At 36.4% G+C, this 144,179-nt stretch overlaps 1 protein-coding gene and 1 pseudogene across 2 annotated transcripts; one reads left to right on the forward strand and one right to left on the reverse strand.

Annotated features, from left to right (window-relative positions):
• Positions 1–903: 903 nt before the first annotated feature.
• TACR3 (tachykinin receptor 3) lies at positions 904–74,920 on the forward strand (the record flags this gene model as incomplete). Its single annotated transcript, XM_080698061.1, has 5 exons — positions 904–1,451; positions 37,590–37,778; positions 39,412–39,562; positions 71,144–71,340; positions 74,608–74,920. The coding sequence occupies 5 exons, from the start codon at positions 904–906 to the stop codon at positions 74,918–74,920; spliced, it is 1,398 nt and encodes a 465-aa protein (XP_080554187.1).
• A 34,635-nt stretch (positions 74,921–109,555) lies between these two features.
• Positions 109,556–110,303, reverse strand: LOC308264030 (heterogeneous nuclear ribonucleoprotein C-like; annotated as a pseudogene). The gene has a single exon. The product of its transcript is annotated as a heterogeneous nuclear ribonucleoprotein C-like (transcript).
• Positions 110,304–144,179: the final 33,876 nt, after the last annotated feature.

The following is a 144,179-nucleotide window of genomic DNA, read 5'->3' on the forward strand; positions in this document are numbered from 1 at the left end:
AAAAGAAATCAATTCTCAGAAGAATTGCCTGCCCTGAATTGATGAGCAAGGAAAATTGTAGGATGGAGGGGGGGTCCTTGAAAATGGTGGAAAAGGCAAAGGGGACCTAAGATGTGAAAATATAAACACAGGTGTGAAATGTCGAATGAAATGTCAAAAACAAGGGACATCAAAGAAAATGTGAGGCTGACTGTGCTCACAGCCCGCAGCAGGACCTACAAGCACAGTCTCTGAAACACCACCTGGGGCCCTGCCTTTGCCTCACCTGGGCCCCACCGCGGGACTGAATGGTTGAGAAAATAAGATACTTAGTAAACGTCTGAGAGCAGGTACATCAGCAAACTTCTCAAGTTAAAAGAGGGAAAGCAGTATTGGAAGGTTTTAATTATAGTTGAGAATGTACAGCCCCTTGCTCCTGACAGCCCGCCAAACTCCAGCTGCCTGGCGATGCGTGGCTAATGAATGAGATCCGAAGGGCGGGATGGAGGAGCGCGATGGTCGAGGGAGGAGGGGTTTGTCAGCTCCACCGCCCCCACGACGTCACCGAACCGGGGCTGGCGACGCTATATAGAGGGCCTGCGGCGCCGGATCCTCACTTTCCCGGCTGTGCAGGTATCTCTGCTGGGGTAGGACCGAGTTCCCCACTGGGAACAGCCCCTAAAATTCTCTCTTCGGGACTATCTCACCTCTCCAGCCTACAGAGTCGCAAACTCCGAAGAAAGTGCGACTCTCCTTCCTCCCCATCACCTGCTGGCTCAGAGCATCTCTTTGCCCTCAGGTGCGTGGTCCCCCCCTCTGCCCGCTCTCGGGGCGGGACTGAAGGCAGCCTGCGTCAGTGACCAGGAGGCGAGAGGAACTTCACCGAGTCCGTGAGGACTGTCGGCGGTGTGCGGACCCGGGGCGATGGCCTCTCTCCGCTCAGCTGAGAACTGGACCGAGGGCGCGGGAGGCTTGGGCGCGGACGCTGGGAACCTGACCGCGGTGCTGGGTGCCGGGGCGGCCGCGGGGGCCTTTGAGGCTGGATGGCTGCAACTACTAGTCCCAGCTGGCAACTTCTCCCCCTCCTCCTCCGAGCCGGGACCTCCTGCCGCTTCTCCCGCGCCCTCCCAGCCCCGGGCCAACCTCACCAACCAGTTCGTGCAGCCGTCCTGGCGCATCGCTCTCTGGTCCTTGGCGTATGGCGTGGTGGTGGCCGTGGCGGTCTTCGGAAATCTCATCGTCATCTGGATCATTCTGGCCCACAAACGCATGAGGACCGTCACCAACTACTTCCTCGTGAACCTGGCTTTCTCCGACGCCTCCATGGCTGCCTTCAACACCTTGGTCAACTTCATCTATGCGCTGCACAGCGAGTGGTACTTTGGCGCCAACTACTGCCGCTTCCAGAACTTCTTCCCGATCACAGCAGTGTTCGCCAGCATCTACTCCATGACTGCGATCGCGGTGGACAGGTAGGGGAGGTGGGGGAAGGCGGGAGAAGGGAGAGAAGATCTAGGCGCTGGGATAAAACTGCAAAAGAAATGGTGACTTAGGGGGTCTTTCAAAGAGTTCTAGGAGAGTACAGTGACTGAATCGTGCTTTCGTGCCCCAACCCCAACCAACCCCTTAGATCCCTGTTAAGGTCTTCTAAGAGCGAGTGGAGAAGGCACATGAGATTGATATGGAAACCCCCCTTTCGCAATAGGCAAACTTAGCTAGAAATGTCCAATATTAGCAAATTGCTCAAATAACTTTGAACAATGGAGTGAAATGTATGTACTCTGCAACTTGAGTATTTCTGGTCTTCCTTTTCTCTGTCAGTCACTATTCTGGTAAAGAAATAGAAAGAGAGTCACCTACTAACCTTCCGGCCTTTATCTGATTTGCTGGTCCCCTCCCCACCAGTCCTCACTCCAGGAACTTTGCCAACCCAGCACTGGCTTAGCCTCTCAGTCCTGCAGGATCCATGGAAGGCAGCAAGCTCCCTCCACAAGACTGATGTCAGCTAGCAGGTGCATCACGTCTGGTTAGATTTAATTTCCAGAGACCATAAACTGGGCAAACCTTGTGATTGTAAGGAAGTGTCTGAATATTTCAGAAGATGGTCCACAGAAAGCCCAAGGAATAAGTGGTTAAAAAAAGAGACATGCTATTTTACAGCTGTTTGAAATATTTTTTTCCAGAATGTTCTCTCATCTGAGATGCACAAGCAATTAAAAGAAAGTGAATGAAATTCCAACATTTATTCTCATGTTATAAGTCTTTGAAAATTTTGCACCCATTTACTTTCTTGTATTGAATATTATAAAAATGAAAACCTGTGGAAAGACAACGGTGAATCCCTACCTATTATTGAAAGTTCATTACATATTAATTCAATATTATAGTAAAAGTGAATCACACTAGTTGATTCCAGTCTCAGTCTTGTGGTTGACAGCTGTGTGAGGGAGACAGAGGAATGGCATCACTTTAATGCAGTCTTAAGGTTTTAGTTTGTGAAAATAAAAGAATGCTCTTTTACATTAACAAGCTTATTTCTAAATAAAATTAGGCTAAATAATAATTCTTAACTGTATTCAACTACCTTTATGAAAAAACAAAAATAATAATTTCCAGAAGTTTATCCTCTGTCTTTGCTATTTTGAAACAGTGAACACAATGGAACTAATACATAACCTCTACAGAAACTGTTTTCTTATGTCAGGCACTAAGGGCTAAGTGAAAGACTAGTGACTATGTATCCTTAACTCAGGTAAGTAAACCAAAGGCACACTTTTTAAAGGCCTCTGAACTTGTACCTTTCCTTTCTCCTTTATAACTGATCTTCTGCACACATTCACTCTTGCCTTTCTTCTAGAGATAAAAATGAATGCAAAGACAGAACAAATCTGCCCCAAGTTGGGAAACAAGTGAAACCAGCTCCAGTTTTGCTCCACCAAAATAAAAGTAAATGATTTTTTTTTGATGCTCACATCTTTCTTTTGTGTTTTATTTTGGTTTCTTTTCCTTTTTTCAAGTTTCTTGTTTGTGGTTTGTAAATGTAGTCAGGAGATAGAGGTGTTAACATATAAAATGCTCACAATCTACTTAAAGGATTAATGAGGCAGTATAAAATATGATGGGATTTTAGTGTATGTGAAATTGATGTGTTAACTTTGAAAGGAAAAATACAGGTTATTCTTCCAATTACTTCCTGTCAACATTTCTGAAATGGAGTAATTTAACAAGCTATTTTATTATACTCACTAGTTTAAATTAATGCATATTCTTTTACATGTTTTGAAATATGTAACAAAAACTATACAACATTTATCCAGCATAGTATTTGCTATAACATCTGAAGCATACCACATTCAAATACTGAAAATTTCCTTTAAATACTCGTTTTTCAGTAGACTATTGATAAAATTGCAGATGTGAGGAGAAATCTGCTTGTAGTGATTTTTAAAATCAAATACTGTGTAAATGTAACAGGCATTAAAACTCTAAATAGCTTACCAGTCCATGGAGTTTTTCTGCATTGGTGTTTTATGAAACAAGGACTGGGGAAAGTTGATGCTGTGGTATTTGCAGCCATCTTATAGGTTAAAGTTCACAAGGTGAACACTGGGTGTGGTGATGCACGTTTGTAATCCCCGTGCTTGGGATCACGCAGGTTCGAAGCCAGCCTCGCTAGCTTAAGAGACCCTGTTTCCAAATAAAAATATAAAATAGGTCCGGGAGTGTTGCCCGGAGGTAGAAGGGTTTCCAGTACCACCAAAAAATAAAGTTCACAAGGTGAACCCTTCTGAGGTTGACATGTGAGTCATGATGCCTTTGGTTATGGTTACATGGAGTTACTGTTTCTTTGAATTGAGAACATAGTTAATAAAATATGCTTACAGGTATTAATTTTTATACACAAATAATAGTTTGTTGAAATAACCATAAAGATTAAATAAACTCTAGTTGTTTTTCACTTTTAAAGGAATACATCATTTATACCGCAATGTGAATACTTCAATTATTTAATTTTAAGTGTTTTTCTCTATCCCCATTTAATATAAACTGAATTGTGTCATCTTAGCCTAAATAAGTTTTTTTCTCTGCCTAAAATGAAAAGACCTCCTAAGCTTGTAGAAAAAAAATAAAATTAAAAAACCTCAGCTTTGACTGGACACACGTTTTTCCTTTCCTTTACCTGCAGCAAAATGCTTGCCATCCTCCTTTGATTCTTAGAGACTTTATACTTATAAGGGTTTATAATATTCCCTAAATGAACACCTGTATCTTACAAATGAAAAACCTTAAGCTGATGGTCACACATTCTTATAATAAAAGACATGTCGTTTTCCTTAAAATGTTTGGCAGTTGTTCTGTGCTAGAAGAAATGCTTGCTTCTTATTTTCACTTTGTGAATAACTACAAAATATCTGAATGTGAGGTCACAGGTTTCTGTTTTCTCCAGAAGTAGGGTCCTACTGCTATGTTACACATTCCTGAAAAAAAAAAATTTTTTTTTTTTTGTCCTTTCTTGTTCTCTTGTTGGGCCAAACGTCTTTCAGTTCCATTCACTCTCTTCTGCCTAGAAGGCCATTTTGCTAGTCACCACCTCCCTGCCCACACAACACATATGGTGGGATAATTTGCCAATGAAGAGTCTTTTTTTTTTCTCCATCTTCCCCAAACTTACCATTTTGAAATATAACATTTGGATATAACATATATCTTAAAAAATGCCAAGCTTGCCCAAGATCAGGCAGTAGAGCCAAGATTCAGACCACTGCGGCTCGCTCCAGAGCCCACGCTCCCCTTCACATCTGAGCTTTTACATCTTCTAACTAACTGTGAAGACTGCCACATTTGATTATAGTCCTCACCCTCAAAAAAAAAAAAAAAATTAGAGCTTAAAACTTGTTTATACCATGTGTCCTGCATGGACACATGGATGTTTACATATATTTTACTTGAGAATGCAGAAGTTAGAAAATTATTAATATATTAGCTAATACAATATCATCTAATTTCATATCATCTAACTTCTACTCATTTATGATGTATCATTTTATATTAGTAAACAGCTATATATTTTTCTTCTATTGTTTAAGAACACATTTTAAGATTAAGTTAGAAACTCTAGAAAGCTTTATTAACATATAGTAGAGGATAATTTCAGGGTACCTGGTCCAGTTTGAGGTAAATATTTAAATAACTTTTAAAATTACATTCACTGTTTCTTACTGGTAACTCTTAAGGAAATAAGTAAATATTTTATCTAGTAGTCTAAAGGTATTAATAAGGATAGCAAAAACTTTTCATGTTCTTTAAACACACAGACATAACTGACATGAATAGTTATTAAAAGGAATATTTAATTGAACTAAGAAATAATTTTTGGCCAAATAAAATTTGTCTTACATGCTGATTTTTTCTAAATTTCTTTATAAATCTTCTTTTTAGCTCTTTTTCATGAAGATAATTTATGTAAGTTATTCACAGAACTTCTACTGAGGGCTTTTGAAATAGATTATGAAGAAATAACAATATATAATCATGGAAAATAGTGAGATCTTAACCTAGTAACAGATGACCTAAATATATTGTGGCCAATTTTACATGATGACCATAAATATTGTGAATATAAATATATTGTGAATATAAATATAAATATTGTGAATATAAATACTTTACAAAAGGAGAAACAAAGATATCTAAAAAGCATAAGCTAACAGTCACTTATATTCCCATTTCCTTATCTGCTTTTTCCTCCTAAGTCTCTCAAGCCCGATTTCTTTTCCTAACACTTTTTTTTAATTTTTTTAAAATCATATTTCAATCTGATTTAAGTATCCTATGTCGACATCATTCCTCTGATAGGGAAGTTCACTGCCCATGCAGTTAATATCCTAAATTCATATGATAGTCATGTTTGACTAGAGTCCAGATGACAAACTAGTGAGATTTGCCTGAAATAATTATTTTATATGTTTGAATTATGTACAAAATAGTATTAAGACTATATTTGGGGAATGTTAATTTCAGAAAACATAAACCTTTTGCCATTTTGCAGTTCTTATTTAAATAATTGTGTGTGTGTGTGTGTGTGTGTGTGTGTGTGTGTGTGTGTGTATGTGTGTGGTACTTGGGATGGAACCCAAGGGCTTTTCTACCTCCAGGCTCCACTCCCAGACCTATTTTATACTTTACTGGGAAAAAGGGTCTAACTAAGTTGCTGAGACCCTCACTAAGTAGCTGAGGCTTGCCTTGAACCTGTACGATCCTCCTGTCTCAGCCTCCCAAGCCCTGGGATTACAAGCATGTGACACCATGCCCAGCTTATTCAAGGATTTAAAAATAGCCATTACTGTCCACTGAAATTGCTGCTCTAGTGAAGTGTGAAAGTTATATTAAAATTACAGTGTTGATTCCTATCAAATTAATCATAAGCACCTTGTAAAAGCAATAAACATATATTATTTGAATGGGTGAAACATAAGGTCAGCACAGACTAAGACATGATCAGAGGTGACACACAGATAAACAACAAACAACAGAACTTCAGCTGTTATCAAGGTTACATCAGCCACAATATGAAAGGATATGTCAAAAAGTTTGTAGTATATTTAACAGCTACAGTGCTAAGAAAGAAACCCTTAACATCACTATTCACCAAGACAACACCCCAATGTACAAAAGAAGAGAGGATATAAACAGAAACTTTACAAAAGGAGAAACAAAGATATCTAAAAAGCATAAGCTAACAGTCACTTATATTCCCATTTCCTTATCTGCTTTTTCCTCCTAAGTCTCTCAAGCCCGATTTCTTTTCCTAACACTTTATCCAAAGAGCCGCGTTATTAAGTCCAGTGGTCATTTGAATTCTTCACTTTCTTGGTCTTTCGGCAATAATTCTCACAGACATCTTATTCTTAGAAGTCTCTCTGGCTTCCATCTGTTCTTATCTCCTTCCTCCTCATCTCTCTTTCACAGCTTTATTTCTGAATCTCTACCTGCATGTGATGGTTCAATGCATAGACATTTCAATGGTAAATCCTGGGCCTGACTTTCTTCTTTCTTCATATGTTAGCCAGCTTTGCATGGCTGTGACCAAAATACCTGACAAGAGCAATTTAGAGGAGAAAAGGTTTATTTAGGCGCACAGTTTCAGGGCTTCAGTCCATAGTCAGCAGACTCAAAGGCAGAAACATCATGGTTGCAGAGTGTCAGAGGACAGCTGCTCAACTCAGAGTGGCCACAAAGCAGAGAGACAGAGAGGAAGGAGCCAGCGACAAGATGAACCCTTCCAGAGCAGATCTCCAAGGAAATTTTTCCAGTGAAATTTTTCTAACTATATTCAACATCCCAATAGTCCATTCAGCTATCTGTGGGCTAGTTTATCAAATAGATTAATTCACTGATGAGACAAGAGCCCCATGATTCCATCATTACCTATAAGCTCCACCTTGAGACCTTGACGCATTAAGGATCATATTTTCAACACCTGAGCTTTGGGGAGGACATTCCAGGTCTGAATTATAGCACTTTATTTTCTGTCCCCAAGTAACCTCACCAGACAGAGCTTTCGAATTAAGAGTTTCCATTTTTTTAAGATCTAATTGGTTTTCTGGATTAAAGGTGATACATAAGATGAAAATTAAGACTGAAAAATATTTAAGAAAATACAAATGTAGAGTAAGATATTAACTTGTACACCGTATTAATATCAGTTAATATGTATGAATATAAAATATGTCTAGGGTATAATTGTAACATAACCATTCAGATCAAAAAGTCTTAATTATTTATGATAATCATATAAAATGGTAAAGAAAATTGGCAATATGGTTTGACTATTCTTAATAGCGGCCCAAACATACCTTAAGTGCTAAAGAATCCTTGGTGCTTGAATTTCAAGAAATTCATTGTATGGATAAGAAAAAATACAGTATCTTTCACCATACCATGGAATGCAAAAGCAAGTTTCCTGTGGATTTGATTAAGCATTCCTCTGTAGGCCCCAAACCTGCTTCATGGTGCCAATGTAGAACTCAGTGAATGAAGTTCTTAGTGGACTAAGCCCTTGTGAGCAGTCCCCACGTGGCCTATCATGATACAGGATAAAACTGCAAGAAAAGATAAAGTACTTTTTCCTCTAAAAGTATTTTTCTTACTTAAACGTGGAGTTAGCTACTTTTTTTTTTTTTTTTTGCAGTACTGGGGATGGAACCCAGGGACATTCTACCTCCAAGCTACACCTTCATCCCTATTCTTTTATTCTTTATTTTGAAACAGGGAACAGGGTCTCCCTAAGTTGCAAAGTGCCTCACTAAGTAGCTAAGGCTGTCTGTGAATCATGATCCTCCTGTCTCAGCCTCCCAAATGCTGAGATTACAAGTGTGAGCCACCATGCCTGGTTTAGCTACTATTGAAAAGTAGCTAACTCAAGGTTGTAATACATGGCAAAAGCTCTCCAAGTCATTTTTCATTTCAGTCCCCCATCTATGATCCAGATCCATCCTCCTTTTTAGTCTTATACTTGAATTTGTTATTTGTTTAGTTATTGCAAGAGCCACACAATTACAATTTTAAAAGTTCAAAAAATCCTACTCCCCAAAATAGCCAACTTGTTAGGTTCATTTCTGCATTGCAACTCCTCATGGGTTTTTGATATATGTTTTTTTCTCTTTTCTTCCAAACTTTTCTTCCTCTTTTAGTGTTCTCCAATTCAATAAGCTATAAAGGTATCCACCCAGTTATTCCATAGGTCTTAAATCTACTGCCTTTTTTTCTGGCTTTATTACCATTTCCCTAATATAAACCACCTGTATCTTTCCTGGAGTACTCCACTAGCCTCCTAAATTTTCTTCCCCAATCTAGTGTTAATCCATCCTGCTGTCTTCATATTACAATGCAGAATAATGTTTTCAAAACATATATAAAAGCATGCTTTCTACACCACTGCTTAGAATCCTACAATGTTTTCTTGCTGTTCTTATGAAATGAATATTCTTTCTCTAGTACGGTTTTGTGCCATAGTGTGATTCATTGGGCCTAATCTCCGTTCCAACCTCTCAGGTTCTCTTTCAAGTTCATGTTTATGTGATGCTGTTTTTGGCCCAAAGACTTCGAACACGGTTTTCCTTCTGCTTCCTATTTCTTCCTTCAATTCATCATTAGCTAAATGTACCCCCTTTAGATAGCAGTTCGGATGTTACTTTCACAGGGAAACCTGAGAAACTTCTCATTTAAATTAGATGTTTTCACTGGACGTGGTGGCGCACGCTTGTAATCCCCGCGCTTGGGAGGCAGAGACAGGAGGATCGCGCAGGTTCTATCGCGTAAGAGACACTGTTTCCAAATAAAAATATAAAAAATAGGTTTCTGGAAGTGTAGCCCGGAAGTAGAAGGGTTTCCAGGAACCCCAATACCACCAAAAAAAAAAAATTAGATGTTCTTTTACAGATTCTCTGAGAATATGTCAGTCATAACTCTTTTCATACATGAGATTTTATTTTATATTAAAGAATATTTGGTTAATAATCCCTGTCAGACTTGTGAACAGAATAAAAGCAGAGTCAATTCTGTTTCTGGTTGGTCCTCTTTTTATTTATATGACTATGATAAGGATTTAAATGGTTTAAAATATCTATATATTTCTATGCCTATAATGGTTTAAATCATTTAAAATGTCTTCATAATTATATGCCTATTTTTTGAGTGTGTGTATAGTACTGGGGAAACCCAGGGGCATTTTACCTCCAAGCTGCATCCCCAGCCCTATTTTTTATTATTTATTTTGAAACAGGATCTTACTCAGTTGCAGAGGGCCTCACTCAGTAACTGAGGCCATCCTCAAATCTGTGATCCTCCTGTCCTAGCCTCCTAAATGCTGGAGTTACAAGCCTGCGCCACCACACCTGACAAAATCCTTTAAATTTTGATAAGGTCAGTAGTAATGGCCCCTTTTTCTTTTCTGGATTTAGGACTTTCCGTTTTTCCTCTTTTTCTCACAAATTTAAAAAGTGTGTCATTTTTTGTTCTTTTCAAAAAACAAACTCTTTGTACCCTCTATCTTCTGTTTTTCATCTTTCATATTTCCTTTATTTTTATTTTGTTCTAGTAGTACTTGAAAGGCTAATACAAAAGGATCACAGTCTTGAGGCCAGCCTTGGCAATTTAGTAAGACTGTTTCAAAATAAAAAATAAAAATAGCTGAGGTGCAGCTTGGAGGTAAGATGCCTGTGGGTTCAATCCCTAGTACATACATAATCAAACAAACAAACAAATTACTGGGTAGAGCTTAGAAGTAGAGTGCCCCTGGGTTAAATTATCAGTGCCACAAAAAAGAAAAGAAAGAAAAAGAACACGAAGAGAAAAATAGGGATGCATATCTAGCTATTAATTTTAATAGCCCTGGCATTATCTGCATTCTATAAATTTTGGTATGTTTTCATTTTATTTAGCTAAAAATAATTTTCAGTTTTCTATGTGATTTGTTTGTTAACATGTTGGTTATTTAAAAGTATGCTTTTAATTTTCAGATACTTGTGAATTTTTCATTTTCTTCTTTTGTTAATTTTAAATTCAATTCCATTGTGGTAAGATTGTACACTGTATAAGACTGAAATTCTTTTAAAGTTTCTTAAACTTACTTTATAGCTTAGATAAAGTTCATTCTAGATGTTTTTTTGTTTTTATCTTTGTTTTCTGACTTTTATTTTTAAGCCTGGAAGTCACAGTGCCTCGGGATCAACTTTGCTGGTGGCCAGCCAATTAGCCAATGACAGTAGGAAAGTTGTGCTTAATTAAGTACCTTGAGCTAGGAGAGTTCCAGGTTTGCTACTGGATCTGTGTAATGAAATGCTTACAAAATTCTGCTAATTTACAAGTCAACCTCACATTCATCCAGAGTCTAGTGACTCTCAAGAGCTTTCTCAAATCTCTCTTAACCTATTCACTATTTTTTAAAAGACTAATAAACATGAAGCTTGCTGCCACATTCGTTTAATTTTACATAAGCATCCTCTTTGAGGCTGAATCAAATCTCCCTACAATTAATTGATTGCGGTGTTTCTGCTTTGAATATACATAGTTGAAACTTATTTACAAGGAAGTTGAACACAGGAAGGAAGTTGAACAATGAAGTTTGAGCCTCTGTGGCACTGAAGCAAAGGTAAAAATCTCTACCAGTCAGCCGGGCGTGGTGGCGCACGCTTGTAATCCCAGCATTCGGGAGGCTGAGACCTGGAGGATCACGGTTCGCGAACAGCCTCAGCTACTTAGTGAGGCCCTCTGCAACTCAGTGAGACCCGGTTTCAAAATAAAGAATAAAAAATAGGGCAGGGGGTGTAGCTCGGAGGTCAAATGTCCCTGGGTTCCATCCCCAGACCCCCCCCCCAAAACAAAAAACAAAAAACTCTACCAGTTATAATTTGCCAGAGACAGAGGTATATACAAAAGAGGCCTTGTGAACCAAAACATCTCTAGCTCAGGTTTCTGGACCATACCTTGAAATAACATTGCTGCAAAAAAGCCTTTCAGCTCATTATTGTCCGTGTCTTTCCATTTATGCATTCCTGAAAAGCCTTTGAGACTGTATTACAGGAGTTATCGCAGATTAAATGCTGGAGCAGCCAGCACTGCCAGGAAGTATTTAAGGTTAAAGGAAATGAATTGAGTAGGCACTGCATTGCGCATGCCCACAGCCTTCCAAAACACCGGGGTTATATACAATTTTAAAAGGGATTTGCATGTCTGTGTCTTCTCCTGAATAATACTTCTAAATTCCTAACTGGCCTTTGGTTCTGTTGCTTACTCCAACTAAGAATACCACCATGTTTTAGCCTTCCCTATTAATTTACTTTGGGGTCTCTATTGTGGTCTTTTATTTTTATTTTTTTATTGGTACACTGTAGTCATACACTGGGGTATGTTTTATTTATTTATTTATTTATTTATTTATTTACTTTTTGCGGTACTGGGGATGGAACCCAGGGGAATTCTATCTCCGAGCTACACCCCCAGCCCTATTTTTTATTCTCTATTTTGAGACAGGGTCTCATTAAGGTGCAAAGGGCCTCACTAAGTAGCTGAGGCTGTCTGTGAACTGCGATCCTCCTGTCTCAACCTCCCAAATATTGGGATTACAAGCATGTGCCACCAATGCCCAGCCCGGTATCTATTGTTTTTTCCCATATTTTATAACATTTATTTTTTTAATTATTTCTGCCTTTTAGTCATACACCTTAATGGGATAAAAAATGGTGGAGACATACATGCACACATCACCCAATTAGTCCGTACCCAGTTCCTACCCTGGTACCTTTCCATCTCTCCTTCCCATGCTTGGCTTAGTGATTGACTTTGATATATCGCTTTAAGTACATCATTTGCTTTACCTCAGTTAGGTCTCCTTATTTGCTCATCTATAGAACTTCCTTCATCTAGAGCTCCTCCTGTTATCCATTTCACCCTAGCTTTTGCATATTAGGGAAAGCATCTGATTTCTTATTTTTTGTAACTTACTAATCTCGCTTAGCATAATGTCCTCCAGTTCCATCCATTTCCCTGAAAATGATGTAATTGTGTTTTTTTATGACTAAGTAAAATTCCATTGTGTACATATCCCACAGTTTTGTAATCCATTCATCTCTTGATGGACATTTTGGCTGGTTCCATAGTTTGGCAATGGTGAATTGTGCAGCTATGAACATACATACACATGCATTCGTTTGGTAGTTTGGTTTCCTTTCTTTTGGGTAAATACCCAGAAGTGGTATTGCTGGGTAAAATGGTAAGTTCATTCAATCCTTCTGAGGATCCTCCATACTGTTTTCCAAAGTGATTACACTAATTTGCAATCCCACCAGCAATGTTTTAGAGTTCTCACTTCTCCACATCCTGGCCAGCATCTGTTGTTGTTTGTGTTTTGAATGATTGCCATTCTAATTGGAGTTAGGTGAAATCTCAGGGTAGTTTTGATTTGCATCTCTCTGGTTGCCAATGATGTTGAGCATCTTTGCATGCATTTATTGGCCATTTGAATTTCTTCTTTCATGAAGTGTCTATTTATTCACTTGCTCATTTTTTGATTGGGTTATTTGTTTTCTTAGTGCTGAGTTTCTTGAGCTATCTGTATATTCTAGATATTAGTTTCCTATTGGAAGTGTAGGTGGCAAAAATCTTCTCTCATTCTGTTGGCTCTTTGTTGAGGTTCTTGACAGTTTCCTTTGCTGTACAGAAGCTCTTCAGTTTCATGCAATCCCATGTATTGATTCGCCTTTTAGTTTGTTTGCCTTTGGGGTCTTGTTGAGAAAGTTTTTGTCTGTGCCTATGTGTTGCAGTGTTGGACAAATGCCTCTTCAAGGAGCCTCAAGGTCTCTGGTATAATTTCCAAATCTTTGATCCACCTTGAGTTGACTCTTGTGCAGGGTGAGAAAGTGGGATTTATTTCCATTTTTCTGCATATGGTTAACCAGTTTTGCCAGCACCATTTGTTGAACAGGCTATCTTTTTTCCCAGTGTATGTTTTTGGCCCCTTCATCAAAAATCAATTGTCTATAAGTGAGTGGATTTGTTTCTGAATCTTCTATTCTGCTCCATTGGTCTATGTATCTGTTTTTGTGTCAGTACCATGCTGTTTTTATTACAATGGATTTGTTTTTAATTATCCTTCCAGGTATGGGTTTTTCCATGCTTTGCTTTAAAGGAACCCAGTGTCCTCTAGCAGGGCAGCAGAGCTAAAAGCAGTCACTGATGTTCCCACATAATCAGAATTTCTAGCCTGGCAGGAGGGAGGAGCCCATACAGAATATGGCTATTCTTGTGAAGATTTAGAAAATTTTAATGAATAAATGTGCATTAACTTGTTTGTTCTTTGCTTAATATTAAAATACTTACAATAGCCTTATGTGGTGGCACACACTTGTAATCCCAGGACTTGAGAGGCTAAGGCAGGAAGATCGCAGGTTTGCAGCTAGCCTCAGCTACTAGTGAGGCCCTTCATAAAAATAGTGAGATCCTGTTCTAAAATAAAGAATAAAAAATAGGGCTGGTAGTATAGTTTAAAGGTAGATGATTCTTGGCTTCAATTCCAAGTACCACAAAAATTAGTAATAATAAGTTAATAAATAAAATTAAAAAATAAAAGACAATGGTTAAGTTTGATTATTTCATCATTTTTAAAAATTGATTTTGGAGTAGAGAATTTTTGAGGCTCCTCGTGCAGTCATTCTGGGACTCTATGCTACTTTGTGGACTTCTTTTTTTTTTTTTTTTTTTTTTTTTGGTGGTACTGGGGTTCCTGGAAGCCCTTCTTCCTCCGGGCTACACTCCCAGACCTATTTTATATTTTTGAAACAGGGTCTCTTATGCCAGCGCGGCTGGCTTCGAACCTGCGCGATCCTCCTGTCTCCGCCTCCCAAGCGCGGGGATTACAAGCGTGGCCACCACGCCCGGCTAACTTTGTGGACTTCTAAGGGCTCTTTGCATGTTCCAATCAGGTATGCGATTTGTGAATCTAGTATGTAGGTATGTAGTCTCTCTAATCTCTTCACTTTTTTTAAGGACTGGGGATGGAACCCAGGGACATTCTACCTTCAAGCTATAGCCCCAGCCCTATTTTTTAATTCTTTATTTTGAACGGCTGTTGCAGTGAGTTGCAAAGAGCCTCACTAAGTAGCTGAGGCTGCCTACAAACTGCAATCCTTCTGTCTCAGCCTCCCAAATACTGTTCAGATTCTTTTACAGAGCAAAAGTTTTAAAATTGGTCAAGGACAATTTATCAGTGTTTTGGCATATATTGATTCATATTTTCATTATCATGTCTAAGAATTATTTGCCTATATACAGATTGCAAAGATGTGTTTCCTTCTAAACATTTTATTATTTTGTTTTATATTTATATTCAGATGCGTACATCATTTTGAGTTAATTTTTGTATGAATTGTGAGGTTAAGACCAGTGGAAAAAAATTTGCCAAACATGCATCTAATTGATTTAAAAGATTTGACAAAGCCAGGCACAGTGACACATGCCTGAAATCACAGTAATTGGGAGGCTGAGACAGGAGGATCCCAGGTTTGAGGATCCCAGCCTCAGTCACTTAGTGAGACTCTCAGCATCTTAGGTAAATTCTGTTTCAAAATAAAAAATAAAAAAGGAATGGATGTGTAGCTTGGAGGTAGAATGTTTATGGGTCCAATCCCAAGTACTAAAATAGATAAATAAATAAATAAATAAATAAATAAATAAATAAATAAATATTTAACAAATAGAACCTATCATTTCTCCATTTAACCACCTTTGCACCTTTGCCAAAAATCAATGGGCTGTATTTATATATATGACTATTTCTAGACTCTCCATTCTGTTGTATTGATCTATGACTGTACCAAATCTCCTGTCTTCATTATTGCACCGCAGACTAAATTGTCAAATATCATAGTGTGATTCCTCCAAATTTAGTCTTATTTTGCAGAGTTATTTTTACCATTCCATTCATTTGTTTTTTCATATAAATTTTAGAATGAGCTTTTGTGTATCCAAAAAATAATTCTGCTGAATCCATTGTAATTATATGAAATCTATAGGACAATTTAAATATTACTAACATATTTATTTATTTATTTATTTATTTATTTATTTATTTATTTTTGTGGTACTGGAGATGGAACCCAGGGCTTTCTACCTCTGGGCTACACTCCCAGACCTAATTTTATATTTTATTAGAAACAGTGACGGGTCCATCCCGTCAGCGTTGGGGCTGAGAAGGAAGGTGAGTGCCGACAGCCCCAAACAGCAGCAACCACGGAGCTGGGAGACATGTCAAGCAGGATCTCATTTATTTTTCTTCAGGCAACCCAATTTAAAGCAAAAAACCACAAGGGGGATTTCCAACAGGAAACTATTCTAACCTATCAAGCTAAAAGTCACTCTTGCATGCGCAAAGCACATAACTTGTAGCCAATCATTATCCAATGCGCAAGGGGTTCACGAGCACGGAAGCATTATTTTAGCCAATAAGGCTCAACATTACCAAATTGGGCTAGCAGGGGCAAGGGGAATAGTTACGCCCTTCATATCCGCTTGACGTTACATGTTGCAGATTCATCGGAGGTTCTGTCAGGCGGTTGTGCAGACCCCAACACGCTCGGCGCTACATGTAGCTAATTCATCGGAAGTTTTGTCAGGCGGTTGAGCAGACCCCAACAAAACAGGGTCTCACTAAGTTTCTGAGAGCCTCACTAAGTAGCTGAGGCTGGCTTCAAACCTGTGCGATCCTCCTGTCTCAGCTTCCCAAGTGCTGGGACTCACTCCCAGAACTATTTTATACTTTATTTGGAAATACGGTCTCACTAAGCTGCTGAGAGCCTCACTAAGTAGCTGAAGCTTGATTCAAACCTGTGAGATCCTCCTGTCTCAGCTTCGTAAGTGCTGTGCCACCATACCTCACAAGTGTGTGCCACCACACCCGGTATTTCTTATTTAATTTTTAAATTAATTTTTAATTGATCCTAAAAATCATAAAAATTGTATATATTGATGGTATACCATATGACAGTTTGATACATGTATATATTGTGTACTCTTTATATCAGGTTAAACATATCTGACTCCTCAAACATCTATTATTGTCCTCTATAGTCACCTTACCATGCAACAGCACACCAAAACTTCCTAACTGTAACTTAGTAACCACTGATCAACCTTTCCCATCCCTCTCTCCTCCCCTACTCTCCCAGCCTCTGTTAGCCATCATTCCACCTTCAGTTTCTATGAGATTTTTAAATAACACATATAAGTGAGATCTTAAAGTATTTGTGTCTCTATGCCTGGCTTATTCCACTAATAGTAATGTAGACACTCCAATTTTTTAGTTAGTATTTACATGTTAGATTGTGTGGCCAGTCTTTTTATATAGTAATCTCATTATAAAAGACATTATTTGGGTACAAATTTTATGAGTTATAACTTAAAATAAATTAAAAATGAGAGAAGATGTGAGAGAACAAGATAAATACGCCTACTAAATCCTGATAATACATTTCAGGACATGAAAGAGATACAGTATTTTAGAATAAATTTACTAGTATCAAAACATGATTAAAAAGGACCTGGGAAGATGGTGACCAAGAGAAGCAGCACTTATGAGTCCTGTTGACACCTGATCTCCATTGCCTCAAAAACAACATTCTATAAATCCAGAAATCACTATCATTAGAGGAATAAAACTGATAAATATAAGGGACAGAGAATAAAAGAATTATAAGTTCAACCAGAGAGCAGAAAAGAAATATGCCCATCTTGTTGCAGTGGTCACCACAGCAGCACCATCTTGTCTCACAGCTCTGGACTCCAGAGACAAAAAGGAAAACAAGGATCTAAAGTGAGCAGCTGCAGATCCACAGGTTGTAAGTTATCAGTGCTTTGTACGCAAATACCAGCTAAAATTTACAGTGGTTGAACTCACTATACCCTCAGTGATCCAAAGAGGAGCTCATCACCAGAAAAGAAACCCGCATCCCTCACAGCCGAGGACACCATGGAGGTGTCATCTTGCCAGCAGCGGCTGAGCTCAGCACACCCACCAGATATCCAGACCAGCGTACACCAAAATCATAAATGAAACTGTGGTCTCCGAAGGAGAACTCCAAGCACTGCACCACAAGGGAATCATGCAGCTGCAATAAACTCCCTGAGTTTGAGATTTTGTGGTTCAACCCAGTAAAGGAGTAGTTACAGCTAAGATTATCACACCCTCCAGAGCGACTCTAAATAACACCAAAAGTGAAGTCAGGGTTCCCGTGGGAAAATGCCCAGCCCAGTGACCCAAGGGACCCATGCAGCTGCTATAAACTCCCTGGGTCTGAGAGTTTTGCAGTTCGACTCAGTGAAGGAATAGTGGCGGCTGAGATTACCACACCCTCTAAAGATCCAAAGAGGCTCTCAATAACACCATAAGTGAAGGTCACAGTTCCCATGGAAAAACTCCCAGCCTGGTGCACCAGGAGACTCCTGTAGCTGCAATAAACTCCCTGGGTCTGAAACTTTGTGTAACAACCCAGAAAGTTGGGAGTAGAGTCTGCTGTGGGACATAGCAGAGGCTCAGACAGACTCAATCTCTGATCAAGAGGAACTCTGGGAGGAGACCTACACTTAACACTAGACCCAACTAGTCGAATATTGGGATCACTACAGACCTCCCAATTATGGTGAATGGGGAAAAGTCAGACCAGTCGAGCCCTAGCTGTGGAGAACAGAGACTCCTCTACTTACCTGCTGACACCTCTAAATTCCTATTACGAAGATTGGATCAGACATAATATCCACAAAAGACAAGATGCCAAGACATCAGAAAAATAAGCCTGAGAACCCTGAATATATGAAAACTAGGAACAGTGAAGAAATTATGGAAATCATGAATACTGACCTACAAGAAATGCAAGAAGAATTCTGAATCCTGTTCTTCAGTATGATGAAATGCCTCAAAGCAAGTCTACCAGAAATAAAAGCGGCGCCATATTGCCACCGGCGGCAGCAGCAGCGAATTCAGCGAGGCCAGTACAGCTACATCTGCGTACTCAAGAACAGTGAGTCAAATTGCGGGCCACAGAGGAGAAATCCCAGTACTGTACTCCCTGGGACTTGACCCAGTGGGGGAGGGGCGGTGGCAGAGATATCACACCATAGGAGAACGTGCAACCTGGCACCCCCCACAGTCTAAAGCAGCCTCTATCGACTCTCTGAGTCGGAGACTCTGTGATAAAACCCAGTAAAGGAGTAGTGGGGTCCGAGATACTACTGACTCGAGATCCACAACACCTTAAGGGAAGTCATAGTGACCCAAGGGAAGAACCCAGAGAAGGCACAAACATCCGAAATCATGGGAAAGAGGAATAATACTGGAGCAATTAATGCCCACAACCCCACAACATCAGAACCCGATAAAACAGAAAATCAGAGATTTCTAGAAGAACAAATCAGGAAAATAACTGTAGAAATAATAGAGGTGCTTCGAAAAGAACTCAGAGAGAGCCAAAAAGAGATAAAGGATGCAATTAATGAAGTAAAGGCCTCAATTCAAAGCACAAACAACCGATTAGAACACATGGAGAACAGAATCTCGTTCTTAGAAGATGAGCAATCCAAAAATGAACTCATAGTTTCTAATCTAGAAAAAAATATCCGACAGCAGGAATCTGATATTGAAGAAATATGGGCCCATTTTAAGAGAGCTAACCTAAGAATAATTGGAATAGAGGAGGGAAAAGAAAGTGAAACCAAAGGGATCAACAATCTCTTCAAAGAAGTAATAGCAGAAAATTTTCCAAACATAGAGCAAGAGGTTGATACAAAGGTCCAGGAAACTTATAGAACTCCCTTTAGACAGGATCGGAGAAGAGGATCCCCACGCCACATAATTGTCAAAATGACCAATGTGGAAGCCAAGCAGAGAATCTTAAAGGCAACAAAAACAAAGGGCCAAGTGACATTCAGAGGCAAACCAATTAGAATCACTCCAGACTTCCCAAACCAAGTCATGAGAGCCAGGAGGGCTTGGAGTAACATATTGCAAACTCTGAAAGAAAACAACTTCCAGCCAAAAATTTCCTACCCAGCAAAACTTTCTATCAAATTAGATGGAAAAATAAGAAGCTTCCATGACAAACAGAAACTGAAGGAATTTATGTCTTCAAAACCAGCGCTAGAGAAAATACTCAAAGAGATTAACTACAAAGAAGAAATAGGTAACACACACCAGAACCAGAGAAACAAGAGTTTCCATCCAACAGAGAACTAAGATTGGTTATCTGTGGAGATTCATTATTTATGTTATTCTGTTACCTATCTCTAAATTGTATTGTTTGCCTTTATTGTTGTTAATTTTTAGGATTTCTAGTTGGAATATTAATATACCTTCAGATATAGCATTTGGAAATATTTTATCCCATTCTATTAGTAACTTTTAACTCTGTTTACATTGTCTTTGGATATACAATTTTTTTATTTTTTTATTTTTTAGGGAGTCTGTATACTCCTCTGTTGCCTGTGTCATTGAAATCATAACCAAGAAATCACTGTCAATTTCAATGTTGTGAGGTTTTATGACCCAGATTTTCTCCTTAAAGTTTATAGTCTTAAGATTTGTATTTAGGTCTATTATCTATTTTGAGTTAATATTTGTATATGGGATTAGGTAAGGGTCCAATTTTATTCTTTTCCATGTAATTATTATTTTTCAACAATATTTAGTTAAAAGATTATTATTTCCACCACCAAATGTTCGTGGAAACCTTGTCAAAAATAACTTGACAATATAGGGAAGAATTTAGCTCTAGGCTTTTATTTAACTCCAAGGGTTTATATATCTGCCTTTAGAATAGTACTACACTGTTTCAATTATTGTAGCTTTATATGGTTTAAAATCAGAAAATATATATCTTCTAGCTTTGTTCTTTTTCAAGATCGTTTTGGGTACCTAGAGTCCATATTCCATATTAGGATAGATTTTTTTCTGAAAAATAAATATATAAATATATGATAGTTTCACCTAAAAAATAGAAAAAAATATTCTCTGGTAAGAAAGAAAGCAAAAAGAAATATTGAAATGTTACATTGTCTTTGGATATACAATATTTTTTTTTATTTTTTAGGGAGTTTGTATACTCTTCTGTTGCCTGTGCCATTGAAATCATATCCAAGAAATCACTGCCAATTTCAATGTTGTGAGGTTTTATGACCCAGATTTTCTTCTAAAAGTTTATAGTCTTAACATTTATATTTAGGTCTTTTATCTATTTTGAGTTAATATTTATATATGGGATTAGGTAAGGGTCCAATTTTATTCTTTTCCATGTAAGTATTATTTTTCAACAATATTTAGTTAAAGGATTATTATTTCCACCACCAAATGTTCATGGAAACCTTGGCAGAAATAACTTGACAATATAGGGAAGAATTTAGCTCTAGGCTTTTATTTAACTCCAATGGTTTATATATCTGCCTTTAGAACAGTACTACACTGTTTCAATTATTGTAGCTTTATATGGTTTGAAATCAGAAAATATATATCTTCTAGCTTTGTTCTTCAAGATCGTTTGGGGTATCTAGAGTCCATATTCCATATTAGGATAGATTTTTTCTGAAAAATAAATATATAAATATATGATAGTTTCACCTAAAAAAAATAGAAAAGAAATATTCTCTGGTAAGAAAGAAAGCAAAAAGAAATATTGAATTGTTATCTTTAAGTCATCAAAAGCTTCGTATCAGACAAATGAAACTGTTATGTGAAATTATCATTTTTAATTTTGGATAAATTGCTATAATACTAGATGTCAACCACTAAGCCAAGCATGAGAAGGAGGGATGGGGAGGGAACGGGGTGGGGATCGGGTGGGGGCTGACTGGGCGATGTGTGCATGTATGTCTACAAAAGTTTGTATCCCACTGTGATGTATGAATACAGTGCACCAATAAAAGTAAAGAAAGAAAGAAAGAAGAAAGAAAGAAAGAAAGAAAGAAAGAAAGAAAGAAAGAAAGAAAAAAAATAAAAGAGGAAATAGAGACACTAAGAAAGAATCAGAAAGAGATCTGAAATGAAATGAAAGAGTCAATAAATGAAATGAAGACCACAATAGAAAGAAATTCTGGAAAATTAGATAAAATGGAAAACAGAATATCCCTGTTAGAAGACAGTTCACTCAAAACTGAAAGCACAATCAACAGCATACAGAAGTCATTACATCAACAAAACCTAAACATCCCACAACTATGGGACAATATGAAACATCTTAACTTTTGGACAAAAGGCATTGAAGAAGGAATAGAGGTACAGACCAAGGGTATTTATTCATAATTTCTTCAGAGAAATAATTTCAGAGAATTTTTCAAACATGGAATGAGACTTGGACTTACATGTTCAGGAGGCATAAAGAACACTGTTAAAACAAGATCAAATAAGGGCCTCCCCATGCCATGTAATAATCAAAATGACCCACATAGATGTCAAGGAAAGAACCTTAAAAGCAATGAGAACAAAAGGATGGGTGACATATAGGAGCAAAACAATAAAAATCACTCCAGACTATACAATCCAAATTATGAATGCCAGGAGAAATTGGTATGATGTAATCCAGATCCAGAAAGAAAACAAATTCCAACCAAAACTGCTATATCCAGCATAGTTATCATTCAAAATTGATGGAGAAACAAGTGTTTTAAGATAAGCAAAATCTCAAAATATTCATGAATTCAACATCAACACTAGAGAAAATACTTAAAGAAATAAACCATAAAGAAGAAAAAAGAACTAGACTTCAGAACAAGAGAAGAGATGAAGTTGATCAGTGGGGCATCTAAGTAAAGAAGAAATAACATTATGCCAAAAGAAGATAGAAAAAAATGGAAGAGAACAAAAATCATATTTCAACAATAACTCTGAATGTCAAAGGACTTAACCCACCAATCAAAAGACGTAGACTGGCAATGTGGATTAAAAAACATAATCCAAATATATACTGTTTGCAAGAAACTCACCTTACAGCCAAAGACATTCATAGAATGAAAGTAAAAGAATGGAAAAAGATATATCATGCTAATGGATAGCAAAAATGGGCAGGAGTAGCAACGCTGATAAACAACAAAACAGACTTTAAGGTAAAACACATCAGAAGAGACAAAGCAAGCCACTTCCTTTTATTAAAAGAAACAATCCCCCAAGAAAATATAATGATAGTAAATGTTTATGTCCCAAATGTAGGTGCATCTACATTTGTAAAATAAAGTCTCCATGACATCAGATCTCAAATAGACCCAAATACAATAATATTGGGATACGTATTCATGTTAAAAACACTTATTCATTTTAAAAACACTGCATAACATTGGAATAGAAGGAACATATTTCAACATCATTAAGGCAATATACAATCAACCCAAAGCCAACATCATATTGAATGGAGAAAATCTGTAAGAATTTCCTCTAAAATCAGGAAAAAGACAAAGATGCCCACTATCACCACTCCTTTTCAATATAGTCCTCGAGACTCTTGCCACAGAAATAAGACAAGTGAAGGAAATAAAAAAATTTTTTAAAAAAGAGAGGAATTAAACTATCCTTATTTGCAGATGATCCTTGATCTAAATCCTTTATCTAGAAGACCCAAAGAACTCAACCAAAAGACTTCTGGAGCTGATTAACCAATTCAGCAAAGTTGCAGGATACAAAATCAATCTAAATAAATCAGTTGCTTTTCTATATGCTAACAATCAATTCAAAATGAAAGAAATAAAGAAAACAATTCCATTCACTATAACCTCAAAACCGATAAAATACCTAGGAATAAACCTAACCAAAGCCGTAAAAGACCTCTACACTGAAAACTATAAAACAGTAAAGAAAGAAATTGAGATGACCTCAGATGATGGAAAGATTTCCCTTGCTCATGGATAGGCAGAATAAATATCATCAAAATTGCTCTTCTGCTAAAAGTGATCCATAAATTCAATGCAATTCCTATCAAAATGCCAAGGAAATTCACCATAGACCTAGAAAAATCAGTCATGAATTTTATATGGATAAATAAAAGACCCAGAATATCCAAAGCAATCCTCAGCAATAAGAACCATGCAGGAGGCATCACAATCCCTGACTTCAAATTATATTATAGAGCAATAGTAGTTTAAAAAAAACAACATGGTATTGGCACAACAACAGGCACATAGATCAGTGGAACAGAATAGAAGACACAGAAACAAACCTTCACACCTATAGTCAATCTTTGACAAAGGAGCCTAACTCATATGCTAGAGAAGACAGCCTTTTCAACAAATGGTGCTGGGAGAACTGGCTATCCATTTGTAGAAACATGGAACTAAATCCTTACATTTCTCTGTGCACAGGAATCAACTCGCGATGGATCAAAGACTTAGAAATTAGACCAGAGACTGTGAAGTTATAAGAGGATGGCATAGGCTCAACACTACAACATATAGGCACAGGCAGTAACTTTCTCAACAAGACCTCCAAAGCGCAGGAAATTAAAGCAAGAATTAAAAAGTGGATGGCATCAAACTAAAAAGTCTCTTCTCATCAAAGGAAACCATCAAAAACCTAAAGAGAAAGGCTATAGAATGGGAGTAGATCTTTACCAGCCCCCATTCTGATAGAGGGCTGATATCCAGAATATGCAGAGTTCAAAAGACTCTACACTAGCAAAACAAATAACCCAATCAAGAAATGGGCAACTGAATTGAATAGACACTTCACAAAAGAAGAGATACAAATGGCCAATAGGTACATGAAAAGATGTTCAACATCATTAGCCATCAAGGAGATGCAAATCAAAACTATGCTGAGATTCCATCTAACCCCAATCAGAGTGGCAAGCATAAAGAAATCAAATAACAACAATTACTGGCAAGGATGTGGGGAAAGAGGAACTCTTTTACACTGTTGGTGGGAGTGCAAACTAGTTCAGCCACTATGGAGATCAGTGTGGAGAGTCCTTAGAAAATTGGGAATGGATCCACCATATGATCTGGCTATAACACTCCTGGGTATTTTTCCAAATGGGTTGAAATCATACAATGACAGTAACATATGCATACCCATGTTAATAGCAGCACAATTTGTAATAGTCAAAATATAGAACCTACTTAGGTCTCCATCAACAGATGATGGATTGAAAAATTATTGGAAATATACACAATGGAATTCTGCTCAACTATAAAGAACAAAATCATGTCATTTGCAAGATGGAAAGACCTGGAGAACATTATGTTAAGTGAGATCAGCCAAGCACAGAAAAAGAAGGGACATAAGTTTTCTTTAATTTGCCCAAACTAGGGACTATTAAGAATACCAGAGGGGTCCCAGATAATGAAGGGGAAACCTCAGCAAAGCTGAAATGGAAGAGTAGGAGACAAAGAAGGCTGAGGTTGATTAATGGGGGAGCTACATTCGAATATGTGTTAAAGTATTAATGTAGCATAGTTAACCTGGATACTCAATGTTAGGAGTCGGGGAAGGAGAAGTCGGGGTGGGAGAGGGCACCAAGCACAGTCAGAATGTGTGCCATTTTCAATATGATCCACATAAAAATAAAAAATAAATAAAATAAAGTGATAAAGAGTTCCTTCATAAAGTATAGAAATATTAATTTTGGTGAGAGTGGAATTTCACATTGAATTTGGCCTTGTCTAAGGCTTTAAAGTTTAATTTTATCCTGATTTTGGTAAATAAATTTTAATGCCCTATATTAACCAGTTTAGGAAACACAGAAAAATGGGATAAATAATTAATTAAATAGAACACTGCCACAAAATTAGCATTTTATTTTGAAAATTTTTGAGATAGTGCTATCAAAGAGGTAGGTGCACAACCATAGATAGTAGAGTGATTTTCAATTTTCTAATAGCCCTATTAACACTACTAAGTGAGAACATAAATGAGATTCATTATTGCAGAGTTAAAAAGATTTGTACATGGTGAGAAAACAAAACTAGAAAATCTATAGTTGTCATCAATAATTTCAGGTGATGGATGAATTAAGTAAAAGATGGTACAAAGCAAGAAACTGCCTCAAACAGATTTTCATTCTTAGCTATCCAATCAGGCACAAATGAGAATCTGTTGAATATACAGCTGTTATGGCATTTCCAATTTATAATGATGAAATAATATATTTTCCTTAAATTATTCTGGGAACCTAATGGGTTGTTACTAGAACAAATGTTTACAGTGTTTCCTTCTCTAACACACGGCCCTTCATCTTTGTTACTTGTGCTCAGGCTTCCTCCATTATCTAATGTGAACATTCCTTCTTTCTTCACAGAATAAAATATCCCTTAGATTAAGCATCATTTGAGGTACCTCAAATAATTTTTTTGTTGTTGTCGTTGTTAACATTGCAAGAAGTATCCATACTCACATGGGCTAATTTACTTATTTGGTTTTTCCTGGAGGGATTTTTACCTATAAGACTAGTCTGTACCCTTAGAAAGGTATAATGGTAGTAACAGAAAAAATGAAGCGAGAGGTTTGTTAGAATAAAGTATATTAAAAGTTTATTCAACTTAGAAAAATAAGTAGGGCATTGTGGCACACACTTGTAATCCCAGTACATTGGAGGCTTGGACAGGAGGATCACAGTTTCGAGGCTAGCCTCAGATACTTGGTGAAGCCCTCTGCAACTTAGTGAGATCCTGTTTCAAAATAAAGAATAAAGCCAGGCTTGGTGGCACATGCTTGTAATCCCCGCACTTGGGAGGCGGAGACAGGAGGATCGCGCAAGTTCCAAGCCAGCCGCGCTGGCTTAAGAGACCCTGTTTCCAAAGAAGAAGTATAAAAATAGGTCTGGGAGTGTAGCCCTGAGGTAGAAGGGTTTCCAGGAACCCCAGTACCACCAAAAATGAATGAATAAATAAATAAATAAATAAATAAATAAATAAATAAATAGAATAAAAATAGGGCTAGGGATGTAGCTCAGAAGTAGAATGCACCTGGTTTCGATCCCTAGTACCGCAAAAAAAAATTAGAAAAATATCTCAAAGCACAACTATCTTGACAAGAAGTAAAATTATCTGCCTGTTCTAGAAATGGACTGAACACTCCTTCTCCTTAAAGACACTAACCTAAATAGGTTTGACTATTTGACTAGCAATAAACATCAAATAATATTTCTTTATAATTAATATAAATACCTCATAATACTCTTTGTTATAGAAGATGTAAATATGGTATAATTGGAGACCATCACTTGGAGGCAGGTACTATGTAGCAATTTTCGCATGAACACTAAGAAGTCCTGGCCATAGCTTTATTTATAGCATCAGCTATGCACATATATAAAGCAGTTAGTGAGGACACCACTTGGCAGTCTGAATTGTTCCCAGGGTCACCCACTTTGTCCATTTTCTTGCCAATTAGATTGGCTAATTGTATAATTGAAGGTTTCCAAGTGGCTAAATGTGGCGTGTATTTTACACTAGAATGTATGGTAGATTTCTATCAAGCTAGACACTGGGAGTTTTTAGTTAATAGATAACTGGTTATTATTGTAAAATAGCCATTACATTTCTGGAGCTCCTAATTCATCTGGTTATATAAGTTACACAAGGGAAAATATTTGCAAGAGATTTCCTACTGACCCATAACCCTTACTTAAGCACAATGGAGAACACTGATTTTATCTGTTAGCAAATGCTGGACACTGGACATTGTGAGTATAATTTGAGGTATGAGTTAAAGAGTACTTTCAATTAAAGGATTTATTTTTTATTTTTATGTGGAACATATTGAAAATGGCATACATTCAGACTATGCTTGGTACCCTCTCCCCCACTTCCCCTTCCCCCTCCCAACAATGAGTGTCCAAGTTAACCATGCTATATTTGTATTTTTACACAGATTCGGATGTAGCTCCTTCATTAATCAACCTCAGTCTTTCTCCTCTCCTATCCTTCCATAATAGCTTTGGTGAGGTTTCTCCTCCATTGTCTGGAGTCCCTCTGCTGTTTCTAATGCTCCCTAGTTTGGGCATATTAGAGAAAACATAAGTCCCTTCTCTTTCTGTGTTTGGCTGATCTCACTTAACGTTCTCCAGGTCTTTCCATCTTCTTGCAAATGACATGATTTTGTTCTTTATAGCTGAGTAGGAGTCCATTGTATATATTCAATTAAAGGACTTAAGGGAACTGGAAAAGAAACGTAGTTACTTAGTGGTATCATAATATGCTTGCTGGGCATGGTGGTGCACCCTTGTAATCCCCGCTCTTGGGAGGCGGAGACAGGAGGATCGCGCAGGTTTGAAGCCAGCCGCGATGGCTTAAGAGACCCTGTTTCCAAATATAAAAAAGTATAAAATAGGTCTGGGAGTGTAGCCCGGAGGTAGAAGGGCTTCCAGGAACCCCCCCAAAAATAATAATAATATGCTTCTAATTGCTTGGAATTGCACATGTCCTATTTTATCACAGCAAACTACTCCATATTGTACAAAAAACAATAAAAACTAATCAAATAAGATTATAATAATATATAATAATATAACAAATAATAAGTTTGCAATGGTAATCTGTCTCAATGCCTACATTCTATGTGTTTCCCAAGTGTCTTTTTTAGAGAAAAATTTTATGCAGTCTCTCTTCCCACCCAAATTCCCCAAAGTTAGCCCTGACTGCAAAGTTGGGTTCTTATCCGGATGTTGTTTCATGACACTTAAAGCCTAAAAAAGAGGAAACATTTAAGGTAAGAATCCTTGGTGCCCAATTCATGAAAACTAAATTTACAACTACCTCAAACACTTATTTGGAGTCCGGCTGTGAAAGCTGAGATGTGATGGCTCCCTCAGAACACTTTCACCACCTGCCTGACAATTCCGGTCTTACGATTTGAGGTGCACTGCTATTAAGGTAGCCGTGCAGCGTCTGTCATATGCCATGCCGTTCCAGCCAGAGAAGATGCGAATCCTACTGGACTACTTTGTAACAGGAGCAAATGAATTCAGGGTTATGACTGGTCTTTTAACTAGAGAGAGTAATACAACAAGAAAGAGTCAGGGCCTCCATCACTAAAATTTAATTTCCTATATTTTCATAGTAATGTATCATAAGAGGTGTCAGTTAGCACTATGATGATTCTAAAGTGAGCATAATAATTTTATCAAATCAATGAAACTGACATTTGGTGTGTGGGAAATGGATCATGCAGGATGAGCTGACTGGCATCCCTGCTTTGCTACAGGAGTAGGATATGAAAAAAAGAGAACTGGAAAACACTTGCTCTTTGAAGTCAGATTATATGGCCCAAATCATTTGTCTCCCATGAGCTCAGGAAGACTTGGAGAAATTATAAACCACAAAGTGCTATTAAAATAAAGAGCATTCTATTTATAGATGTGTTGTGAGGATGGAACAACAGCCTGGATCCAGTAAACAACAACCAAAAAAAAAGCCAGTGCTTTCTATTTCCTTTGTGCAGCTCATCTATGAATTGATCACTGTCTAACCAGCAGCCTTGTGTTATTTTATATACATTAGTTTTATTTTTCTTTGTAGCACATGCTTGTAATCCCGGTATCTGGGAGGCTAAGACAAGAGGATGCAGCTCAAGGAAGAATATCCCTGGGCTCAATCCTCAGTACCGAGAGAGAGAGAGAGAGAGAGAGAGAGAGAGAGAGAGAGAGAGAGAGAGAGAGGAGTTGGTTTGAGAAGAAAAGTCACCTATACTCCATTTCTCTGATGAAAAATATTTCTGTTGAACAGCTAGAGAAAATACTAAGAGCATATTTTGCTTAGTCCTTAGATTAGAATTTGGGCATGAATTTATTTTTCTTTTCATGCCAATCACAAGTACCTAATAATCACTTTAAATACAATTTTTGTTATTGTTTTTCTATTCAAGAATGGCTTAACATGAGTATTTTCTTTTGCCTTAAGTTTATCTTTATAACTATGTTTCTTCTAAAATGTTAATTTAATTTTATTCAATGCATTTTAGAATTATTTGGTTGACTATAGCTGTTTACTGTGGCTAACATTTTCTAACTCACTTCGAATACATTGTTTAGTTTAATGTGATTGTGACATCATAATGATACTGTCACTTTTATTATTTCTGTTAACAAAATTAAGAAAATGACTCTAAGAATGTTATATATTCTAAAGTACTCATTTATAAATAATTATTTATTCACACATAGGTCTAATACTCAAGAACTACTTGCAGTCACCATTCAACAGTTATGTTGACTACCATGGGCAGATACTTTACACCATGTTACAGAGCCCAGAGAACAATAAATCACTAACCCTTTCCTCCAGGGGCTCATGAGGTAAAATTAAAATGTAAGCATAATGCTTTTAGACACTGAATGTACAAAAACAACCTCAGGAAGGAGAGAGTGGAAAGAATCCACAGTGATCATTCTGGGTCTGAGTAGAAACTGAAGGAAAAGAAGTTTTCCAATTGTAGAACTTGAAGGCATGAGCAAAAGGCATAATTTCAATTTTCCAGTTCAGATCTACTCTCTACCTGTTACCTGCTCCACTCCTTTCTCCACCCCCTCCCCACCAGGCTGACCACCTTTTGGTCTCTTAAGCCAGCTAGGCTGGCTTCGAACTAGCGCAATCTTCCTGTTTCTGCCTCCCAAGTGCAGGGATTACAAGCGTGTGCCACCATGCCCAGCTATGGGCAACCTTTTGCACTCTCTCTTTATAAAACTCCTCTCTTTATAAAATGAAATAAAACAAAATCAAATGTATTTTTTCTATTGCCCTGTAAAAAGACTTTGTATGACTTTGGAACAACATAGTAGTACCATGTAGCCTAAGTAGAATATCATGCATAGCTCGTTGTATATACTGTTTTATGCTATGTTCATAAAACATTGAATACTACGGGTATTACTTATAGGTGAATTTTAGCTTAACATATATTTCAATGAAAGCATTGCTTCCAAGAAAATAATCTGTCAAAAGTTCAAAGACGTTTTCTTAAGGAATTTATACACTGATGATTGACAGAAATTATATTTAAAAGCACTTCATAGTGCCTCGTTTTAAGCAGCAATCATCTCTCAACCAATCCCAAACTTTAACCAGGCAATTGACTTCCCTGCATCCATTCTTCCTCAATGGTCCATCTTCCAGACTAAAGCCAGATGCTCTTTTCAAAAGAAAATTGGGGTCTCTGATTAAATGGCTTCAATTACTTTCCTTAGGAAAATAAGTTGTATAACCTGCACAAAAACTTAATCTTCAACTCTCTGTTTCATTAGCAGCAGTCTCCAATGTTTCTCCCCCTACCCACCATTTTCATTTGCTAGGCCCACCTTAGCACAATAAAGAACCACCAACTAGATGGCTAAAAGCAACAGAATTTTACTGTCTAGCCATTCTGGAAAGTGGAATTCTGTAATTGAGTCATAGACTAGGCCATGCTCCCTCTAAAACTTTTGTGTGTGTATTTCTTTCACTCTGAACCTCATTATGATGTATAATTACAATGCACCAATAAAAGTATACTAAAAAAAGAAAAAAGAAAAGAAAAAACCTGGTGGGAAATCCACCCTTGTCTCTTCCTAAATTCTGCTGAGTCTTTGGGGTTGCTCTGTGTGGTGATGTACCTACCACTCAGATCTTCACGTTATCTTCCTTTTGTTCCCAAATTTTCCCTGTATATGAAGGCACCAGTCACTGAATTAGGGCCCACAACAAAGACTATTTTCAAATACTATCATATTCTATGATACTGAGGGTTAGGACTCCAATATATCCTCTGTGTGTGTGTGTGTGTGTGTGTGTGTGTGTGTGTGTGTGTGTGTTCCTGGAGGTGGGTAGAATCCAGGGACTTTCTACCTCTGGGCTACACCACCAGCCTATTTTTTTTTTAATTTGGAAACAGGGTCTCACTAAGTTGCTGAGAGCCTCACTAAGTAGCTGAGGCTGGCTTCGAGCCTGTCCACTCCTCTTGTCTCAGCCTCCCAAGTGCTGGAATTACAAGCATTCACTACCATGTCCAGCTTCATTATATATTTTTGAAAGGAACACAATTCAGCCTGTAAAAACCCACTATCGACCCAGGAGTGTTTTCTCTGCTATCCATATTCCCAGAAATCTTCCTTACAACCCTCACCCTTCTGCCACATTGTCTAGTCACCTTTCCAAGTTTTATCCTAAAAGGACATGTCTTAAAAGACTGAGGTGCAGACTAAACATGTTTTTCCCAGTTGTGCATTTATTGGACATTGCCTTTGTGACTACGAGCTCCAAAACTATGAGCTAAATAAACTTTTCTTTACACAGTTCACAGATTTAGGTATTTTGTTACAGCAATTAAAAATGGACTGATTTAATTAGCTATCTCATAGACCATGAGCTCTGGGAAAACTATTTTTGCTTCCTGTTGTATTATTACAGTGTTTGAAATACTGCAGTAGGCTTTCAGTAAGTCTTTCACCAACAACTGAATAATAGATCAGACTAGAAATGGTAAAAAGGCCCACTTGAAGATTCAACATTTCTATTCTCACTAAAATATTATTTTGTGAGAATATTGTTTTATATAATTCAAATAAAATAATTCTCTACCTGTCAGGAAATAATTTATCTAACATTAGGATAACTGGCCAAAAGAATAATCAGAAAACTTGCCATTTATTTTGGATTATCTGTGCTACAATAGCTGGATAGGAATCTTTTTTAGTCTTATAATGTGAACTGTATAAATTATGCAAATTGCATTCATGAACTTCCAGAGCAAGCAGAAAGGCAACCTATTATGATAGAATTAGGCGAGCTCTATTGCACACGCCTAATCCCAACCTGGAAAGCTGAGGTAGGAGGACCACAGAGTTTAGGCCAGAGCAAGACCTGTTCAAAATAAAAAACAAAACACACACAAAAAAACTGAGGTTATAGTTCAGAAGTAGAACACTCCTAGATTCAATCCTCAATGCCATGAAAAAAGAAAGAAAGGAAAAGAAAAGCTCTATGATACAATCAAGGAATATTTGATTCAGTACTTTAACAAAATTTATTGACAGCTGCTGTTTTGGGTCTGGAAACACGTATGAGGCCATAATTCATTCAATATATTGTGATGAACACTATATGAGTTATCATTGACAGCAGTGGCAACAAGAATGCCTACCTACAACTCCTTTTATGTGATAGAATTTTGCATTTAATATTATACACAATTACTTTGAGATTCAAAAGCAAAATGCTACTTTTGATTCTTTGAAATGTAGCTAATTTTCATGTTTTTTTCTTTCTCTTCCACAGTTCTTTTATGTGAATAATTACATCCTAAAGGCATAAATAGTATTTATGTGGACTTTGAAGACTGGCAAAACTGATTTAAAATTCCAGCAACTTCTCTTGCTGAAATAGATCAATAGGGATATTTTTCTATATCATCATGAACAATTTATTTAAACTTTCTTTTCTATGAAATAAAGATATTACTTGATTGATTGATTATATTATTCTGGATCCTAAATATGTAAAACATATGAAATAAAGTGCTTGGCCATGATTAGCAGTAAATAATTGTTGCTAGTGTTATCTTCACTAACATGAACATGAGAGATGAATTTTAAATAATCCCCAATTTCAAGTGTGCATTATATTTTCTTCATATGGTTCACTTTGTTTTCCTAAACCAAAGAACTATTTTTTTATTTTAAGCTCTATTAAGGTATAACTGATGTAGAACAATTATAAGTATTTAATGTATACATTTTGATCAGTTGGAACAAATGTATAGTACTGTGATAAAATCACCTGAATCAAGTACTGAACCTATCTATCACCTCCAAAACTTTCCTTGTGTGGTTGAGGGTACAGCAGATCTGCTTGTCTTGAAAAATGGAAACATTTTTGCCTATTAAGCAATAATTCGCCTTCTCTCTCTAACCCCTGGAAACTAAGATTCTCTTCTCTGCTGTTAGGATTTTGGCTATTTTTAGATGCTTTATATATGTTGAATCCTGCAACTAAGTGAAAAAACCAATTACAGAAGGACAACTATGGTTATTTTATTTTTTATTTTTTTTTTAATTTAATTTTATTTTATTGGTGCACTGTATTCATACATCATAGTGGGATACAAACTTTTGTAGACATACATGCACACATCGCCCAGTCAGCCCCCACCCGATCCCCACCCCATTCTCTCCCCTTCCCTCCTTCCCATGCTTGGCTTAGTGGTTGACATCTAGTATTATAGCAATTTATCCAAAATTAAAAATGTTAATCTCACATAACAGTTTCATTTGTCTGATACCAAGCTTTTGACGACTTAAAGATAACATTTCAATATTTCTTTTTGCTTTCTTTCCTACCAGAGGATTTTTTTTTTGTTTTTTTAGGTGAAACTATCATATATTTATATATTTATTTTTCAGAAAAAAAATCTATCCTAATATGGAATATGGATTCTAGATACCCAAAACTATCTTGAAAAAAGAACAAAGCTAGCAGATATATATTTTCTGATTTCAAACCATATAAAGCTACAATAATTGAAACAGTGTAGTACTGTTCTAAAGGCAGATATATAAACCATTGGAGTTAAATACAATCCTAGAGCTAAATTCTTCCCTATATTGCCAAGTTATTTTTGACAAGGTTTCCATGAACATTTGGTGGTGGAAATAATAATCTTTTAATTAAATATTGTTGAAAAATAATAATTACATGGAAAAGAATAAAATTGGACCCTTACCTAATCCCACATACAAGTATTAACTCAAAATAGATAAAAGACCTAAATATATCTCTTAAGACTATAAACTTTTAGAAGAAAATCTGGGTCATAAAACCTCGCAACATTGAAATTGGCAGTGATTTCTTGGATATGATTTCAATGGCACAGGCAACAGAAGAATATACAAACTCCCTAAAAAATAATAAAAAAATATTGTATATCCAAAGACAATGTAAACAGAGTTAAAAGTTACTAATAGAATTGGATAAAATATTTCCAAATGCTATATCTGAAGGTATATTAATATTCCAACTAGAAATCCTAAAAATTAACAACAATAAAGGCAAACAATACAATTTAGTGATAGGTAAAAGACTAACATAAATAATGAATCTCCACAGATAACCAATCTTAGTTGTCTATTGGATGGAAAGTCTTGTTTCTCTGGTTCTGGTGAGTGTTACCTATTTCTTCTTTGTAGTTAATCTCTTTGAGTATTTTCTCTAGCGCTGGTTTTGAAGACATAAATTCCTTCAGTTTCTGTTTGTCATGGAAGCTTCTTATTTCTCCATCTAATTTGATAGAAAGTTTTGCTGGGTAGGAAATTTTTGGCTGGAAGTTGTTTTCTTTCAGAGTTTGGAATATGTTACTCCAAGCCCTTCTGGCTCTCATGACTTGGTTTGGGAAGTCTGGAGTGATTCTAATTGGTTTGCCTCTGAATGTCAGTTGGCCCTTTGTTTTTGTTGCCTTTAAGATTCTCTGCTTGGCTTCCACATTGGTCATTTTGACAATTATATGGCGTGGGGATCCTCTTCTCTGATCCTGTCTAAAGGGAGTTCTATAAGTTTCCTGGACCTGTGTATCAACCTCTTGCTCTAAGTTTGGAAAATTTTCTGCTATTACTTCCTTGAAGAGATTGTTGATCCCTTTGGTTTCACTTTCTTTTCCCTCCTCTATTCCAATTATTCTTAGGTTAGCTCTCTTAAGATGGGCCCATATTTCTTCAATGTCAGATTCCTGCTGTTGTATATTTTTTTCTAGATTAGAAACTATGTGTTCATTTTTGGATTGCTCATCTTCTAAGAGCGAGATTCTGTTCTCCATGTGGTCTAATCGGTTGTTTGTGCTTTGAATTGAGGCCTTTACTTCATTAATTGCATCCTTTATCTCTTTTTGGCTCTCTCTGAGTTCTTTTCGAAGCACCTCTATTATTTCTATAGTTATTTTCCTGATTTGATCTTCTAGAAATCTCTGATTTTCTGTTTTATCAGGTTCTGATGTTGTGGGGTTGTGCACATTCATTACTCCAGTGTTATTCCTCTTTCCCATGATTTCGGAGGTTTGTGCCTTCTCTGGGTTCTTCCCTTGGGTCACTATGACTTCACTTAAGGTGCTCTGGATCTCGAGTCTGTAGTATCTCAGACCCCACTACTCCTTTACTGGGTTGTATCACAGAGTCTCCGACCCAGGGAGTCGATAGAGGCTGCTTTAAACTATGGGGGGTGCCAGGTTGCACGTTCTCCTATGGTGTGATATCTCTGCCACCCCCACTCCCTCACTGGGTCAAGTCCCAGGGGGTACAGTACTGGGATTTCTCCTCTGTGGCCCACAATTTGACTCACTGTTCTTGAGTACGCAGATTTAGCTGTACTGGACTCGGTGAATTCACTGCTGCTGCCGCTGGTGGCAATATGGCGCTGCTGCCACGCCCTCGGCCGTGAGGCTGGCGTATTTTTTCTTCTCTGGTTTTGAGTTCCACTTTGAGTTCCTGCAGCGTGTGCTGAGCTCAGCCACTGGGAGCTCTAAATGCTCTCTGCGCCGAAAGATCCCGCCTGGCTGTTCCGCAGCAGCTCACCTTGACTTGCTGTAGCCGTCCGGTGAGTTTGCCGCTGCCACCGGCAGTATGGCGCTGCTGCCGCGTCCTCGGGCGTGTGTATCTCCTCTGTGGCTCTGAGCTCTGTTCTCAGTTCGCTTTCTCTCTGGAGCCTGGTGGTTTTTTTGTTTTTCTGGTGATGGTGTTTTCTGGCTATGAAAGGCGCTGGTTTTGTGGTAATGGAGATTGGTTGTTAGCGGGGCTCTTAAGCCCCGCTTTTCTCGGTCGCCATCTTCCCGGAAGTCCTGGTTATTTTATATCTAAGATTCCTATTTGCCTATTAACTATCACAAATAATGAATTCAGAATATTTCTTTAGGTAAATTGTGGCTAAATTTAGTATTCAAATAGTTCATAGTAACTTCCAATATATCTACTAAAGATATATTTCTGTCTAATTGTTAACATAAACAAAGAAGTAAATTAAATTATTCTTATTTTGAAATATTTTAAGGGTCAAATATTTTGGGATTAAATACTATTTTTCTTTGATATAAGTATAACCTAGGAAATTTGGGGCAAACTAAATATTTTTGAAAAACACTAAGGGGCCAACAGTTAAAAGGAAATAATTTAAATGTTATGTTTATTGGTAAAAACATAAAATTTTCATTACATTTTATATTAATTTCTTCTCCAAACATTAACCCAAATTTGTCAATTAGCCATATGGCTTCATATTAATATTATATTCAACATAATACTGAACGTTTTTTCCTCTGAGACATATTACTATTATCTTTACCAAGGGAATAAAACTTGACATTTTTCACCATATTCAGAGTTCCCAACCTCTCGAGAAGTTTCACTGTAACATTCATATATATGTGTGCTCTTTAACACCTAAAATAGATTTGCTCATAACAACTGTATTACACAGTTATGTAGACAGACACCACGAAGAGGTGCATGACACAGTAAGAATTCATTTTGGTGGGTAGCAAAAAAGCATCATCTCAAACTTGATTTATATATCTTTATCTGAATTCTGAATTTGCTTCTTGTGGTTTTTAAATGAATATGTCAACCATATCCTTCATCTTCTTCAACTGTGTCGATTATGTACATATTAGACTATTAAATTGCCAGAATTTTCTTTTAAAACTCAAATGGACAGAAAAGAAATGAAGGTTTTGAGGTGTGGAATCAGAGCTTTTAAATTCTTATTATGTGCCTTTCCAATTCAATTTAGGAGACATTTATGAATTCTGATAAGGTGCGAGGCACAGACCCAAGCAATCAATACCTTTCACTTACATTATGTCTATTGATCTTGCTGAACCCCTAAGAAGTGGGTGTTCTTTTTCTATTTTTAAAATAATGAAGCTGTTGTTGGGAAAGGCTAAACAAGCATCAGAATGGGATTGAAACCTAGATTTGTGTGGGTTCTAAGACTAAGCCATGATGTCAGTCCATACCACTTCCATGTAGGAAAATTCCTTATCAATTTGTTTGCTCAGGAAGAGATAATTGTATCAATTGGAAGACCTTTGAATTTCCATTTTAAACTCTAATAACAAGGTGGTCTTCTTTGTCTTCCTATAGGTATATGGCCATTATTGATCCCTTGAAACCCAGACTGTCTGCCACAGCTACCCGGATCGTCATTGGAAGCATTTGGGTTCTAGCCTTTCTTCTTGCCTTTCCTCAGTGTCTCTACTCCAAAATCAAAGTCATGCCCAGCCGCACTCTTTGCTATGTGCAATGGCCAGAAGGTCCCAAGCAACATTTTACGTGAGTTAATTTTCTGTTACAATTGTCAGTTCAATTAATCAGACACTTAGGGAAATAGAAGTTGGGAGCAAAACTTGAAAAATAAGACATATACATTTTCCTCTGGGACACTCATGTTATTTGGAAAAACATGTATGTAAAAATACTATAATATTGCATGATGTGGTTATGAGGTCTATAGAAGGTACCAAGATTTTAATTGAAAATATAGTGACTTTCTATGGAATAGCACTGAGAGTTTCCTGGAGGACGTGATAAAAGAAAAGCAATGTGCAAAGAAAAGCAGGGTGTGTTATTGATCAAGAGGTTAAAAAAAAGGAGGAAACAAAGCCTGGTTGTTGATTGCTCTTTTAGAAAGCCTGGTTGAGGAAAAGGGGGATCCAGCGAGGTCCTTCAATTTTGTTTTCATTTGATCTGTGTTCATTTGTTTCAGCATTTAAAAACCTGAAGCCAGCTTGGAAAGGAAATAGGAATTCTATATGATAGAATTTTATTTTGGACTCACCTTGAGAACATCAAAAGGGAAAGACAGCATAATGGTCTATTTGGTTATACCTTTATTCTTATTTAAATTTTATTTCAAAAATATATTTTTATTTTAATAATGTATTTAAAAATAAATTATTCAAATGTTGAACATCTTTTAAGCAGTGATTTTCTCTAACTCTGTTCTCTCAAGAATTGAGATTTTTGAAGAAAAATATAAAGAGGTACTTATTAAAGGAAAATCCAACTGCAGTTATTAAACTGAGTGCTGCACTCTATTCATTTTTATTAATAAATCTTAGCTGTATGACAATGTTATCACATTATTTATTGACTGAATTACTTCTCCATTTGCTTTAAGTCACTAGTTAGTAAGACAAGATCAGAAAAGCAAAAAGTTTAAGATTCACTTTAAAAACAAAATTACTTTAAAGCCTTTCTAAGACAATAGAACCTACATAAATTTATTAGATTTCTTAAAACTTCAATCAAAAACTATGAAATTCTATAATTCAATTTAATAATTTATAACACCACGTCTTTGGTAGGATTAATATGTCTGCCTATTATTTACCAAGTTAGCAATAAAATGAAATATACCATGATTGAAAAATGCACGTAAATGTCTTTGCCTGACTTTTAAAAATCATAACTCCTATGTCTAATATAGCTCAGAGCACCTACTTCTTTTTATTTTCATTCATTTATTTCAAATAAACATGTCATTGAAAGAATATATAAAGTAGTCCTATATGGAAGAAAATATACATCAGTGGATTCGTTTATTTTGTCCTATCCCTTTTCCTCATATCACACATTCAAACAATTTGGCTCACCAATTACTAAGCAGAATATGCAGCAGAGAATGGTGTCCATCCCCTATTCTGAACAAAGAGAACATATATAAATTAAAGGAGCCCTTCACCTCAATTATGTTTCCACCTACACAACAAAGACTGACACAAATCAATTGGCAGCATTTGAAATGTGACCATGGGTGACAATAGTGTGATATTTTCAAGGCTTTGTGAAATGAGTACATAAAATGAAAATAATCACCGACAATTTTTATGATTTAGAGCTGAACAAAAGCCCACACATTTCTTCTGAGAGATTCTTCAGTACCTGTTTTGCTTATTTCTTGCAGGTACCACATTATTGTCATTATTCTGGTGTACTGCTTCCCATTGCTCATCATGGGAATCACATACACCATCGTTGGAATTACTCTCTGGGGAGGAGAGATTCCAGGAGACACCTGTGACAAGTATCATGAGCAGCTGAAGGCGAAGCGAAAGGTACTGTTGCCAGCAGTTGTCCCGGCAATTGTGCAATGATGGCACATCAGCCGTGGCATTTATATAAAACATGATTTCATACTCTCCTCCTACTCTTAAAATGTCTTCTTCGTTCCATAAATTTTTTATGTTCTTTTTGTTATTGTCATTATTCTGTAAGCCTCTGTCCATGTACAGTGTCATAGTATCAGTCTGTGATAGAATGATTACTTTCTTATAAAAGGACTTTTTTTTTTAAAAAATCACTTTTAGCTGGGCGTGGTGGTGCATGATTGTAATCTCTGTGCTTGAGAAGCAGAGACAGGAGGATCTTGCAGGTTTAAAACCAGACTCGCTGGCTTAAGAGACCCTGTTTCCAAATAAAAGTATAAAATAGGTCTGGGAGTATAGCCCAGAGGCAGAAGGGTTTCCAGGAACCCCAGTACTACAAAAAAAAAAAACAAAAAAAAAGATAAAAATTCACTTTTTGCAGATTATTTTAAATTACTCCTCCTAAAATTGCCAAATTTTAACTTTCAATGGAATCCCATTTAATTTAATTTTATTTCTGCAACTCTAGTTGTCTTTGGCCATGATTAGACATGATTAATCTGCACGAAGCTTCTATTATCCCAAGAATGATATCTCTCCTATAAAGTGCTATTTACCCCTCTCTATCTTCTTTCTGCTCTTTTTTCTTTCTCTCCTTCTGTCTCTCCCCCTCTCCTTTATTATTTTCCCTGATCAGTTATCATATTATCTATAATTAAGGGATGACAACTGTATTATTATTATTATTATTATTATTATTATTATTATTATTATATGCTTCTTTGAGTGACAAAAACAATTTCTAATTAATTCCCATTAACAAATGTCTAGAAATTAGATAGTATTGATTTTTCACTAACATTTGTCATAATTTTTTTCAGTTACTATTATGTGACTCAATGAATAAGATTTTTCTCATAAATTTATGAAATTAAAAAGAATCTTATTCCATCAGCTTGTCTCCAGTTGATGCACATCTAGTGCATATTGGAGAGAATTTTTCAAGATTAATGAATATTCCAATCATTTTTATTTATTTCATTTATGATTAATTTATTAATATAGAACTACTACCAACCTTATGGATAGATATTTCTTTTAAAAATCTTTCAAAAATCTTAAAACTAGTTAACTACAGCAACACACAACAATGATCGGTCAGGATTTTAAGATATAATGTAGCAAACGGATTCTATTTAATTCTGTTTTCCTCGAATATTGACAAATATTATGAGATAATACATATCTACTTATCTAGTTTTGAAAATAAAAGGAATCATGATCTTTTCCATATCATTTTATTCATTTCAGGCTACAAAGACATATTTATGAATATATATATATATTATAGTATACATATAATTACATGCAATTATATACATAATTTTATGTTATATCTCATTTTAAAAGCTTACCTTAAAAGTGATGTGCACAAGCCAGGCGTTGTGGTACATGCCTGTAATCCCAGTACTTGGGAGACTGAGAGAAGAGGATCACAGGTTCTAGGACAGCCTCAGCAAGTAGTGAAATTCTCATCAACCAAGCAAGATCCCGTTTCAAAACAAAAATGAAATAGAACTTGAGGTATTGCTCATTCAGCAAGATACTCTTTTGAGAAATTTCCCATAACTATATACTGAATATCATTGCATCAAATAATTTATGTGATTGATATTCTATGTATTTTACAATATTTTCTGTCTGTATTTCTTCCTCAGTTCCCTTTTTTTGTTTCCTTCTTAGTGGTTTAGATATTCTTTTGCTACATTTCCCCTGTTCACTCGTAGACAAATTAAAATAAGTCCCTAATTATAAATTATAGTTCTTTTTTCTCCATGTACATGTTATATTTTTCTAGGAAGTAATACAAATTTAGTATCAGTTCACCCTTTTTTTTTTCAGTACTGGTGATAGAACCTAGGAGCATTCTACCTTTGTGCCACACCCCCAGCCCTATTTTTTATTCTTTATTTTGAAACAAGGTCTCAATGAGTTGCAAAGGGTCTCACTAAGTAGCTGAAGCCGGCTTCATACCACGATCCTCCTGTCTCAGCCTTCCAAATGCTGGGATTACAAACCTGCGCCACCACATCCGGCAATCATTTATCTTTTAATTAAAGTCTGCAGAGGAAGCAAAGCCTAAAGGGAGTTTTGTTTGTTTACTTTGCCAATGTATAACCAGAGACAGTAAGACATACATACTGTTTTTATTTCATCACTCTACAATTTCAAAGTAGAAATACCAACCAAAACTAAGAGTGTGACTGTTCCAGAATATTTCGGAAAATGAGTACATTTAAAAGTTCTGATCCAATTATCCGTTTCTCCGATTGTGTTCTGAGTTGAAGTAATGCAAAATGATACCCAAGCCATGGACTCCTCAGAACAAAAAGAGACTTATCCTTTGATTTCTTCTTCCCTTTTTTTTTTTTTTTTTTTTTTTTGGTGGTACTGGGGTTCCTGGAAGCCCTCTGGGCTACACTCCCATAGGCTACACTCCCAGACACCTATTTTTTATATTTTTACTTGAAAACAGGGTCTCTAAAGCCAGCGCGACTGGCGTGGAACCTGCACGATCTCCTGTCTCCACCTCCCAAGCGCGGGGATTACAAGCGTGCGCCACCACGCCAGGCATCCTTTGATTTCTTATACAGTCACTAATGGAATGACCATCAGTGACTAGATGTAATACTCATTTTGCTCCCAATTTTAAAGTGAATACTGAATTTATTTTGTTTAACTGACACATAATAATTGTACCCATCTAAAATTATAATATTAATCTCATTGACTTGAAATACAGTTATGACTAATAATCATGATATTTTCATAATTTTATGTGGACACAGAAAGGCTTAAGTTTTACATTGGATGTACCATTTTATCATGTCCTGTTTCACAGAGAATATGTCCTTAATAATAAATATTTGACTTGATAGATAAAATACAAAAGGTTTGGCTATAATCATGCAAAGAACAACTGTTCTTTATAATCACTAAGAACAACTGTTGTGAACAACAACCCCATAAACAATTCTGAACCATCCTCTTATCAGTAAAAGATTAGCAGATATTGACTGACTCCCAAATACACATGCACTGAATAAATAAATGCTGAGGGAATTTAGTTAGACCAGTAAGGGATCTTCACAAGTATTAGGGAACTTTCCTCTACTTATTCTACAGTCTTTAGAATGATGCTTCATTTAAAGCCTTGTAGATGCCTGGCGTGGTGGCGCACGCTGGTAATCCCAGCATTCGGGAGCTGAGACTGGAGGATCGCAGTTCGCGGACAGCCTCTGCTACTTAGTGAGGCCCTCTGCAACTTAGTGAGACCTGGTTTCAAAATAAAGGATAAAAAATAGGGCAGGGGGTGTAGCTCGGAGGTCAAATGCCCCTGGGTTCCATCCCTAGACCTGCAAAAAATAAATAAATAAATATAAATAAATAAATAAATAAATAAAGCCTTGTAGAATAAATTATTTGAACAATGGCCAGTAGAAATATGTTACATTTATAAATTATACAGGATCTAGGATATTTAATAATTTAACTAACACAAAATCTTTAGATAAGTTAAGATTAACCACCTCCTTATCAATTTTTCTTAAGAATATATAGTATATAGGTTTTGAAAAAGAAATTCAATTTGCTATTTGACTTTTTTTAAGTCTTGCTAATATCATTCCATTTCCTTAAATGTCTCTATGTAGGAAAACTTTAGTTATTATCTTAAAGCCATTTATAATGAGACATAGGGTCCTAACCATAATTAATTAAATCTTTTTTTTTTTTTTTTGTAGCACTTGTGGTGGAACCCAGAGGCTTTCTACCTCCGGGCTATATTCCCAGCCCTATTTTATATTTTATTTGGAAACAGGGTCTCACTAAGTTGCTGAGAGCCTCACTAAGTAGCTGAGGCAGGCTTCGAACCTGTGCAATCCTCCTGTCTCAGCCTCTCAAGCACAGGGATTACAAACATGTGCCACCACACCCAGCTAATTAAATCTTTACAGCAATGATTTAAAACCATTCACTTTGGATATTGATTTATCATTCATCATTCTAACACAGTATTTTCTAAATGAAGACTACTTCTCTTTTTTCAATTTTTTGGATGGAAAAAAAATATATACTGACATTCTCCAATAAGTGATTTTAAGATTATTTGCCATAACTATATATATATATATATATATATATATATATATATATATATATTAGAGAGAGAGAGATTAATTCCTGCTTATGTTTTGGCATCACTATCTAAAATATAAATGCTAGAAGGCCAGTAATTACCAATATGAGAAGAAAATAAATTATACTAAGTAATAGATAGATACATGAATTAGTTATAAAACATAGTTAATGCCTTTAATGACTATATCTATTAAATTCACCTAGATGAAAAAGAAGCGGTGTATGGACATGATAAATTGAAAGAAATAACGAGAACAGTTATATCAGAACAAACTCAATTTATTCATAAAAGGTTCTTCATTAAAATTCCCTACTATAGAAATGCTGTACACCAACCTTGTCTAAATCCAGTAGAAACATCTGATATTCTGGTGAGTGAGCAGAGGAAAGTGACTGGTTGCACGTTGTAAAAGTGCTGGTTCAATGTGCTGATGTGCTGAGGAAGAGCATGATCTCCATCTGCAGGAAGCAGCAAAAGCTTGCCTCAGAGTCCCGCCCTCAGTGCCACTGTGTTCAAGTTTGAACAAGAATCTCAGTTCTGTGGTCATGACAATTACAACTGCAGATAGAAACAGATCTTAGATGGTCAAATTAGGAAACAAGAAAGCCCAGCGCATGGAGACATGATCACCAGAGTCTATGCATGCCACAGCAACTTAATCCTACAGGTGACTCCACAGAGCAGGTCTTAAATGTCAAAGATTTGAGATCTCGCCGGGCGTGGTGGCCCACGCTTGTATAATCCTCGCTCTTGGGAGGCAGAGACAGGAGGATCGCGCAGGTTCGAAGCCAGCCGCGCTGGCTTAGGAGACCCTGTTTCCAAAAAATAAAATAGGTCTGGGAGTGTAGCCTGGAGGTAGAAGGGCTTCCAGGAACCCCAGTACCACCACCCAAAAAAAGAAAAAAAAAAAAAAGTGAGATCTCACTGGTCACAGTGGTGCAGGCTTGTAATCCCAGTACCTGGTAGTCTAAAACAGGGGGATCACAGGTTCAAAACTAGTCTCAGCAATTTAGCAAGACATTCAGTAACTTAATAAGACCCTGTTTCAAAATAAAATAATTGAAAAGGCTTGGGGGTATTAGCTCAGAGGCAGAAAGCCCGTGAATTCAATTCTCAGTTAAAAAAAAAAAAATCTGCTCTAGTTCTCTCCTTACCTGGATGTGATTTTAGACACATTTCTCTAGCTTTCTTTTACCTTATGTGCTCAAAATTATGGAGTTCTGAAAAAGGTTATATATTAGGACCTTTCAAATTTAAAGTTCTATGGTTCTAATACCTAGTACTGTGCTTTTTACATAGCAGACATATAATCCATGTGGTTTTTTTCTTGTGCCATTTTGTATCTTTTTCAATATAGAAACATTGAAAGTCATGCCAACATTTATTATATCTGATTGCCAATTTTCTCACCTCCAGACTCACTAATATCATGGGGATGGGTGGGTAGCAGGGCGGGATGTGGAGGGAAACATAGCAAATGCCTTGTGCATGAGTGCTTGCATCAGTTTGAACCTCATCATAGTAGTAATTATTATTTAAAAAAAAAAAAGAATACGAGTACTTTAAGAAAAAGAATTTTAGCTGGGCGTGCTGGTACACACTTGTAATCCCAGCATTCTGGAGGCTGAGGCCAGAGGATCGCGGTTCGTGGACAGCCTCAGCTACCTAGTGAGGCCCTCTGCAACTCAGCGAGACCCAGTTTCAAAATAAAGAATAAAAAGTAGGGCAGGGGGTGTAGCTCGGAGGTCGAAGGCCCCTGGGTTCCATCCCCAGACCCACGAAAAGAAAAAGAAAAAGAAAAAGAAAAAGAACTTTTAAGGGATCTATAGATTTTGTAAAGACATATGGTGAAGATAAATGGCAGTAAGGATAATGCTAGTTTCCAAGGACCCTAAGATCTTCTATGCATTAACTGTAACAAGAAAAATATAAACGGAAATTTTCCTGCAAGGACATTTAACCATAGGAACAACAACAACAACACCCACAGGGGAGAAAGAGTTATTTTTCATTTTCCAGATTTAAGCCTATAAACTAAACCTCTTATTCTTGGAAAATATTCATTAAAAAAGTACTGGGAATTACAACAATCCCAGTACTTTAAGATACACTACACATATAACTAAAAATTATATCAATTATATATCTTATAAAATCACTCCATGAGAGCTGGGTGTGGTGGTATACGCTTGTAATTCCAGCATTTGGGAGCCTAAAACAGGAGGATCGCGGTTCGAGGACAGCCTCAGCTACTTAGTGAGACCCTTTGCCACTCAGTGAGACCCTGAATAAAAAATAGGGCTGGGGGTGTAGCTTGGAAGTAGAATGCCCCTGGGTTCTACCCCCAGTACCACAAAAAAACACCCCATGGGTAGATAGATTAGACTTAATCACACTCTACTAATGTTTTTTATTTGTTTGTTGGTTTGGTTTGGTTTTTGTTTTGGTACTCAGGATTGAACCCAAGGATAATCTACTTATAAGATACCCCCACAGATTTAAAATTTTTTTTAATAGCATCTTACTAAATTGCTGAAGGTCTTGCTAAATTCCTGAGTCTAGCCTCAAACCAGATATCCTCCTGTCTCACCCTTCTAAGTATTGGGATTACAGGCATGTGCCGCCATGCCCAGCTACTAATGCCTTTTTTTAAAGCTTAGATCCATCTGAAGTTTATTTGGATGAGTTGTGAGAAGCATTTTCAGAGTTACCTTCTAGATGCTTTCCTGTTCAGTTTATACTGATAAAGATAAAAATGAATGGTAATCTATAAGTACAGGTTCGTATCCACCCACCGTGTACTCTGATTCAAAAATTTCATATGAAGAATATTCTAGCTTTCCCCCTTTCCCAGACAGCTGGGCCAAGTTCTGGCAATCATCAGCACCAACTCCTCCACTCTCAGCTCATGTTCTTCCTGCCAGGCTCTACTTCCCTAACCTCCTGGAGCCCAGGTCAGAGGGCCAGAGAAAAACAATCCATTTTATCTGAACTGTTCATCTCTAGTTATATTTATTTAATTATTTGTTTACATTTCCATTTTAGTAAAAGGAAGATTTCAACTAATACAGAAAAATACATTATTAGCTCACTAGAGGTATCCAGTCAGTATCAGGTTAATAAAATATCCTTAGAAAAGCTGAGTTAATAACTGACAGTTCATGCAGCTATTTTTGTGCTCTTCAAAGTTGATACCACCTGCCTTCATCTATTTCTATTTGATTTTGCATCATAATTATATGGCTGTGGTAATAACAGTGTGTCATCTTTTAGTTTCCGACCCCTTTGTCAGCAGGAGACACATTTGTGCTGTTTAGTCAGCATGGTGATAGATTGATTGTTACAAGCACATATACTTTGTCTGGCTTCTATTTTGAAAAACTGTGTTTGAAAAAAGATAACTGAGGTTGAAGAAATATGCGGTTGAACAAAAATAACTTCTAGGGGAATTAAAGTCTAAGACAATTTCAAGAAACTATCTGACTGTTATTTAAATGACTCAACTAATGCTAGGAATTGTCATGTTTAAATTCATAGTAAATAAGCTATCTTAATGACCTTTATTTATACATTTAGCCTAAACACAATTTTTACCTAAAAAACAAAGAATATATGAAGAATGAGCTTTTCTTTTCCCTTAATGTTTTTTTGGTTGACAGATAAAATACAAGAAAGCCTGTCTTTGCTGGAAGTAATTGTTAAAAGATACCAGATTCAATTGGCCACCCAGCCACAGGAGTAGCTATATAAGTTACACACATATATGTGTATACTCATGGTCAACCTAGGTTGAGTAACAATATTAACTTCAGGTATATTTCATGGTATCTGCCCCATATGGTATAGGAGTGAGTAGGTTGATGAGTGAGGAAAAGGCAGCAAAAAAGAAAGTGCATTAGTTTTATGAAAGTTGCTATAATTAAGTACCACAACGTGGGTGGCTTCCAGAACAGAAAATTCTTTTTCCACCATTCTAGAGTCTAGAAGGGGAACCTCAAGCTGCCAGTGGGGCTCATTCCTTCTGCAGCCTCCACACTTAGCCTATTAATGGCTGTCTCCCTCTGGTGTCTTCACATGGCTTTCCCTCCTCATGTCTCTATCCTAATCCCCCATTAGATTAGAGCCCCACCCTATGAACTCACTTCTTCTTAAATTTTACCTATTTCAGGGCTCTGTCAGTCTCCACCTGAGGTACTGAGGTCTGGGACTTTAACATAAGGATTTGGAGGTCAGGGAGACAACACACAATAAAGAAACAGCCTCCAGAATAAAGAGGTTATTTTACTTTTTTTGAGAAATTGATCCCTTTGTTCCAGGATACCTTAAAAATTCTAGTAGCTTCCTGGCACTAAGAAGGAATTCAGCTTTTATGAAGATAGTTGATTCTATGACAAACAAACATGCTACTAAATGAAGGTCTGTGCAGAACCTTCCCCACTCAGCCTCACAGCCGCATCTTTCTATTGAGAGGAAACTATTTCTACTAGTAGTCTATTGTGGACATATCCCATAGCTTTGTAATCCATTCATCTGTTGATGGAAATTTTGGCTGGTTTCATAGTTTGGCAATTGTGAATTGTGCAGCTATGAACATAGATATGTATGTACTTGTTTGGTAGTTTGGTTTCCATTTGGGGGGGAAGATACCCAGAAATGGTATTGCTGGATCACATGGTAGCTTTATTCCCATTCTTCTAAGGATTCTTTATACTGTTTTCCAAAGTGGTTGCACTAATTTGCAATTCCACCAACAATGCACTATAGTTCCCACTTCTCCATACCCTTGCAAGCATGTGGGGCGGGGGCACTGGGGATGGAATCCAGGGGCATTCTACCTCTGAGCTACACCCTGAGTCCTTTTTTTTATTCTTTATTTTGAAACAGGGTCTCACTGAATTGCAAAGGGCCTCATTAAGTAGCTGAGACTGGCCGGGAACCACTATCCTCCTGTCTCAGCCTCCCAAATGCTGGGATTACAAGCATGCACCACCATACCAAGCTTTGTTTGTGTTTTTAGTGATTGCCATTCTAATTAGAGTTAAGTAAAATATCAGGGCAGTTTTGATTTAGATTTCTCGATTGCCAACAATGTTGAACATTTTTTTATACATTTATTAGCCTTTTAATTTATTCTTTTATGAAGTGTGTTTAGTTCACTTGACCATTTTTTGATTGGGTTATTTAATTTTATAGCAGTGAGTTTCTTAAGGTCACTGTATCACCCAGATTTTTTTTTTTCTGTACTGAGGATGGACACAGGGGCATTCTACCTCTGAGAGGCACCCCCAGCCCTGTTTTTTTATTTTTTATGAAACAGGGTCTCACTGAAGTGCAAAGGGCCTCACTAAGTAGCTGAGAGGCTATCTGTGAACTGCAATCCTTCTGTCTCAGCCTCCCAAATGCTGGGATTACAAGTATATGCCATCACACTTGGTTTCACACAGATTTTAACTCACTTCATCTATACTATAGTTTTTAATCTTAATTTGCTTTACTCAATGTATTTACAACTTTATATCCTTGACCAACCATCTATATGCTTCCTAAGCCCCGTCTCTAACCTTATTTTTTTTTGTAATTTTTATTGGTGCATTGTAGTTATACATGTTAAAGGGGTACAAGATGGTGGAGGCATACATGCACACATCACCCAATTATCCCTTACTCAATTCCTGCCCTGTACCTTCCCTGTCCTTCCTTCTCATGTTTGGCTTAGTGATTGACCTTGATATATTTGTTAAAATACATCATGTGCATTAGAGAATTTCCCTCTTTCGCCCTCCCATCCCCTCAGTTAGGTAGCCTTATTTGCTCATCAATAATATCACATTCTTCATCTACAGTTCCTCCTATGACACATTTTTTTGTGACTGACTATCTCAGTACTGCAAACAGTATAAAGGATCCTCAGAAGAATGGGAATGAACTTACCTTATAACCCAGTAATACCACTTCTGGGTATCTACCCAAAAGAATGGAAACCAAACTACCAAACTAATGCATATGTATTTATGTTCATAGCTGCTCAATTCACCTTTGCCAAACTATGGAACCAGCCAAGATGTCCATCAACAGATGAATGGATTACAAAACTATGGGATATGTACACAATGGAATTTTACTCAGCCATAAAAAAATTACATCATTTACAGGGAAATGGATGTAATCTATTTTTATTTAGAAATGTTTTAGAATTGGTGGAATAATACATCATGATTACTTCATACTTTCTGATCTTTTGGTATTATCCTCAGATTACTTCTGCTTTGTTATTTCTTCATTCTCCAACAAGTGATAACATTATACAAATCTTTGCAATAGGAATTCCTAAAGCCCTTTGCTGCAGGCATCTTAGCCCAGAGAAGGGAAACAATTTTTCCCTGACACCCTAAACCTAAAGAAACACATACGTGCTTAACATAGTAAATATACAAATGAAAAAAAAATCCTAGAATAACTGAAAACAACATGCAGAACAGTAGTTGCATACCTGCCAGAAGTAGGAGCTTGAATATTAATCACAATAAATAACATGTCCTTCAAATGTTACCCATACTGATTAAAAGACAAAAGATCTGGTATAAAATCATTCCCTTCACAAAAATAGCATCTCACCAGAACTAGAAAACTAGTCAGTGGTGTTCATAAATTTATAATCCATCTTTGTGTGTGGAATAGATTATTGAAATCTATGAAATGGTGGAAAATTCTACCTCTAAGATAAAACCCTCCAGCCCTTTATTTATTTTTTATTCTGAAACAGGTTCTTACTAAGTTATTAAAGTTGGCTTCAACCCTATGATCCTCCTGTTTCAGCCTCCCAAGTACTGGGATTACAGGTGTGCACCACCATGCCCTTCTATAATCCATCTTTGACAAAATAAAATGTTTTTATTTTTAAGATAAGATTTCCTAGAGAAGAAGTCATTATTTCATCTACTTGATTGTGAATACAAGCCAGGTTTTTGTCATCCCAATGGCTTTTAGATATAAGATTCCATGAGATGTCTCATAGAACATTATATTGCCACACCAGGGAGATTTTATTTTTTTCCTGAGGACTCACTTTGCAAATAACTTTAAATTCAGTGATGTGTGATGATAAACCAATTTATACTTACTTGGGGATCACCTGTACTACAATGAATTGGAGGCCCTGTATCTTGTAATCAGGTTTCTATTGCTCCCTTTCTAAAAGATTTTCTAGGCTTGAAGAGCTCTAAACAAATAATTCAGAACTGAAAGATTATGACTGCACCTTCTTCAAGAGTCATGTTTAAGATGGGAAACAGGTCAGAGACATTTTACTGTTGGTAATTTCATCAAATTTTACTACACAAAAGTGGCTATCTTTTATAGTATTTGATTAAAATCCAAAATAAGATTTGCCATAAATAAAATAAAACTATTTCTAACACAGGAAGTTGTTAGTCTTCTTTTAATTTTTAAAGAAAAGCACAGAATCTCTGTCTTTGGATGAATGCAGCATGGATAAGATTCTAATTTCTATGAATTGTGTAGCTTTGAAGACATTTTTCCATATAACCAAATTACCAAATAATATGATTTTTGGGAAAGACATAGTTTTATTTGTTTAGATTTCAAGTATAAAGAAAAATGCTTATTATATTCATTTTAAGTTATTTTCCCAAGAGAGTTGCAGGTATACTCCAATTTGATGACAATGTATCTAGAAAGAGACCTCATACAGCATTCCTCTCTTTAATTTTGCCCTTAAAATTATTGCCCTAACAACTTTAACATTCATTTTTGTTTACTTTGAGACATGTGGTCCCTTAAAGCTGGTGAATCCCTTCTCCAGTCGCCTTGGCAGTGGCCTTTTCTGGGTCTGATTGCTTTTTTTGGAGCTCCATGACCTCACAGCAAGGCAGCTCTACCACAGTACCTGGGTAATTCCTAGTATTGGATTTGGATGCATTTCCACATGGGACTTTGGAGTCCTAGGGGCCAAAAATTGCCACATACACTCATTTTTTTTTTTTGTTTGTTTGTTTGTTTTGTTTTGTTTTGGTGGTACTGGGTTTCCTGGAAGCCCTTGTACCTCTGGGCTACACTCCCAGACCTATTCTATTTTATACTTGTTTATTTGGAAACAGGGTCTCTTAAGCCAGCGCGGCTGGCTTCGAACCTGCGCGATCCTCCTGTCTCTGCCTCTCAAGCGCGGGGATTACAAGCGTGCACCACCACGCTTCTCGACCCTTGGCTTGCTCTTCTCATGATTAATCTTTCATTAAAACATTTCTTTTCTGATACATGACATTTTTAACTTCACAATTCCCTCCCTCAAAATATAAGCATGCTCACATCTCTTCTAACTTGTGTTATTTACATTTGTTTTCTCTTCTTTCTCCTTCTTTCTCCTCTGGTGAATTCTTTGTGGCTTTGAACCACCATTCCACTGAAACAGCCTTTGCCAAAATCAACTTTCACTCCTCTGTTGCTGAATTTATTGGATACATTCATGGATACATTCATTCTTGACCAGACTGATCACCCTTCCACCCCTCACCACCACTTGAGAAGTGAGAAACTAATATTTATCTTTGTCTCTGAAATTCTTCTTCCCATTTCAAGGAATGTTACTAATATCCATAAATTGGTCCAGACCAAAAAAAAAAGTTGAGATATAATTAATTATTTCTGCCATTCATCAATTAATATCCAATAAATGACAAGATCTTTCAAATTAGCTCTAGAAGTACATACATAGATTCCCCTCTTTCCTAATCCTCTACAGAATTCTTATTTAGAACTATGTGATTCATTACATGGGTTAATATATGTGTCTACTAAAATGTCTACTATCTACACAATATCCTACCCAAATAAAATCTATTCTGCATTGCTTTCAAAGTGACCTCTAAAATCTGAATTTATCAAGATCCTCCTTCAGATTCTTCAGTGACTTTCTCTGGCCTGTCTGCATAAATCAGCCCTCTGTATTCTCAGGGGCATCTCTCTCCCAGCTTTTTCATCAACATAGCTTATATTACAAGCTACGTCTAGTCATCAATGAAGTAATCCACAGCACTGGACAGAAGCATGAAGCCTGCTCAGCTTATCTTCAGTAATCAGTTCTCTCATCGTTTCTCCTCCACCCTTTTTATCTTTCTCTCACCTCGACATTTTTGTCTTCCAGACATGCATCATTGGCACTTTCCTTCCAGAATGCCTCTTTGATATCCCCACTGCCAGCCAGTATCCAGTGTTTCACCTAGAGCTTCCATTATACCACACAGTAAACTCGAGCATGTGACTTACACTATCTGAGTAACATCTATTTGCATAACTATCTGTATGGAAAATTTTACAAAGCTACAGAGTATAGTCCACATCTTTTCATATTTAGCAAGACACAGGGTGCCTAACATCATTCATAGATGAAATTTTAAATTTCGATTCATCTAAATTAATAGGCAATTATTTTCAGAATGCTGTATAACTTTTCACCTTTCAATTTTTATTTTATCTATCTATAAGCATCATAGGGTGTTGAGGTACATTTTTTCTCTTCTATACACCATTTGCTTTGAATGTGTAATAAACACAGTTTCTTCAAAATTAGGATAGTAGTTAAAGTCATTTCTCTATTCGAGTGAGGCATTATTTTAAAAATAAGCATTATATATGACATCTTGCATTTAATATAAATGGTAGGATATTTCAAAATGAATCAAGGTTTGCTATGCACACTTGCATATTTATCTTAAGCCATGACTCAAATGATGATCTCCTAATATTTAGGACTTTAATACATGTTAAAAGGTAATAATTCATTTTGTCTCCACAAATAACAGTTTTCATTTTTGGTAAGGAAATGCATGCTAATTCTCATTCTTTGTGAGCTGCTAGCAAGAATAAATGCCAATCAGAAATAGCAGCAATTAATGGGAATTCAACACTTGCATGATTTTGATAATTTAGAGGTCTAAAATATTTTAATAATGATAAGAACAAAAGAAATGTTTTATTCTAGGAGTATATAGTCTTTGAAATGGGTATGAGATACAGAATAAAATAAATTTAGCATTATCAAGTGCTTGTTATAAAGTAGTTACAGGATCAGAATTAAAATGAAAAATATGTTTTGTATTGATTTTTAAATACCATTTTAAGGTTTCCACTTAGCTCTATAGTTTTTAAGCAGTTTTTATATCTTCTGAAATTTCCCACCTGTTAATTCATTATAACCATCTTTTTCTCTTGATACTTTTAAAATATTTAACTGTTTTTTAAAGGCCTCATCTGTTCACTGTAAAGCTAATTTTCTCATTTCTTTTCTTGAAAACAAATCACATTTTTTATTTCTTTGCATGTCTGGTAAGTTTTGATTACATTCAGGACATTGCAGGATAGACTGTTCAGACTCTGGGTAGTTCTATCTTCATCTAAAAAATTCTATGCTTTTTTTTTAGAAGGCAGTTAAATTAGTGTTGGATCATCTCAAATTTGTGGCATTTATATTTTATGTTGTTAAGGTAAAGCTATTTTTATTCTGCTCTTTATTTTAGAGTTAATCTTTTATTCCTGGGTATAGTATTATTTCTAAAGCACAGGCTTTCTGGTAAAACCTAGGGTTTTTACTGAGCCCTTCTAATTTGGTGGAACTTGAACTTTAAACCCTGTCTTCCCTAAAAGGAAAATTGCCTGCGGTCAAGACATAGATAAGTAGATATATGGAGAGATAGATGATAGATAGATAAATAGATAGATAGATAGATAGAATACTTTTATATGTAGTAAATACAGAGTAGCTTGTATGTCTAGATATAGTCCTCTCTCTGTATCCCTGAGGGATTGCTTCCAGGACCTTCTGCAAATACCCAGTGTATGCTCAAGTCTCTTGCAGAAAACAATGTGATATATTTGTATATAATCACATATACTCCCATATATTTTAAGTCATCTCTAGATTATTACATTATCTAGATTAATACATATGTATTACAATATCTATCTACACAGACCTCTATCAATGTCAGCAAGGTATTGGTTCCAGGACCTCTATCAATGTCAGCAAGGGATTGGTATCCAGCAAGGGATAGGTGCCAATACCAAAATCAACAGATGCTCAAGTTTCTTATGTAAAATAGCACACTACCTGCATATAACCTATGTAAATTCTCATATACTCAAAGCAACTCTAGACTATTTATTGCAACGGACCGGCTCAGTCAGAGCACTGAAACCACTGGGACAGATTTCTTGGAAGATGGGCAAGGATTCAGCTGTTTTCTGCAGTGGCTTTTTCTGCAGCGATTTCTCCCCCTTAATGAAATAAACTCCTTCAAGTCCCTGTTCATGGTCCTAAATGTGGAGATTCCTCTCCAAGACTTGAGAGGGAGAGACCTGAAATGATGGACTCAGACAATTGCCTCTCGTGCAACTGACAAAATTTATCTCCCAAAACCAAGATTTTTTTATACCCTCTTCCAGTGAGATTCCCTAGTAGAAAAGTGTAAGCACCAAAGAACAATAGTAAGACATTAAGTGTAAACAAGATAAAAGGAAGACATTTGGCATCACAGGTTTTGTGATTAAGATCTGTATGGGACCTTGTGATTAAAGTCAGCCCCCTGGCTTTGTGATTAAGATCAGATCTCTGGCCTCACAGGTGGGCCTTAGAGGGCAAACTCCAGAAAGGACAGGAGTCACACCTAGAGTCTCATAGAATCTCCTTTAACTCCTTCGGAACTTTCTGTTCCTAAGGCTTTGTCCATGGCCTCCTTTTTTGTCTAGCAAGCTGGACGGGGATGAAGTTGGGGGTCCCAGCTTTAGGGTAACATTCATGCATGTAGTTGGCATGGAGGAATCAGATGAGTCCGTGTCGTGTGCATCTATGATGATCCAAAGGGCTGTGATGGATGTCTGTCAGGTCCTGTCTGCAACACCATCTGATGTCTGAAAGCTTCAGTCCTATGAGACAACACTCACAATACAGTTAGCTGACAGGGCCAAAAAGCATCATGACAAGGAAACACAGGCGAGTTGATTCCTAAACTGTTCTCTGATAAATAACCTTGAAGCCAGTTTTTTATTTCTAAAGAAATCCCAGATCCCAAAGAAACAATTTCACACCTCTTGGGGATGAAACAATAGGTAGAAGCCTGTGTTTGGAGGCAGGACAGCCTCCCCTTCCTGGGCAAATCCACTTGGATACCACAGAGACAGGGCGAGAGATACAGGCTAGAATCACTGCAGCCCCTTCCCTGCCTAAATGTTTACACAGCACCTAAGATCTGACTATGTTACATTTTTGAAATTATCAAAGCAATTTTCAAGTACCAGCACATTAATACCTTTGATGCCTCTTTCCAATACTAGCCCATTTTTTCCTCTGTCTTCTTTAGCCAATTTTATTATAGCTTGGAGCAAGGCAGGGGAAGTTTGAGGGCTCAGGCATATTACCAGAAAATTTATCCCAAAGTTCTGGTTTTGGAACTTGTTTTACATCACTGGAGCTATAAGTATAAAAGCTAATAGAATCATTACCAACAGAACAATAGCTTATAAAAGAACATCTAAGAGCAAGGAGTAGTTTGACCAGGGACCACGTCCCCCTCAGGGCTTTACCTCCTTCAGGTTTTATGCCACGTCATGCGTGCAGGGGCATGGCAGACTCCAAAGGAAGCAAGGCCATGGCAATTTATAATATCTGATGCATTATATAAATAGGCCTTAAGCTGTATTTAAAAAGTATTAATCAGAAAAATGTCAGTGCATGTTCAATACAGATGAAAGCATTGTAGGACTAACTACAGAATGTGTGAACAAGATATAAGGCAAACAAAACACAAGATTAGAGAGAGAGCAACACACATACATATACATGTTTAAATACTGATATACATAAATATGTAAGGAATATATGTATATAAATGTGTTGATAAATGTAAAACATAAAATCTATTAAATGTATAATGTATATGTGCACTACATAATATCAATTACATGTAAACCATTCTGCCACCAATGCTTCTTCCAAGAAGCCAGACCCTCAAGTTTTTTATAACAGAAACATCTGTGTGTGTGTGTGTGTATGTGGCACTGGGGTTCCTGGAAACCCTTCTACCTCTGGGCTGCACTCCCAGACCTATTTTATACTTTTTTATTTGGAAACAGGGTCTCTTAAGCCAGCACAGCTGGCTTCGAACCTGTGCAATCCTCCTGTCTCCGCCTCCCAAGCAGGAATTACAAGAAACATCTTTTTAATATGTTTTATTCTTCTTTGGCTGTAACTTTTGCGTCACGTGCTGATGCACAAACTTGTATTAATGTTTCACTTGAGACGGTATTATCCACTATCTTGTATACAAGCTGCCTCTAGCAAAATCACCTAATTTCTGATTCATTGATCTTTATGAATCCGTAAAATTTAATTTTCTGGAACACCTCTAGGTCTTAAAAGTGATGTTTTTAAAATATGTTTCTAGAATTGTCAGAGATAAGTATATTACTCTTTTTTCCAAAAATATTAATGTTCCAAAAGAGTAGATATATAGGTAGGGTGTTTTTTTTTTTCAGATGAACTTCACAAGACAATACAAATTTAAATCTTAAATACAAATAAAAGCCGGGCATGGTGGCACACACCTGTAATTTTTAGTACTTGGAAGAATGAGACCAGAAGCTTCCAGATTTGAGGCCATCTTCAGTAACTTAGTGAGGTCATCAGCAACTTAGCAAGATCTTGTTTCAAAATAAAAAACAAAATAGGGTGAGGAGTAGCTTGGACATAGGATGCCTATGGGTTCAATACCAAGTACCCAAAGTAAACAAAAAATAGTAAAAATAGAAACCAATGCTGAGATTTTGTCTTGAATTAATAATTTTATGCACTGTATATTATATTTAACAATTGAATGGCCATTAGAATAGTTATTAAATAATATCTTTAAAAAATCATTATTCAGTTAATATTTTATACAAATGTCAAGAAGAGAACATGCTTTCTATGGGATAGCTTTTCAAGAAATATCTGTTATCCTATTATTTTATGGAAATGAGTTATATTGGAAAAATGGTGAGGTCATTGTGACTATCAGAGTTAAACTCGTTAGTTTTTAAGTTGTTGCAGTGAGTGAGAATCCTGGATTTGATGTTATCTCAACTCTCTGCTCTTCCCTCCCTTCCCAACCTTCTCTCTCTCTCTCTCTCTCTCCCTCTCTCTCTCTCTCTCTCTCTCTCTCTCTCTCTCTCTCTCTCTCTCACACACACACACACACACACACACACACACACACACACACACAGAGCAGAGACTATGGTAAAAGGAGGAGGAAATGCTTTCAAAACTTATTTTAGCTACATACCTTCTCACTTGGCTTTCCAGTATTCCACCTTCATTCTTCATTCTACCTATTCCCCAGCCCACTACCATGGCCTTTCTTTACTTCTACAAAGTTATGTTCATAATCAATTTAGGCCATGGAGCCAATAATTTCATATGTGTGCTTAGAAGTTAGTAATATCTTGGGAATGAACTAAAAATTAAGATGTTGTCATGTCCTATATATCTTTGACATTCACATTCTCATTAATTCTTACAGTCTCAAGTGGTGAATATTCTTGCCTCTTTTTAGTAATAATATTCAGAAAGATTAACTAATTTTTCCAGGGACTCATAACTATTTACTAACAGGGCAATTTTTTTTTTTTTTTTTTTTTTTTTTTGCGATACTGGGGATGGAACCTAGGAGCATTCTACCTTCATGATTCTCCAGTCTCCTCCTCCCAAATGATGGGATTACAAATTGTCACCACATCCACCCGGCTAGGGCCGAGATTTAAATCAAACCCTTGGACTTAAATGGTCTTGATGCCATAGTAAAGTACTGTGCAGTGAAGACCTACAGGTATGCTTGTAATCATTCCATGAAGAATATGTGCTTCGCTGGGTGTGTGGCACACACTTGTAATCCCATTACTTGGTAGGCTGAGACAGGAGGATTGAAGACTCTCAGCCAACCTCAGCTGCTTAATGAGGCTCTCCAAATGTAGTGAAACCCTGTTTAAAAATAAAAAAAATAGAGATGGGGGATAGCTCAGAAGTAGAATGCCCCTGGGCTCAAACCCCAGTACCACACACACACAAAAAAAGAATATGTGTTTCAACATGCACCAAAATGATACTGGGGGGAGAAGGGAAGAAAAGGTAATGGATATGATTGATATATGCCATATGCATATATGGAGATATCAGTGAACCTAATTAATGTGTACAGTTAATATGTGTTGATAAAAACAAATATACAAGTATCTTCTGTTTTATTAACACATAAGAGAAGGAATGAAACTACATATGGCTCAGCTATACCACTCCTCCCACTCCTTTTTATCTATAATTTATCTATTTATTTTTACACTTTTATTGGTGCCTTATAGACTCATTAAAAATGTATCACAGTGATAGTGACATATATGCATGCACACGGCACTTGGTAGGCTTTTCCCTGACTCCCTCCCCACTCCCCAGTTTCCCATATAGGATATGAAATTGGTGTTGGTATTCTCACATATGTACATAATGTCAGTGGAAATATTTTCTTCATTAATTCGTCCTCTCCTCCCTCTACCCCCACCCAAACCACCTCCATCACTCCACTGGAGTTTTTTCTCTATTACCTAAAGTCCCTCTTAAACCCCAATTACTCCCCAGCTTCTGCATATGAGAGAAGATATATGAGCCTTCATTTTCCGTGATTGGCTAATCTCATTTAACATAACGTTCTCCAAGTCCATCCATTGTCCAGAAATAACATAATTTTGTTTTTCTTGATTGCTGAGGAGAATTTCATTGTGTATATATACCATAATTTTATAATCCACTCATCTGTTGATGGACACCTGGATTGGATTCACAATTTGACTATTATGAATTGTGCTACTATAAACATAGATATGCATGTATTACTATAATATTCTAATTTCAGTTCCTTTAGAAAGATACGCAGGTATGGTATAGCTGGATAATATGGTGGGTCCATTCCCAGTTTTCTGAGGAATCTCCACACTGATCTCAATAGCAGCTCCACTAATTTGCGTTTTCACTAATAGTTGAGAAGAATTCCTATTACCCCACATTCTCACATGCATTTATTGTTGTTTGACTTCTTGATGATTGCCATTCTAATGGGGGTTAGATGGAATCTCAGTGTAGTTTTAATTTGCATCTCCATGATTGCTAATGATGTTGAACATTTTTGTTTTGTTTTGGCAGACTTGGGGATGAAACCCAAGAGCATTCGACCTCCAAGCTATACCCCGTGCCCTATTTTTTATTCTTTATTTTGAAACAGGGTCTCACTAAGTTACAGAGGGCCTCACTGAGTACAGAGGCTGTACGTGAACCACGATCCTCCGTTCTCAGCCACCAGGATGCTGGGATTACAAGCGTGCACCACCACTCCCGGCTAAAGATTTTTTCATGTATTACTCATTTGTATTTCTTCTATTTTTCAAAGAATTAAATTTGTTAAATTAAAAAAATTAAAGTCAGAATGATATAGCCATGCATGTTTATCCATCTTTATAGCAGCACAATAAACAATAACCAAATCATAGAAACAACCTCAGTATTTATCAACAGATGAATGGATTAAAAAATGTGACATATACACACAATGAAGTTTTACTCAACCATAAAGTAGAAAAAAATATATAATTATCAGGAAAATGAAGGAAACTGGAGAACTTTATGTTAAATGAGATCAGTCAGATTTAGAAAACCAATAGCCACAATTTTTCCCTCATATGTGAAAGCTAAATAGAAAATAGTAAAAAAAAAAAAAAAAAAAAAAAGGGGGAAAGCTACTTCAAAAGGATAAAACTCATTAGAATAGTGGAAGGAGATTAAGAAAGGGAGAGGGAGAAAGGGGGAATGGAAATATGAGGAAGGAAAAAACAAATAATGTTATGAATGTATTACTACCAATCATACTACCATGTATGGAGAGGAATGATGGGGGAGGGGCTGGAGAGTGGAAAGAAACACAACAAGAAATGTTGTGTGCATATATGAATATATTGCTTTGAATACCACTTTAATGCATAACTAAAAATGTACCAATACATTTTTAAAGTTTAATTTTACTAAAAAATTGAACCACTGATCCATTTAAAGTTGTTGCCTCTAGCCAAGTGTGGTGGCGCATGCTTGTAATCCCCATGCTTGGGAGGTAGAGACAGGAGGATCACGCAGGTTTGAAGCCAGCCATGCTGGCATAGGAGACCCTGTTTCCAAAAAATAAAAAAATGGGTCTGGGAGTGTAGCCCGGAGGTAGAAGGGCTTCCAGGAAAAAAAATAAAAAATAAAAGTTGTTGCCTCTGCACTAAATAGAGCCAGAGCAATATAATCTAATATCTTAAAACACTAAGGAAAGAATATTTCTCAGAAGTTCTCTAAAAAAGTTGCATATTAATGTGATTCTCCCAATTTTCCAGACTAAATAGTGAGTTAGGATGTATTAATATTAAACTAATATCAAGAGAAAAATAGTACTTTCTGGTTAATATTAATAGGTAATTATAAACTCAAAATAGAATGTCTAGAAAATAATAGAAATTGACATATTAATAAATGAACACTTGAGATATATTATTTTACATTTATTTTTGCTAAGGTCTGATTGGTATCTCTCCTTAAATTCATTTGTGAAAGCTATATCCTTCAATATGACTAACTGTAAGGAGGTAAAGTTAAATTAGGTCTTAAGAATAGGGCCCGTGATATAAGATTAATGGATTAATGTTGTCTGCTTGTCTTTCTGAGTGTGCACAAAGAAAAGGCCATATGAGCACAGCCAGATGATAGCCACCCACAAATCAGAAAAAGGGCCCACACTACAAACAAACCATGCAGGAACTCTTAACTCAAGGTTTCTTATCTCGAGGCTCTCCACCTCCTGAACTGTGAGAAAATAAATGCCTATTGTTTGAACCACCAAGTCCATGGTATTTTGTTTTGGCAGTCTGTGTTTCAACTTTTCATAGCTGTAATCAAAATGCCTGACAACAACTTGAACAGAAAAATTTGTGTCATAACTTCAGAGATTCAGTCCATGGTTGGCCAGCTCCAAGAGAGAAATGTCGTGGCCTCATTATATGGAGGAAGGGAGCTGCTCAGCTCATGGGGACAAGAAGGGGGTGGGAGACAGAGAGAGAGAGAGAGAGAGAGAGAGAGAGAGAGAGAGAGAGAGAGAGAGAGAGAGAGAGAGGAAGAAAAGAGAATGAAGGAGGTAGCAAGAGAGCCAGACAGACAGACAGACACCAGGGACAGATATAGACCTCAAGGCCATGCCCCCAGTGACCCACCTCCTTTAGCCTCAAACCATGCTGCCTTGGGGATCAGACTTTCAATGCATGTGTCTTCAGAAGGACATTCCATACTCAAACTATAACACAGCCCTAGTTAAGACAATTATTATTTTATTTTATTTTTAGGTATTAAAACATAATAGTTTAGTTTTTCCCCTGTGATACTTTAAAGCATTCTTTAAATAATCATCACAACCATAAAAATACCCTAATTTTACATGTAAGAAAGCTTAGGTTTAGAGAGATTAAATAACTTTTGCAAGGTCATACATATATTTAATAGCAAAACTGTGACAGTAATATCTCCTAGCTCTTCATCCATTCTATATTTATATTGTGATACTAAAGAGTAAGTTTTTGCCTATCTAAAAAACTATTATCTACAGATATGTCTATTATTGATCATTTTTACAGAATCCAATTCTGTTCATGTACTATTAGTTTTAAAATACATAGAGAATCTAAAAAATAAAACACTGTATAATGCTCATTTAGCAGATAATATAAGGTTAAGGTTGTTTTGATCCAGGATATCACAATCCCAAATCTTGCATGAGAATCCAGTCTTATATTTTTGGATTACCTATAACTTTTCAATTTGTATATTTATTGATTCATTGATTCAAAAAAAGGTCATCCGTGCTTTCTTCTAAACTCTAGAAAGTAAAACAAAACAGACCCTCTTAGGATGCGCATTCAAGTGTGGCAGAGAGACCTCCTAGATGAAAAGATAAAAAACAAATTGTGCTGGAAATACTGGAAGAGATCAGCAGAGTAACATGGAAAAATAAATTTAAAGGGTGTTTTCTTTAATTAGGGTAATAAGGAATGCTTGTTGGAGATAGTGACATTCTAGCTGAGTATTATCATTGAGAATAAGGCACACAAAGATCTGGAGGAAGAGTACTCTAGGCCAGAAAGACATAACCAATGTCTAGAGCAAGAAAGTGATCGATGTATTTTGGACCAGAAAGAAGTCTGACACTGGAACATGAAGACCAAAGGGAAATGCAATGAGTAAAAATAGAGAACAGAAAACCATTAGCAAAATACAGCAGAAGTTTTGAGCAACAGTAGGAAGAGATGCCTTCATTACAGATACAGTAAGGAAGCCATTTTAAGTAGGGGATGATCTATTTTACACATTTTTTTTTTTTAAAGTTACACTAATTGCTGTTTGGAAACAAGGCCCAATGAAGTGGCTTCTGAATGATTCTAGGAGAACATTAACAATGCTTTCTCTAAGACATAATAGTAGAGATGAAAAGACTGAAGATGTATTTTGGTGTCTGTGGTAACAGAATTGGCAAAGGATTGAATGAGACAATAAAAAGGTGGGAAAGTAAAGATATAACCATGATTTCTAAGTGTCTTGCTTTAGCAATAAAATTAAAGCTGATACCACTTACTGTAATGGAAAAGTACAAAGAAAAATAGCTTTTGAAAAGGAGTTTTTGTTTGTTTGTTTGTTTGTTTTGCAGTATTGGAGACAGAACCCAGGGGCATTCTACCTCCAAACTACACCACCAGCCTTATTTTTTATTCTTTATTTTGAAACAGGATCTCACTGAGTTGCAAAGAGCCTTACTAAGTAGCTAATGCTGGCCACAAACCCAGATCCTTCTATCTCAGCATCCCAAGTACTGGGATTACAAGCATGCGCTACCATGCCACACCCAGCTAGGTTTTCGTATTTTTTTTTTTAACATAAAATTTTGAGATGTCTTTGGGATACCCAAATAGATATAGCCATACAGGGATGATAGTAGCAAGAAAGGTGCCATCACAAACACTGCCTTCTCATCTGTCACTTGGTTGGTTCTCCTGAGTGAAGTAGCAGCTGTGACAGGTGTCTACACAAGCCCCCCATGGGGCAGATTGCCTGTTGGCCGTCCCCAGAGGATGTATGGCTGGACCTCAAGACAGGAGCCTACTCTTCTTGCTATGATTTGCTGATTTAAATCTTTAATAAGAACACTTTGAGTTTATCAGATCCTGGAGTTGAAAGAGTTTATTGGTGCATTGTCATCATACATCTCAAACTTGTGGAGATACGCATGCACACATCACCAGATCAGCCCCTACCCAATCTCTAACTCCTTCCCTCCCCCTCCCACCTACCCATGCTTGGCTTCCTGATTGACTTTAATATGTTTAAGTACATCATGTGCTTTAAAGAGTTTCCCTTATCCTCCTTCTTATCCCCTTAGATATGTTACCTCCATTGCTCCTCTATAGGGTCCCTTCTTCATCTAGAGTTTCTCCTGTTACCCATTTCTCCCTAATATTTTGCACATTTTAAAAAAGCATCTGATATGTTATATTTTTGTGACATTTCACTGAAAATTCCATAATTTTGTTCTCCCTTATGGCTGGGCAAAATTCCATTGTGTACATATCTCATAGTTTTGAAATCCATGCATGTGTTGAAGGGCATCTTGGCTGGTTCCACAGTTTGGCAATGATGAACTGTCAGCTATGAACATGGTTGTTCATGTATTAGTTTGGTATTTTGGTTTTCATTCTTTTTATATACCCAGAGGTGGTGTTGCTGGATCATATGGTAAGTTTATTTTCCTTCTTCTGAGGATCTTCAATACTGTTTTCCAAAGTGGTTGCACCAACTTGCAATCCCACCAACAATGTATTAGAGCTTCTATTTCTCCACACTTATTCCCACTTATGGAAAACCTGAAAGCCAGAAGGTGAGTAACTTTGACAGGATGATCCAATCACAACCAATTTTTTTTTTTTTAAATAGAAGTCACTTGGATCTGGAAATCTACTAAGAAATTAGGTGAGGCAGCAGCAGCTTCTATTGCTTCCTGGCCACACAGTTGAAAACACCCTCTGGCACTTTGCTGTGAAGCAGGCCCCAGTTCCAGGCCTGCCACACAACAGGCTCCAGGCCCGGCCTCACTGGCTCCTGACCCGTCCTCACCACAGGGCAGGATCTGGGCCGGCCCGCTGCCTCTAGACCTGACCTCACCCTGCAGCAGGCTCTGGTTCCTGTCACTGTGGGCATGGCATTTACAGAGGTTTCCATTTTTCCCTCCACATATATTTTAGTAGAAGAAAACAGCACATTTCATTTGTAGAACCTGAGAACCCAATTCCCTAGCAGCAATGCATTTTATCTCCTCACTGAAAGTGGAGGCTCACAGCCTCACCATGGTGAGCAAAATCTGCTGCTCGAAGCAAACCATGACCCTCAGTGCAGTGCAGAGGAGTGCAGCAGCCATGAGCTGAGGTCTCCCAGGACCCCTGGCACAGTGAATAGGCCTAGCAATATAGGCAGGGCTCCCTCCAATTTGCCCTGGACATTTTTCTTACATAGTGTGTTGTCTAGAATTCCTGTACATGTGTGGCAAGAGCAGTCTACTTTTGGGGAGATATTTTCAAAAATTCAAGATGGATTGGATTGATCTATCTGCCTCTCCTGAATACTGGCTGCCACCACTACCACCATTTTTGGTTCGTCTCCACAAAATTTTTTCTTACATAGTATGTTGTTCAGAGTTTCTGAGCATGTGGGGCAGGAACAGTCTACTTTTGGAGAGATTTCTTCAAAAATTCAAGGTGGATTTGGTTGGATCTGTCTGCCTCTCCTGAATACTGGCCACTGTCGCCACCTTCTTTATATGTTGTAAATAGTATACATTTATTATATTTTTGTGTTAATTCATCAAATATAAGGTAGCTCACATCTTTAATTTTTATTATTGTTTCTAATCACATATCATAGATTCAAAGTGATACATGCATACATTCACATATGCAATTCTATAGTTGACATTCTTTCATTTTCTAAATATAACAGATATCTCAGAAACATGAATCAGCCCCACCCACCATTTATAGTATGTAGAAGTTTCTTCTAAAAAATATTTTTTAAATATTTGACTCTTTGGACACTGAAATACTGGTAAACTAATCGAGTTATGTTATTTTTTTAAACTGTAGAAGTTGTTTTCTGGATTTTGTCTATTTTAATTTTCTTTCTAAAACTCAGCAAGATATATTAGCTCTGATTTTTCAAAGATGAATACCTAATTGTAATTACTAAGAAGCCTTTTGGTATCATCAAAGGGACCACTCTTCAATATTAGCTCAAGTGACCGATTCAAATAGATATTTGAGTTGTATTAAAAAAAATCAATGTTGTATTAAAAATATCAAATGGATATTTGAGTTGTATAAAAAAATGCAAGACAATTAATTGTACCCCTTCCTCTGAAGACCAGCTTTCTGTGTACTTTTTATTCTTTCTGTTCCAATGGAATTAACCTGGAAAACATTGTGAAGCAGATTGTATATAATCAAAGACAGGTTTGACTGATAGAAATGGAGATGCTGGGCTGGGCATGGTGGCGCACGCTTGTAATCCCCCCGCTTGGGAGTGGAGACAGGAGGATCGCGCAGGTTCAAAGCCAGCCTCGCTGGCTTAAGAGACCGTTTCCAAATAAAATATAAAATAGGTCTGTGGGTGTATCCCAGAGGTAGAAGGGTTCCATCCCCAGTACCATCAAACGCACACACACACACACACACACACACACACACACACTATGACACCCTTTATCTATTTTGTCCCATCTTTGCTCCCTTCAGGCCAAACCAAAGGATTTTCTACTGGAATAAATTCATCTCCATTTCTGCCTTCTGCTGAGACACTTGGTTAGATTCTAAGTCATTCACCATATTCTCTTTATAAAATGTGGTACAGTCCCCCCCTTCATGTTTTCCCCCAAAACTTCCTTTCTCACTTTTTGCTATATGGATAGGCTGAAAGTTTTCCAAATATTCAAGTTCTGGTTTCTTTTTGTTTAACAATTCCTTTATTACTTTATGACTCTGACATTTTCCCACAAGCAGTAAGGAATTGAACCCAGGGATATTCTATCTCTGAGCTATACCCCCAAGCTTATTTTAGTTTTTATTTTGAAACAGGGCCCCATCAAGTTGTCGAGACTCACCACAAACTGGTGACCCTCCTGTTTCAGACTCCCAAATACTGAGATTGCAAGTATGTGTTAGCACACCCAGTAGGACTGAAATTCTTAAGCTTATTTTTTTAAACTAAAGCAAAGTATCTTAAATAGACCATGAAACAGTATTCCAAACTTAGGTGCTTTTAAAAATATTATTTCTTATAATTTTCATTTGGAAACATTATTTTAGCTTGATAATTTGTGGTTAAAATACTTAGTCCTATAATTTTCATTTAAGTGGCTTGTTTCAGAGCACATATGCAGAGTATGAAAAATCCATATATTATAGTACAAGGGAGAGTTCTTGAAATCATATGCTCTGAGGAGAGTCTATTTAAAATGAAAAGTTTTCTTTCACACAGGATTGACTATTTCTAGATCAGATATTTAGAAAGAATAAACTCTTAAGTAAAGAATACAACTCCTAGTTGTTTTTGTTTTTAGTAGTTGGCAGTGTTTTATTTAATTTCCTAGATACATTTTTTTCTTTTATGACCTCACCCTCAAAATCATTCATCCTGCTCTAATTGAATGTGACAGATGATAACAGCTGCAGGCCTTTCAGTCTACCCTGTGCACAACAAAAATCAGAGAACTTTTTGATATATGAGGAAGCAGGACTCAAAGCTTATTCTTACTAGCATACGACTTGCATTCTAAGTCTGCCTACAAGTTTAAAACGTGTGTGTGTGTATGTGTTTGTGTTTGTGTGTGTGTGTGTTACTGTGGATTGAACCCAGGAATATTCTAGATATTCTATCCCTTATCTACACTCCCAATTCTATTTTCTAATTTTGATTTTTTTGGAAAATATCCTAACTTATTTTTAGAACATTTTATTTTATTTATTTTTTATTTTTATTGGTGTATTGTAGTCATACATCTTAATGGATAAAAGACTTGTGTAGACATACATGCACACATCATCCAATTAGCCATTACTCAATCTCTAATTTTGATTTTTAACTGCTAAACCAGGCTCTAACCTTCATAAGAGCCACATCATTTGTCCTCATTGTTTTTCCTCCTCCTGATGTAAATCCCTCTACTAGGAACAATGGGAGGCATGTTGCCCTAGAAAATGAGTCCCACTGCCTCAGAAGCAGGATATGTCTCTCAGCTTTAAGAAATACCAAACATCAGTCAATCTTGAAATTCAATGATGGTAAAATTTAATGAAAGATGTGAATCTTCTCTATCCCAGACTCTCATTTTGCCTAAAAATCTCAAGACTTTAAGACTCCACGAGCTGATCCAGCAAAGCATCGCAGCCTGTCTGTGTTGGTTCCCTTGTCAGCCATGAGGCACAGTGGTAACTGCTCACAGCATTTGCACATTCAACATCACTCAAACTTTGGGTTTCAGGAAGTGTTTCCTTCACCTTTTATGAGAAGGACAATTACAACTACATTATTCAGCATTTCACAAAGCAAAACAATTTATCCCACCCAAAAGCCTGCTTTTGTATTTATGTCAAATCTAGAGTCATGAAAGTTCAACATCTAAAAATAACTACAAGATTTTATGAGCAAAGAGCCTAGGTAACAGTACTTTATAAAAATAAATTAATAAAATATCACAGTTGTTTTACTTTAAAGGGGGCTTTCTCTTAGGATTCTGTTAGTTTTTCCTAAAAATCTTCAAATACATTCTAAATCCTTTGCAAGAAGGTCCCAAAGGTCCCACATCTGTGAATCAGAAGTTATCAGAGACCTCTATTCCACTCTCCACATACATTTTAAATTTGTTTTTCTGGAATTTTTCCATATTGATGGTTGAAAGCCACTTAAAAAACTCTGACAGCTTTAATAGGTCTTCACACTTGTTGGAAAAATAGCTTCACACTTCAGTGATCATTTGGATCAGTCTATATAAGAAGATTCAAATAAATTCCACATTCCCATTCCCACTTTCTTCATCTTAACATTTACTTAGAATAACATTTAATGCTTGCATATGCCCCAAACAATATATTCTGACATTATTTTTACATTCACTCTTTTCACCTGAATTAATTTGCCAGAAAGAGGAACTAGTCAATGACAATGCTCATTTTATGCACATTTATCCATTTTTAACTTAGAAAACAAATAACACCATGATTAATGACAGTAAAATCTTGGATATCACTTATCCGCCCATGTGTCTTTAAATTTCTCTCGTTTTGTATTCACTTCCATTCATTTATTTTTAAAAAATTTAGTACCCATTATGTATGAAGTCCAGTCAAGATGCCTGGAGTATATCAGTGAACAAAACAGGTAAAATGTCTTAATCTTTTATATGCTAGCAGAAGTAGACAAATAGTAAAGAATAAACATAACATACAAACTGAAATTAAGGAGCAAGTTAAAGGATTCTTGTGCTAGAACTGCAATTTCTGTTGTGATAGACTGCAATTTTAAATAGGCTGATCATGAGAAGAGTCACAGAAAAACTGACAACTGTGCAAAGGTTTGAAAGGGATGAGGGAGCTATCTGGAGGGAATAATTGGCAAAATAGTACTGTAGGTAAAGAGAGGAGCAAGGGAGAATAATCTAGGGCAGGAGCTTGCCTACTTTGCTTAAGGGACAGGAGGAAGTTCTGATATTCAAGAACAAATTTGTCAATAAAACCCGTCTCATTCTGCCAAATATCCCTTGAGGCTACAGTTATCAGGTGTGCAATCAGTCATTTTTATTACAATAAACAAGTTTATTCTCATAAATGTTTTCAATTTTACTGACACATGTTTATACTCACCTCATTTTCATGCATTTTTTACAATTTTATATTTCTGTTTCATTCATTATGTTGGAAACTTCAGGGTAAGGAATTAGTCCCCTATTAATATATTTACTAATATTGTTTTTTATGCCCAATTATTATTCAACAAATGTCTTCAACAATAAGAAGGATAAAAAGATACCAGAATCTGAGTTTCAAATTCCTTCACATAGTTCCATGAATTGCAGCAGTCAGATCTCTTAGTTATTCCTTCAGTTTTCTAATATGTAATTGAAAGATAGTAAGTTGTTAAATATGTACAATATTTAATAGATGTAAATTAAAATATGGCTCTTACTTGGATTGCATAAAGAAATGCAATGCAATTTGTCTCCTATTTCTTATGTGAGAAATCTGAAAGTAATTCTTCAGGAAAAAAAAGTGTCCTTTGAAGAAAACCGAAAATCAAATGACTTTACCTGGTGGGAATAATGATGACATTCTGTGAGCTAATGACCTAGATTTTCTGCTTTTATGGCCAATTTTTCATCAGTTCCATGCTAGTCACCTGGATGGTACAGTGTTCAGACCCTAAGGGAAGCTTTGCTTTCTACATTGATCCATCTCATGCTTTGTCTATTTCTAGAGTAATGTCTCTCATGATTCTTAACCTTGCCAACTTTCATCTGAATTTACAACCTGTAATCAAATAGCAAGTTCAGTTCATAAATCCGGTATTTTCCTGGTTCTAAGATGCTTCATAGGCCTTACATCAGAATTTCCTTTGATTTGTGTTAATCTGACTTCTGATAAGCCTCAACATTATTTTGCTTAGCATATCTTAGTCTAAACTTTTTGGGCTTTTCAAATTCTCAAAGAGGTAAATTTGGGAAACTACTTAACAATGAGAAATATTAAATGAGATAATCAGAAAACATTACATTAATTTCCTTTTATACACAAAGCCATGCTCCTGTTTCTCTCTCTCCCCCAGGTACTATGTGCTTTTGTAAAAAGTTTCTTCAGACTAATTAAAACACATTTGCTTATATTTGAGATTATGTCACTCACTCACTTGGGTGGGTGGAGATGGAAGGTGGCACAATACAGTCTCTTGAGATTTACCTTAGCTAACTGCCCATACAGTAGTAATCTTCACCATTTCAACACATTGTCTATTCCTTTATTATGAGGTTTATATTCTGTATTTAACTGTATTTGTGGCAAAAATATGTTTTGCAGTATGCTATTGAAACTATTGTATCATCTAATGCCTCTTTGATTTGTTGAAAAATAATTTCTTTCTTTCTTTTCAGGTTGTAAAAATGATGATTATTGTTGTGGTGACATTTGCAATCTGCTGGCTGCCCTATCATATTTACTTCATCCTCACTGCAATCTACCAACAGCTAAACAGGTGGAAATACATCCAGCAGGTCTACCTGGCTAGCTTCTGGCTGGCAATGAGCTCAACCATGTACAACCCCATCATCTACTGCTGTCTGAATAAGAGGTAAAAATGAAACTACTCAGTGCAAGTTTCTTGTCACTTTTGCCTTCATTAGAAGCATCTATTGCCCCCATTTCTTAATGCTAATTTAGAATACAGGAAGAAGGGAGAATATATAATATAGTGAGAGGAGCACAAGCTTGAGTTTTTATGGGGTTTTTTGTTTTGTTTTGTTTTGTTTTGTTTTGCTACTATGGATTGAACCCAAGGACATTCTACCTCTAAGATACACCCCCAGTCATTTTAATTTTTTTTAAATAGAGTCTCATCAAGTTGCAGAGTTTCTTGGTAAATTGCTGAGACTATGCACAAACTGGTTCTCCTATCTTAGTCTCCCAAGTACTAGGATTACAGAGATAAAGTACTATGCTGGCCAGAGCTGGGTTTTTAAGAGTTCCCTCTACATTACAAAATGTCCTACCTTAAAAATTACACACTCAAAACAGTGTTCTCAGAGTTCTAACTGGGAAAATTTATGTGGGACAACTTCTCCCTTTAAACTCTTCAAAATTTTATCTACCAAAGAAAAAGAAATATATTATTGAAAGTGGTAAACAAGACCCAAAAGGCACAAGAAACGAAAAGATGGATCAATATGTGGGATTGCGTTAAACTGAAAAACTTCTGTACAGCAAAGGAAACTATCAAGAACCTCACCTGAGAGCCAACAAAATGGGAAAAAATTTTGCCAACTATTCTTCCAATAGAGAATTAATATCTAGAATATATAAAGAACTCAAGAAACTCACAGCTAAAAAAAATACCCAATCATAAAATGGGCATTGAACTAGACACTTCACAAAAGAAAAAATCCAAATGGCCACTAAATGTATGAAAAACTACTCGTCATCATTAGTAATCTGAGAGATGCAAATCAAAACTACCCTGAAATTTCACCCAACTCCAACTAGAATGGCAATCATTCAAAACACAAATAAATGGTGATGAGGATGTGAAGAAGTGGGAACTCTAATACATGGTTGGTGAGATGGCAAATTAGTGCAACAACTTCAGCAAACAGTATAGAAGATTCTCAGAAGAATGCAAACAAACTTAAAATATGATCCAGCAATACCACTTCTACGTATCTACCAAAAAAATTGAAATCAAACTACCAAACTAATGCATGCATATCTATGTTAATAGCCATACAATTCACCTTTGCCAAACTCTGGAAGCAGCCAAGGTGTCCATCAACAGATGAATGGATTACAAAACCATGGTATATGTACAAGATGGAATTTTACTCAGCCATAAAGAAAAACAAAATTACATCAATTACAGGGAAATGGATGGAACTGGAGAACATTATGCTAAATGAGATTAGTCAATCCCAAAAATTGAGAAATTGATGCTCTCCCTAATATGCACAAGCTAGGGAGAAAAATGGGTCATAGAAGGAACTCTAGACAACGAAGGAAAAATTATAGATGAACAAATAAGGTGACTCAGCTGAGGGGGATGGGAGGGGGAAGAGAGAAATTACCTAATGGACATGATATACATTCATAAACATATCAAAATAAATAACTCAGCCAAACAGGAGAAGAAGAGAAGGGGAGAGCAATGGGGTGGGAATTGCATAAGGGTTAATTGAGTGATGTGTGCATGTATGTCCCTAACATCTTGTACTCCATTAAAATGTATAAGTACAATGCACCACTAAAAAGGAAAAAAAGGAATAAAATGTGCTCAAATTCCTAAAAAAATGAAGGTACTTCCTAAAAATTCCTATATAATTTATAAGATGGAACATAATATGTTGACATTTGTGAGTATACTAGTAGAAAGGATATCTTGTTGATAGATTTTCAACTTGATGCTGTTGCGAAGGTGGTAGAAATGCCACTAAAAACAAAGAGAAGCCAGGAATGGTGGTGCACACTTGTAATTTCAGTACTTGGGAGGCTGAGACAGGAAAATCACAGGTTTGCAGCCAGCCTTAGCTACCTAGTGAGGTCCTCTGCAAATTAGGTAGACCCTGTTTCAAAATAAAGCATAAAAAAATATGGCTGGGGGTATAGCTTAGAGGTAGCATGCCCCTGGATTCAATCCCAAGTACCACAAAAACAAACAAAGAGAATCAGGGTTCTCCCTTCTGCACAAAGAGGTGGGATGGTTGCCAGCCAGAGGATGCAGCTTCCACAAGATGGGTATAAATTTGGGTAGTCAAGGGAAGAATGTTTGTAAAGTCTTTTTTTTTAATTGTAGACATTTATACTCAAATTTATTTATTTATTTACTTTTTATTTATTTATTGCAGTACTAGGGATTGAACCCAGGAGCATTCTAACACTGAGCTACACTTATAGCTCCATTTTTTTATTCCTTATTTTGAAATACGGTCTCACTAAGTTGCAGAAAACCTCACTAAGTAGCTGAGGCTGGCCAAGAACCTGCGATCCTCTAACCTCAGCATCTCAAGTACTGGGATTACAGGTGTGTGCTGCCATACCTGGCTGTACTCAAATTTAAGACTAAAAAATGGTGTAGTGGTTTCCAGATAAAAGACACCTTGTCTGAACATTCAACACATAGAGAGATAAGGTTACATTTCACAGGATTGGTAATGCTCTTAATAAGCCAATGTGTTTTGTTCACCAATAGAAATGGGTCTTTGTGTAAGTAACTACATAAGCTAAATCCTACCCTCTTTTCCCAGTAGGGGTTATACCACTCAGTGCTTTGTTTGTTTAATGCTTAATTAACTCTTACTCTTTGTCACTAATTACATAAGCCAATCTCAATTTAAACTATCCCACAAGCAATATATCTACTTTTTCACTTCACTTAATGGTTCACACAGGCAAGGATCTCATACTTTTATATATGATTCAATAAAGATGATTAACAGTTAAATCTACCATTAAATGACACTTTAATTTGCAGATGTGTAATTGTTTCTGGAGAAGCTATTTTTAAACACAGTATTCCATTTGTAAGTGCCTAAGCCACTAGCCTATTTCAATTACACAAATGTAAATGTACAGAATTACTACAGAAAAGTACACTGTTGTATTGGCATACTTATAATCTGATGCTGTGCTTTGCTATTTGATGACTTGCTCTTCAATGATGGAAAATAAAGAGTCTATTCAAGCAAAAACTTAAAAGACTAATACCAATACTATGGCATAGATTCTAAGTTAGGGTAGAAAAACAAAGTCACAAACAGAATTGGCTTAACTGAAGTAAGTGAGCTTTTCTGTAGCAGCAGAAGGAAATGCTTAAACGTATGACCTTTTCTTTCTGTGGCCCACTTCTCCTCAGGTTCCGAGCTGGCTTCAAGAGGGCATTTCAATGGTGTCCTTTCATCCATGTTTCTAGCTATGATGAGCTGGAGCTCAAAACCACCAGGTTTCACCCAACTCGGCAAAGCAGCCTGTACACCGTGACCAGGATGGAGTCCATGACTGTGGTGTTTGACCCCAATGATGTGGACAACGCCAAATCTAGTCGGAAGAAAAGAGGGACATCAAGAGACCCAAGTTTCAATGGCTACTCCCGCAGGAATTCCAAATCTGCCTCCACCACTTCAAGTTTCATCAGCTCACCCTATACCTCAGTGGATGAATACTCTTAAATATGTTTCCTGAGGTGAAAGATTAGTGAGAGGCTAGCATAGTGCCAGCATAGGTCCCCATTCTCCCATTCATCAGTCCCATCCTACATAAACTCTGGGAGCAGGAGGGCACTTTATGCATCTATGATCAAATCAAGAAGGGTAGCATATAAATATAACAAAAAACACACTAAGATATCACCCACTAAAAATGAAAAAGACTTTAAATTGATTCCTTGAAAACTCTAAATTATTCTATACAACAAACAAAATATATAATACTTGCTGAGTATGAGTATCCATTTTCTCTCATTTAAAAATTATAATATGTGTATGTGACACCAAAATGACATATGGTTTTTCCAAAATATTATAGAAACTTTGAAATATAATATTTTGAGTGAACAGAAAGCATCCACAAGAAATGGAACTTTTTCATCTACAACTATAAATGGAGAAATTAAATGACCTATTTTCCCACAAGACTTATGTAAAATTAACCTTAAAAAGTAGGAAGAAATAAACCTATTGTGTAGAATGAAAACTTTTAAAGATCTCCTCTAAGACATTTAACTGAAAAGGAAATCTAATAAATTATTAGGTAGATATGCATGCCATTTTCTTTAATATTTTTTTCTGAGAAAATGACTTCAAAAAAAATTAATTGAATAATTAAATGAATAATTTAATTATAATGATTTAAATGAATAATTTTGACCACTATGCTTTTTAAATGGTAAGCTAAGATGTAGTTAAATGTAGGACCCTAAATGGACAAAGAAAATTTCTATTATCCTCTACATTTTGTTTTTTCACAGATTAAAAAAATAGGTTGACTGTAAGACTCTAAAGATGCATTCTGACGAAGAAGAATCCTATTTGCCTCTGTAACTGGATACCATTTTGTAGGCAAGAACTACAGATACTATTTGGCATAAAGGGAAACAGGAGCATCTCCCAGCCGCAATGGCAGGCGTTTCTTTCCTTAGACTCAATTTTATCAACTGTCCTCCTTCACTCTCCTCTTTAAAAATAATTAAGAACTAGGGGAAGTATCAGAATGTTTCAAGTGCAAATATTTTTAAAAAATTGTAAGAGTTGAAAAGGGAAATGTATTTAAAGTACTACTAAACATATCACTAAGTCAGATAAGATGCAGAATGGTGAGTAAATTTTAGAAAGGATAGTGAGTTAATACCAGGTGAGCAAGAGAATAGAAAACACCTTTCCACCCATAGACTACTTCTTTTTCTCTGCTTAGCTAATTTCAAGTCCATCTAGAAAGAAATAAGATAATGAGCTTTTTTTTTTGTGTGTGGTACTGGGGTTCCTGGAAGCCCTTCTACCTCCGGGCTACACTCCCAGACCTATTTTATACTTTTTTATTTTGAAACAGGGTCTCTTACACCAGCGCGGCTGGCTTAGAACCTGCAAGATCCTCCTGTCTCCGCCTCCCAAAAAAAATAAAAAAATAAATTAAAAAAAACCATACCCATATACCCATTTACTATAAAAATTAGATTGGGTATATGGTAGATAGATATAGATATATAGGTACATTTCTGAGACCTATGATAAAACAAGGAATACATTAATAAGAATGAAATTTAGCTTCCAGACCTCAGTCATTATAAATCATCTTTCCTTAAATACTGTCAGTTCCAAAATTGTAAGTGGTCATTACAGGGATTCCATACATAACTTGATAAAGTCTGTGAAGCTTGTGTGCATGTTTTAGATAACAAAATTTATTATTATTTAGTATTTACTCGGGTAGAATGTTTTGAAATGTTCATTCTTAAAAAAAAGTGTAAATACTTATCAAATGTAAAGTGTCAAGAAAAAGCCTAATATGTTAAAGCACTCATAACTTTTTTCTTAAATTTATGAATATCAGACTAATTTAATTAATGTATAGGACAGATGGAATCATAATCAGCTATAGAATAAATATTCCAAGTCTGGCCTTTAAATGTAATGTAGTCCACCAATACCAAAGTACATTTAAAAGTCCTAAATCCTGGCCTTAATACACATTAGCGAAATTGAATGAAACATTCTAAGCTATTTCTGAGAAAAAATATTGTCCTAATCAATTGTTTTGTTTGTTTATTTTGATAATTGTTTCCTGAATAGATTTGTGGTTGTTTTATTTATTGAACATCACCACTTCTCTTGTTAGTGTAATACTTGTAGTCAAGACAGTATCTTTTTAATGCTTTGGGGGAAAAACACCATTCACTCAATATTTTCAGTATTTGTGCTTCTGAAATTAAGATTTATAGGGCAGGTTTTGCTGGGTATAGTGGTGCAGTACTTGGGAAGCTGAGACAGGAGGATTGCAAGGTCACGACCAGCCTCAGAAATTTTGCAAAACCCTGTTTCAAAATTAAATATAAAAAGGGCTGATGATGGAGCTTGGAGGTGGATGGAGCTTGGTTTAACTCCAAGTTCCAAAAAATTAAAAAATATAAAGCATATTTTTTAAATTCAAATTTTAAACAATAATAATGAAATAAATACTTGAAAGAATTTAGAGTTTAGCCCTTTGTCTGAATTTTGATACTGAGGATTATAGAATATTGCACATGGAAATCAGCTTCTGCAGGATTCATTTAAATAAATCCATATCAGTGTTTTCATATTTGTCCAGATTTAGAAGAATCTGCCTCCAACACTCACCCTATCCTCTGATATTAAAGTTCAGAGCAAATCTTTTTCATTGTTTGCAGGCAAACACTGCTCAGAACACTGACGGTTAAAATATTTAAGGCTGTATAGATTTAGTTCAGCATCAGAAAAATCTAAAATATTTTGAAAGAAATCTCAAAAAAAACTGAAAGTCTTCATCATTTTAAGTGTTCTCTTTCTTAGAAGAAAAAGGGAAATAAAAATAAACATTATGGTTTTGTTATTTTGCTCTGTACAAATTACATTCAAAAGGAAATTTTTAAAGCAAGCATGGTTGTTGTAGAATCTAATTTAAGATATTTTTTGGTTTGGGGAGGGCTCTTTTTAGCTGTTCAGTATGCTGGGGTTTGGGGGGAGATGAAAAATCTTTACAGTAGTGACATTTCTGGAGTAACAAAAATTTTAGTTCCCCAAAATCTCTTATAAACAAGAATTTGACCAACTTCAAAGTAGATCTACACTTATAACACACAAAATCCAAGGAGTTTAGAATCTAAAGAAGCAAAATACCAAGGAGCCAAATCTAAGAAACACAACATAAATGTAAAAAAATCAGTGCTGGCCAGCTCAAAAATTGGATTTTATTTTTGTTAATACAGAATTTTCTCAGCAAACCTCTGATTAATGTCTGGTAAATTATTTTATCAAATTCAAAGTCAGGAGAATTACAACAATTCAACATCTAAAAGTAACAATTTGATTTCCATTTGTCTTTGACAGTATGCCAAAAATTATGGAAATCGAGCCAGACATTGGCCATGCAGAATAATTAAGACTGTATTAATTTCACTACAGGCCAAGCAGTAATGGATAATAATGTAAAATAGGGCTGTACTCACTCATTAATTGTGTGCTTTAATATATGTTAGTGAAAAAAGCTATGTATATAAGGTTTGTAGAAAGTGAATGAAGTATTTTCAAGTTGTGGCTATACTGAGTATGTTTAATAAATTCAGACCCTTTGCATTGTAGTAATATGTAGAAGATTTAATTCTTGTTTTTCTTTAAGTATATTAAAATTATATGAAAATAAGAAATTCCTGGTATTTTTGTTGGCTATCAAGACATGTTATAGAGAGTCCTATCTTTTCTGAATATACTTACCCAACTATCTCTCAGAACTACACTCTTCTTTTTTATTATTTTTACACATTGAAACAACCAATTTTCCTAAGTTGTCTTAATATGGAAATAACATTTAAGGTAGAAAAGTTATTAAAATGTAGTAATATACTTTGTTTTTTATTTGTGTTTTACATTTTTATTGGCACATTATAGTCTCAAATAATACTGTAGATAGTGATGACAATGGCATATATTCACACAGTACTTGGTATGCCCCCTACCTCCCCATTTTCCTCCTTCCCAATACCGAGTGTCCAGGTTAACAATGTTATATTCACATGTATGCACAGAGTCACAGGTAGCATTTCCATTAATGAACCTCAGCCTTCTTTCTCTCCTACCCTTCTTCCCTTTCTCCATTGAGGAACTCCTTCATTATCTAGAGTCTCTCTGGTATTTCAAATACTACCTAGCTCAAGCATATTAGAGAAAACATATGACCCTTCTCTTTCTGTGCTTGGCTAATCTCACTTAACATAATGTTCTCCAGGTCTTTCCATCTTCTTACAAATGACATGATTTTGTTCTTCTTTATTGCTGAGTAAAATTCCATTGTGTGTATTTCCCATAATTTTGCAATCCATTCATCTTTTGATGGAGACCTAGATTGGTTCCATATTTTGGCTATTATGAATTGTGCTGCTATGAACATGGATATGCATATGTTACTCTAGTTCTCTGATTTCAACCCCTTTGGAAAGATACCCAGGAGTGGTATAGCCAGATCATATGGTGGATTGATTACCAATTTTCTAAGGAATCTTCACATTGATCTCCATAGCGGCTGAACTAGTTTGCACTCCTACCAACAGTATGGATGAGTTCCTATTTCTCCACATCTTCAGCAACATTTATTGTTACCTGACTTCCTTATGCTTGCCACTCTGAGTAGTGTTAGACGGAATCTCAGTGTAGTTTTGATTTGCATCTCCCTGACTGCTAATGATGTTGAACATTTTTTCAAGTATCTATTAGCCATTTGTAGCTCTTCTTTTGTGAAGTGTCTGTTCAATTCAATTGCTCATTTTGTGATTGGGTAATTTGTTTGGCTAGTGTAAAGTCCTGTAAGCTCTTTATATATTTAGATATTATCCCTCTATCAGAAGGATAGCTGGTAAAGATCTTCTCCCACTCTATAGGCTTTCTGTTTAGATTCTTGATGGTTTCCTTTGATGAGCAGAAACCTTTTAGTTTGATGCCATCCCACTTGTTAATTCTTGCTTTAATTTCCTGTACTCTGGAGGTTTTGTTGAGGAAGTTAATACCTGTATCTATCTGTTGGAAAGTTGAACCTATGTTTTTCTCTAATAGCTTCCCAATCTCTGGTCTGATTTACAGGTCTTTGATCCATCTCAAGTTGATTACTGTGCATGGTCAGAGGTAAAGATTTAGTTTCATTTTTCTACAAATGGATAGCCAGTTCTCCTAGCACCATTTGTTGAAAAGTCTGTCTTTTTTCCAACATATGAATTTGGCCCCTTTTTTCAAAGATCAATTGACTATAAGCATTTGGGTTTGTTTCTGTTTCTTCTATTCTGTTCCATTGGTCTGTGTGCCTGTTTTCACGCCAATATCATGCTTTTTTAATTACTATTGCTCTGTAGTATGATTTTTTTTTATTTTTTTCTTTTAACAAATTTTTATTGAATATAAATAGTATACATTTAAACTATATTTGGTGCCCTCTCCCCCGCCCCCGTTTTCCCTTTACCCCTCCCACCAATGGTTGTCCAGGTTAACCATGTCTTATTCATAATTTTACACATGTTCAGATGTAGACCCTCATTAATGTAGCATGATTTGAAGTCAGAAATTGTGATACCTCATGCATGGTTTTTATTATTGAGAATTGCTTTGACTATTCTTGGTCTTTTTTTCTCCATATGAAATTCACGACTGATCTTTCTAGTTCTATGAAGAATGTCGGTATTATAATAGGAATTGCATTGAATCTGTAGATAACTTTTGGAAGAATGGCCATTCTGATTATATTTATTCTGCCTATCCATGAGCAGGGAGATCTTTCCATCTTCCAAGGTCTTCTTAAATTTCTTTAATGTTTTATAATTTTATAATATTCATTGTAGAGGTCTTTTATGTCTTTGGTTAGGTTTATTCCCGGGTATTTTATTGGTTTTGAGGTTATTATAAATGAAATGATTTTCTATAATTCCTTCTTAGTGGATTCATTGTTGGCATAAAGAAAAGATACTGATTTCTTTAGGTTGATTTTGTATCCTGCTACTTTGTTGAATTGGTTAATCAGCTCCAGTAGTCTTTTGGTTGAGTTCTTTGTGTCTTCTAGATATAGGATCATGTTGTCTGCCAAAAAAAAAAAAAATTAAATCTTATTTTCCTATTTAAATTTTTTTGTTATCCCTCTCTTTTCTTATTTTTGGCAAGAGTCCCCAGGACTGTATTGAAAAGGAATGATGATAGTGGGCATCCTTGTCTTGTTTCTGATTTTAGAGGGAATTCTTGCAGCTTTTCCCCCATTCAATATGATGTTGGCTTTGAGTTTATTGTATATCGTCTTAGTGATGTTGAGATACATTCCTTCTATTTCAATTTTTTGCAGTGTTTTTAACATGATTGGGTATGAGATTTTGTTAAATGCTTTTTCATCATCTATATATAATTATGTGGTTTTTGTTCTCAGTTCTATATACGTGGTAAATACCATGTATTGATTTGTGTATGTTGAACCAGCCTTGCTTCCATGGGATGAAGCCAACTTGGCCATGATGTACAATTTTTTATGATTTTGAATGTGTATATCTAGTATTTTGTTTGGAATTTTTACATCTATGTTTATCAAAGATGTTGGTCTGTAATTTTCTTTTCTTAAGGTATCTTTATTTTGTTTTAATTATTAATGTGATACTGGCCTCATAGAAGAAGTTTGAAAGAATTCCATCTCTTTTGATATCCCAGAACAAGTTGTGAATTACTGGGAGTAGTTCTTCTCTGACAGTTTTGTAGAATTCAGCTGGAAACCCAGCTGGACCTAGACTTTTCTTTCATGGCAGAATTTTTATTTCTGTTTCTATTTCTTTGCTTGCTCTTGGTTGTTTTATGCTTGCTATGTCCTCTTGGTTCAATTTAGGTAGGTTATATATGCTTAGAAATATGTCAATTTCTTCCATGTTTTCCAATCTATTGAAGTATAAATTTTCATAATGGTGTTTGATGATCCTCTGAATTTTACCACTGTCTGTGGTGATATCTTCTTTTTATTTCTGATTTTAATAATTTGAGTTGATTCTCTTTCTTTTGGTTAGGTTGGCCAGGGGTTTGTAAATCTTATTAATCTTTTCAAAGAACCAGTTTTTTGTTTTGTTATTTTTTTGTATTTTTTATTTTCTATTTCATTTATTTCTGCCCTGATTTTAATTACTTCCTGACTTCTGCTGGCTCTGGGATCATATTGTTGTTGTTTTTCTAGGTCCTTGAGATTTGTCATTAAGTTGTTTATTTGATGGCTTTCTTTTCTTTTTATGTGGTCACTCAACACTATAAACTTTTTTTTTAACATTGCCTTCAAAGTACCCCATAGATTTTTGGTACACTGTATCTCTATTTTTACTTAATTCCAAAAATTTTTTTATTTCTTCCCTTATTACTGATATGATCCACTCCTCATTCAAGAGTGTATCATTCAATCTCCATGTATTTATATAATTTATTTTGATATTTTTATTGTTGGTTTCTACTTTTATTTTGTTTTTATCTGAGAAGATGCAGATAATTATATTACATGTTTTTAATTTACTGGTGCTTGCTTTGTGGCTCAGGATGTGATCTGTTTTGGAGAAGGTTCCATGGGCAGCTGAGAAGAATGTGTACTCAGCTGTTGCTGGTTGAAATATTCTGTAAATGTCTATTAGGTCCATTTAGTTTACAGGTTTTCTTTGTTTTTTGTTTTTAGTTCTAAAGAGTCTTTACTCATTTTTTGCCTTGAAGATCAATCTAATGGCCTGAGTGATATGTTGAAATCATTTCTCTGAAGAATACCGTTTGTCCATGCCTCTATCCCTTTTTCAATGCCTTTTATCCATAAGTTAGAACATTTCATATTGTCCCATAGTTGTTGGGTTTCCTGCAAAGTTCAGGATCCTGTACTGGAGTATCTCTATCACAGCTGGTGCAAAGGTGCCTGTGCCCCTCTCTTGCCTCTCATCACTTTGTGTTTAGGTCTCAGGGCAGTGGATGTCAAGGCAAACGGGTCTGTGTAAGCACAAGGTTCTGTGCTTTTCAGCCTTGGGCTCTGCATTTTTCAGCCCTAGGCTTGCACCTCCCTACTGGCACTGGCGGAGAGTGTCCATTGTAATCCTGGAGTAATGCTCTGTGATCCTGTGTGGGTACTGTGCCCTGGGCACTATGGCCCTCTCCTGTGTCTTTGTAGGTTATAACCCGACCAATTCAGAGATGGAGCACAGAATCTCAGACCACCATGGTCCCTGCAGCTTCTCTGGGTGGTCGTCCACTTAGAAACACAGTTGCCTTACTGTGCTGTGGGCCCAGATCTCTGGACAACACAGTGTATTGCTGCAGAGGCAGGCTTCTGGTGAGCACATGGGCAACTGGATTTTTTTTCCTGTTCCTGGAGAGTGGTGCTGATTGCTTAAGATGCTAGAGTTCTATCACCACTTACTTCACCTCAAGTCCGTGGCTTCCTTGCTGAGGATTTCTTGGGACTACAGAGCTGGCAGACATTGATCCGGTGGGTGGCCCATGGTAGCATGGCTCTCCAAAGTGGTGGTGTTCGCCAGGTCAGTTGTGCACTCAGGCTCTTTGCTATCCTGTGTTCCAACTACTGGATTTTATTCCAACAGTTTCCTTTTTAGTGTTTTTGTTCATGTGTATCTTTACTGCTTTGCTTTTTTGTTTTGTTCTGTTTTCGTCAATGAGCTGCCTTCTTGGTAGTTTATTTTGATTTGTTACAACTACTGAGATGTATAAAGAGCAGAGCAGGTAAATAGAAACAGAGCTAAAAGTGAATGTACAGAACATGAAAAAGAACATTTTAGAACTATGGCATCCAGGCTATCTCAAGTGACAGATTCAAGTTTAATTCCAAGCCCATCTACATTGGCTTCTCTACTGTTCTGTAACTGCACCAAGCATGTCACAACCCCAGGACATTTACACTGGCTATCAGTTCTAACTAGAACAATGTTTTCCACAAACATAGTAACATAAAAAATTCACTTTCCTCAAACTTTCTCCAAAAGGGCCAATCAAAATTATATTATTTAAGTCAGGTGTGGTAGCACATGCTTGTAATCCCAGCATTAGGAAGGCTGAGACCAGAGGATCATGGTTCAAGGACAGCCTCAGCTACTTAGTAAGGCCCTCCATAACTTAGTAAGACCCTGTTTCAAAATAAAGAATTAAAAAAAAAAAACAGGGCAGGGGCTGTAGCTCAGAAGTCAAATGCCCTTGGGTCCATCCCCAGACCTGAATATGTGTGTGTGTGTGTGTGTGTGTGTGTGTGTGTGTGTGTGTGTGGTGTGTGTATAAATTTCAAGTCTTCAATGCTATTATGTTGTTTTCCTAATCTTTCTTCTGGCACTTTAGTTTTTTATAGCACTTATTACCTTCTAAAATACTATATAATGTACTGTTATTATTTTTAGTATGTGTCCTCAGTCAAGCATGAACTTCAGAAGGGCCTAACCTTATTAAATAATTTCTGATGAATAAATTCATAAGTTTGGGTGCAAGGCACCGTGGAGATTAAAGCTATAGCCACCATTTCTCATTGCTAGAGTATGTCTAATGATATTTTGTAGTTGTATCTTTCCACAAGATCACATTTGCATATTCTTCTCTGTGATTCCCAGGGCTGAGACTTTTTGACATATGATCTTTAAACTCTCTGGCTGCCTGACTTTCTATTAGGTTCTAAAATGACAGACATTAGAAGGAAACCAAATTGTTTAAGAAAAGACCTGGTCATTGATATTTGAGCAAACAGTTGACAACCACCTTTATCTCCTTTCAAAACCCTCAACTCCCATTTCCTATGTACTCTTCAGGATACCAGTATCAACTGAGTCATGTTTACCAATCAACCTCAAAACCATACCATGTTCTCTCTCCTGAAAGTAAATTTCCTGGTGTCTTCTCAGAGGTTGAAGTCCAAGCCTGCTGAATTCCTACCTCTTAGTTCTCAGAGTCTAGAAATATCTTTCTCTCTTTAGCTCAGAGCTATACAATATAACTGTTTATGCAGGTATGAATCTTTGTATTATCTAAATATTATTTTAAAATTCTTTTAGATCTCTAATCTGTTGACCAGTGTCTATTTGGAATATTTTGGCAAAATGTTAGAGAACATGGAGATATAGTGATTGAAATTATTTTCTTTCCACTGAGAAGTGAAGATGAAATATATCCAAAGCTAATGAAGTCAGAATATTATAGTGATATATACTCGGGGATAGGGGCTGGCCTGCCCCTGGAGATCTGCAAGCCCCTCCGAGGCTGGAGAGGAAATGCCTCTCTTTTTAAGGTTTATGTCTTGGGGGTGGGACTACTCCTGGGAACACTGCCCCTCTCCCGACAGCACCTGCCTCGCAATATCGCCTAGGATATAGCCCAGCAGAATCTCCTCCTCCTTCTCGGGCGGGGGAGGGACCCGACTTGTCAGTATTGAAGACTTTAATAGCACACAAGGTGGAGGAAGGGAGAATTTGCTCCTTCTGCTTGACTGGTGGACTTAGAATATTAGTCTTCTCCTACTCTCATACTGAGACCTAGACCATTATTTGTCCTGGTTCTCAGACATTGGAGTCAGACTACATGTCTGGCTTTCCTGGGTCTTAATCTTGCACAAAGCAGATCATGAGATTTCTTGGTCTCTCTAGTCATATGAATGATAGAGAAAATACTAGTGAAAGACACAAAGGGATACCACCAATTCACAACTAAAGTAAAAAAAGACAATAACATAATTTGTCAAGAATGTGGGAAAATTGAATGAATTGGATATAGATAAATTATGACAAATAATTTGGCAATTCCTCAATATTGTAAGCACAGAGTTACCATAATACTTCATATGTTCTACTCATTGCTATCTACCAATTAAAAATAAAAATATGTATTTACACAAAAGTTTTACACAGATTAATTGCACCATTATTCATTATAGGCAAAAAAAAGTTTAAACAAACCCAAATGCCTATTTACTTATAAATGAATAAATAAAACATAGTGTTCTAAAAGTAATGTGCTGCAGTATTGGTGAATCTTAAAACTATGGTAAAAGGAATAAATTGGCCACTGAAGAATGTGTATTGAATCCAGGTGTGGTGGTGTATACTTGTAATCCCAGTACTTGGGAGGCTTAGACAGGAGGATCACAGGTTCTCAGCCAACTTCAGCTACTTAGTGAGGCCTTCCACAACTTAGTGAGACCTGTTTCAGAATAAAGAATAAAAAATAGGACTGTGGGTGTAGCTCAGAGTTATACTGCCCCTCGGTTCAATCCCTAGTACTGCCAAAAATACTGTATGATTCCAGTTGTATAAAATAAAAAGAATAGATAAATCAGAAAGAAATAAAGAGGATTCATGGTTTCCAAGTTACCAATGATGAATGGAGAAGAAAGGGGTAGAAAAAGTAGTAACTGTTAATTATATAAAATATCTGTTTGGTTTGATGAGAATATTCTCAAATTAGATTATTATGTTGGCTACTCAATTTTATAGATACGCTAATTCTACTGGACTGAATATTTTAAAGGCATGGAGATGTATCAATAAACATTTTAAAAATAAATATTTTATGAAGTCAAAATCTGATGAGGTATCAACAACCTATATCATTTTAAAAGCCCTATAAAAATTTCATCAAATTAGCAAGCAAATCAGTTGATTGAACAAAGAAATTACAGAAAAATTGAAACAATTGTTCTTTTTAAAAATACAACTGCCTTTCTAAATTAATGATTTCCCTTATTATGAACACAACCTTGAACTGGACTATAAAATTTTCCTTTAGAAAATCTTAGTCAATAGGTATAATTACTACAGACACAAACACATCCTGAAACATGATTCCAAGCATATCATTGAAAATAATCCACTGATTATTTTTATTTATAAACAATAGAAATAAACTTTGATAATTGCTGCTTCTGTCTCTGAAAATTGAATGTTGTACTACTGCTGTGTTTTCCTGGTGGGTATTGATTCTCCTGAACTTTTAACCCAAGGCCTGGGGTAGTTGTACCAGACTAGTAGAGTCTAAGCTAATGTGCTTTCCCCCAGCTTCAAAACCAATAAAAAATGAACATCAAATTTTCTGCTTGTAAACTGGGAATCAAGCTCTGCCTCATAAGGTAGAAATTCCCTCAGCACAGATGCTCGGTGTTCCATAAGAATGGCAAAAAAATATAGCTAAGTAATTGTCTTTGGTTAATAGAAGTTTATAATTTGACTTTTCTTTTTCTGAGTTAACCATTTTAATAAACATATAATATGTAAATGATACAAATTTACAGAGCATTATTTCAAGGAAGGAATATTTGTCTTAACTGAATTCACAGGAAATGTTTCTATATTTTTTCAAGGTTATTGTTACCCTCACTTGCAAACATGAAAAGCAATTGCTATAAGTTTTAAATGTTAGAATAGTTTGCTACTGATAGGTAGATATCACAATTAGATATAATTAACATAATTACTGTCTAGATATAATATCACATTCACAAAGGCACTGTATAAACTTAAAAATAACTCCTGTGATTCTCACAAGTCACACAGACAGTGATAAATAGTGCAAAGTCCTCCTAAAGAAGTTGAAACTGCCTGCTCTGAGATTCCAGGAAAACAAAGACCTTTTTTGATTAACTATACATTTCATCATCAATGAAATGTTCTTTTTAGTTTATAATAAAACAACCACAGTTCATTTTAAGTATGGGAAAGACTATCAAAAGGATCCTAATCCATAAATAAAAAGTCATCAGAATATTGCTTTTTTACTAAATTATTATTTTCATTTCAATGAAATGATAAGTTAATATGATGGAAAGCCTAATTAGCATGATTTGATATTCTACAGTATATACATATGTCAAGAGATAAAATTATACCCCATAAATATATATGATTGTTTACTTCAAACTAAAAGTAAAATAAAACTAATGAAAGACTTCTAGATGAAGAAGGTGATTCTATAGAGGAGCAAATAAGGCAACCTAACTGAGAAGATGGGAGGAAGAAAGAGGTAAATTCTCTAAAGCACATAATGTACTTAAACAAACATATCAAAGTCAATCACTAAACCAAGCATGGGAAGGAGGGATGGGTAGGGAATGGGGTGGTTGGGTAAGGGCTAATTGGGTGATGTGTGCATGTATGTCTACACAAGTCTTTTATCCCATTAAGATGTATGACTAAATACACCAATAAAATATTTTTAAATAAAAAATAAAGACTTCTCTATACCAGATACAACTGTTGAATTCCTTCTTTCTAAAAGCGACAAATAGCCTGGGAATTAATCATTGTGAGCCCATCCTTCCATGTTCCAGAGGACAAGAAAATTTCAATCAATTCAACCTTTGATCATGTGTAGATATAACAGGCAAAGAAAACCACTAAGACATCTAAACTTCAGCTTTGTTCTTCAAAAATTTAGTGACTCCAAAGGCATATGGTCACGTATTCAAGACAACACTGATAGGCAGATATCACAATCTCTTCATAATCTTCATAATCCCGCTGATTGGGAGACTGGGTAACTTATCAAAATTATAGACTACTTGGGAGTTCCCTGGGTTTCATTTGACCTTACTCTTAGAACAACAAGTTCAGAGAATGGAGACCATATGTAGGATGAATTATTGAATGAATTAATCTCAAAATATGCAATCATGGTAGTAACAAATCCTGAGCTCTCAAGAAGCCACTGAGAACCTTAACCAGGGAAGGAGAAACCAAATAGAAAAGCCTACTGGGATCCAGTAGGAACTCAACATTTATCATGAGAAATACAAGGATTGTTTTGTTTTATTTTGTTTTCCAGAAAGGTGATTTTAGTTTTTGTAAACAGCATGTGTTATCAACAAAACTCGGATAAGTAAGCACAAAGAAGGGGAAGTCTGTCCAGTATTTTTTTCCTAATGCAGACTTCTGCACCATACTCATATTATTTGGAGAATGGTTTCAGTCTTATGTAATTGGTTGATTCATCTGGCACAAAATGCCAGGGGAGAAGCTGGCATTTGCAGTTTTCAGGAAATAGAACTAACAAAGAAACAGGAACTTATACAAGATTACAAATGGTGGTTTTACAAAATGGAGTTACTTTATGATAGAAAAGAACTATTTTCTCACAATTCCCCCTTCTTTATTATATATTACTACTCTTTTCCTCAAATTAATATGGCAACTTCCTCTCTCAAAGTTGACTAAGAAGAAAAGATTATTTTGAGAGCTGTTTCTCAAAATAATTAGGTCCCTAACATTGGATATTATACAATATCCTAGTAGGGTCATTACTCCGAATACTATAATAGAGGATGTTAGTACTAATGTCATTATTCCCTTCCATTTTTTAAACTATTGTTCTGAAAGAGTAAGCCTGTTTTTTACAGAAGTTAAAGATGGCTCGTATTCATGTGTGAAGGACTGCTTCATGCTGAAAAACCTTGTAAACATTTATATTATTTAATCTTTTTTGTGGTACTGGGAATGGAACCCAGGAACATTCTACCTCAGAGCTACACATCCAGCCCTATTTTTATTCTTTATTTTGAAACAGGGTCTCATTGAGTTGCATTTATCTTAGCATAGCTTACAGAAACAAGAATTTTTCTAGTGGTCCTGGACCTGCAAAACTTCAAGGACAGGTATACTTTTATAGCATCTAATAAGGATTCCACTGGCGAGAGGTTTGAGACATCAATGACATATGATATCTCTTCTGTGAGCCTAAGACCAGAAGTAGCACAATAAATTATAATGTAATTATGTGGAAGTCTTTTAAGTGACTCCAGGAGTATGACTTTTTATATCCCAGAATAGCAAACTTGTTTTGGTTATTATTTCCTGCTGGATAGTCAAGATGAAATAGGTAGCCCAATATTGGGCAGATAAATTTTTATAAAATTATTTTCTGTAAATGTCATCCAGGGTTCCTCAGTATTACTCTTAAGGACTTTATGAGACTTTCCCTTTATCAGTTGTGCCATTCATCAAGATGGGACATGGTCTTGCTAGCCACATGACTTACCTTGAAGCAGTGGAACATTTGCCTCTCCATTGGCCCTCCTTTTCACAGAATATGATCCGGTAGCTTTTAGTTTCTGGGGTCTTCATAATCCCTCTGATTGGGAGGCTGGGTAACTTATCAGAATCATAGACTACTTGGGAGTTCCCTGGGTTTCATTTGACCTTGGATGGCGAAAGCCACAATATTAGTTGTTCTCTTCTTAGGCTTTTATTTTCTGATTGTTTTCCATGTTTTAGTTTTTGAACATCCAGAAAGTCAGTTTCACCACTTCTGTTTAAGCTGGCTTGCAGGTGATGGCTATCATCTTAAAACATTGTTTGGATGTTGTATTTCATTCTTGTCTAAAGTAGAATTTTTGTTTTCTATATTGGTTATGTTGGTTAGTTGTCCATGTCAGAGGCTCAACTTATTTCCCCCCAAATATGAGGGTTTTAGGCAAAAGAACTGAACTCAAAATGTTGGTTAATTGGGAGCAGAATCAAGAACCTCAAAGGAAACCTCACATACTGTACATTCAAAGAATTGATGCTATAATGCAAATCATGACAAATATAGTTAAATACTAAAGAATTAAAAAATTTGGCTAAAATTAAACTTTTTTTGCCTACAAATTTAAGCAAAAAATAAAACAAAGTGCCAAATTTTTCTAATTAACACATTGTCCTTTATTTATTTATTTATTTATTTATTTATTATTTATTTATTTATTTTGCAGGTCTGGGGATGGAACCCAGGGGCATTTGACCTCCGAGCTACACCCCCTGCCCTATTTTTCTACTTTATTTTAAACCGGGTCTCACTGAGTTGCAGGGGGCCTCACTAAGTAGCTGAGGCTGTCCGTGAACTGCGATCCTCATGTCTCAGCCTCCCAAATGCTGGGATTTAAAGCATGATCCACCACGCCTGGCTTTGTCCTTTAATTCTGAGGCCCTGCAAGTGCAAACCAGAATATATGCCTCAATACTCACCTCCACTTCCACAAAGAAGAACTAAAGTAACAAGTACATAGATTCATTTTGAGGTCAGTAACCATGGGGAAACATTGTGAATCAGCAGAAGACTTACTAGAAACTTATAAAATTGAGAGACTTGGGAAAACAACAGCCTCTTCTGACAATGGTATACTTCCTTATCTGGTTTTAATGGTTATCATATCTGAAAATACATGCATTGCAAAGATAACATAGATGCAAAAAGATATATCATTAGCTTCCCTTACTATTCCTAGTGGGTATTAAAATCCAAAATAAGTAAAATTCTTTGATTATGTGAATATAAGTATACAACATGGTGTTTAAATCACGATACTTGTTTTTGCACAGATTATATAAAATATTTTCTTAATATTCTAGTCTATAATGCTCATAATCTATTAAATCATCTCTTATATACTGAAAGTTGTTGTATTACTTTAGGTGATTATAGTATTATAATAGATCTTGTAAAACATTGAAGAATAAACCCTACTACAGAAGAAAATTTTTGTTCAAGTTTTGTACAAATACATGTGAGAAAGATTCTATAGCAAGTGTACTTCCTTGCTATTTGATTATAAGAGCTTTCTTTCAGGCTTGAAACTTCAAACTCATAGTATAAGAACACCAAGCAACTGCTTTGATACTTCTCTTGACCCCAATTATGACAACTAAAATGCGCATACTAGCTATTCTCCTCAGGCTGCAAATCCTATCATCCCATCTTACATTCAAAGAGATGGCTGATTCCTCTCTATAGCTTAACCTCTCTGAGATTTCACCTGATTTCTCTCAGGAGAACTTCTTCTGCAAACCAATATCAGCCATTTCTCTTTTATGTCTGTCAGAATCCATGGAAATCATGGCCTAGTATAAAATGCAATCCACCTACTTCATATGGTAACTAGAGAGCAAACAACAGGGCCAAATAATAAGCTTCCTCTATCAGACAGAGCCTGTACCTTCTATAATATCAATTTATATTCACATAAAATAATGTTCACATCCTCCTCACATTATTCTCAGTTTCTCCTAGCCATACATAAAAGGAATATGAGCGGACACTAATCTGACTGCAAGTGATGAAGGCCTTCCTTGTGTATGCCATTTCAGACCAAATCAACATGCAATGTGTTTCCTGAATCATTAGCAAGAAAAAGACTGGTAGGTGTTATTTTAATGCTTTTTGTTCAAGATATTGGAACTACTGGATACATAACATTTTGAAATATTTATAAGCAATCATTTTTATTTGGGGAATATTTTGATGAAATATTCCATTTTGATTTATTACTGCATAATTTTTAAAACAGATATGCTCATTTTATGTCTGAGACTGCTTAGGGTCAGTGATAAAATGAAGAGAAAGATGATAGATATAAATACGTTGAGAGATTAAAGGTGGAGAAATGAAAGACTAAAAACTCTGAAATCAAATTCAGAGTGAGGATCAAAGCTAAAGTGAGGATCCTGTGTGCAGTGGACTGAATGAGCCCATGTCACATGACCTGTCCTATTGTTCATGACTAGTAATACACAAGACCATGGAATAACAGAAAAATAACTCTGATGGCATTCCACTAGTGATCTTTCCATGTTTGTGTTTTCCTACTATAAAATTATATGCAATGCAAAAATATCAACAAACATGGATAGGTGGACTTTTGCTATAGAATATAAAATATATGGTTCTTCTTCTTATTGTTGTTTTTTAAATAAATATTGCAGTTCAAAGTCCAATGAGACTTTTGTAAACAGTAAAGTTAAGGATGGAAGGCAAATTTTGTAATACTAATATTTTATTTATTTTTTAAATATTCTTATTTTATTATTAATTTCATTCATTTTGAACATGTTCTCTCTCTCTCTCTTAGATATTCTTCTATCTCTTTCTTTTTTATAATTTATTTATTTATTTATTTTAACAATTTTTTATTGAACGTAAGTAGTATACATTTATACTATATTTGGTGCCCTCTCCCCCCGCCCCCTTTCCCCCCCCACCAATGGTTGTCCAGGTTAACCATGTCTTATTCATAATTTTACACATGTTCAGGTGTAGAACCTCATTAATCCAGATCGGCCTTTCTCCTCTCCTATCTTTCCATTAAAACTTAGCTAGTATTTCCCCTCTAATATCTGGGGTCCTACTGGTATCCTTTGTGTTTTCTAGTTTGGGCATATTAGAGGAAACATGTGTATCTTCTCCTTCTGTGCTTGGCTGATCTCACTTAACATGATGCTCTCCAGGGCTTTCCATCTTCTTGCAAATTATATAATTTTGTTCTTCTTTATGGCTGAATAGAATTCCATTGTGTGTATTTCCCACAGTTTTGCTATCCATTCATCTGTTGATGGTGATCTGGGTTGGTTCCATATTTTGGCTATTACAAATTGTGCTGCTATGAACATAGGTTTGCATATGTTGCTGTATTTCTCTGAATTCAACCCCTTTGGAAAGATACCTAGGAGTGGTATAGCTGGATCATATGGTGGATCTATTCCCAAATTTCTCAGGAATCTCCACACAGATCTCCATAGTGGCTGAACTAGTTTGCACTCCCACCAACAGTGTAAAAGAGTTCCTCTTTCCCCACATCCTCGCCAGCATTTGTTGTTTGATTTCTTTATGCTTGCTACTCTGACTGGGGTTAGATGGAATCTCAGTGTAGTTTTGATTTGCATCTCCCTGATGGCCAGTGATGAAGAATATCTTTTCATGTATCTATTAGCCCTTTGTATCTCTTCTTTTGTGAAGTGTCTATTTAGTTCATTTGCCCATTTCTTGATTGGGTTGTTTGTTTTTCTAGTGTAGAGTCTTTTGAGCTCTTTGTATACTCTGGATATTAGCCCCCTATCAGAATGGTGGCTGGTAAAGATCCTTTCCCATTCTGTAGGCTTCCTCTTTAGGTTGTTCATAGTTTCCTTTGATGAGAAGAAACTTTTTAGTTTGATGTTATCCCACTTGTTTATTCTTGCTTTAATTTCCTGAGCTTTGGAGGTTTTGTTGAGAAAGTTACTGCCTGTGCCAATATGTTGTAGTGTTGAACCTATGTTCTCCTCTACTAACTTCACCATCTCAGGTCTAATTTCTAAGTCTTTAATCCATCTTGAGTTGATTCCTGTGTTAGGTGAGATATAGGGGTTTAGATTCATCTTTTTACAAATGGTTAGCCAGTTCTCCCAGCACCACTTGTTGAAAAGGCTGTCTTTTCTCCAGAGTATGTGTTTGGCCCCTTTGTCAAAGATTAATTGACTAAAGATGTGTGGGTTTGTTTCTGTATCTTCTATTCTAATCCACTGGTCAGTATATCTGTTTTTGTGCCAGTACCATGCTGTTTTTACTACTATTGCTCTATAGTATAGTTTGAAGTCTGGGATTGTAATGCCTCCTGCATGTTTCTTGTTATTGAGAATTGCTTTGGCTATTCTAGGTCTTTTCCTTCTCCATATGAAATTCATGATTGATTTTTCTAGGTCTCTGAAGAATGTCACTGGTATTTTAATGGGAATTGCATTGAACCTATAGATCAGTTTTGGCAGAATGGCCATTTTGATGATATTTATTCTGCCTATCCATGAGCACGGGAGATCTTTCCATCTTCCAAGATCTTCTTCTATTTCTTTCTTTAATGTTTTATAGTTTTTGTTGTAGAGGTCTTTTACATCTTAGGTTAGGTTTATTCCTAGGTATTTTATAGGTTTTGAGGTTATAGTGAATGGAATTGTTTTTGTTTCTTTCATTGTGGATTCGTTGTTGGCGTAAAGAAAGGCCACTGATTTCTTTAGGTTGATTTTGTAACCTGCGACTTTGCTGAATTTGTCGATCAGCTCCAGAAGTCTTTTGGTTGAGTTCTTTGGGTCTTCCAGATAAAGGATCATGTCATCTGCAAATAAGGATAGTTTTACTTCCTCTCTTCCTATGTGGATTCCTTTGATTTCCTTCTCTTGTCTGATTGCTGCAGCAAGAGTCTCAAGGACTATATTGAAAAGGAGTGGTGATAGTGGGCATCCTTGTCTTGTTCCTGACTGAAGCGGAAATTCTTGCAGTTTTTCCCCATTCAATATAATGTTGGCTTTGGATTTGCAGTATATTGCCTTGATGATGTTGAAGTACTTTCCTTCTATCCCAATTTTTTGCAGTGTTTTTAACATAAATGGGTGTTGGATTTTGTCGAATGCTTTTTCAGCATCTATTGCTATGATGATGTGGTTTTTTTTCTTGGTTCTATTTATGTGGTGAATAACATGTATTGATTTGCGTATGTTGAACCAGCCTTGTTTTTCTGGGATGAAACCGACTTGGTCATGATGTATTATTCTCTTGATATAGTTTTGAATGCGTATAGCTAGTATTTTGTTTAGAATTTTTGTATCTATGTTCATTAAGGATATTGGTCTGTAGTTTTCCTTTCTTGAGGTATCTTTATTTGGTTTGGGGATTAATGTGATACTGGCCTCATAGAAGGAATTTGGAAGAGTTCCTTCTCTTTCAATTTCCCGGAACATGTTATGAAGTATTGGTATTAGTTGTTCACTGAAGGTTTTGTAGAATTCAGCTGGGAACCCATCTGGGCCCGGGCTTTTCTTTGGTGGAAGAATTTTTATTGCCATTTCTATTTCTTTGGTTGTTATTGGTTGGTTTAGGCTTGCTATGTCCTCTTGGTTGAGTGTAGGAAGTTTAACTGTGTTTAGAAATCTGTCAATTTCATCCAGGTTTTCAGATCTATTGGAGTATAAATTTTTAAAGTAGTTTCTGATAATATTTTGAATTTCTTCACTCTCAGTGGTGATATCTCCTTTTTCATTTCTAATTTTGATAATTTGAGTTGATTCTCTTTTTCTTTTGGTTAGGTTGGCCAGGGGTTTATCAATTCTATTAATCTTTTCAAAGAACCAACTTTTTGTTTTATTGATTCTTTGAATTGTTTTTTTGTTCTCTATTTCATTTATTTCTGCTCTAATTTTGATGATTTCTTGCCTTCTGCTGGCTTTGGGAATAGACTGTTGCAGTCTTTCTAGGTCCTTTAGTTGTGTCATTAGGTTCTTTACTTGGAGGTTCTCTGTCCTTCTTATGTGGGCACTCAATGCAATAAACTTTCCTCTTAGAACTGCCTTCATGGTGTCCCATAGGTTTTGGTAAGTTGTGTCTCTGTTTTCGTTTGTTTCCATAAATTTCTTTATTTCTTCCCTAATTTCTGCCCTTACCCATTCGTCATTCAATAGTGTATCATTCATTCTCCATGAATTTGAGTACTTTCTTTCAAGTTTCCTGTTGTTGATTTCTACTTTGATTCCATTGTGGTCTGAAAAGATGCATGGAATTATATTACATTTTTTGAATTTGCTGGTATTTTCTTTGTGTCCCAGGATGTGATCTATTTTGGAGAAGGTTCCATGGGCTGCTGAGAAGAAAGTGTATTCTGTAGTTCCTGGTTGAAATACTCTGAAAATGTCTATTAGGTCCATTTGGTTTATGGTTTCCTTTAGTTCTAAAGCGTCTTTACTCATCTTTTGCCTTGAAGATCGATCCAGTGGTGTGAGAGGCGTATTAAAGTCTCCCAGAATTATTGTATTTGAGTCTACTTGGGATCTTATGTCCAGAAGGGTTTGTTTTACAAATGTGGTTGCACTCATATTTGGGGCATAAATATTTACTATCATTATATCTTCTTGGTGTATTGTTCCTTTTAATAAAAGGAAGTGCCCTGATTTGTCTCTTTTGATGTGTTTTAGTTTAAAGTCTGTTTTGTTGGATATCAGGGTTGCTACCCCTGCTCTTCTTTGGTCACTGGTGGCATGGTATATCTTTTTCCATCCTTTCACCTTCAGCCTGTGAATGTCTTTGGCTGTGAGGTGAGTTTCTTGCAGACAGCATATATTTGGATTATGTTTCCTAATCCACATTGCCAGTCTATGTCTTTTGATTGGTGAGTTAAGTCCTTTGACATTGAGAGATATTATTGAAATATGATTTTTGTTTTCTGTCATTTTGTGTTCTGTCTACTCTTGGGTGGTGTGATCTTTCTTCTTTACTTAAATGGCCCACTTATTAACTTCCTCTCTTCTCTGATTCTGAAGTCTGCTTCTTTTTTCTTCCTTATGATTTATTTCTTTAAGAATTTTCTTAAAGAAATTAAAAAATTTTCTTAAAAAAATTCATGAATTTTTTGAGATTCTGTTTATCCTGAAAGACTTTGACTTCCCCATTGATCTTGAATAGAAGTTTTGCTGGGTAAATGAGCCTTGGCTGGAAGTTATTTTCTTCCAGGGTCTGAATCACGTCGTACCAGTCTCTCCTAGCATTCCTGACCTGGGTTGTATAGTCTGGGGTGATTCTTATTGTTTTGCCTCTATATGTCACCAGTCCTTTGTTCTCACTGCTTTTAAGATTCCTTCCTTGGCCTCTATGCTGGTCAATTTGGTTATTATGTGGCATGGAGTGGTTTTTCTTTGGTCCTGTCTCAGTGGAGTTCTGTATGCCTCCTGGACTTGAACATTCAAGTCTCTTTCCATATTTGGAAAATTCTCTGAGATTATTTCCTTGAAGATATTACAGATGCCCTTGGTCTGTACCTCTATCCCTTCCTCAATGTCTATTATCCGTAAATTAGGGCACTTCATATTATCCCATAATTGCTGGATGTTTAGGTTTTGTTGCTGTAAAGATTTCTGTATATCGCTGACTGTGTTTTCGGTTTGGGATGTACTGTCTTCTAATGTTGATATTCTGTTTTCCATTTCATCTAATTTCCAGAATTTCTTTCTATTGCTGTCTTCATTTCACTTATTGCCTCTTTCATTTCGTTCCAGACCTCTTTCTGATTCTTTTTTAGTGTTTCTAGTTCACCTTTAACCTCCTCTATACTCGTTTTAAATCCTTTCATCATATTGAACATCAAGATTCTGAACTCCCCTTCTTGCATTTCTAGTAAGTAAAACAAACAGTCCTCCTTATTTACGCATATGGGGTCAGGTCCAAATAGTATGTGTGTATCTGATTGCTTTGGTAGCTTTCAGAATACCATCCAATGTCTCTTAGTTTTCTTTGTACTCTATTTTTATCTTCTTAAGTCACTCTGGGTGTTTGGACACCTTTCTCTACTTTAGTTGCTTTAGGTTTATGTGTCCGGATGTCTGATTTCACTGTTATTTGATTCTTTACAATTCACAGGTTCTGCGAAATTCTAACCTGTGGTCAGCACCTCTGCACTCACCACCCTAGCCTCCAGCCTGAGCGTCCCTACAGCAGGGGTGGAGAATGACCAAAGTATAGTTGAAACCTCCCCCTGAGGTCCTGAGCAGATTTTGTGGCCCGATGGATTTTCTTGTGTCTCTGGAAATTCCACCTGTGCTAGCCGGTGTGGTCCCAAGATGTACCCTGGGCAAATGGGTGATGGTTACTGGATGCCCACACTTACTGCCAGAGCTCTGCCTATTCCGAGAGTGCAGGCTGGATGCGCTGCTAATACTGGACCCAAGTGAGAGTGGATGCAGCTGTCTATTGCTGCTGGTATGCTCTTCCAAGATGTATTGAGCTGTGTTCTTTGCTTAGCACTAAGCCTCTGGTTACCAGGAGGGTGGGAACACCCAGCGGTGGGCCAGGGGTGCAGGGTAGGTGCTCAAGGGTCCAGTGCGCGTTGTCCAGCAATGGTCTCTGCCTCCCGTGTGACGTAGAAGCTGGGGGTGCCCCACGGAGATTTCCAGGTCACCCAGGGCTTTTGCAGCCTGGAAGGCCGGCTCTGGCAAGGTGGCAGGGGCTAGACACACAAGCAGACTTCAATTTATAGGTAGCAGTGTACAGGTACTGACTACCAGCAGGGGACCGTGGCGCAGGGAAGTTGCGCGAGGAGAGTGCTGGGGTCTGAGGCTTGAGCCCGTGCTGGGGGGTTGGGGCTGCACACACGCTAGGACCCCAACTTACCAGGGCGCCCTCAGGTACCTGAATTGGTGCAGGAATCCGTGGGAGTCTCTATGCAGTTGTGATCTGGTCGCTGGTGGGCACACAGAATTCTGGTGGCTGCTGCTCGCTGCTTAAGATGCGGTCCTAAGTCCGTTTTTAGTCCCGAATTATCTTTCCATGGTAATATAGGGCAGGCAGCTCCTTGGGCAGCTGCAAAGGCAGCCCGCCGATCAGCTTTCCGATCAGTGTTCCGATTGTATTTGCAGAAGGTCCCGTGTCCGATCTTTGTTCTTCTTCAAGTTCAGGGTTCCGCCGAGGTACTTGGATGTGTTTTGGTTCCTGGTATGTATTTATTTTGTTGATTTAGACACTGCTTTCTAAGTATTTAAACTTTATTTGCTTCACCTACTGAGAAGTGCTGTGTCCCTCGGTCGCCATTTAAAAAAAAAAACATAATACTAATATTTTAGATAAAATAATTTCAGACTGGGTGTGGTGGTGCACACTTGTAATCCCATTACTTGAAAGGCTGAGATAGAAGGATCACAGGTTCACAGCCAGCCTCATCTACTTAGTGAGGCCCTCTGCAACTTAGTGAGACCCTGTTTTAAAATAACAGAAGAAAAAATAGGGCTGAGGGTGTAGCTTGGAGGTAGAAAGGCCCTGAGTTCCATCCCAGGTACTGCCAAAATAAATTTTTTTCAATAAGCTTATCTTAGTCATGTAAAATTTACAAAATAGAATAAGTTTTGTCTTTTTGCCTTTAAATGAGTCCTTTTATTTCTACTATGACTAAGAAAAACACAAAAATGAAAACAAGTGGTGACAAATTTTCCAATAGATGAAATATTTTTATCTATTAAACAAAGAAAAGGAGAAGGAGAATAAGAAGGGAAGAAAAAAATTGAATTCATGAACCATCTGCCACCCCTCTCAAAATAAAAAAGAAATCATACTCAGATACTTATTTTATTTTTATGACAGAATATATTTATTCTTCACTCACCGATATCAGGGCTTGGGGCAAGAACTGGAAATATTGTGAAGAAAAAAAATATAGAGAAATCATAACTTAATAGAACTTTTAGTCACATAAAGAAGAGAATACTCAAAATAATTACATAGCTAGGCATTGAAGATACACTGAGGAATTAAGAAGAGAAAGCTCAGAATGAGAGTGCCTGGCGGGAAAACAAGAGAATGTATGAGATCCTGAGAATGAGACATTGCAGAAGAAACCTAAGGTTTCTCAAGTTGAGACTATGTAGAAAAAAAGGAAACATTCCTTTTTCAGACAAAAAGAAAATCCCATGCTAATTCTTTGAGGTAGGAAATTGTTTGTGAAAATAGAAGGTCAGTAAGTCTTCAGCCTGGCTATGGGGGAAAATGTGTCATTAAGAAAAGCAGGGCTTCTGCCTGTGATTTCTCAGTCATGTGCAATTGCCTTATTAGGCAGGAAACACAAACTTTCACATTGGCCTCTGAAAAGAAAATAAGGTTCGTTTTCTACAGAAGAATCCATTTGTTTGCCTTTGATTTTATAGGGGACAGTTTATATACTATGATTAACACAAAACAGTAACTAGAGGCTGGAATCCAGCAGACATCACAATCCACCCAACCTTAAATGAAGATGCACAAAAAAATGTCCCATTTCCCACAACTTCACAGAGACTCACTGGTCAAGGTTGCCACAATGCAAATCCAATGATTACTTATCTCCCATGACAACTCAGCAGCATTTGTCACAGAAGATCATTTTCTTCTTGAAATGCCTCTTCCACATTAAGATGTGTTGGCCTCCTGTTTTGTTTTGTTTTTTGGGCTTTTTTTTTTTCCTGTCTCATCTGCTACTCTTCCTAATCTCCTGGATGCTTCTTCTAATCTGCTTCAATTCTCAATGTAAAAAATGCATGTTAAAGCTCAACCCTCCATCTTCTAATTCCATATACTCTTTCTTCCAGGTGAGTGACTTTAAACATCTCCATCTCCTAAATCTCTTAATCTCCAATCCTGACCTCTCCCTGCTCTTAAAAATACCACTTGACACCTCCCCTTAGTGATAATCTATACAGGTATCTCATACAGAATGTAGCCAAAGAAAATTTGATTTTCCCCTCTGTTATGAGTGTTTTAATATCTTTGGGTCTCACAGGCCCCCAAAGACCTAGCTTTGAATTATTTTGCTCCTGCCAGACGCACACAAATGGCTGGCCACCCATTTGTTCTCCTATCAGCAGGACCAGTGGCATCCAAGGATCCACAGTCTAACAGATTTCACTTGCATATCAACCCAAAAAATCATTCAAACAAACCAATCAGATCCTCCTTCAAGAATCAGGGGACACTGCCCATTCCAGGTAATGCAAATCTTGCTTTTCACAGCCCTTCTTGTAAATTATATATAATTTAACTCCTAAAATCTTTATAAAATAGTTTATTATCTAACTTCTACAAAAGAAAACTATGTTTAGTTAAGCTCTCTCTCACCTGTATCACCATAATGACTCCCAAGATGGACTCTCAGCATTTACTTTTACTGTAAACAATTCATTATTCATACAGTATTGCTTTTTCAAAAAACCACTACTACTTTTCCATCACACTTAAATTACAAATTCTTTCCCTGGCTTTCTAAGTCATAAATGATTTTATTTTGCCTGCCTCCTAAAATCAACTTGCCCTTTGTTTCACATTATCTACTCTGTTTCAAACATACTGATCTTTCTCTAGAATTTGATAAACTTCTTTTTGCTTTAGGGCTTTAAATTAGCTGCTCTTTCTGACTGAAAAGCACTTCCTTTTTCTCTTGTTTTGGCTGGAAAACTATAGTCATTCAGATTGCCGTTCAAATGCCATCTCCTTTTAGATATCCCCTCTGATCTCCCAATTTCTGATATATCACCTTTTTTCATTCTTCGTACCCTTACTATCATTTTTATCTTATTTATTTATCTCTCATTTATTTGGCACTTGCCCCCACCTCCAAGATTAGAAACTTCTGAGCACAAAGGCCTAATGAGCTTATTCAACTATGACATCTCACTATGGACAGCCCTGCCACACACATAATGGAAAATTAATATGCAATGGATAAGAGATCAAAAAATGAAACAAAGCAATGCAATTATTAAATCATAAATCTAAGATTCATAATGACTCAAATCCCATTATATATGAGAACTCTCAATCTTCGTCCCCTTCTAAATAAAATAGAATTATAACTATTCCAGAGAAGGGGTGGGAAAATTAAATTAGATATAATAAGTCTTAAATTCCTAAACAATTCATAAAATATAGTATAGTACCTACATGAGAGTATAAACTATTATTGATTTGATCTATCTACTTCATGCAGCTTTCTAAAAATATTTAGTATATGACACATAGAAAAGAGAAGAAAAATCAGAATCTCAAGCTCTCAATTTATTCAATTGCTACATGCATTTGCTTGTTTACAAAGACTGAACAGAAATTTTATAATTTCTTATTCAGATTTTGTGTCCTCCATACCAAACAAGGATAATATAAGAAAATAAAGCTACAGGGCAAAATCTCTAGGAAACATAAAAATCCTCAACAAAATATGATCAAACCAAATACAACAGCACATTAAAAAGTTTTTATACCACAACCAAATGAGATTTACCCCTGGGATATAAGAATAGTCAACAGAGAAAGTCAATACATATGATATTTCAATTAACAGAATGGATAAAACATAAAATCACCTTACTAGATAAAATGAGGGCATTTGATACAGTTCAATACACTTATATGGTAAAAACATTTTATTTAGTTATCTTTGATTTTGTTAGATTATCCTAACACTTACCACGTTCATTCTTGATTTGCCAATGTAGTATATATGTAGAATTTTTAGAAAATACAGAGATCTTACCTTACTTCTCTTTACCCCATTCCTGATTTTGTGCTATTGTGGTCATACATTGAATTTTGTTGTTGTTTTTCTTATTTTTGTTTTAAATTTCATACAGTTACTTATGATGAAACCAGACTCAGAGTCTAAACTTTCTGGCTTGATATCCTTGATTCTTTGGGATTTTTGTTTGTTTTGTTTTTTTAAAATAATTTATTAAAATTATCTGGACTTGGTGGTACAGGCCTATAATCCCAGTACTTGGAAGGCTGAGACCAGATGATTGCAATTTTAAGGCCAGCCTCATCAACATAGCAAGATCCTGCTTCAAAATAAAAAGAACTAGAAGTGTAGCTCTGAGGTAGAATGCCCCTGATGTCAACCCCCAGCATCAAAAGTATTGTCCCAAAATGTGTGTATACATATATGTAAAGATATAAATATATGTAAAATGATATCAATATTAACTATAACAAGACCCTCAAGAAAAAATTGCTCTTTTGAAATACTTTGATGTAAATTTTTAGGAAGAGTCAATAATCTATAAAGTTTATATTTTGATCCTGAAATATTTGTGTCTAAGTTCATGTATACTATGAAAGTTTTTTAATTACTCAAGTTATTTTTTCTTACCTGTAAGGTGAAGATTGCAGTGCAAATCTACCTTACAAAGTGGTTGTGAGAATTAAATAATAGTTTTTTATAAAGACAATAAATACTGATTACCTTCCATTGATGGAAGAACTATGTATTACATCATACATAAAGATTATGAAGGGCAGTGGCCTCTATGTCATCTTGGAGAGGGTTGGGTAAGGCAAAGAAAAGAGTAAGGTAAAGTAACCAAGGACTGCTACATATTTTCTATTTTTGTTTTGTTATTTCCTTTTATATTTAAGCCTAACTATACAAAAATATTATAAGGATTTTGAGGCCAATGACTACACCATTTAATTGGGGTATCTTCAACTATACTTAGCTTAGTGCAAGCACTCAATCATAATTATAATGATTAAATAATAGAAAGATAAATAGTTAGATGGTAGGTGGGTTGACTAGCATCCTAAGAAAATCAATCTTATCAATCCCATGCTATATTTAAGAAAGGTTTTTAATTGCAGAGAAATGTTGAAAAGGGGAAAAAATCTCATATAGCAATTTTTTAAATTTATTCTTTAGAAAAAGAGATTGTTGAACTTTAGAAGGTAAAATTGTCAATTTTCCAGTTGTGATTAGCACCAGACCACAGGAAATATAAGAAATATTTGCCTCTGTTTCAGGAGCAAAGGAACTTGGAAGAAAGAAAACAGAGGAAACATCAGCTGTTGAAACTTATCACTACTTTTAAACATATGTTAGAATAGTGTTGAGTGTTGTTAATTGTCAATTTAAACTTGAAAAGTAATATCCCAAGAATTATTAGAAAAATATTAAATATATATACATGGGGAATATCTCTAAAAAAATATATATATATATACATATATATATAATCTCTCTATAGAGATTAAATAGATAATACATAGATATAGAGAATTAATATAGATACATAGATCTATATTCCAACATAATATATCATTTATCATTAGGTGTACTTCTTCTGCCCTTACAGGAAAAGGAAATTTGAAAGTCATATTCTTTTTTTTTTTTTTAATTTTATTTTATTGGTGCACTGTATTCATACATCATAGTGGGATACAAACTTTTGTAGACATACATGCACACATCGCCCAGTCAGCCCCCACCCGATCCCCATCCCATTCTCTCCCCATCCCTCCCTCCCATGCTTGGCTTAGTGGTTGACATCTAGTATTATAGCAATTTATCCAAAATTAAAAATGATAATCTCACATAACAGTTTCATTTGTCTGATACCAAGCTTTTGATGACTTAAAGATAATATTTCAATATTTCTTTTTGCTTTCTTTCTTACCAGAGAATATTTTTTTCTTTTTTTTAGGTGAAACTATCATATATTTATTTTTCAGAAAAAAATCTATCCTGATATGGAATATGGACTCTAGATACCCAAAACAATCTCAAAGCAAAAACAAAGCTAGAAGATGTATATTTTCTGATTTCAAACCATATAAAGCTACAATAATTGAAACAGTGTAGTACTGTTCTAAAGGCAGATATATAGACCATTGGAGTTAAATACAAGCCTAGAGCTAACTTCTTCCCTATATTGTCAAGTTATTTTTGACAAGGTTTCCACGAAGATTTGGTGGTAGAAATAATAATCTTTTAACTAAATATTGTCATATTCTTGATAAGGAGAAAGAAAATAGTGACTATGGGATGCAGTACATCTCAGTAGCCATAACAAACAAAAATCAACTACCAAGAAAACAGCTCCTTGACAAGAAAAACAAAGCAGTGAAGATATTTATGAACAAAATCATAAAAAAGGGAGCTATGCGCTGGGCGTGGTGGCTCATGCTTGTAATCCTTGCACTTGGGAGGCTGAGACAGGAGGATCACGTAGGTTCCAAGCCAGCCTCAGCTGGCTTAAGAGACCCTGTTTCCAAATAAAATATAAAATAGGTCTGGGAGTGTAGCCGGAGGTAGAAGGCCCCTGGGTTCCATTCCCAGTACCACCAAAAACAAAAAAGGAAATTATGGCAAAAGAAAATTAAATACTCAGAACATGAGATCCACAGCAAAGAGTCCGAGCACATGAGTGACTTGGTGTGGCAGCCTGTGCCATCTCTGGCCCGAACCGTGACTGCTGGCTCTGCAGCCCCAATAAGTTCTGACAAATAAACCAAGAACTTCAAGTACAGAAAGCAGTGGCAGAGCTCTAACATCTTAAGCAACCAGCATTGTACTTCAGGGATGGCGTAAAAGATTTAAAAGCTTATGCGCTCACCAGGAGCCAGCACCCGCAGCAGTGCACTGTATCCTCCAGACCTGGCCTGCAGGACAATAAGTTAACCATGTTTCTCAGCAGATGACCAACCAGAGCAGCCGCAGGAAACCCAAAGGCTATCTGGCAGCCCTCTGACATGGTTGAGTTAGAGCCTACAGAGACACAGGGAAGGCCCATAGTGCCCAGGGCACAGTACTGGTGGCACAGGTTAAAATGAGGTCTCTCTGAAATTACACTTGACACCCTCTGCCAGTGCAAGTAGGGAGTGCAGGCGCAGGGCTGAAAGGGCAGAACACAGGGCCAGAAGGTGAAGAGCCTAGGGCCAAAAGGTACCAAGTCCAGAGTAAAAAGGTGTAGAGCCAAGGGCCTGAAAGTGCAGGACCCAGGCCTGGAAAGTGCAGACCTAAGGGCCTGAAAGCACAGAACATAAGGCTATAGAACATGAAGCCCAGGGCAAAGAACACAGAACCCAGGGCCTGAAGTTGCAAAGCCCAGGGCCATAGAGTGCAGAGCTGATAGTGCAGAACCCAGAGCTGGAAAGTGCAGAGCCAGGGTAGAAAACACAGAACACTACACTTACACAGAACTCATTTACTGTGATACCCACTGCCTTGACACCCAAGAATAAAACAGTCAGAGGCTAGAGAGGGACATAAAGACTCATAAAGTGGGTCCAAAAGCTGACAATAGGTTGCAGAGCAAATGAGAGATGTTGAAACATGCTCCAGAATCTACTGCAGTGAACAGTAAACATTATACGGCCCTATATGTGTAAATTAGCAGTACTGTTTTTTTATCCTTCTTTCTCACTGTTGCTAGTTTTGTTTTGTTTTGGTTGTTTTCTGGTCTTTGATTTACTATTGTAATTGTTATTTTTTGTTGGTTGTTTTGTTATTTTACACATGTTTGTTCACTTCCCCCATTACTTTTTGAAGCTTCCTCCCTCTATCCTATCTACTCTCTTCTTTCAAATTTTTTTACTTTTGCCGTGTGTGGTGGTGCACGCTTGTAATCCCCGCGCTTGGGAGGCGGAGACAGGAGGATCGCGCAGGTTCAAAGCCAGCCACTCACTAGCTTATGAGACCTTGTTTTCAAACAAAAAGTATAAAATATGTCTGGGAGTGTAGCCTGGAGGTAGAAGGGTTTCCAGGAACCCCAGTATTATTTCAACTGTTACACTCTTTATATCTCTTTCTGCATATTTCCCTTCCCTCAACCTCATCCATCACTCAATTAGAGTCTGTGTTCTGATGTTGGAATAGACTATATAAATGATAACCAATTCTTCTCCCATCAAAGGAAACTATCTATCTCTCCAGCCCTTGAATGTAGATTAGACATGTGACTTGCTGTACCTAATGGAATGATAATAAACAAAATTCAAGAAGAGTCTTGACAAGAACTTGAATTGTTTATAATGCTTAGAATGATAATAGGAGGCATCGTATTGCTGTAGATGGTATGCCACATTGCTGTAGATAGAACTCCTGTGGCAATATGTGGCCCAGTTTATCCTCTGTTATCCAAGAATCAGCCTAACCTGGAAATGAGACCGTGTAGATTTAGCCAACCCTGTCCAACATATCAACTGATCACAGACACATGAGCAAGCCTAGCTGAGAACAGCTGAGCTCAGAATAGAAAACTGTCCAGCACATTAAGAACTAAATAAATTGATAGTTTATGCTACTTTTAGAACTTGGGGTAATTTATTTTGTGAAGAAAATATTTACTGAAAGATAAAGCTTGTTTATCTTTGTCTTATTGATTTTTAGGTAAACAATTTATTTCTATTAAAAGAAAATATTGAGTCTATGTCACACAGAGTTTTTGAGTACCACCAGAGTAAAAGGATATCCAAAATCCTTTTCTAAGTATTTATCCAAAGCAACTCATAAATTATTCATTCAGTTAAGCATTTTTAATTAGTTCATGATCATATATGATCATGGTAACAAAGATTTGAAAAAATATCAGTTTCACCCAAAGTTAGTTGCTGGTGCCTGTAGATTTTCTATTAAAATGAACATATATAATAATAATGGATATGGCTTTACCTACATTAAAAAAGGAAAAAAAAATAACAAGAAATGTGGTAAGAAATTGAACTTGCTGGTATTTTTCTGAATCTATGACAGAACTTCAGCTGTGTTTACTGCTTACTTATTAGATTTATAGAGAATGTCTTTCAAGGCACTGGCAGAAGTTAAACTGTTTGCTTATGTTCAGCAATAAGAGGTTTAAAAGCAGTCTTGATGGCTCCATCACAGGATGTCAGAAACAATTAGGACCTTAAAGGAGTCACTCACAGAGGTTGAAGATACCTCTTAGGCCATAAAATCACTCTTAAAACTTCATACTGTGAGAACACTAATTGACACATGAGAAACACAAAGTAAAATAATCATATTAATTCAAGACAATTTCTTCAACAATTTACCATAAAATTTATCGAAAGTGACCATAAAAATATAAAACATTTTAAAAACTTTAAAAATCTGTATAATTTCCTTGCTTCTTCATTAGACAGTTTGGGATGGCACTTAATGTAACATCACATCTCTATTTGTTTTTTAAAATTATACTGCACTAAGATAGCTTCAATAATGTACTTTCTGAAATAAGTACACAAAAAAGATGAAAATTTAGCCAAGATGCAAGTTAAACTTTTGTTTGGGTCATCAACTATGTACTAGCCTTACCATGGGTTAATACACAAGCATATATGTCATATATGCTAATTTTGTGAACTCAGAAATAGTGACTCTCATGAATCCTTTTTTCTAAAAAGCCTGTTTGGCTGATAAAACAATAAATAACTTTTAGTGCCTACTGTTTACATAGTGCTGTCCTGATTTCAAATTATTTCTTTGCAAAACTATACTGTTCCCATCTACATTTTACATTTAAGCAAGTTAGAATTCATAAGAGTTGAGTTATTTAAAATATACAAACAGTAATGTGCATTTATTTTTTCCTCCAAATTTCTGGGTTTTTTTTTTATTATTTTTTATGGTGGTACTGGGGTTCCTGGAAGCCCTTCTATCTCCGGGGTACACTCCCAGACCTATTTTTCCATTGTTATTTGGAAACAGGGTCTCCTAAGCCAGTGCGCGGCTGGCTTCAAACCTGCGCGATCCTCCTGTCTCTGCCTCCTAAGTGCGGGGATTACAAGCGTGCGCCACCACACCCGGCAAATTCCTGGTTTAATAAGGACTTGTTTACTTTGGGGGAAAAAAGGTCCCAAACATCAGGCTTTTCACAAAAATAACCCACAGAATCAATTTTAGAAAACAAATATTAAGACAATTACTCTATTTTTCTAGAGGATGTATTTGATAGGCCAACTCTCATTCACAAAAATACATTTTTACATTTGTGTCGGATACTCTTGTGTGGGGCTTAACACACATACCTATAACTCAAAGCTGTTCACAGGTGCTACAGCTAAAGGAGATTGCCTTTGCATTTAGGGAAGCAACTACTGAAAAACATGTTTGAATGGAACTGTACTCCCTGTATAACAATAGCTTGTTTTGGAGAAGTTGATAAAAACTATACAACCTTTTTTCTGTTAAATCATAAAGAGTTATCAAAATGAAAAACAAAAATTACAGGGTAAGACTTAACAATTCTATTAGGAGCATCATTGGAAAATGGGACTAGAGGCAGGGGAATATGATTAATGAACCTGGGAAGAACCAGGGAGAACATTGAGCATGTGCTGAACATACTAGGGGAGAGGATCTGGTGAAATTTTGGTCTCAGACAAGTGCCTAGGACCCGCAAAAAAAAAAAAAAAAAAAAAAAAAAAAAAAGTAAATAATGGGATACGATGTCTAAACTCCGCTACGTGCTTAAGCGTCATTCTCGCCACTGCGCTCTCTTTCACCCTCTCCTTCCTCAGCCTCTCTTCATCATTTTTAAGCAACTCCAACTGGTCTCCTCCATTTTCTTATCATCATTTTCCTGTAGCCCCTCCCTTTAGCAGTGCTCTGCACCCCACCCCCCAGATTCCATCTTCAGTCTTCACAAAGCTGCTGCTCTGCTCGTCTTCCAACTTTTCATTCTTTGTCTCTACTGGGGACAAGAAGGCAGCCTGCTTGTGTGCTTTGTTCCTTTTCAATTTTTTCCAGCTTTTCCAGAAGTGAATCCACTTATTGTTTTATCTGAGTCGGCTTTTTTTTGTAGTAGCCTGAAGGTTATCTCCTTTCAACTTTCCAGACTTGGAATATCCCTGCTGTCCACTCTTAGAATTAAGACCACTTTTTCCCCTTTGGGAGGTGTTTCCAGATATGCTCTGGCATTTAGAGGGCACAACTGCCCTCACATTAGGAGGAAGAGGAAAGACTTGTGCCAGGTAACTGTACATCTTGTCATAATGATCCTGTTGAAAGTCATAGTCCAAGTCAAAAGAGGAGCCTTACATCTCCGCTGTTATTTCACACATGTCTTTCCTCAGTTCACTTTTGGCTCTGCAGCCAGATTGATATCTAAAACATGGCCGGCAATCATTCTGCCATCTTGTCCTGCCACAGAAGCCCAGGCATATCTCTTGTTAAAGCCCTTATGAACACAGCAACCCACAATTTTGCCACACTTTTAAAAGATTGCCTCTACATCAGACTTTGTGACCACAAGAGTATTGAGATTACCAATGAATACGCAGGAGTTTATGAATCTGTCTTATTGGTAACATTGCTAGTCATTGCACTTACACTTAACAGGTTCCTCACAAAACTAGAAAAACAGGAGGGGAAAGGGGACAAAGAAGAGATTCAGTTCTAAATCCTCAACTCCCAAGTTCTAAGTGATGACAGGGCTGCTCAAGGTCAGCAAGGAGGCGGTGACCACTCAGTCTCTGTCTCTTCACAAAATGGCCAGTAATGTGCATTAACATTTTTTTTTAAATGTGATCCAGAAAAGGTCTTGACACTTAAGAAGTAGAGAAGCACTGTACAACTTATATTTAGATTAGGAGCAGACAATTAGATGCCCAAGATTAGAAGAACAGTTTTCAAGAGTCTGAGTTCTTAAAAACTTTTATGGAAAAAATATAACCCATTGTACTGGACAGGGCTCCACTGCAAAAAAACAAAACTACTCTAGGTAGTTTAACATAAAGTAATTTAAGTCACTGAGTGTTCGAAATAGCTGGACTGTGTTGAGCAGTGGGCCCTGGACTGGCCCCAGCAAGGTCTCCAGGGACAGAGATCCCACCTGCCAGGACACCTTCTGCGCTGCCTCTCAGTGGATCACTCAGTTGCTCTTCTCTATTTCCCAGCCAGAGTTCAAGATCAATCAGAAGATTCGTCCTCTACAAAGACTTGGTAACACCCAGACTTGTGCCTCCTGTAACCTGTGGCTATTAGCACATATTTCATTTTATTTTACTCATTTGTTTCAATGTGTATTTCCCCTTCTATCCTCAGATTTTAAGGGTATATTTTCTTTATAGCTATATCTCTAGTGTTTATTACAAGTCCTCAATTAAATTCTTATTTTGTAACAGTCATAACTCTGAGATATTTACATGAATTCATTTATTAAATCTGCATAATTTTCCTATGAGAGAGGTCCAATTGCTATTCTCATTTGAACTCAGGCAATCTGGATCCAGAAATTGCATCCTAATGTCTCCCAGAGATAGCAACTCAAGGCAATTAGAGGACACACAATAATAACAACAAATGAAATAGCAGTAAATAAAAAAGACTGAAGCTCCAGCCGGGCGTGGTGGCACACGCTTGTAATCCCCGCGCTTGGGAGGGGGAGACAGGAGGATCACGCAGGTTTGAAGCCAGCTGCGCTAGCCTAAGAAACCCTGTTTCAAAATTTTAAAAAGAAGTATAAAATAGGTCTGAGAGTGTAGCCCGGAGGTAGAAGGGCTTCCATAAACCCCAGTACCACCAAAAAAAAAAAAAGACTGAAGCTCCAAAGATGCATTCAATCAAGCTTTTGAGATTTTAGGTGAAATTTTTGAAAAAGTTTTTAAGGGTCATGAATATTGATAAAAATAATTATCTATCACAGTTGACTTTTTACAACTGAAAAAAGCAAAAATCAGAGCCTCTTATTTTAAATGCCTTAAGCATATCACTCAGTGAAATAATTCGAATACAATAGATCATGGTTTAACTTATCTCGAGCTCACTACTCTCTAATCTGAAGTTTAACAAGATAATGTGCATTTTTTTTTTTTTTACTAAAAGCTTTGTGAGTGAAGCTTGTGGAAATATTACTAGAAAATAGTCTTTCAGAAGGTTGCAAGGAAAGGCTATTGTCTCTAAAAAAAACCAGTTAAATATTTTCAGTAAACGTTGTGTTTAAAGAGGACTGACCAAAAACAAATAGAAATAACTGCATAACCAATTTTCTCTGTTTAATTTAAAGTATAATTTCAGTAGAAAAAAATGTTTGAGAACATAAGTAGTATAAGAAAAAGGGCAAAGTAAAGATCCTGGATACCATAGAAATTAGAAAAAATAGATATGTGGAAGGCTATAAAATAGATATTACTGTTTGCAATAGTTTATATTGATTATTTCTTTGACTAGGTTTTGCAAAGTAATTCAATCTCACCAGAATCCATTTTTATACTTATATTGGTACATTATAATTATAATTTGAACACCTTAGTGATGTTCAAAGTCATACAAGCATACATGCATGCCAGTCTTGGTGTGTTTCCTTCAGGCTCCACCCCTCCCCATACATAATGTTGAGGTTGATGGTTTAAGGGTAAGACTTAACCAATCTATTAGGAGCGTCAATGGAAAATGGGACTAGAGGCAGGGGCAAATGATTAATGAACCTGGGAAGGACCAGGATAGGGAGAATATTGAGCATGTGCTGAAGATACTAGGGGAGAGGATCTGGTGAAATTGCGATCTCAGACAAGTGCCTAGATAAAGAAATAATGGGTCACAGCGCAATTGAACTGTTTCTTCATCAGATCTCCCCCACCGCCCCTACCCGCTTCCACTATTCTACAATAATCTATTCTTCATCAACAAAAAGAAATATGAGTCAGTTAACTCAAGAATTTCCATAGCAAAGCAGAGACAGCTTTGGGATCATTCCTTTATGCCTTTTTTTTTTCTTGCCAGCCTTTCTTGTGTCTGGTAAAGATACCTTCTCTCTAAAAAATAAAAACATCACACATAACAATTACTTAGCATTTCAAAACCCAAATGAAAGTACTGACAATAACCATTTCCCAAGGATTTTTCTAAACCAATCCTTTAGGCTCAATTCGTCATAAATATTTTATTATGTTGTCTCTGTTCAAGATAACTGCATTGATCTTGGGCCAGAAGTATAAAAAAAAAGATATAAAAAGTATTGTCTTTACTAATTGGCCATGTCTGCCACAAATATATGTTCATCATAAACATTTTTCTTACCAGTCAAGACCATTAACATTATATGTTCAATAAACACATGTATAAATAAGCAAAATAATAATAAACTCATTAAGTGATGAGCTGAAGACTCACTATCAATTAGTGTTTTGTTTACATACAGAGCATGTGCCTCTTTCTCATGTCAAGAATTGTTTACTTGAAACCTATATAGAGTTAGGAGAATATGCCAACAGTAGCCATGTATAATTTAGGGCTACAAAATGCTTTTCAATCCCATTGTACATGTAGAAGATTTAATTATGTTACAGTTTTTATAAAGTTGTTACTTAGAGCATCAGTCAAAATTTTAGCATTTAGATCTCAGCATTGCTAGTAACTATTGCTATTTAACATCACAAATGCAGTATCTCTTAGGGATTTAAACTCTTCTAAATCTTATGTGGAAACTGAGTAAGCTACAGAAATTCAGAAATCCACCACACTCTTAGAATACATGTTTCCAAGGTAAAATAAATTAATATTCTGATTCCCCAGGGGTAAGCCTGTTTTGCATTGATTAACTCAGCAGAATAATTAGTAGCTCTTTTGCTCTTGATATGCTCTGCCTAAATAATAGGCTCAAGAGTTTTTTGCTCATCAGTGACAAGATTCTCTTGTTACCAAATTTGTATATTTTTATCAAAATATCCATGGCCATGGTGAGCGCTATTGGCAAAAAGAAATAGTAAAAGTATATAATGCGGGGTTTATAGTATCTCTCAATCATTAAAAAAAACTAAGATATTCTTACATGTAAATAACTCACTTTGCTAAAATTGTGTTATTAAATCACTAAGTTTCTGAAGCTTCATCTATACTTCCAAGATTTTCAATACAACCTGTCAATTCCAAATGGGAGGTAGATACACACACACACACACACACACACACACACACACACACACACACATACACCTCTTCTTCCATAAAATAAATAATCCTATCCTTTGTAGCAACATGGGTAAACCTGGAGGACATTATATTAAGTGAAATAATTCAGGCACAGAAAGACAACTGCTGTGTGACCTCATTCACAAGTGAAAACTAAAGAAAGTTCATTTCATAGAAGCAAAGAATGAAATGGTAGCTTCTAGAGCTGGAAGGATGGGAGAAAGAAGATGGAGAGAGGGTGGCAAATGAGTGCAAAGGCACAGTTTGAGAAGAGGAATAAAGTCTAGTATTTTACTGCATAGTAATACCTAAAATACCAATACCAAAAATAGTGTCTATTTCAAAATAATGAGAAGTGGTGTTTTTGAGCGGTCTTACCAAAAATATATGATAAATATTGGAGACAGATATGCTGATTACCATACTTTGACCATTACACATTATATATGTGTATTGAAACATCACTCCATACCAGATAAATATGGATAATTATATATTAATTTAAAAAATAAAAATTTTAATTAAAAAATTATTTTCTAAAAAATGATTCATTGTACATATATTTATTCTTTCTTTAGATTATCAAGCAAGAAAATTCTTATTAAATTCATATTAGCACTAGATGTGGTGGCACGTGCCTGTCATCCTAGTACTTGGGAGACTGAGACAAGAGAAGCACAGGTTGGAAGCCAGCAGTACTTGGTAACTTAGTGAGATCCTATTTCAAAAATAAAATAAAATAGGGCTGAAGGTGTGGCTCTGAGGTAGAACGCTCCTGGGTTCAATCATCAGTCACACACACACACACACACACACACACACACAGAATCATACCAGCAAAAATACATGCTCAGCATATATATGCTGAGCATTTCATAAATATTAGTTTTATTTTTCTTTTTCTCCTATGATCGGCTTTATCAAACATAAAAATGAATCGGCCTCTTTTCTAAGCAAATTCTAGCCATCTGGGTTCACCCAGGGATCTTATGAATATGTATTATGTGTCATACATGCTTGCTATATGCTTTAGCATCTCATGTGCTTTAAAGCATATAGGAGCTATATAGTCATTTTGATTGCCCATGGTGAGAGAGGTAAGAGACAGCTTGAGTCAAGGGAGCCTACAGGTGGGCAATCCATTCTCTAAAGAATAGCACTTAATAAAGGTCATCTGCTTACACAGGGGTGGGAGTTGCTCACAGTGGGTGGCTGTTCTTGGGCCTGGGTAGGCTGCCTAGGAGACCTAGGGTAGTAAAACTCTGCAAGCTCTATATGGTTATGAAGGGCATCACCATGTCTTCACCTCTACTAAAAATAAAAATAATAGTTGTCAGTATTACTGTCTATGACTGTTTACAGGGAATATTTGTTTCTGAACTAATTTTTCTCTAGAGACAAGCTCTCAACATAGAATATTAAAGATTGGCATGTCCAAATGTAGCATTATTTGAATAATGCAATTAGAGGTTAAGTCAGTGTGTAACACATTAGCCAAAGCTGTCACAAGCCATATTGACAAAGTACAACATCAAAGACCTGTCAAAAGCTTTTTCTCCATACTTGGAAATCAGGTAGTGGTGTTTATTGTGAGCAGCTACCTGGAGCCTTGTCTGTTCCATACTGGACAGAGTAAAGACATTTCACAAGCAGGTTGCTCAACAGAGTCCAGAGACCACAGAGAGGATTAAAACATTAATATTTTCAATTATTGGAATATTGATAATTATGATTGATTGCTAACTTACATAAAAGCATAAGTAAGATTATGCAAAAGGTTCTAGATGCCCATATTTTAAGAAATTAGATATAGCTGATAAAACGTTTTATCTGTTATTATTTTTAAATATTAAAACTCTTGTTTGGCTGTAATTTATGAAAAGACTCTCAATTTGCTGCTAGAATATGTTTCTCATTCCCTTGTAACTTATGGTAAAAAGTATTAAAATGAGTGATAAATAATCATAATAATCAATATTTAACCCTGTGTTTGTTCCCTCCACCTCAGTTTTCTCAAAGGGACTAGAATAAGATTGTTCAAAAGATGTGGCAGTCCACATGTAAGACAGATGGCTGACTCCCAAAGCACTTTTCTCACCACCAAGGTGTCAGCAGCAGGCTTCCAACAACTGGTGCAAGAGATTTCCTGTGTAATATTTTACATCAATCAAGTGTAAGAAATTCATGTGACATCTGAAAGTATAAACTCATGTGAAATATGCAGTATTATGCTTTTCCTAAAAAATCATTGAAATTCGTGTATATACTACATTTATTCTAACTGTGGAATATAAGTCAAAATGTAAATTCAGGTGTATTCATTTCGAGTCACCCCTCCATGCCAGTCTGGTATGGAGCTGTATTTCTATTTTCTGTATTTCTATCTTTTAATAAACTTCTTTAAATCTTCAAAAAATGTAAATTCTGCTGAATGTAGATACTGCATGTATAGTCATTCACATATATACTTGTATCTATGTATGTATCATGTATCTCATTATACACAAGCACACAATATGAATTTAAAATATATGAATCATATATCTCACTTTTTGATCCAATACCAAAATATAAAGATTTACTGTGTCTCTCAACTTCAGTGATATTAATCATTTATTGGCATCAACAAGAGATAGCTGTTAGTAAAATTGTTGGTGTCTATAAAACAGATCTAAAATCATAAAACACATTTCAAGTTAATATTTTCATAGTTCAAAAAGCAGAAAATTTGCCAGGCATGGTGGTGGATGCCTGCAATCCCAGTACTTCACAGGCTGAGACAGAAGGATCAAATATTCAAGGACAGCCTCAGCAACATATGAAACAACCTGCTAAGAACTTTTTTCAAAATAAAAACTATAAGAAGGGTAGGGGAGTAGCTCAGAAGTAGTCTTTAAAAGAAAAATTTTGATATATGCTACCACAGAATTAATAAGGAAAGAAATTCTGACATATGCTACAATATGAATAAACTTTGAAGATATAATGTTAAGTAAAATAAACTAATTATAAAGGGATAAATACTACATGATTCCACTCATAAAAGGTACTTAAAATAGTCAAATTTATAGAGACAGAAAGTAGAATGGTGATTTCTAGAAGGTGGAATAGTAGAAATGGAAGATTTTTGTTTAATAAGTACAGTGCTTTAGCTTTAAAAGACACAGTTCTGTGGATGGGTAATAGTGATGATTGCAAGACATTGTGAATGTACTTAATGCTATTGAACTGTGTACTGCTTAACACAAATACAACCCAAAAAGTCTGAATATGCCTATATCTATTTTAATTAACTTTTTATTTAATGTATGCTACCAAAGAAACTTCAGATTTAGGTTATATTAGTAAATTTTCCCATATAATTAAGGCATAAATAACATTAATGTCATACAAAATTCCAGATACTAGGAAAAAGTGTATTTCCTGATTCATTGCTCCTCTATAGGGTCCCTTCTTCATCTAGAGTTCCTCCTGTAACCCATTTCTCCCTAATATTTTGCACATTAGAAAAAGTGCCTGATTTCTTATTTTTTGTGACATTTCCCTGTAAATGCCATAATTTTTTTCTCCCTTATGTCTGGGAAAAACTTCATTGTGTACATATCCCATAATTTTGAAATCGACTCATTTGTTGAAGGATATCTTGGCTGGTTCCACAGTTTGGCAATGGTTAACTGTGCAGCTATGAACATGGTTGTCCATGCATTAGTTTGGTGTTTTGGTTTTCATTCTTTTTGGTAGATACCCAGAGGTGGTATTGCTGGATCATATGGTAAGTTCCTTTTCCTTCTTCTGAGGATCTTCTATACTGTTCTCCAAAGTGGTTGTACCAACTTGCAATCCCACCAACAATGTATTAGAGCTTCTATTTCTCCACACTTATTCCCACTTATTGAAAACCTGAAATCCAGAAGGTAATTAACTTTGACAAGATGATCCACTCACAACATTTTTTTTTTATTAGAGGTCACTTGGATCTGGCAATCTGCTGAGAGATTAGGTGAGACAGTGGCAGGTTCTATTGCTTCCTGGCCACATAGCTGAAGGAACCCGCTGGCACTTTGCTGTGAAGCAGGCCCCAGTTCCAGACCTGTGGCGCAACAGGCTCCGGGCCCCACCTTGCTGGCTCCAGACCAGGCCTCGCTGCCTAGCAGGCTCTGGTTCCTGTCACTGTGGGCAGAACATTTACAGAGGTTCCCATTTTTACATATATATATATATATATATATGTAAAATACATATATATATATATATGTATTTTATATATACATATATACATATATGTATATATAAATATATATACATATATATACATGTATACATATATACATATATACATATATACATATATATACATATATATACATATATATATATACATATACATATACATATATATATATATGTAGGAGAAATATGTGTGTGTGTGTGTGTGTGTGTGTGTGTGTGTGTGTAGGAGAAAACAGCATATGACATTTGCAGAAGCTGAGAGGCAAATTCCCTAGCGCCAATGGATTTTATCTCCCCACTGAAAGTGGAGGCTCATAGCCTCTCCATGAAGAGCAGGATCCACTGCTCCAAGCACACCCTGGCCCCCAATGCAGCACAGAGGAGCACAGCAGCCATGATCTGAGATCTGAGGTCTCTCTGGACACCCAGCACAGTGAATAGACCCAGCAATACGGGCGGGGCTCCCTCCAACTTGCCCTGGACATTTTTTTACATAGTATGTTGTCCAGAATTCCTGCACCTGTGTGGCAAGAGCAGCCTACTTTGGGAGAAATATTTTAAAAAATTCAAGGTGGATTGGATTGGATCTGTCTGCCTCTCCAGAATACTGGCCGCTGCCACCGCCTTCTTGGTGTCTCCTAGAGTATGTTGTTGTTGAATATTCCTGTGCATGTGTGGCAGAAGCAGTTTGCTTTCTGATCTCTTCTGGGATATCCCTCCAAAAATCACTTTTCTTGCAGTGGTGGGCACTGCACTGTTGTCTTGCCTCTAATTCTGCCATTTTCCACTCTCTCTCCTATATTTCAGATAGGAAGTCATTACTGAAAATGTTTCTGTGTTGTCCCAATTAGCTATTAAATCAAAATCTGTTGTCCAGGGTTTCTCAGAGGGATGCATATCCTATTCAGCCACTGCTAATTATCACTGCTGTGGCTGTGGTCACCGCTGCAGCTTCAACTGCAGCCGCTGCCATCTTCCTCCCTCTTCTATTCAGGGCTCCATCTGATGTGCCCCAAACACTTTTCTTACATAGTATGTTTTCCAGAGTTCTTGAGAATGTGGGGCAGGTGCAGTCTACTTTCGGGGACATTTCCTCAAAAGTTCAGGGTGAATTAGAATGAATCTACCTGCTTCTCCCTGATACTGGCCACGCTGCCCCCTCCATCTTGGCCCTCCTCCCAAGCATTTTTCTTACATAGTATGTTGTCCAGAATTCCTGAGCATGTGGGTCAGGAGCAGTATTTTTGCGGGGAGATTTCTGTTCAAGGCAGTTTGGATTGGTTTTATCTACCTCTCCTGAATACTGGCCACCGCTACTGCTGCTGTCTCCTCCATCTTGGTCCGTCTCTTCTTTCTTATCATTTTTTTCTATTCTTTTAACCTGTTTTGTCCCATCATTTCAGATGTGACACACTTACAAAAAATTAAATATATTAAATAACATTATATAACGGTATCATCATCATAATACAACTATATTCCAATAATGATTATATTATTATTACTAGTAGTAGTAGTAGTAGTAGTAGTAGTAGTAGTAGTAGTAGTGTGGTGGTGGTTCTGGGGTTCCTAGATGCCCTTCTACTTCCAGGCTACACTCCCAGACCTATTTTTTTTATATTTTTATTTGAAAACAGGGTCTCTTAAGCCAGTGCTGCTGGTTTTGAACCTACGCCCAGCGGTGATTATTTTATTATAATCGATATAATAATGCATGGGCTTTGGGTTATAATTTCTAACCTATTTTAGTGTAGCTGCATTAATTTTATTGAAGTACAGAATGAAAAGCTTAGAACTTTGGATTAGTATTTTCTGTAGATGTTATCTTATTTTGTGCTAGATAATTAAAATACATTAACTCAAAACCCCAACTTGATAAAAAAAATCAAAATAAAAAGCTTCATTTTTTTTATAATCATGAGAAAAAATAGCAAGTTTATCCAATCTAGGATTATAAAATTTTCATATAACCCTGTGTTATATGGAAATTATATGCTAATAAAAGTAGATTGATATCTTACAAGACAGGATAAGTTTTATCATAGTTCACACAGCAACAGCTTTTGGAAGTGTTGTCAAAGATTTCTAATTGGGCTTCTGACATAAAATATATCCATATCAAATTTTTGGACAAAATATTTTTTCCTCCCTTATGCAATTTCTGTCTACTTTATCTTTTTATATTTTTTTGGATAAGAAAAAATGAATTCAAAAATGTCAATACAAGAAAAAGAAAAGAAACTGTTGAAGATATAATAGCTCCTATTAATTATACATTATTCACATGCATTTATTAAGGTTTTTTTTTAACAATTTTATTATTGAACATAAATAGTATACATTTAAACTATATTTGGTGCCCTCTCCCCCTGCCCCCGTTTTCCCTTCCCCCCTCCCACCAATGGTTGTCTAGGTTAACCATGTCTTATTCATAATTTTACACATGTTCAGCTGTAGACCCTCATTAATCAAAATCAGCCTTCCTCCTCTCCTATCTTTCCATTCAAACTTTGCTGGTATTTCCTCTCCATTATCTGGAGTCTCACTGGTATCCTCTGTGTTTCCTAGTTTGGGCATATTAGAGGAAACATATGTACCTTCTCCTTCTGTGCTTGGCTGATCTCACTTAACATAATGTTCCCCAGGGCTTTCCATCTTCTTGCAAATGATATAATTTTGTTCTTCTTTATGGCTTAATAGAATTCCATTTTATGTATTTCCCACAGTTTTGCTATCCATTCATCTGTTGATGGTGGTCTGGGTTGGTTCCATACAAGACCTCCAAAGTGCAGGAAATTAAAGCAAGAAATAACAGGTGGGATGGCATCAAAGTACAAAATTTCTTCTCATCAAAAGAAACTATCAAGAACCTAAAGTGAAAGCTTGCAGAATGGGAGAAGATCTTTACCAGCCACCACTCTGATAGAGGGCTAATATCCAGAATATACAAAGAGCTCAAAAGACTCTACACTAGCAAAACAAATAACCCAACCAAGAAATGGGTAACTTAACTGAAAAGACACTTGACAAAAGAAGAGATACAAACAGCCAGTAAATACATGAAAAGATGTTCAACTTCATTAGCCATCAGGGAGATGCAAATCAAAACTACACTGAGATTCCATCTAACCCCAATCAGAGTGGCAAGCATAAAGAAATCAAATAACAACAAATTCTGGTGAGGATGTGGGGGAAGAGAAACTCTTTTACACTGTTGGTGGGAGTGCAAACTGGTTCAGCCGCTATGGACATCAGTGTGGAGATTCCTTAGAAAACTGGTAATAGATCCACCATATGATCTAGCTATAACACTCCTGGGTATCTTTCCAAAGGGGTTGAAATCAGAGAACTACAGTAACATATGCATACCCATGTTCATAGCAGCACAATTCCTAATAGCCAAATTATGGAACCAAGCTAGGTCTCCATCAACAAATAAATGAATTGCAAAATTATGGGAAACACACACAATGGAATTCTACTCAGCTATAAAAAAGAACAAAATTGCCAGGCATGGTGGCATTCACTTGTAATCCCAGTGCTTGAGAAACTAAGACAGGAGTCTGGTGCAGTTTCGAAGCCAGACTCAGCTACTTTGTGAGGCTCTTAGCAACTTAATGAGACCCTGTTTCCAAATAAAGTATTAAAAAATAGGTCTGGGAGTATAGCCAGGAGGTAGAAAAGCCCCTGGGTTCCATCCCCAGTATGAAGAAGAAGAAGAAGAAGAAGAAGAAGAAGAAGAAGAAGAAGAAGAAGAAGAAGAAGAAGGAGGAGGAGGAGGAGGAGGAGGAGGAGGAGGAGGAGGAGGAGGAGGAGGAGGAGAAGAAGAAGAAGGAAAGAAGGAAGAAAGAAGATCATGTCATTCGCCAGAAGATGGAAAGACCTGAAAAACATGTTAAGTGAGATCAGCCAAGCACAGAAAGAGAAGGGACATAGTTTTCTCTAATATGCCCAAAGTAAGGAGTATTAGAAATACCAGAGGGACTCCGGATAATGTAGGGGGAAACTCAGCAAAGCTAGAATGGAAGGATAGGAGAGGAAGAAAGCTGAGGTTGATTAATGGAGGAGCTACACCCGAATATCTGTAAAAGTATGAATATAACATGGTTAACCTGGACACTCATTGTTTAAAGGGGGAAAGAGAAGTTGGGGGAGATAGGGCACCAAGCACAGTCTGAATGTATGCCATTTTCAATATGGTCCACATAAAAATAAAAATAAAAAAGCATTATTGAGCTGAGCTTGGTGTCGCACGCTCATAATCCCAGCATTTGGGAGGATGAAAAAGGAGGATCTCAGTTTGAGGACAGCCTCAGCTACTACTTAGTGAGGTCCTTTGCAACTCAGTGAGACCCTGTTTCAAAATAAAGAATAAAAAATAGGGCTGGGGGTGTATCTTGAAGGTAGAATACCCATGGGTTCCATCCGCAGTACCGCAAAAAATATATAAAAATAAATTTAAAAAAAAAATATATATATATATATTTAGAATTTTAGGGCATTGTAAAAAATCTTAGTATACTGTAGCCACTGGGGAATGAGGGGAAATTAGGGTAAAACCCTGAAAGAATGAAAATTTTTAGATTTATTTTTAGCTAAAGACAATGAGGATAAGACTCATTAAGGGATTTAAGCATGAAAGTAATAAGATTATATAAGGAAGTAAAGAGGTAGGAATGAGAATAGAGATTAGAAGATCAGTAAAGATGGTGCCCATCCCTCGAAAAGGAAGTGAAGGCCTGAAGAGAACAGAAAGATGGACCAAGAGAGAATTCACTTTCCATGCCTGGTCATTTCCAAGGGGACATCATTTTCTTCCTCCTTTTGCTCTTGGACTCTCACTGGGACCATGACCATTGCTTTTCTGGTTCTCAGGCCTTCAGATCAGACTGCAACTATAGCATCAGCTCCTCTGGGTCTCTGGATTGTGGACTGTGGATCTCAGGACTCCTAAGCCTCCATAATTGCTTATATTAGATATCTTATTGTAATATTTGTCTAGAGAACCAAAACTAATACATATTGAAAAACTGAGATGATGGGTTTTCATTTTATTAGTTATATACTTCTATACTGCTCTGCTTAAACAACCACTTTTAAAAAGATGGCTTAAATAATCAATTGCTCACAGGAAATTTGTCATTGTACATGCTTGCTCAGAAATAAAAAATATTTAAAAAGTTAAAAAGAGAAAGCTAAATAATTTTAGAAGCTATACCTATGGTGTATAAGGCAAATATGAAAAAGAAAATTGGGGTATTTTAGTCTAAAATTAAGTAATTTATTCTACTTTTGTGTATTAAACATCATAATCTTTCCAAGATTAATGCCCTTTTCTCTATATTGTTTATCTCTTTGCACAAGCATGGCATCGACAGTCACTGCTACCCAACAGACATTACCAATACGAGTCTGACTTCCCACTTTTATCAAATTTTTTAAAAATCCATATACTACCTTTTGCAGCCTCTTTTGTAGTTATAAGTCATTGTGTGGCCAGGAAAAGTCTGCTGCAGAGCATTTACCCAAGACTTTTTTTTCTTTCATAATAAAAGTGAAACAGAAACCAAGTTTTCTCTTAATACCTTGAGCCAACACCACTATTAGCAAGCAAAGATGAAAATATGACAGGCCAAAGAACACCCAATGGCTGAGAAGAGAATCATAAAAAAAAAGATAAATCATCATTGAAGGGTAGATATGTTTAACCTGATTTAAACATTATACAATACTTACATGTATTGAAACATCACATGATAACTCATTAATATGTACAATTTTGTATTTAAAGTACCCATTAAAAATAAAATTTAATTGCTATAAATTTTTAATTAATTAAGAATAAAACAAAATCTGGCTATAGTGGTAAACACCTGTAATCCCAGTACTTGGAAGTCTGACAGGAAGCTTGCAGGTTCCAGGCCATCTTCAGCAACTTAGACCTTGTTTCAAAATAAAAATTAGAAAGGGAAAAGGTTACAACTCAGAGGTAGAATGCCTCTGTATTCACTTCTCAGTCCAAAAAGAAAAAAGGAAGAGAAAGAAAAGAAAACAACTGGCTCTTTGATCAGTATTGCGCCTTTGAATCAATCTCAGGACCAGTTACATACAAGCCTCTTTAATAAGATTTAAAATGATCTTTATGTTTTAAAACACTTCAAATCACATTCTCTGTTTACTTGAACCTATATGTATCATACCTGATTCACAACTATTTCAGTTTTTCTTTTCTAAGAGATCTGACACTAAAGTCTGAAATAAGAAAATAATTAATCTTGCTTTTCAAGCCAGTAGAATGTGTGTTTTTAAAGGAAATTAATATTCATATATTGTTAAAATACCAATTAATTTATCTTTTATAATATCTAAAATACAAATTAAAACTGGTAATTTGAGGTAAATTGTGTATTTCAAAATCACAAAAATTTAGGCATATGAAAATAAGAGCACTAAATTTTAGAGCTCCTAATTCCAAGGAGCTGATATTGATCAATCAAGATCATCTTGCTGATGTGCCCCATGACTAAAGTGAGATCTTACAATCCTTAAAGATCAGTTAATGTTGTTTTACTATGATTTGTACTATATTGAATTTAGACTAAAGCAATTTGTACTAAAAGCATTAAAATAACACCCTTCTAAGCATATCTGATTATAGTTTTACTACATAAAAATTATCATCTAAATTGTTTTTTTTTTTGGGGGGGGGGTCTGGGAATGGAACCCAGGGGCATTAAACCTCCAAGCTACACCTCCTGCCCTATTTTTTATTCTTTATTTTGAAACAGAGTCTCACTAAGTTGCAGAGGGCCTCACTAAGTAGTAGCTGAGGCTGTCCATGAACTGCGATCCACCAGTCTTAGCCTCCTGAATGCTGGGATTTACAAGTGTGCACCACCACGCCCAGCTTCATCTAAAATCTTAAGTGAAAAAAAGTTTCTTTATCTTAAGCCAAATTAATGCAGTATTTACTTCTTCACAGAAAAATTACTGCATTAATTTAGGAAGTTAATATTTTTTAGGAAATTTACTTACCAGGATGCATACTGATCTGAGCTCATAGACACTAACATGTGATTTTCTAGATAAATTCCTTCTGCAAGAAATAGGATTTTGAGACAAAAAGACAAAAAAAAATGATTGCTACAGAAAAATAGCCTTTTTTCTTCTTCAGCAGTGTAAATCTATAGCAATTGTAGTAAATAATAGTTCACCAACAGCCTTTGGGAAAAAGAAAAAGAATAGGAATGGGAATGAGGCAGCCAACACAGAACAGAAAACCTGGATCTAGAAAAAAAGTTCCAGATACTTTCCTGTTTCCAAGCAGTGGCTTTTAAAAAATAATCATGAATTTTCAAGGTTAGAATTCAGATATTATCAAGCACTAACAATTGAGTTATGGAAAGGCTGTTAAATTTAAATGTCAACATTATGCACCAAATCCTAAGAGTAAAACTAATATAAACCTTGTCCCTAATCTTTTATTTTCCAAATCCCAGGAGCTGCTGTTGTCATAGAAGTGTGTGTGTGTGTGTGTGTGTGTGTGTGTGTGTTCTACATATGTGTATTTAGCTTAAATAGCCATCATCTCATTGTGAGTCAGATTTAGATCACGACATGAAGCATCACCTTGTCAGGTTGCAAAATCAGTTATCCCAAAATTAATGTGAAAGAATTAATGGAGTTTTCATGGTGGAAGCTTAACTCAGGCTATGCACATAGAGAATAAGGAACACATGGAGAATAAGGAACTGTGTAGGGGGACGAAGGGAAGACAGCACTGCAATAAGAACATGGTGATCTGGGTTCTGAAAAAACCATGGAGAACGTAGAGAAAGCTGTAGGAAAAACTTGCTTTCTTTGAGAAAAGGGAAGAGGCTTAAATTTGTGCCTTAAGCCATAGCCTCCTGTCTTGTGGGTAAATTGATTAGAACTAGTTAAAGTCATTCTCACTTTTTCTCCCTTGAAACTCAGATGTGAGAACAGCTGGACCCATTAGAGGTTTAGTTCTCACTTCCTTAGGTTTCATTTTGGCCCTCCCTCCCAAGACTCTGGATATTAAAGCTTCTCAAGCAGAAGTTACCCTGAGCCAGAACTTCCCTTCTCCTCGGAAAAGACAGAATAACAAAAAGTAGCTGGTTTTGAGAGCAAAATTGTTAAGGACTTATTGAAATGTCATTAATTCAACAGTTAAATGAGTTCCATGCTCTGGGATTCCAACATAGATGAAGTAAACATATATAACTGAAAATTTTGAGTAAGTTAAGAAACCCTGAGATAAACCCTCATTATGGCTAACTCTGTATGGATGGATCATAGGTAGGCATTGAGACATTAAGTTAAAAAATAATATAGTCTTCCACAAGAAAAAATCAACTTAACATGATAAATTATTGTGCTATTTATTATTACAACAATAAAATTGGCAGCTTTTTATGGATTACAAAGCCTGAAGCATTTCTAAGTTATACCCATTCTTGAAGTCAGGACTAACCTGGAAGTTAGACATCTGTATTTCCCATAACTATTCAGCTTGCTAAAGTATAAAGCAGTTCAAGCGACCAATCTCTAGAATGCCTTTTCCTTCTGATCTCATGCCACTGCCAATATACCCCTGTTAAAGTAATTATCTTACTTGTGTCTTATTATCAGCAAATGATTGGTATAGGGAAAAAATCCAAATAAAAGACAATATGTATAAGGCACACCCACTCTAGAAAACAGTTGGCAGGTTTTATCGTGTTAAAACACACTTGCTACATGACTTGAAAACTCTACTTCCAGCTATTTACACAAGAGAAATACACTGGTATACACACACACACACACACACACACACACACACACACACACATCAACATGTACACACAGGCGCATCAGCCAAAATCTCATTCTAAATGAACACAGATATCAGGTTCATAAAAGCCTAAATGAGGTCCATTGTCCAGTGTTGTCATGCTCATAGGATACTGGAAAACAAGAATAAAAATATAAGCTTATTGACAAAGAGAAAATAAATTTTGCTTTTCTAATTAAGTTTGAGTTGTAGAATAAAAGAATAGACACGCAAATAATGTCCTCAAATAGGTTTTAGGTCAGATTTGCCTTAGAAATGGATCCTCCTAAAGTATTCCTCTGCAAAACAAATTCTCAGACCATTAACTTGCTCCAAATAGTTTCCTAGGGAGATCACATGGAGAGTTTGAGTTTTTAGCTTCAATGAGGATCATTAATCTCACTGGTTTATAAGAGAATTGTGTGAAACTCAACCATGTGGAATAAAGATAAAAAGGATTTGAAGATAATTAAAATAATATTCAAATACCTTTTAGAGATTATATAACCTAATCCTTGGTTCTTAAACTTTCATCCAATTTTGTGACATTTTATTCATGCAGAGTGACAGGCATGGTTATAATTCACTTTGTTTTGCTGCAATGCTAGTTTGTCTTCTAATCTCTCTTTTATCTTTTTCTTTGCCAGTTTTTCCCTTTGCGAGTTATTTACACTTAAATGATAATTGAGCCTGTCTGAGTATTTAGAGGATAGGGAGGGAAACATTTTACAATCTGAGTGCATTAAGATGTGGAATAAAACCTGTCTCACCATCTCAGAAACTCAGCTAATGCCTCCAAACTGGAAAAAAAAATGAGGGATTGCATTACGAAAAACACATTGGACTTAACAAGATACTCCAAGTGGCCTTTGACACCTTCAGGTAACATAAAAATCATCAAAATTTATCTAAGTAGGATATTTTATGATAGTTCTCTTAAGAAAGATGGAAAGAAGGACTTAGCCTTTCCCTTAAGCTAAGTTGGAAGAGAAAACAAAATGCAGGAACTTGGATGTGTGAAGCTTGCTCTTTACTCTTCACTCTTACCACTGGAAGCTTGGAGACCAGGTGAACGGTGTTCTGATCTCGAGTCCCCTGAAATGTTTGGCTCTCCTGTGATGATGGCAGCACATTGTGATCCAAAGTTGGGCCCTTTGTAAAACCAAAATGGTCTTTGTCCTTCCAAAATACTTTTTATTAATCTCTATTTATTCATTGTACCCCAAATACAAATCTCAGGAAGACAACATGGTATAGTCAATTAAAACTCAAGCTTTCTCATTAAGCAAACTTGAGTTTTCATATTGCCTTTACTATTTATGTGAACTTAAGTGAATTGTATGAACCCTTTAAAAGTTTCACTTTACTCATTTGCAAAATATAATTTATTATATATATATACACACATATATAACATATATTATTAAATACCTAGATGTACAAATTAAATAATGTATAGCTGGGCATAGTAGAATAACTTTGTAATCCCAGTACTTGGGAGGCTGGGACCAGAGGACCACAAGTTCTAAGCCAACCCCAGCAACTTAGCAAGGCTCTAAACAACTTAGTAAAAGTTATTCCCAAAAAAAAAAACCAAAATAGGGCTGGAGGTCAAGCCCAGAGGTAGATGCCTCTGGGCTTAATCCCCAGCAACACAAAAATATAAATAAATAAATAAATAAATAAATAAATAAATAAATAAATAACAAATTAATAAATGAAAGAAAGTACTTGATACAATATGGCATATAATTATATAATTCGTGCTATAAGTAGTGTTTCTATTATTGTCATTATTTCCTTAAGGATAAGGTTTATATCAGTATAGTTGTATTATGTATATGTTCACAACTATTTGATGATTAAATTATTCATTCAAATTAACATCTGATACTTATTGGATTATCTCAATGAACTCAAACCTTTGGGAATAGAATCAATGTCTGATAATGAGAATTATTTTTGTAGCAGATAAATGTCTAAACTATTGAGATCATAGTTTGTTTGAAGCATATGTTTGGAGACAGTTTCCAAGCAGGTATTTTCTAATAACCATATCTTTAATCCCCAGTGAGCATACCTTTAATACGTTCTCTAATATATATTATTCCAGCATTTGCCATACAAAACAGGAATAAGGGCTGACACAGTCAAGCAGTAGGTAAAAACCTGATCTGTCACTTAGGGCAAAGCATAAAGATGATGGTAGCCTGCAGGAGAAAAAACTATCCACAGTGCTACCCTCTAGCAAATACAACAGGGATTTTCAAGACCAGAGGAGGGGGCTCAGTCATAGCATCAAATGACTCAGTGGAAAGTGGTAGGCCAGTGGTGGTAGTTCAAAGACAAACTTCTACTCCTATTGACTTTGTCAACATTCTGTGACATTCCCTTAAAAGCCCAAGATAAGAACATTTGTGTACACATTTCCTTATTTTATTTTTTAATTTTTTATTGGTGCATTTTATTCATACATCATATTGGGGTAAAAAAAAACTTGTATAGACATACATGCACACATCACCCAGCCAGCACCTACCCAGTCCCCATCCCAGTCCCTCCCCAGCCCTTCCTTCCATGCTTAGCTTAGTGGTTAACAACGATATGAATAAGCACATCGTGTGCTTCAGTTTCCTTTTCCATGCCCCATCCACACAGTTAGGTTGTCTTATTTGCTTCTCTATAGGATTTCCTCTGGCATCTAGAGTTCCTCCTATGACCCATTTCTTCTTAGCTTTTGCATATTAGAAAAAGCATCCAATTTCTTTTTTTTTTTTTTTTTGTGATACAGGAGATGGAACCCTTCTACTTCCAGGCTATACTCCCAGACCTATTTTTATTTTTTGTTTATATTTTATTTTGGAAACAGGGTCTCTTAAGCCAGCAAGGCTGGCTTTGAAATTGTGCAATCCTGTCTTGCCTCTCAGGCACGGGGATTACAAGCGTGTGGCACCACACACAGTGAGCATCCTATTTCTAATTTTTTTATTGACTAATCTCACTTAGCATCCAGTTCCATCCATTTCCCTGAAAATGATGTAATTGAGGGTTTTTTTTTAATGGCTGAGTAGAATTCCATTGTGTACATATCCTACAGTTTTGTAATCCATTCATCTGTTGATGGACAGATTGGCTAGTTTCATAGTTTGGTTATGGTGCATTGTGTAGCTATGAACATAGATACACATGCATTAGTTTGGTAGTTTGGTTTCCTTTATTTTGGGTAGATACCCAGAAGTGGAATTGCTGAATCAAATGGTAAATTTGTTCCCATTCTTCTGAGGATTCTCCATAATGTGTTCCAAAGTGGTTGCAGTAATTTGCAATCCCACCAACAATGTTTTTGAGTTTCCAGTTCTCCACATTCTGGCCAGCATTTGCTGTTGTTTGTGTTTTGAATGATTGCCATTCTAGTTAGAGTTAGGTGAAATCTCAGGGTAGTTTTGATTTGCATCTCTCTGATTTCCAATGATGTTGAGCATTTTTTCATGCATTTATTGACCATTTGAATTTCTTGTTTCTTGAAATGTCTATTTAGATCACTTGCACATTTTTTGATTGGGTTATTTATTTTTTTAGGGTTGAGTTTCTTGTGCTCTCTGTATATTCTAGATATTAGTCCTCTATCAAAGGAGTAGGTGGCAAAAATCTTCTCCCATTTTGTTGGCTCTTGATTGAGATTCTTGACAGTTTCCTTTGCTGTACAGAAGCTCTTCAGATTCATGCAATCCCATGTATTGATTCGCCTTTTATTTTGTTGTGCCTTTGGGGTCTTGTTGAGAAAGTTTTTGTCTGTGCCTATGTGTTGCAGTGTTGGACCAATGCCTCTTCAAAGAGCCTCAAGGTCTCTGGTGTAATTTCCAAGTCTTTGATCCATCTTGAATTGACTCTTGTGTAGGGTGAGAAAGTGGGATTAATTTCCAGTTTTCTGCATATGGTTAACCAGTTTTGCCAACACCATTTGTTGAACAGGCTATCTTTTTTCCAATGTAAGTTTTTAGCCCCTTTGTCAGAAATCAATTGGATGTAAGTGTGTGAACTTGTTTCTGCATCTTCTATTCTGTGCCATTGATCTATTTATCTGTTTTGTGCCAGTACCATGCTGTTTTTATTACAGTGGCTTTGTAGTATAGTTTAAAGCCAGGTATTGTTATTCCTCCTGCATGGTTTTTGTTGCTGAGAACGACTTTGGCTATTCTGGGCTTTTTGTTATTCCAAATAAATTTAAGGACTGATTTTTCTATGTCTGTGAGGAATTATCTTGGCAATTTAATTGCATTGCATTGAATCTGTAGATCACTTTTGGAAGAATGGCCATTTTGTTGATATTTATTCTTCCTATTCACGAACATGGAAGATCTTTCTATCCTCTAAGACCTTATTCAATGTCTTTTTTCAATTTTTTTTATAATTTTCTTTTTAGAGATCTTTTACCTCCTTGGTTAAGTTTATTCCTTAGTATTTTGTTTTTTCGCGGGAGATCGGAGTGGAAGTGTTTTCTGAATTTTATTTTCAGTTAATTTATGGTTTGTGTACAGAAAAGCTCTTGATTTTTTTGATTGAGTTGGTATCCAGACACTTTGCTGAATTTGTTGATCAGTTCTTTAAGGCTTTTGCTTGAGTTTGTTGGGTCTTCTAAGTATAGTATCGTTTCATCTGCAAATAGTGAAAGTTTTGGTTCTTCTTTCCCTATTTGTACTCCTTTGATTTATTTTCTTGCCTTATTTCTCTGGCTAGAGTCTCAAGTCCTATATTGAAGAGAAGTGGTGAAAATGGGCATTCTTGTCTTGTTCCTGTTTTTAGATGGAATTCTCGAAGTTTTTTCCAATTTAGTATGATGTTGGCTGTGGGCTTATTGTAGATTGCCTTTATGATGTTGAAGTATGTTTCTTATCTTCCAATTCTCCACAGTGCTTTATGATAACATAAATAGATGTAGAATTTTATCAAATGCTAATTTGAAATATAGCTTTGCTGGGTAGGAAATTTTTGGCTGGAAATTGTTTTCTTTCAGAGTTTGGTTTATGTTACTCCAGAACATTATGGCTTTCATGACTTGCTTTGGGAAGTCTGGAGTGATTCTAATTGGTTTGCCTCTGAACATCACTTAGCCTTTTTTTTTTCTTGAAAATTCTCTCCTTGGCTTCTACATTGGTCGTTTTGACTATTATGTGGTGTGGGGAATCCTTTTTTCTGATCTTGTCTAAAGGGAGTTCTATGAGTTTCCAGAACCTGTTTATTGACCTCTTGCTCTATGGAAAATTTTTTGCTATTACTTCTTTGAATAGATTGTTGATCTCTTTGGTTTCACCTTCTTTTCCCTCCTCTATTCTGATTATTCTTAGGTTAGCTCTCTTAAAATCAGCAAATATTTCTTCAATGTCCAGTTTCTGTTGTCAAATTGTTTTTTCTAAGTTGTAAATTTTGCATTCTTTTTTGGAGTGATCATCTTCTAGGAGTGAGATTCTATTCTCCATGTGGTCTAATCAATTGTTCATAGTTTGAATTGATGCCTTTCCTTCAATGATTGCATCCTTTTTTTCTTTCAGACTCTCTCTAATTTCTTTTCTAAAATCCTGTATTATTTCTACAGTTACATTTCTGATTTAATCCTCTGGATATCTTGCATTTCTGTATTTTTAGGTCCTGTTATTGTGGGGTTGTGAGAGCTCATTGCTCCATTGTTGTTTCTCCTTCTCATGATTTCAGAAGTTTGTACCTGTTGTTTTTGGTGGATTTCTCTCAGTTTCCAGGTTGCAGCTGGTATATTTAAGGTCAAGTTGTGTTGTATTCAACAGTGAAGGTTGAGTAAGGAGGGAAGTGAAGAAGTAAATGGAAGAATAGGGTAAGGTCTCAGATAGGGTTGAATAGTATGAGTATATGAGTTTGGTAAGGTAATATATACTAGTGATTAGAGATAGTATAAATGTAGTAGTATTTTAGTAGCCAATGTAGAGTTTCTGGAATAGTGTTATGAAGTAGATTTAATGCAAGACAAGGAAGCTATAAAAAGAAGATAAAAGATAGAAAAGGGATAGAGATGACAGAGTGGGTATATACAAGGGAAGAAGCTTGGGAAAAGATTTGGGAAGAGGATTAAAAAACAAAAACAAAACAAACAAAACAAAACATTAAAAAAACATCCACAACCCACCCCCCCAAAAACCCACCAGGTATACAATGTCACACACACACACACAAAAGAACAAAAAACCCAAACCACCCCAATGATAAATTAATGTGACTCTACAAATAAATTACTGTTCTTGCAGTCTCTGTCAATATAGATACCAAGTGCCACTGGCACCTTTCCCTCTGTGAGTCTGGTTCTCTGAGTCTTCTCAGTCTATGCAGATGGTCAATATCAATGGGGCTGGACTTAATATTGAGTGAAGGTCACCCTCCAGTCTTTTCACAGATTTGGAGTCTATATGCCTATGTTGGTAGCATATACCTCTGAGACCACACTCAGTGTAGGGGGTCTCTGTTCTCCACAGCTAGGGCTCAGCTAGTCTAACTCCTCCCTGTTCACCACAGTTGGGATGTCTGTGGTGTTTCCGGAGATCCTACTCATTGGGTTTAGTGTTAAGCATAAGACTCCCCCCACATTTTCCACTGATCAGAGCCTGAGTCTCTCTGAGCTTCTCATATGATCAACAGCAGATCCTACTCCCACCTTCTTGTGTTCTTTTCCAGATCACCACAACTTCACTTATTGTGCTCTGGATCTCTGGAGGGTATGGTAATCTCAGCCACTATTACTCCTTCCTTGGGTTGTATCACAAAGTCTCTGACTTTGTTAGTCGCAGCTGTTCAAGACCCTAAGGGCACCGGGCTGGTGTTTTCCCTGGGGAACTGCAGCTAGGGTGTGGTAATCTCTCCCACCAGTACTCCTTCACTGTGTTGAACTTCAAGATCTCAGACCCAGGGAGTTTATCAAAGCTGTGTGAGTCCCTGGGGGTGCAGTACTGGGATTTCTCCTATAGGAGCTGCAATTTCACTCACAATTGTAGTGCACACTAGGCTGGAGATCTCGCTGGCATGGTGATCCATGTTCCACCTGGCGATCCAACTGCTCATTGCCACTGCTGGCAATATGGTGCCACCGCCACACCCTCAGCCATGAGGCTGGCATATTTCTTTTCTGGTTTTGAGCTCCACTCTGAATCCCTGGAGGGCGTGATAGGCTGGGTCGCTGGTAGTTTTAGCCAGTATTTACACTGAAAGAACTGCTGAATTACAACTGACTGGTCTCCAACTGGTCACTTCAGCTCCTTGCTTTCATCCCTGGAGTCTGGTTCCATGAGGCAAGATGACACTGGCGCAGCAGCAGCCACTGCCACAAGGCAGACAGGTTTCTTTTCTGCTCACTGGTTGTTCTGCTAGTCTACTTTTTCTCTGTCCCTTGTATTTATAGCTTTTATTTCTCTATTGATAGTATTTTCTGGCTATGTAAGGCATTATATTTGAAGCTATGGAAATTGAGCAGTACTTGTATACATTGCTTTGTCTTGGTCACCATCTTCCTTATCTCTATTTCCTTATTTTCTACATAGATAGCTGCCAAAAATTTTACCAGGCTTAGAAACTTTTCTCCGAAGAATCAAATGTCCCAAATGGTTTCAAGTTTTGCTTAGCCTTCCCTGACTAAGAAACAGGCTGATTTTGAAAAGTTAGTCTTTAGAAAAAGGACAGAAAAGCTTATAGGTTATTATCCAAGTTAACAAGAATCAAAGTTAAACAGAAAAGTTTACTCAAGGAGACTACAATAAGGCAGAGATGCCAGAAATCAGTCTGTGCTCAATTCCACAGAAATAAAGGATGGAACATTTTCAAACAATGGGGTAAGAGGGAGAACCAACCAGCTATCTGCATCTGAGAATTGGCATCATGCAAAAGAAAAACAAACATTCTTTTATGATTGTGTCAGGAGAAAGTTTTACAAACTGGAGCAAGGTGCCCACCCTCAGAAGATAAGCTTCTACCCTGCAGACAGATATTTAACTTGAGGATGATATCTTCCTGGCAATTTCCATTGCAAAGGGATGGCTCCAGGCTCCTTGAAAAAAAGTCCTTGGTTATCAGCCCTAGGAGGTGTTTAAGAAAATTTAGATTTCAAAGAAGCAGGAAAAAAATTATTTACAAAACTCTCAGAAAAGGGAAAGGAGGAACTCTTTGGTTAGTCCACCTGGATTCAGTAAGGGCAAGGGATAAGACAGAGGTCAAGGTTCTAAAGGCAATCAAAAGCCTGTCTGCAGTTTAGTCAAGCTCAGGGCAACATAAAGGCCATCTTGACTAGTACAAAGTCAATGAGTAACACAAAAAATATAGTTATAAGATTAAATGGTTTTATTACATTTCTTCCATTTTTCCTCCAAATCCCCACGCCCATTTAAAATTCATTTCATTTCAACAAACTTTACTGTGTTTATCACTCATTATCTCTCACATGCCTAGCCCTAAATATACTTTTGCAATTTACCTCTTATTCTTCAGTTTCTCCAAATGCTTGGATCTGAGTTTAAAGCAGCAAGAAAGCAACTTGCCATCAAAGCCCCAGCTGGAACCCTGAGGCCAGTTAGTTACTTTCAATTACTTCCCATCCTCCTCATATCCTCTGCCTTTCTAGTGACCTTGATCTAAAATCCACATTGCAAAACTTTCCATCCAATTTATATATTTTCTTCCAGAACTATCATTCTCTTTCTGATTCTACTTCTACCCCCCCTTTCACCATAACTATGTAGAATCCTATCCTATTAAAAAAAAAAAAAAACCTTCTCTATAATATGCAGCATCTTGACTCCCCTGACCCACCTCTTGGCCCTAACTATAATATTCCTCTCTTCTAATGACACAATATTGCTGAAAATTCCCTCAAAAGAAGCTGTCAATTCTTTATTTTATAGCAAGAAATTGTGTTATCTTACTCTTGCTAAACCACTGCAGTTTGGCTGTCATTCCTTTTGAGACTTATCAAATACTTCCTCCTCATTTGAGCCCCTAAAACTTGAACCATACCATGTGCTTCTTATCTTCAGCATGGTCACCAACTGAATTTTATTTCCTTGTGTCACAATGAGGGCTTTAGTACCTGGAAGGTAGTCTTTCTTTCCATCAATTTTTTTTTAATTATTATATGCTTTCCATAAGGATAGCCACCTAACAAACTTGACCCCCAATCTTTTCCAATGAAACATGTTTACGGTCAATATTCTGGACCTTGTCGTCTTCAAACTTCATTTTCTGATTGGAAATTTAAAATGTATTTTTCCCATCACAATCTCTCTTTCTCTCTCTCTCTCTCTCTCTCTCTCTCTCTCTCTCTCTCTCTCTCTCTCTCTCTCTCTCTCTCCCTGCTAGGTTTATGAAGCCTGACAACTTTTTAACTTTTTACACAAACTGACCCCGGGGATCAAAAATTCAAGAACATTATTTGAGTATGTAATTTCCACTCACATTCACACCTCTACCACACCTATTTTATAAATTTCTATTTTTGAAATCTAACATATTTGGGTACAAATCAGAGATTCTCTGATTGCTAATTGTATGCCCTTAAGCCATTACTTATACTTTCTGACCTTCACTTTCCTCTTATATAAAATAAGGAAGATCTTGAAATTATCAAATGAAAAAACTCACATACAATATATATATATGAATATAGTGTAACCTCTTATTAACCTTTATAATCTTCAAAATTTATTTTCTCTAAAATTAAATGATGCTGGATAATAATCATAAGAGTTACCATTTTATTACTGTTGTTTTTAACCTCAGGTAAATTACAATGTAGGACAATAATTTTTCTTACTCATTTTCCTTCATCAGTTTTTATAACTATCCAAATTGTACCAGTCTTCTCAACTTTTCTTTCAACCACCTACTTTGCTTCTGCAGATATTCTTCCTTAAGAGAACCTGACAAAGATTCTCTGCTTGACCAAACTTTAGTCAGGCTCCTGATAATCTTGGGTGATAATCTTGCTAAGTCAGTTTAGCAAGAGCCCCCCACCCTCAATATCTGATCCTTTTTCATATCTAGTCAGGTTTCTCACACCCCATTATCCCACAGATGATGTCTGGTAACCCTAGTCTATTTTCAGCTAGACTTCTTCTAGTTAATTTAACCAGGAAGATCTTTACCACTGATGTTTCCTCTTGGTGAATTTCCACCTGACTCCCATTCTGCTTTTTGGCTCAAAGTTTCCACTTGTCCATGTGATATTCAGAGTTAAGCCCAATCTCTCCATTGTTTCATGACACCATTACAGTGGTCCCTACACCTATTACAATGGCCCTAAATAAAGTATACCTTCCCATACTTTAACAAGTATCATTAATTTTTTTAACTATTGAAAGTTTCATGATAGGGTTATAGCAGCTGATTATTCATCCTTAAACTTGCCTATATTTTCTCTCATTTAGCCATGCATTTATCCAGTTACATATACATTTGAGAAATATTTACTCAGCTTCTGCTATGTGCCAGATACTGGGGTCACAGTGGAAAAAAAAAAACTGAATATTCCTTTAATCCTGCATGATAATCACTGTGTAGATTATTAAAAGTTTTCCAGTTATTGCAAAGATAGCAACTTTTCACAGGAATACTGAGCATTCTTCATTCTGAATTGTATTTGTCAACTGAGAGAAGAAGGAAATGAACCATATATTGAAGCAAAAGTAATGGCTTATATAAAGCCCTCAGGGAAGGAAAGAGCAATCAAGAAATAAAAGCCAATGAGTCTGGACCCTAAAGAATAAAGAAGAGCCAGGTATGGTGGTACACACCCATAATTACAAGTACTTGGGAGGCTGAGACAGGAGGATCACAGGCTCAAGACTAGACTCTGTAACTTAACAAGGTCCTGTTTCAAAATTTAAAAAAATTAAAAATAAGGGTAGTAAATGTATAACTTGAAGGTAGAATGCCTCTAGGTTTAATTCTCAGTGCAGAAAGAAAAGAAAGAAGGGAGGGAGGGAGGGAAGGAAGAGGGAAAGAATGAAGCAAAGAAGGCAATGATTCATTCACACAAAGCTCTTCCACCCCATTTCTTCTCTCCCTTCCTCCATTGTTACTGGAAGTATAGGTGCCAAAACTGTACTACATTTCTCAGCTTCTTTTTATTCTACCTCCAAGCCCAATTTTTTATTATTTATTTTGAAACAGGGTCTCACTAAGTTGCAGAGGGCCTAAGTAGCTGAGCTTGTGATTCTCCTGTCTCAGCCTCCCAGCTTCCTAAGTATAGAGTATAAGTCAGCTCTTTCCATTGCAGTGAAAGTTTAAATATGTTCCAATTCCATGCGTTGCCCACAAGGCAACCCCCATTCTTCTTTGTACTATTTATTCCCCTTTCACAGTGACTGTCATACAGTGCACAGAACAACCTTGGAAACTAAGTACTGGAGACTACAGATCTCATCAGCCTGGATCCCAGTGTGGAGCTGAACTCTTGCTCACCCAAAACATCTACTCTGGGCTTTTAGAAGATAAAAAAAAATGAATTTCTACTTTTTAAACTCTTACTAAATTTTAGGTCTATTTGTTTTAAAGGCTTAATTTGATCTAACTGGAGAGGTGAGAAAAAGATTTTTTTCTATCTTTATACTTTTATTGGTGTAGTATAGTCTAACATAATAATACAATTTATACTGATACTGACACACTTGCACAAAGCATTTTGTAGACTTTCCACATGCTCCCTTCCCACTCCTCCTTTTCCCATACAGGATATTGAGATTGGCATTGGTAGCCTCACATATGTACATGATGTCAAAGGAAGTAACTCCTTCACAAAACTCCCTCCCCCTTCCGTAGAACACCTCCCTCACTCCACATATGAGAGAAAACACAAGACCCATCACTTTCTAGGATTGGCTAATCTCACTTAACTTAATAGTCTCCAGATTCATCCATTTTGTGGAAAATGACAATTTGTTCCTCTTTATCATTGAGGAGAATTCCATAGTGTTTATAGCCCAGAATTTTGTAATCCATTTATTTGTTCATGAATACAAGGGTTGGTTTTATAATTTGGCTATTAGGAATCATACTGCTATAAAATGAATGTGTGTGAATTACTATAATATACTGATTTCAGTTGAAAGGAATATTTTTATGCAGATCCTTAAAGTCTGTAGCAAGAATTGGAGACAATTGATGAATGTAAAGATAAGGGAGAATCAATGATACTTTATACATTTTCAGGTGGAGATACTGGGTAGAAACAATCATGCAATTTTCTAATAAGAGAAATAATGGAGCAGTAAGTCGAAAGAGCAGGATCATCAGTTTAGTTTTACACAGATTTAATATAAAATTTCTGTGAAAAATTAAAGGGGAGATTATTAGTCAGTACCTAGCTATGTAAGTATGGAGCTCAGAAAAGACACTTCAGCTGAAAATTAAAATCTTAGTATGGCAGATATAGAATAAAATTGAAACTACAGGAATGTATGAGATCAGCTCTTATGGCAAGATTTTTGGTGGTGATAAAATTTATTTTTTCTGTTCTCAAACAATTTCTACTAATGGGTATTTCTGGAGCAATAATTTATACAACTACACAAATATCTATTACAAAATTTGTTAATTAAATGATTAAATTAAATTAATCCTTCTATTAATGAAAATCAGCAGAAATTATACTTTTCTTCCAATTCATGATTGAACTATAGGAATCCAATAATTCTTCTCATTGATTCAGTTACTACCTCAATCCCACCAACTAACATCTTCCATTTAATCTTTGCAGCTAAGGATCTAGCACCTGTCGTGTTTTCTTCACTATACTCATACTATTGATCTAAAATGTATGATGTCATCCTTTTCCTCTTGAGCAACTAATTTTTGCCTGATGAATATAGGCTGTTGCATCTGTGGGGAAGGAAGAAGTACATACCACTTAGTGTCTGCTAAAGCACAGTATTAGGTGTTTTACAGATACTTTTTCTTTAACTAGAAAAGCAAATCTCACTGGGGTTGAAAGAATTTAAATCCAAAAATAACTAGTCAATTTGGCTGGGCATTTTTTCACTTTTATCTCTTCACTGGCAGAAGTAATAGCAAGTATTCAAAGATTTTATGTGTGTAAAACACATTACTGTAGCTCTAAAATGGTTAGGCTCTTATTCCAATTTTTTTTTTTTTTTGGTGGTACTGGGTGTGGCACCCAGAGGATTTCTACCTCTGGGCTATACTCCCTGACCTATCTTTATATTTTATTTGGAAACAGGGTCTCATTAAGTTGCTGAGAGCCTCACTAAGTAGCTGAGGCTGGCTTCAAACATGTGAGATCCTCCTGTTTCAGCCTCCCAAGCGCTGGGATTACAAGCCTGCGCCACCACTCCTGGCTTATTCCAAACTTTTAATAGGCAAAACTAAGTCAAATTTTATCAAACAGATGGGCCAAGTGGCAACTGCGGCTGCAGAGACAATACCTGGCAGCAGCCAAATAGGACATGTATTCCTCTGAGAAACCCCGGACATCAGATTTTGGTTTAATATCTGATTGGGACAACATATAGAGACATTTATAGCCATGACTTCCTACCTAAAATATAAGAGAGAAGAGACAGACCTAGATGGCAGAGACAGCAGCAGCGGTAGCAGCAGCCAGTATTCAAGAGAGGTAGATAAATCCAATCCAACCTGCCTTGAGCTGTTGGAGAAATCTTTCCCCCCCAAAAAATTGCTCCTGCTCCACATGCTCAGGAATTCTGGACAGCATACTATGTAAGAAAAATGCTCAGGAGGAGGGCCAAGATGGTGGCAGTGGCAGTGGCCAGTATTGAGGAGAGGCAGGTAGATTCATTCTAATCCACCATAAACTTTTGAGGAAATCTCAAAAGTAGACTGCACCTACCCCACATGCTTAGAACCTCTGGACAATACACTATGTAAGAAAAATGTTCTGGGCATGTCAGATGGAGCCCCGCATAATCAGGTTAGCAGGAACCACATGTCCTGGAAACCAAGGGTGCTCCTGGCTGCCACGCTCCTTTGGGCAGCGCTGGGTCTGGGTGCACTCAGAGGAGCAGAACCTGCTCTCTGTGGTGAAGCTGTGGGCCTTCACTCTTGGCAGGGAAATAAAACACATTGCTACTAAGTACTTGGGCCCCCAACTCCTGCAAAAAATATGTACTATTTTTTTTATTAAAAAAATATTGAAGAGGGAGGAATATGGTGGCGGCTGCATCTGCGACCACAGCCAGAGTGGTGTGGGTTGGCAGCAGCTGAATAGGAAATACTTCCCTCTGAGAAACCCTGGACAACAGATTTTTATTTAAAAACTGATTGGGACAACACAAAGAAACATTTCCAGTCATGATTTCCTATCTGAAATATAGGAGAGAGAGTGGAAAATGGCGGAATTAGAGGCAAGACCGCAGCACAGTGCCTGCCACTTCAAGGAAAATGATCTTTGGAGGGATATCCCAGAAGAGATCAGAAAGCAGACTGCTCCTGCCACACATACACAGGAATACTTAACAACAACATACTCCAGGAGAGACCAAGAAGGTGGCGGTGGCAGCCAGTATTCAGGATAGGCAGACAGATACAACTAAATCCACCTTGAATTTTTGAAGAAATCTCCCCAAAAGTAAACTGTTCCTGCCCCACGTGCTCAGGAACTCTGAACAACATACTATGTAAGAAAAAGTTTCATGGAGACAGACCAAGATGGCGGCAGCAGTGACGGCAAGTATTCAGGAGAGGCAGACAGATCCAATCCAATCCACCTTGAATTTTTGAAGAATTATCTCCCAAAGTAGACTGCTTCTGCCACACATGTGCAGGAATTCTGGACAACATACTATGTCAGAAAAATGTCCAGGGAAAGTCAGAGGGAGCTCCGCCCATATTGTTGGGTCTATTTGCTGCACAGGGTGTCCCTCAGCTCCTGGCAGCTGTGCTCATCTGTGCTGCACTGGGGGCCAGGGTATGCTTGGAGCAGCGGATCCCACTCTCCATGGTGAGGCTGCGAGCCTCCACTTTCAGTGCAGAGATAAAATCCATTACTGCTAGGAAATTTGGCTCCTAGCTTCTGTAAATGACATATGCTATTTTCTCCTAATATATATTTCCTACTTAATGAATATATATTTCATTAAGTAGGAGAAAATATATATATATATGGAGGGAAAAATGGGAACCTCCGTAAAAAACATCCTGCCCACAGTGACAGGGACCAGAGCCCGGTGCACAGAGAGGCCTGGTCTGGAGCCAGTGAGACTTGTCCCAGAGCCTGTTGCACAGCAGGCCTGGAACTTGGGCTTACTCCACAGCAAAGGGCCAGTAGGTTTCTTCAGCTATGTGGCCAGGAAGCATTAGAAGCTGCCACTGCCCCACCTAATTTCTCAGCAGATTTCCAGATTCAAATGACCTCTATTAAAAAAAAAATTGGTTGTGAGTGAATCATCTTGTCAAAGTTACTCACCTTCTGGCTTTCAGGTTTCCAATGGGAATAAATGTGGAGAAATAGAAGCTCTAATACATTGTTGGTGGGATTGCAAGTTGATGCAACCACTTTGGAGAACAGCATAGAAGATCCTCAGAAGAAGGAAAACGAACTTGCCATATGATCCAGCAATACCACCTCTGTCTGGGTATATACCATAAAGAATGAAAACCAAAATACCAAACTAATGCATGAACACCCATGTTCATAGCTGCACAGTTCACCATTGCCAAACTGTGGAACCAGCCAAGCTTTACTTCAACAAATGAGTGGATTTCAAATCTATGGAATATGTACACATGGAATTTTGCCCAGCCATAAAGGAGAACAAAATTATTACATTTAGAGTGAAATGTCACAAAACATAAGAAATCAGATGCTTTTCTTAATGTGCAAAATATTAGGGAGAAATGGGTAACAGGAGGAAATCTAGATGAAGAAGGAACCCTAAAGAGGAGCAATTAAAGTGACATATCTGAGGGGATTAGAGGGACGATAAGGGAAACTCTTTAATGCACATGATGTACTTAAAAATATCAGTCAATCAGGAAGCCAAGCATGGGTAGGGAAGGAGGGAGGGAAGGGGTTAGAGATTGGGTACGGGTGGATTGGGTGATGTGTGTATGTATATCTCCACAAGCTTTTTATCCCTTTGGGATGTATGACTACAATGCACCAATAAAAATTTATAAAAATAATTTCATCAATCATACAATGCTTCTCCATCAGGGATTAAATATTAAAATAGACACAGATGTAATAGACTCTAACTTATGCAGACTGAAGATTCTTGAGAGTAACAGAGGACTCTTGAAAACAGAAAATTTGAATCAAATTATGTATACGCATGTACAGATACATAACAATGAATCCCACTATTGTGTACAATCATAATATGACAAAAAAACAAAAAAGTAAAACACAAAATGATTTATCACAATATTGCTATAATTTTGTCAAATAAGGTCCTTAAACACATGTTCATTTCAGTAAGCATTCTTACTGCTGTAAACCCTGACCACCAAAACTGAGAGAAAAAAATTTTATTTGCTCACACTTCCAGATATTTCAAGGGTTCAGTTCATATTAAGTCAGGTGAAGTCTTCGGAGCTCAGCACATGGCAGAGGAAGCAGAGTGCACAAGGGCTCTGCTCTCACTTCATGGAGGCAGAAATCAAAAAAGACAGCAAGGGGAGGAGGGACCAGGTATAATTCCCAAGGCCACATCCTAGGGAATCCCTCCTCAGCAACCAGTCCCCAATTCCAACATGGTTGCCTTATCTCCATGAGGTCTCCTTAATCCAAACCATAACAAAGTTCATACTTAAAATTTTGATTCCTATCTCCAACCACAAATTGCCTCCTAATCTTTGCCATCTCAGTAAATGTTATCATTATATACCCAGTTGCTTAAGTCAAAACTCTGGCCTACACTTTTCACAAAAGTTAACTCAAGATGGACCCTAGATATATATGCAAAAATATGAGTTCCAGAAGAAAACAGGAAAATATCTACCTCACCTTGGGTTTAGTAATGAGATTTTATATGTAACAAAAAGCATAATATATGCAACCAATGCTGTTAGACTCTATTAAATTTTAGATGTTTGCTTTATAAAAGACACCATTAAGAGGAAAAAAAACAGCCAGGTGTAGTGGCACATGTTTATAAGTCAGTACTTGGGAGGATTGCAGGTTCAAGGACAACTTCAGCAACTTTGAGAGACCTAGTTTCGTTTAAAAAAAAAAAAAAAGT

This window comes from Muscardinus avellanarius (genome assembly GCF_963383645.1).
Source record: "Muscardinus avellanarius genome assembly, chromosome: 6".
Lineage (NCBI taxonomy): Eukaryota > Metazoa > Chordata > Mammalia > Rodentia > Gliridae > Muscardinus > Muscardinus avellanarius.